This window comes from Desmodus rotundus, chromosome 7 (assembly GCF_022682495.2).
Source record: "Desmodus rotundus isolate HL8 chromosome 7, HLdesRot8A.1, whole genome shotgun sequence".
In the NCBI taxonomy this organism is placed as follows: Eukaryota; Metazoa; Chordata; class Mammalia; order Chiroptera; family Phyllostomidae; genus Desmodus; species Desmodus rotundus.
In genome coordinates this window covers 115,876,507-115,987,242 of record NC_071393.1, presented here as the reverse complement: position 1 = coordinate 115,987,242, position 110,736 = coordinate 115,876,507, and the positions used below count along the sequence as shown (strand labels likewise).

Sequence of the window (110,736 nt, the reverse complement as noted above, 5' to 3'; positions counted from 1 at the left end):
CAAGAGCTTACCTAATCAATCATCCCAGAAGCAGCTCTCAGAAGAAGGGATCAGACCCACTGGCAAAATGTAGCTAGCCAAAGGTCCTGGATGACCACTGCATAGGACGTGCCAGCAAGCAGTGATGTGGTTTGGAAGGAGTGGGCCAAGCTACACTGTCAAGAAAAGGCTGGAAATTAGAATAGAATAGAATGGAAAGACAAGAGTCATCTGTGGTTTAAAGAGGCGTGGGGGTGGGGAGAACAGTTGATAGTCAAGGGCATGAGATTTGTTGCCAAAGAAGTTAGAGATGAAGCAAGAACTAGGCAACACTTCTCCATTCCTTTTTTTTCTTAATTTTTAAATTTATTTTTAGAGAGAGGCGAAGGGAGGGAGGAGGAGAGGGAGGGAAACATCAATGTGTAGCTGCCTCTCCTGCACCCCTACTGGGCACCTGGCTTGGAACCCGGGCCTGTGCCCTAACCGGGAATCGAACCGGCAACCCTTTGGTTCCCAGCCTGGCACTCAATCTACTGAGCCACATCAGCCAGGGCTCCACTCCCTCTTGCCTGCGTTTTCTCCTTTTATATAACCCCCATGATAAATCACTGGCAAATTATAACCGTGCTGGTTGCACCCACTTGAAGTTGCTATCTGGCAGCCCTGAGATTGGCATTCAGGGACCATCTTTGTCACAAGAACCAGAACTCTTGTTTATTTTGGTAAATTAATCGCTGGCAGAGAGTTTTTCATTTTCCAGCCAATACAATACAAAAAGAAGTTGCAGGATTGAAAAGTACCTCAGGGTTACCCTGGGTTAAATTGCCAGGCCTAGCAGCAAAAAAAACCCCTGTTCCTGCCATCTCTGAATTTAAGACCACAGAACAGGCCAGGGCTCTGTGCCGAGCCCCATGTGTGCACAAAGGTAGCCCTGTGCCTTCACCCCTTAGCAAAGTGCAGGCGGCCCAAACCAACCAGCCTGCCATCCTGGGGGCGGAGGCTAATGTCCACCCCTCGCTCCAGTCCCCGCCGCATGCCCCGTGGCCCTGTCTTAGTGAAAAGACTCTGGGAAGTCGGCTGTAACAAAGGTCCCTGCGGCCTCTGCACCTGACACTGTCCTCCGTCTTCCCGACACCAGACCTGACCTGGCGATCGACTAGCAGAACGGTCTGCCGGTTGGTCAGCGGCCTGTGCCCTTCGCACCGCGGGGAGCCAGTGGGTGTGGTGCCTTTGGGAAGGATGGCCCTCACGGAACTTATCAGAACCACAGACACACCCCTCAATGGGCACACTACAGAGATGCCAATCCTGTTCTGTTCCAGGAAGTGTTCACATGAAGGGAGGCCCAAATTTCATGAGGTTATTTGGGGAAGGCTTCCTGGAGGGGAGGAAATGTTTGACCAATTATGCAAAGTGCATTTGGTTGCTTTAACAGAAAAAGGGGAGGAAATCCAAGTGGGGGAGGAGGGGGTGGTTTGGAGGCAGGAGGATGTAGAAAGCTGGTTGTCTACAGCAGGGCTGTGCCCCTGTTGGTGCCTGGGGTGGCCAGGCCAGTGAGACACGAGTGGGCTGAGGCCACTCCGTGATGAGTAACACGGGCTTAATGTGGGATGCACACCTGGACATGCAGCAGGTTTCCAAGCAGGGAGGTGATGGGTCCAGCCGGAGTACACAAGATGAGCTGGAGCTGGGAGGTTAGAACCGGGGTTCCAGACAGAAACTCTGCCTTATCGGGAGTCAATACCAGAAGCCACACCAGGGTAAAGACTGGCAAAATAGCCCTGGCCGGTGTAGCTCAGTTGGTTGGAGCATTGTCCTGTAACCGAAAGGTGTTGTGGGTTCATTATCAGTCAGGGGACGTACCTAGGTTGCCTGTTCAATACGCCAGCCAGGTATGTGCAATCCCTGGTCCTGAAGCATATGGTCCAGTCTCTGGTCTGTGCATGTACTGGAGGCAACCAATCAATGCTTCTCTCACATCCATGTTTCCCTCTCTCTTTTCCTCTCTCTCAAAAAAAAAAAAAAAAAAAAGGACTGGCAAAAGAAATGGGGTGGGAGGAGGATGCGTTTGGGAAGGAAGGGGGAAGGAAGTTCAAAGGAGAGAGAGAAGCAGGCCCTGGGGTTCACTGCAGCAGGTTTCCAAAAGCAGGAGGGAAAAGAGACCTACCAGCTAAAGCACAGCCCTCTGCCCATTGGATAAAACCTGGAAAGCAGTTTTAATGTTTCAAAAGAAACCCTTTCACATCTGTGATCCGATTTGATCAGAACATCTCCTTGATGCAGGTCAAACATTATCTCCACGTAACACCTGTGGGAAAAGGGACAGTAGGATTAGAGTGACTTGCCTGAGGTCCCAGTCACACCCCATTCCGTTTGTAAGGCAGGCCAAGTGTGAGAATGGACACTTCCATGGATCAGGCTTCCCTTTCCACAGAGGCCTTCCTGCCTTGCTCACAACCTTGTTCCCTGGGCTCCACGGGGTCAGCATCCCCAGGCATCCAGGTCCCAGGACACTAAGCTGCTAGATCCCCCTTGGGACGTGCCCTCTCACCTCAGGATAGGCAGGGGAGGAGGGGTCTGACTCATTGTACTTCCGGCACATTCCTCTGAACTCTCCCTGTGAGCTCATTTCTCCCCTAGGTTCCGCTGTGGGTTTGGATCATCCTCGGGTCAGACCCTTCCCATCCACCCTCCTACTGCCCTGCAAGGGCCTCTTCTTGCCCCACCCCCCCATCCTTTCTTGGGCACTTGGCTTTCTCTTATTGGAAAAGAGAACTGGCTGCCTAGGAGCTTGACGCTGTTTTATTGCTTAGATTAGAGATTTTCCTACCAGCCCTGATGAGAGACAATTGAGGGGCTATTCGTGCCGCCTGCTGCAAGAGGCCATTTCATTGCGGCTTCTCCAGTCTGGATGTGCTTGGGGCACTGAGCTGCCCTCTGTCTAAAGAATTCCTTCCAGGAAGCTCACCACCCAGAATTGATAAAAACTGACTTAACGCCAGGAGAAGGGGTAGGAGAGCCCTGTCAGTCCGTCATTTCCCTTCTGTCCGAGTGAGGCCCAGCAGCAGTGCCTTGTTTTGGCGTTGGGATGGAAGGGGAGGAGAGGTGGCGCTGCAGGTGGCGGTGGTGGCCCATGGAGGTTGTCTGAAAACTGCTTATCTAGTCCCCTTTACAAAGTTAGAAACTGAGGTCAGGAAGGGAGTCGCTCGCCCGAGTTGATGCAGAGTTCCGTCAGGGTCTGTGACTTGGTCTGTGGCCCCTGGGCCTTGCTCTTGTCCTCCCCTCTGAGGGCCCCTGCTCCATCGGCCCATCCATGCAACCAGTGCCGGTGGGGCCCTGAGCGCAGGCCACACACTGGCCACAGCTGCAGTGGTGAGCACGACACGGGCCCTGCTCCTCACCATCGTGCCACCTTCTCAGCAAACCCCGGAGCTGCACATTTTCCCCACCCCAGCACAAGCCGCCACCCTGCCTGTCACTCAGGCTTCCAGCAACCAGAGCTAAAGATAGAATTGAGGGCAGCGTTTTAAGTCATCATGGAGCAGACCTGCCTGGCCAAGTGGGGACGGGGAGCTTAAGCTGAGTTAGGAGACCTCAGAGCAGCTGGGCTGTGCTTCTCTGATAAACGCCCGCCTGCTCTCATGAGACTGGTAATAACCACTGCGGGCCCTCCCACTGTGGACAGAGCCCTGGACAGGGCTGGTGGAGCCTGGCCCCTCACCCCACATGCCAGTCTTCCCTGGGCATCAGTTATCTTCTCCCAACCTTCTCCTCTGTCCCCTCTGTTTCACTGACCCTGGGGCTTTGCTTATTCCCAAAGTCAGTGAAGACCCCACTTCTACAGATCTGCCCTGCCCTTGTGCTGATGGTCACAGGTTAGTGTGAGGGCCAGCAAAATGGAAAGATGAGGCTCAGGGATGGGGACGTCTGGTGCTCTGCTGGGAGCCTGCAGGGCTTAGTTCTGGAGAATCCTGCCGTTGGCAGAAGCTGGACGTTGTTTCCAGAACTTTAGGAAGATGGGGTCACCGTCAGATCGTACCCATCCGCATTCCTTCTCCCTATCCTTGGGCCACCTGCTTCACTTTGCTGCTCCCTAGTCCTGGGCCCGCTGATGCGCACAAACATCATGCAGGCACAGCAGGGAAGTGAGTACTATGGGGGAGGAGAAACCCCTGGATTTATTCCCACTCCCCAGTCATGGTCGTCTGCAGGCAGCGGAGGAGCCGTGGGAGGAAAAATGGGAAGAAAATTGGGAAGAGAGATCAGATGAGCCTCCTAGAGCAGCTCACTCGTCCTCAGAAATGCAGGAGAGGAACAAAGGCTGCTTCCCCTTGTACCTGGGCCTAACTGGATGGGTGGGGGGTCACCTGAGCACCCCTCCAACACCACCACAGAGACAAGATGCTGCCTGCAGCCCTCCAGGTGGCTGGTGTGCCAGTGTCTGGGTGCGAGCCACCAGGAGGGGCGGGCTGGAGAGCTGGAGAGGGTGGCAGCTCTACCTGATGGTCCACCCCCTTCCCCACAGTGGCAAAGTGGGGACTGCCGCTCCAAGCGCCTGCTTTCCAGGAACAGAAATAGTATGGGAAGGTGGGTGCAGGGGCTGGGGCTGCCATGTGCTTCTCTTCCACGGTATTCTGGGTAAGAATAATAATGAGGCTATTAATAACTGCTTACCTCCGTATAAGTCTTAAAGACCTTTCTCTAGAGGTTGTCACCATCTGTACAACCATCACCTTGTTCGATTTTCAGGACAACTGTGTGAGTCTTTGGGGTCATCACCCACATTTGATAGATGAGGAAACTGAGGCATGGGGAAGGGATTGTCATGGGCTAACCAAGTCTCCTACTGCTGATAAGTGACTGAGCAGGGACTAGAACCCAGATTTCCTCGGTCATCTCTTCAGTCATCCTATTGGAACATGGTTTCAAAAAGCCAGCGTTTTCTCCTGGGATATTCTGAAGTCTCCTTTGGGGACAAAGTCCCCCAAAGGCCTTGTCCCCTAGGTCAGTTAGTCAAGAATGATTTACCCAGTGCTTCCCATTGGTCTATGCCCTGTGCCAGGTCCCAGAGACAGCTGCCAATAAAACATCATTCTTAGCATCAAAAAATAATTTTAAGAGGATAGTGACAAACCCTTAGACTATCTCAGTACTACAGAGTTCATTTAAAAACCAAGGTATCACAGAGAGTTTGGGAGCATAGAGAAAAAAAGCCCTAAGCCAGCCTGGAGATATCAGAGAGGGCTTCCTGGAGGAGGTGGTGCAACAACCAGCTCCTTTAGCCAAGGTTATTCTTGCTGATTGTGCTTCTTTTCTAAATGCCAAACTAAGTCAGTCTTCACTGAACTTCTTCCTACCTATAACCCCAGGCTCTGGTCTCTTTCAGGACTGGTGCAACCAGGCAGTAATAGCTGGAGGGCCCTGACCCTGTGGGCCAGAACGAACCCATCCTGCAGCCCAGGGATTGCCACAATCACTGCTGGAAATGGACAAGAGATTGGTTCTAAGTCCATTTGTACCGTGGATTTGCCCCTCATGCTGCCATGGAAGGTGTGGATCCTAGGGTGTAGTGGGTTACCCAAACCTCCTGCCCAACCTCAGCTCAATCTCCCCAGGAATCATCTCAGATGTGCAAAATGCTAACCTCCTTTTAAAAACCTGCTGATCAGATTCTACATTGCTCTAACTGATTCCTGGCATTTAACACTTCTCTGTCTCTACCCTGGATCTGTCATTTCTGTCATTATTAAAACTTAACCTCTTCCTGTTTGGTCTTTGGAGGAGACAGGGCAGTGGTCTTATTTCTCAAAGCAAGGGGCCTCCATAGACTTGAAAACAATAATCAAACCACCCCTAAGCTTCCCCACCTGGGGCTGATGAATCTTGCTTACTATATCCATTAATGTATGGCCTTATCTTTAATTCCTCCAGGCCTCTCCCTCTCCCTTCAGTTGAGGAGCCCAAGACTGGACGAAGAGTAGCCCTCAGGAGCTGGTAGAGGGCAGCAGTGGCAGGACATTCTGTAGAGTTGGCAGGTAGAGTACGGGGATGCAGTGGGGGTCGGGTAATGAGGTTAGCAGGGGCCAAATGATTTTCAAAGAAGGAAATTCCGGCAGAACCCTGAGGGGTAGCAACCCTAAGGAAAGGGCGGATGGGTGAAAAGAAGCTTATGAACACAATTGAGAAGGGTCAGAGGTAAAATAAATAAATAAATAAATAAATAAATAAATAAATAAATAAATAAAACAAAACAAAAACAAAAAAAAAAAACAGGTTTTTGAGACTGTGGTATCACAGAAGCCAAGGAAGAAAATGCTTAAAAAGGGAGGGAGGAGCCAAGTAGCTCGGGTGGTTGGAGTGATGTCCCGATGTGCCAAAGCTGCAGGTTCCATCTCCGTTCAGGGCACTGACAAGAATCAACCAAAGAATGCATAAGTGAGAAGAACAACAAAAATCCATTTCTCTCTCTCTCTCAAAAATCAATAAATAAAAAATGCAAAAAAGTTATTTTCCGGGTACAAAGGAGAGCCACGCGGATGCCGTAGTGGCCTACTGGGTTTCTCTATGATCACTGGCATTTGCGCAGCACTTCTTAATTTACAAAGCACTTTCAGAAACATGCAATCAATATTCGAAAATGCCCAGCATGGAGCCCGACATACAGAATATGCTCCATAAATGACAGCTATTCTTTTCTCACTCAGTCATCACAGCTCCATTTTGTAAATGAGGGAGCTGAAGCTGAGAGCGGTTCACAAACCTACCCAAAGTTCTCTCCAAATTAGTCCCGAAACTAAAGTCTTCCGATTCCAATCTTGGGCCCTTTAAATTACACAATGTGCCTCTGTAGGCAGCGATAGGCCTCTTTGCTTGAAGATCCCAAATTTTGGAGGGGGGAAGCAGTCACACTTGGGGAGGGGGAATGAGCTTTGCTTTGGCCTCTTCTCTGCCCCGTTCTGCAGGACAACCCTAACAAGCAGCCTACAGAAAACCCAAACCCAGCAACAAATGGAGGAACAGGGAGCAGGGAGAGGGGAAGAGGACAAACATAAATAACCTGAAGACAGCCAGAGAAAGTAACTGTGACCAGCGAGGCAGAGCGCTGATGGATGGCGATGTCTCTGGAGGAGGAAAAGCAGGGCCCAGAGGATGCAGAGTGCGTGCCAGGGGCCCCGGGAGGGGCTGTGACAGCAGTTCTTGGTGAATCAGGCGTGCGAGGAGCTGTGTGTTCCTTCTCAGTGCAGGGTATTGATGGTTTATTGATCCAAGGCGTGGGGAAAGGGTGACTGCAAGGAGAACTCTGCTCAGGGCTGGCGGGGGCGGGCGCAGGGAAGGCTGGGAGGGGGGCTATGGGCAAGGGTGGGAAGGGAGGCCCAGGGAGAGAAGAGGGGTGAGAGAGGACCAATGTGAAAGGGGAAGGAGTGCAGGCAGGGGGAGGAGTGACTCCTTGTGGAACAGGAGAGGGCTTTGACCCAACACCCAGCTTGGTGGCCTGAGGTTAGCTGGGGTCTTTCTGGCAACTATAAACGACCAGCAGCTCTGCCTTGCCCTCCCCCTGCCACTTCTCTCTGAAGGCTTTGGACACCCTGGCCATACTCACAAGCCCACGCTGGTGATAGATGCTTAGCATGCATCAGACAACATCCAGACGGTTGCGACAAAATTAGCCAATTTCCAAAACCCATTAAATACGCCTCCTGATAGCATCTAAGTGCCATTTTCAAAAGCGTAAACCGCCTGGGGAGGCTTCACTGTGAATACTTCTGGGCTGCCCTCTCCTCCCCTCAGCTGGAGTCTACAGACTGAGAGGTCTCTCTCAGTGACTCATGCAGGGGCTCGGCCCTGGCTCCTGGAATCCTGTGGCTGGGACGCTCAGTGCCTCCCTGGGAAGTTTAATTGCGCTCACCCAGCCCTGAATGATGAACACTGCAATGTACCAGGCTGCTGGACTGTGGGTTCCAGCTCCAACTTGGCAGGAAACCTGGAGACCTGGCCCGCAACCCAGGCACGTGCCCTGACTGGGAATCAAACCAGCGACCCCTTGGTTCGCAGGCCAGCGCTCAATCCACTGAGCCACACCAGCCAGGGCTCTGTTTTTACGTTTTGCATGTGTCTCCTTTAAATAGCATAGAGCCAGCATTTGTTTTTTAATCTAGTTTGAGAATCTTTTACTGTAGCATTTAGTCCATGTACATTTATTGTAATGCAATCAAAATATTTGGATTAATTTCTATGTTGGCTTTTGTACTTTTTATTGTCTCATCCTTTCTGCCTTCTCTTTCCATTTTTCTTGACTTCCTTTGCATTAATTGAAATTTTTTTCACTCCATTTGTTTCTGGTTATAGTTTGGAAGATACATTCTGTACCATTCTTTTGGTGATTATCTTAGGAAAATTCTTCATGCTTAAATTATTGAACTCTAAAGTGAATTAGTTTTCAACCCTTTCCTCAAACTTCATAAAAACCTTGGAGCACTTAGGCTCTGTCTCCTGAGCCTGGGAAGCCTGTAAAATCTCAAACTTAAATTTACTAAGGTTGAGAGATATCCTCAGGGTGATAGCCAGCTTCAGTAATCTGTTCAATTTTTAAATTCCTTACTCTGCGGATTCCTTACTTTCTTGCCAAATCATTGGAGCATTAAAAATATTTTCTTGCCCTGGCTGGTGTGACCCAGTGGATTGAGCACTGACCTGTGAACCAAAAGGTCATGGGTTCTATTTCTGGTCAGGGCACGTGCCTGGGTTGCAGGCCAGGTCCTCAAGTGGGGGCGTGTGAGAGGTAACCAATCAATGTGTCTCTCCCTCTGCTGTTTCTCTCCCTCTCTTACTCCCTTCCTTCCTCTCTCTCTAAAAAATGAATTAAATCTTTCAAGAAATACTGAACTAATTTGAGAAAAGAAAGAAATAAAAATATATAATCCATGGACAAATTAAAAAGAAATATTTTCTCCACAATTGTTAGTGTATCTCAGTGGAAGGGTAGCTTAGTGCATTTAGATGCTTATGTTTCCAGAAATAGAAGTCTACCTAATCCCTTTGAGCCTCAATTTTCTTGTACATTAAATGGGGATAATAATAATAATCACCTCACAGGGTTGTTTTGAGGAATCAATTAAAAATATAATGAAGCAGTTAATACAGTATGCATAAAATAGTTTGTCATGTACATATTTCCACACACATATTGACACACTGGAAGGGAGGCCATTCTCTTGACTATTTTTGTGCATCTTAGAACAAATGTCCTCCTGCCATTTTTGATTAATTAAAAGAATATCCTGGCATTACAAGGTAAAGACGTTGCTATCTGCAATTACTGATCAAATAAATCAGGACTTGGGGGCTGTTTTGCAGTCAAAACAAAATAAAGAAACCAGTCGGTTTCTAAAGCCAATAGAACTCCTCATTTCCTTTTTTTTTAAAGAAAAATCATTATCAGGATAGCCTCATTTTTTTCATTTACTCATCTTATAATAAAAAAATTGAACTTATAAATTCCTTCCAATAAATAACATTTTAGCTGTCGGAGCCTCACATAAACAATTGATAAATTATGCAGGGTCCTAAGTGCATCAGGGGTTGAGAGAACTCAGGGAGTTAAAGTAGTTGATGAAAGCTTCGTGGCTTTTGACTGAATTACACTGAAGGAGAGGAGATGCTCCGGAGGTTTGGACCTTCACAAGGAAACCAGCCCTCCCTGCCCCTCACCCTTGACCACAGTTATTGACCCTCCTTGCCCTGCATGACCTAGGGACCCTGTGATTCCCAAAGAAAGCAGCTTTAATCTCTTCTCTTCCCAGCTGTACTCCAGGTCTCCTCTTGAGAGCTGAGTTCACTTGTAGTTCTAGAATGGATGCTTCACTGATGTCACATGTAAGCATTAAAGGCAGGTACCCGGGTCATTCAAAGAAGTCATGTCTTTTTCTTTAAGACAAATAACCTCAGTTCCAGTTCAATCTTGGTGAAGGACCGTCCCAAGCATTTCTTACCCATCATACAACTTGCACCTTCCAAGAATCCCAGGCTACTGCCCAAATCTCTCTCCTCCCCTTCACAGTTGTGAAACTTCTCTACTCACTGTGATCATCTCTTCACTTCCCACTCACTGCTCAGCCTTGGCTTCCACCCCATCACTTCACATCTAGAGTGATGGCTAAGGCCGCCAGTGATGTCCGTGTTGTTAGACACATGAGCGTCCTTCAGTGCTCATCGCACTGGCCTTTCATCATCTTTGCACATGGCGGAGCACTCCCTTCACAAATCATTCTTCCCTTCATTCTGTAACCCCGATTTCTAGGCCTGGTTTCACCTCCTTCTCCCCTCTGTCCCCTCTTCCGGTTCATGCTTCTTACTGAACAATTAAATGTTGGGTTTTCTTAAGGGTGAAACCCAAGCCCTCTCATCTTTACAGTTTTTTAAAATTTTTTATTTATTAATTTGAGAGGGTGAGGGAGACATCACTTCGTCATTCCACTCATTGATGCATTCGTTGATTGATTCTTGCATGTGCCCTGACCAGGGATCGAACCTTTAGCCTTGGCATAATGGGATGCTGCTCTAACCAACTGAGCTACCCAGCCAGGGCTCTTTACACAATTCTTGATTCCTGGGGCATCTTATTCATATGCATAGCATCATTGCTGTCTCTGCTAATTTTTCCCAAATGTGTATTTCCCATTCAGACTCACACATCCAGCTATCTGCTGGACAACTCGACTTGAATGTGTTAACGGCACCACAAGCCAACAAATCCACAGTCACCCAGGTTCTTTTCCCCACAGCTGCTGATTCTCTGGGAGTCCTTTTCTTAGAGAAGGGCACCAGCAGCCATCCAATTGCTCAAACCAGAAATCTGGGCATCAATTCCTCTCCGTCAATACCCCCACCCTGCCCAGACTATATATATAGTCTATTACCAAATCCTGTCCATTTTTATCTCCTAAATAGCTTGCTGATGTGTTCACTTCTCTCTATTTCCATGCCATTCTAAACTACCATCTTATTTCACCTGGACCATAGTAGCTGCTATGCCTAAACTCACCTTACCACCTTTCCCCAAATCTATTCTTAGCTAAAGATCTCTTTTAAAAGCAAATCTGATAATAGTGGCCCCTGTTTAAACCCTAGATGTCCTGCCACTGATTTTAGGATTAAAAACAACACATTGTGAGACCCTGATTATCTCCCCACCCTCATTTGATTCTTGGTTCCCTTTAATTCTCTTCCTTCCAGCCTCACTGGCCTTTTTTCCTTCTCTGCACCACAGGACTTTTGCACATCCTATTTCTAGCTAGCTAGCTAGTTAGCTATCCTCACTCTTTAGTGCTCATTTCAAGCGCCACTTTGCCAGAAAAACCTTATCCAAAAATTCTGATCCCATCACATCTCTACTATAGGTTCTTAAAACACCGTATTGCCATTGTTAGCCACACCTGTCACAGTTGCAATTTTGTATTTGTTAGTATGATTATTCAGTCACTGTCTGCATTTTGCATTTGACTGTAAGTTACAGCTGGTATTTCTCATAATTGTACCCAGTGCCTGGCTTACAGTGAGCACCCTGCAAGCATTTGTAGAATGAAGGATCAAAAAAGATAGGTACTATTTTTAAGACAGGCACTATTATTAATCCATGTTACATAATGAAAAAAAAAATGAGGTTTAGAGAGGTTAAGTAATGTGCCCAGCTAAGCAGTGACTGAGTCAAAATTTGGACCTGCTTTTCTGAGTCCAAAGCCTGCATTGCTTAAGCAGAACTCTGCTTTTCAAGTGGACCAAATACCCAAACTGGATTAGCCAGCAGCTTTCTAAGGACAAGAGTTCCCTGTGGCCACATCTGCCTAGTCCTGGAAATCAAAAACAGAATCCTGGAAATCAGAACAGAATCTCAGAGTCTAGAGCTGGATGTGATTTAGAAATCATCCGGTGAGAGGTGATCTGTCCAAAGACACAGCAAGATGGCGGCAGACTTAAGGTTAGAACTTCTAACTCCAAACTCAATGCTTTACACTCTGAATTCACTATATCCATCCTGCCTCCTTTCCCAGGGCAGGAGCTTAGTGTCCAAGGTCCAAGGTTAGATCTGCCAAGAGCAATGGCCTCCAAACTTTTCTGACTATAGTCAATTTGTGATGGAGGGTGAGGAGCAGAAAGCAAAAGATCCCTGGATCCACCTGTTATCACTTTCCAGGATAAAAGAGCTCAGTGCTATCAATTAGGGCTATCCTATAAGCAAATTTAGGGCTACCCCTATGCATCTACTTGAGTAGTAAGTGTATAATTTGTTTTGCCCCAGGCAAAGTACTAAACTGCTAAACCCACAAACTGCATTATCCAACTCTAGGAAAGTACCACAATTAAGTTCACAGATAAAGAAATTGAGGCTTAGAGAGATTGAATAATTTATCCTATCCAAAGTTACACATTTTATGGGGGACAGAGTGGGGATTTGAACCCAAAATGCTCTAGGTTGGCCCTAACCAGATAGCTCAGTTTATTAGAGAGTTGTCCTCATACACCATGGTTGTGGGTTCAATCCCCGGTCAAGGCACACACAAGAATCAACCAATGAATGCATAAATAAGTAGAACAACAAATTGATGTTCCTCTCTCTCTCTCCCCCGCTCCCTCCCTCCCTTCCTCCTTCTCTCTAAAATCAATAAATAAAAAATGTAAATATTCTAGGTCTAGGCTCTTAAACTTTATACTAGCTTCTTTCAAAAAACATTTCTTTCACCACTGCTCACCTAATACATTTATCCTTTCATTTGAACAACTAGTTTAACAAAAACAAAAATGAGGTATTCTGTATGTTCAAACATGGAAAGATATATTATTAAGACAAAAAATCCATGGTGGGCTGTGTATGCTTTATACATGACGAAAAAGTACATATACAATGATGGCATATACAACAGCCATTAATCTGTTGGAAGCGGGCCTGGGGAGGCCATAAACAAGAAGCAGCCAAAATACATAAATAAATAACAATAAAAAATGAAAAGAAAAACTAAAGAAAATAGGAAAAAGCTCTGGCTGGTGTGGCGCAGTGGACGGAGCACCTACCTGTGAACAAAAGGTCCGCTGGTTCGATACCCCAGTCAGGGTACATACCTGGGTTGTGGGCCGGGGCCCCCAGTGCGGGGCACGTGAGAGGCAACCACACATCCATGTTTCTCTCCCTCTCTTTCTCTCTCCCTTCCTCTCTCTCTAAAAATAAATAAATAAAGTATCCTTTAAAAAAACAAAATAGGAAAAAAACAGGAAGCAGCCTTTTACTCTTAGCTCCTCTACTTCATGAGCAATTATTATGTGTTTAACTTTTTAAAGCTTGAAACGTTTACTGTAAACATAAATATATGTCATTTCCCAGTGTAGATAACTAAATACCCACCACAAACCAAACCAGCAGCAATTCAATCCCCTAATTCACATTCAAACCAACTCCCTTAAAAGTGAAGGCAAAGCAAAGAGTAATAAAGCAATGCAGGCCCTGGAATCTGATCAGGGTTCAAATCCCTGGTTCCACCGCTTATCAGCTTATGATTTCAGGGGGGTTATTTAACCTCTATGAACCTCAGTTTCTGTATGTGTGAAATGGGGACAATCTTGCCTCCTGGGATAGTGGTCAGGATAAGAGAGACAAACTCACGTCAAACACTGAGTATGGAGTCTGACAGGCAGTGGGCCATCAATGGGGCTAGTAGCCATTATTATGCACCCCAGTCAGGAAAGGCACAAGACTAGAAAGTTAGATCGACCATAGGAACTTTGCAGGTCAGTCTGACCCAAGGCTGGAGCCTGTGTGGGACAGAAATCCCTCAGCCTAAACTCTGAAATCCAAAACCCTCTAGGACCAAAAGCTTTTCTGTAAGCCTAAGGCGAACAAATTCATCAGAGGAAGACCCTGAAATGCCATGAGGCTGTATACTGTTTTTATTGATCACACTTGGGGTGACTAGTCATACGTTTTCCGGAGGAAATATCGATTGCTTGCTTATGTGGTGCTGCCTGGGGCCTCACTAAGGATTTTACATAATATATGGTAGATGCACCCTATTACGTTGTTAAAATCTATAAAATTCTGAATTAAGAAAAACATCTGGCTCCAGGGGTTTCAGATAATGTATTGTAAACCTATCTTTCCAGTTTCTCAAGTCTTCCTTGTCCACAGACCAACTTCTTCCTATCAGTCATTGGCAGAGGAACCTGGCTAAGACTCAAAGGCCTCTGGGCATGCCTGGGAATTCAGCACTACGGACAGCAACACACCCAGGGGAGCTGCCAAACGAATTTCCTAATCTCTTGGACTCGGTTTTCCTACCCGTAGGCTTGACACAATGCAGCTTGCCTGAGAAATGCCACCCTTGTTTCCTAGTAGTAAAACACAAGGTATGGGGGCAGAAAGGAGTGGGAGGACAGTTGGTGTGGTGTGGGCGGAGGAAATAAATGTGTTTCTTATCTTTTTCCTTCAGGCTCTTCTCCTCTGACATCATTAAAAACCTGGCATACTCTGAATGTTTGTTTTCATCAAGTTTCCTTGCTTTTCTAATCTGCAAATTCTTCTGCCTGGTTTCCTTTCCTGAGTATTCTGTTTTACCTAGCCCCTGGATTTTTCTCAGCCTCACCTGCCCGGTGTGGGATGTAAAATAAATAAATAGATAACTCTCATCCACCTTCTAAATTCTCCCAGCTGGTATACTTACCTGGCAGGGGAGACACCGTGGTCACAAAGGTGGTTTTCCCAGGGCAAAGCTTATCCACTGCACTCCGGATGTGCTGACCCCCGCGATTCCCCCAGAAGTGGGAAACTCGACCTAATAATCTGTGGTGGGGGTGGGGGGGATACTTCATTTGCACTGCCCCCTGGGAAAATAAATAAATAAATGAATGAATTCTTCTAGCTGGGCTAATAACCGAATGAACAGAATCAGATTAACATGAGAAAATGTACAACGTGTATTGTAGATGTACATGTTGGGAGTGTCATAAAATGTGAAATCAGAAACCCATTGGAGAGCGGAGGCTGATGTGCCATTCTAGACCAAAGAGAAGCAGGGCGGGGGGTCTGGGATTCCAAAGGGAAAGTAGGTAATTCACAGGTAGTGAAAAGAGCAGACATACAGCAAACAAGTTCTTGTTGGGCCACCCAGAAACAATGGGACACAGGGGAAATGAGCTTTGCTAGGTTTCTTCCTGTCTGTCACATATGTGCTAATTCATATGTTCTAAGGTGATTATGCTAAGGTTCCCTTCCTGAAGCCGGTTAAAAAAATCTGAATGGCTTTAGGCAGAAAGGGGGAGGGCCAAAATTTCTCTCAAGTCCATTTGTTTTTCAATAACCGGATTAAGATCAGTATCACAAGAGGCACATTTTGGGGTAGCAAAACTTTGATCCCCTCATCAGCAACCAGGTAACAAGGCAGAGAGACCTTGTTAGGAGTGGACATGAGGTTCCCAATGGACTCCTTCCCACCCCAGTCACTCCAATAAAAGAGAGAGGAAGTGAGCCCCAGATTGCCACTGCTGTTCATGCTGGCACTATCATTAGGTCCCTGAGGGAAAAAGGGCAGGAGTGAAGTGGCTTCCTTTACTACTAAGTGAAGTCATATCCATCCAGTCTCACTGAAAACAACATTCCAACTGACAAGCATAAAGCCACAGTATGTGAGAGCTGCAAGGGACCTTCCAGCTTATGTACCAGAGGCAGTAGCCACAGGATGGTCGCTTTTCTTTATTCAACAGATACCTATTAAGTGTCTGTTTATGCCAGGCTGCATACCAAGGATGCACAATGCAGCCCTACCCTTCTCCCTGGAGCAGAGTCAGGTAAGAGAGAGAGGCAAGTAAGATTCAAAAGTGCAGTGTGTTAGGCCCTGGCGGGGTGCTCAGTTGGTTGGAACGTCATCCCATATACCAAAAAGGTTGCAGGTTCAATCTGGTCCGGGCACATACCTAGACTGAGGGTTCAATACTCTCTCTCTGTCTTTCTCACTTTCCCCCTTCTCTCTCTCTAAAATCAATAAACATATCCTCAGGTAAAGATTAAAAACAAAAGTACGGTTTGTTGAGTGCTGTGGTAGGGAAATACAGGGTATTACAGGAAGCCAGTGGTGGCAAATGCAGCCCAGGCTGAGGAGGAGACACCTGAGCTGAGATTTTAGGGACATCTGGGTGGGTGTGGCTGGTGACTTCAAGGAAACAGAACATAAGGGAAGGCAGTGCACTGTTAGAGAACTCAGACTTGTCACCTCTTTGTATTTGTATATATTTGGCCTTATTCCACAGCTAAAATAATCTCGTCTCTGATGACCAGGGCCATAGCCTTTAACTCTGTCCCTTCGGAGCCTACTCTGTACCCTAAATACACTAAGTGCTTGGTCAGTGGTTATCAGTGGGAAGTGCTCCTGCACACAGGGGGAGAAAAGCCTTGTCCTCTGAAAGTCACCGCTGGGACAAGCACACGACACTCTGCATGCACACAGAGTCCCAGGTCTTGTATCACAGCAGTGCCCTCGCCCCGCTGCAGCCTCCACCTGGCTGGCCAGCTTCCAGGACAGGAAAACAGCAGAATCATGCATCAATTCCATGTCTCTTTCCTTTGACTGGGTATTGATCTCTGATGATTTTTCCAAGGTGGAAGTTACTCAACTTCTCTGGGACACATTTTCCTCACCTGTACCCTGGGACTGATACATAGTTATGGGAATCAAATGAGATACTGTCTGAGCAGGTGCGTCAGAAGCTGTAGAGTGCAAAGCAGATATAAAGCATTCTTATTCTTCCACTCATTTTTATTTTCATTATTACATCAGGCAAAAGACACAGTCAGCCTGCTCGCCCCTGCTGCTAATTCACACCCCACACCGCCGCCACCCCACCCCCCCAAAGGAAACACACACACATCCTGGCCCCGGGAAAAGTGGGAAGCACCAGCAGTGTAGGCTCCTGCGCCACTGAGCAAGCGCTCATGTGCCCGGAGGCGGCCTGTGGAATGGGTGGGGATGGCTCTGGATCTGCCTCTAGACGTTGCATTAACTCCCCCATTCTCCTTCCCCGGCTTGAGTGAGCCTGTGCGCAGTGGGAGAGCAAGGAGCCGGCCAGGACCGGTGCTGAGAACTCTCCCCATCTTCTAGTCAAGAATTGGTTCCCACTACCTGCATATACCCAGAAATCCATGTGGCCTTGACCATGAGCTTGACTTGGGGGCACTGAGCTCACTGAGCTGTGGTGGGGCTCACCTTCTCCCTTATGGGGAACATCTCTTCCAGTGTGTGGCCTATTGGTGCAGGTGGTGAAGCAGATCTTCCCACACTGATTTACATTCCCTAAGAAACACTGAGCAAATCAATCCCTGATAAAAAGAGCTAAAAGTTTGTGCATGAAAAAGCTTATGAAGGGGAGTCCCTAGGTGGAAAGAAATTAGCAACCGAAACTGACTCCAAAAAAAATCAGAGCCCACAGTGTTGGATTCTGCTCGGGGAATATCAGAGATGTGGGAGCAGAACGGGACATAAAGGATTTTCTACAAAGTTCTCATCCAGTGTCTACTCTATCCCTTTTCTATGCACCTTGCTCTGGTCCCAGTTAGGATACCTGCTATCTCCTCCAGGAAGCCTTCCAGGGCTGCTCTGACCCCACCAAACAATCCTGGCCTAAGCCTAAACCTTTTCCCTGTCCACTAAGACATTCAAGATAAAGCAGGAAGTGTGGGGGGAGGCTTAAGAAAAATTCCTAGAAACTAAAGGTGGAATAAGATTAAAACAGACAGTGTGAAAACCTAGCACCTGAGAGGTTTATGGCACTCAGCCGCATTACAGAGCAAGCAGAGCCTGTTCTCCTCCCTATGCCCTCTGGTAGGCAGCATCAGCTTCCCAGAAGCAGGAGGCCCCGACACTACTCTTGTTGCCTTGCCCCTTCCCCACAACCAATCTCTCCTCTCTGTTCTCCCCCCAGAAGTGCCTCAAGCCTATCTCCTGTGCTCCATCCTAATGACCCTGCCTTTATCTCACCACCTCTCTCCTGGACACTACTGCAGCTTCCTCACCAGCCTTTCTTCACTCCAGCCTTTCTGCCTGAAATTCCTTTCCTGATCTTCCTGGTGAATGTCTCATCCTTTAGAAAAACTCAGCTCAAGTGCCACCTCCTCCAAGAAGCCTCCAGGGACTTCCCAGGCAGAGCTCATTGTTTGGTTCTCTGCACTTTTCACTTACCGAAAAACAGCATTTATCTCAATGTGCTGGGATTGCTGGTTAACCTGTCTTCCCACCCCTCATGGCTGCTCCTCCGAGGACCCAGACTCTGGCTTATACTTTGCATTCTTTAGAGTCTTGTGGGAGTCTGACCTTCCTTACGAAGCAGGAAATGCTTGATGGAGAACGGAAGGGAGTGGAAAATGGAATGAAAACTTTACTGAGTTATAGATTCTTCAGTTTCTGAGTCACCCCCTCTGTCTCGTGAGGGATAAGAGGTAATTTTCCCAAAGGAAACTCTTACTGTGCATTAGTCCACCATTCTCTGACACACATTCCACAAGGTGCCAATCGCCCCACAGTTTCTTCAAAGCTGCGGAAGGGCTTAGAATCCTAAAGAAGCAAAGGCCCAGGGAGATTAGGTGACTGCCTAAATTCACACAGCTGATTAATGGCAAAGGCCACACTAGAACTCAGGTCTCGTTGTGCCCAGGCCAGGGCCCTTGACACAATACCAATGGCCTCTCTTCAGGTTTTCCCTCCGAGCAACAGCGTATCATTATGAACATTAGTATTGGGAATTTACATGCAGCTTTTGCTTCACTGGCTTTTTTATTATCCTTTTGATTAGTAATTCGGTATGCAGCCCAGATGTGGAGCAAAGCCAAGATAGGGAGGGAAGAAGCAGAAGGAGGCCAGGGCCAAGTAGGGGACCATGAGCCCCTGTGAGAGCAAGGCTGGAGAGGACCAAAGGTGCAAGAGGGGGCACATGGACACAAGGGAATAGCGTCCTGTGTGTGTGTTGGGGGGGGATGCTGTACACCTGCTGAAAGGGCCTCCTATGAGTGGTCCAAGAGCCTTTCTAACCTCGGGCCTTCTCCTCTAATGTGGCAGGAATAGTAAGAGCAAGAATATGTTTAACACCCAACGGGTAAAGCACCAATACCAGCCCTGAGACAGACCACGAGGCTGAGGGAGCTCTCTGCCCAGCCCTGAAGAGGAGGGGACTCAAGTTCCATGACAAGAGCAGGGGGGTGGGTAGGGCTTCTGGCTCAGACCACACCTGTTGGGAGCTAAAAGGAATTGCTCCAGATGCCCCATGTCATGTGGCAGGTAGTGAGGGCTGGGAGCCCACTGCTCAGTGCACATCCTTGGATGGGATGCCAGCCCTGGCCCCAGCTTCACCCTGCTCTCGGGTTTATTTTGCGGGCCCCTATTTACCTTCAAAAAATATAAATGCTCTCCCCTCCCAACCTCCTGGTACTGTGGTGAGGCTCAAGAGCTTCTGGTGAGCTTGAAAAATAGCCTCATCTACTCATAACCCTCAAGGTGAGGTGTCCCCATGCTACAAAAAGAAAACCGAAGTGAGGGGGTGCTGAAGCGCGGCGTGGTGGGGGAGAAGAGCCGCGGCAAGCCCTGGGCTCAGGGCTCAGGGCTCAGGGCGCGGGTCTCTCTGGGAGAACTGCGGGGAATGCTTATCCACTGGCAGCCTCTTTGGAGCCAATGTGTCACATATATCCTCACTTTGTCCTCGTATGACCCCTTAGGAGGCGGGTACAGCTCTCCCATTTTGCTAATGAGAAACCTGAGGTTTTGAGAGGTTAAGTAATTTGCTCAAGATTATACAGTTAATAAGTGGGACAACCAGGACCAGAACTTAGGTCCCTGGTCTGTAAAGCCCATGCAGTTCCCAGCACAGCGCAGCTGCCACCACCTGAAGAGATTTAACCTCTGTGGCCCCAGGGTCTTCGTGAGTAACAGGGGAGGGGGGGGAGGGGCTTGTATTGCCTCTAGATTTGTTTAAAAATTAAATGAGATTGTATGGGTTGAAAAGATAAAAACCTGCGTGATGTCTGATAAAGAGCAGGCCCTCAATAAATGTTTTTTGTTTGCTTGTTTTTCTGTTTAGGGCATTCCAATATTAAAACTCAGGGCTTGGGCGCCTAGGAGCTCCAAAAATGCTTCCAGAAGCCCGAGGACCTCGCATCGCTTCTGCGGGAGCCCGGGAGCAAGGTGGGGAGAAGGGCTGGGAGAAGGGACTCGGCTCCAGGAGCCAGAGAAGCCGGTTGCAGCCTCGCGCCCCTCGCTCCGCCGCCTCCGCTGGGCTCCCCGGCTTCGCGCCCCGCCCCGCCCCGCCCCGGCGCTGGGTCCGGAGCGCCTGGTGGGCTGATTCCGGAGCGTGGAAGGGAGCACGAAGCACGGAGGCGAGAGGGAGGCGGCGGCGGGAGGCGGGGAAGAGGGGGACCCTCCTGGCCGCTCTCCCAAGTCGGCGCGGAGCCGCCTCGGGCCAGGCTGTGGGCTGCGCGGCGGCGGCGGGGCCGGGCCGGGATGCGGGGCTCCCGGGACCACCCCGGGCGGGGCGGGCGGCTGCGGCGGGCGGCGGGCGGGAGCTGTCCGCTGTGCTGAAGCGGCAGAGGCGGCGGCGGTGGCGGCGGCGGCGACCCGGGCCCGGGCGCAGAGGTGCCCTCCTGGGAGTTCCGCCGCGGCCACGAGGCGGGGCGCCGTCGCTCACCAGCCCATGCCGAGCCCCCGAGCCCCGCGAAAGAGGCGGGACCGTCCTCGACAGGACAGGTAAGGGGACATCTGGGGCGCATCGGGAGCGCAGAGCTGGGCGCTGAGCCGGGACTGAGCTGGGGAGGACAGTGGGGCCCTTCTCAGGGATGCGCACTCCGCCAGAGAACGCGCCAAGTCCACCCCTACCCCTCACCCTACAGGGTGACAGGGACCTGAGGGGCTGGGCCCCAGACAGGCACCTGGGCACTCTGACCCCACACCACCAGGCCTTGACCCCAACCTCAGGCAGCTCTGAAACACTCTGCCCACAAGGAACGCTTGTGAGAGTCCCCTGGATTCCTGGCACCCCCGTCCCCACCAGGGCTCTGTGACACTAGGGAAATTTGAACCAGCCTCACAGCTTTCCTCTCCTTCCCCAAGCCTGCTCGTCAGGCTGCCTCACGATTTCTTTGCCCTGGAAAAGACCCTTGGGCCAAGGGAGGCGCCAGGCCCCTCAGGACCTATTAACCCATTTCTCCAGGGAAGGAAGGAGCTGCCAGAAGATACCTTAATTTTTCCCCCGTGGCCCCCTTGACTCCCACAGAAGGAGGCTGGTTTCGCATCACGCAGCGTGGTGCATGAGGGCAAAGAGCGGGAAGACCTGAGTACCGTTTTCTGTGCTGCGCAGGAAGGCTGGTCACCCCAGACAGAACCTCTGTTTGGAGTCCTTCTTCTTTTGGCAAGAGTGAGCTAAATGAGCTCATTCAGGCCTGCAATGTGCTTCCAGTTCCTCAGAGCAGAGTTCTCTGGGCGCCACAATGTAGCAATCAAAATAAAACTGCGCAGAGAAGTCTGGCCTATCACGGTGGCTGACCTCTGCCCTATCCCCATCCTCCCATCCCAGAACAACTTCCCCACCCCCAGCGGTAGCAAGAACACCAGACTAGGTGTTCCTGGCTGGGCACAGGCATTTATTGGCTTTAGGCCAATTACCTGAGCTCTCCAAAACTCAGTTTCCACATCCCTAATGTGAGGATAAGGTAGCTGCGCTCTGTTCGCCTCAGAGAACTGCCTTGGGATTCAGTGAAACAATGTACCTGATTGAAGTCTAGTGTGAGCTGTTGCCACTGTTTCCATCCACTGGCCAGCCCTGCTGTCAGTGACCTGTCGCTGTCACCCTTACCCCCCTTTCTCCCAGCCTGGCTATGGCTCCCTTTGCCCTTGGCCTCCCTGGGGTCCCAAAGTCAGTAAAACCCAACCTATAAATCTTGCGAAGCTAAAAGGGTTCTCTCCCCTCCTCCTCTTCCATCGTCACCTATGGAAGACAATATAGGGTGAGAGTCTGACTCACAGTTTTTATTTTTTTTTCCCCCAAGAATCACAGACCTAGGGAAACAGCTCCTTGAAGGCAAAGATTGTGTTGTTTTTATCTCTTTGCCTCCCTCCACACCTCTTCTCCCCCATAGCACCTGGAGTAGTAAGGACTCAGTAATTGGGTGTAAAGTAAGAAAATGAAGTGTTAAAGTATCTCAGAATAAAAGCATTTGACTGGAACTCAAGAGCCTTGTGTTCTGGTCCCAGATCTTCCATGACCGTCTCAGGCAGTCTTTCCCTCTGTACGCTTTTGTTTTCTCATCTGTAAAAGAGGGTTACACTAGATGGGTTTTATTCCGAAGTTCTGCGGGGCAACCTGAGGGCTGTTCCGAGCCTGCAAAGTCCTAAGTTCTCCTCAAATGCAGGATACCAGCTTTAGAAACCTGATTGAAGAGTACGTCAATGTCCTTTCAATGAAGAACTGGATCTGATGGATGCAGTGAAATGGAGACATAAGAACTAGGAAAAGCCATTTACAGTTTTAGCATTTTCTTAAGCTCCCCTACTCTTCCTTATTTTCCTGGGAAAGCCATTAGTGTGTACAGAGTTACCGAGCTGGGAGGGCTCCTGCCTCCAAGCCCAGAGGCCAGGAAAGCTCTCCCCCCATAACATCCCTTGTGAGTAGCCAAAGGCTAGGGGCCCAGTCCTTGGCCATCTCTTCCCAGGAGCCCTGCCTGGCTGGGATACCCCTCCTAAGATGACGGAAGGAAGGGACAGTCAGGAAAGATCCATCTCTGGGGAGTTTTTTTTTTTTTAATATAAAAACAAAATGAGCTTCTGTGACAATAATTTTCCTCAACTGTGGCAGCCTGGCTGATGTGCAGAAAAACCTTAGCTAATTGGCCTCGGGTAGAGCTGAGTAAGCCAGGCCCGTGACCCCCCTACTTCCCCATCACTGCCCCTCCCCCCGTGTCAGCGCTTTCTGGCTCCCAGCTGTTGGTGCAGCACTGGCAGGAATCAGCTCCTCGGAGTTAATGGACAGTCACTAACCCTCATAACAAGGTGACAGCAGCAGTAGCAGCAGCAGCCATGGAGAGGGGCTTTATTTTCTGCAAGACTGGTCTGGGGGGGGTGCTGGCCTGCTGCCGGGGCTGGGACCACCCCTCCTTCTGTGGCTGCCTGCTGGACATCCCACCCCCAGATCTGTCAGGGTTCAGGGCATCTCTGGTCACCAGACAGACACATCTGGCTTCTCTCCCAGCAGGGGAAAACTACCTACTGTAGTGTTCCCCTCCTGCCCCTCCCTGCTGAGGCTGCTACTCTGAACCCCTCTGCATGGCTTCAAGGGGAAGAAGGGAGTCAGCCCAGGCACATGGTTGGGTGATCTTGGTTATCTGGGGCTGGGGGTGAGGGAGGTCTGAGGAAGAGAAAGACGTGAATATCATTAAGAAATGGCTTGTGTGTGTGTGTGTGTGAGAGTGAGAGAGAGAGAGAGAGAGAGAGAGAGATTGAAACATTGAAATACACATGTGCAGGTCCCTTCCCCTGGGTGGCACACACAAAATGACAGGAAGAGAATAGAGAAATCTGCACATTATTAATTACCTTCAGGTTCAAAGGCCAATTCATCTGCGCATCCTGGAGGGACTTCCAGCCCCAAAGTACACCACTCCAGGGAGGAAGAAGCAGAAGAAACAGGCTTCACTTTGGCAAGAAGAATCGTTTCAGTTCCTTAAACCTTTGGCATTTTCCAACCCCCTTCCTTTCCCTAGAGCAAGGTCTCTTCTGCTACAAGCCAAGAGACAACAAAGACTGATCTCATCCCTACTCTCTGTATCCACGTTCCCTCTTCTCTTGCCTCCTCCCCTATTCTCTCTTCTTCCTCCTCCCTGCAGCTGCCACCCCCACCCCCACCCCAAGCAAACCAAGCAGGGAGTGAGGGCCTGATGCTCTAACTCCTCATTATGTGCTATCTTCCATCAGATGCTCTGTTTGCTTGTAAGTGGTTGGGAATGAGCTGCTTCAGTGGAGAGACAGGTTGTTTCGATGAGAATAAAAATCTGATTTCTGCCTGAAAATGAACTACATTGCGTAGTGGTGCCACCACCTCGATCCTCCCAGCAATTTTTGCCCCTGTCAGCCACGACCCCCTCGCCCAGGCAGGTGAATTATGCCAGTGCAGCCCACGGAAGCCCGGTGCGGCAGTGGGTAGAAAACACAGTTGACTTTTCTCCCCTGGAAGACACCATCTCCGTGGGAGCTGAGAAGTGTTCTGGTTGTTTTTTCTCTTTCCTGGGTTCCCTTCCTCAACCCTCTTCTCTTTTCCTCCCTCTCCATAGGTCCTTCAATAATTCCCAAGTCTCTCTCCAGCCACTACCCTGGGCTTCAACTCCACACATTCAGTTGCCCCGTGGAATCTCTGCCCTGGTATCCCAAAGACACTTCGAAACCAAACTCATCCACTTCTCCTTCCCATCCCGCTCTTGTATGTGTGTGTGTGTTTTGTTTTTCTAGCTCAAAACTTGGTGGGCCTTTTCAATCTAAATATTCTGTTGCCTTTCGACTCAGGAAACATTTTCTGCTTCTGTTCCTTTAATTATTATTTTCCTCTAGTCTTTCTGTTCTTTCTGAATCTCCTATTAGGTGGATGTTGGACCTCTGGGACTATCCTCCAAATCTCTTAATTTTATTTCGTATGCTCCATCTTTTTCTCTCTTTTTTTGCTCTATATTTTGGGGAAGTTTATTAACTTGTTCTTGTGCATTAAAAAGTTAGCTTTTAACTGTGTCCACTCTATTACCAAGTTTCTGCATTAAATTTTTGAAAATGTAGACAATTATCTTCAATTTCCCAAATACTTGTATGTTCTTTGATGACTCCTTTATATAGCAGCCTGTTCTTGTCTTATAGATGAAACATCCTCATATCTCTGTGAGACTATGAATTCAAAAAAGTTTTAAAGATCTCGCTCTGAACAGCGTGGCTCAGTTGGTTGGAGCATCATTCTACAAGGTGAAAGGTCACTGGTTCAATTCCCAATCAGGGCACATGCCTAGGTTGCGGGTTTGGTCCCTGGTCAGGGCACATATGAGAGTTGAGGTTTCTCTCTTGCATCAATGTTCTTCTCTCTCCCTTCCCCTCTCTCTAAAAAATAAATAAATTTTTAAAATTATAAACTATAGTTTAAAAAATTGAAAGATATTTTCTACAACTTGTATGCTTCTGATCTTATTAGGTCAATTGTTCTGTTTACTTATACTTTTTCTTTTTTTGTTTTTTTTGTATTCATTATTCCTTTGTGTACATTCAGACTTATGAGTAAAAGAAGGTGCTGACTAGCACAGGCAGCTGCTGTGGATTTCCTTGGAAGCTGGTACATTCGTTTCCCTAACAGGCCTCCCCTTTGAATGGGAATTGTTCTTACCTCTGGGGTTGGGGGCTGCAGATTTCTTCACCAAGGAATTTCATCTGCTCTTTATGTCCCAGAAATTCCTCAATGTTTTTGGCCCACTGATATCTTTCTTTTCTCTTTTCCAAATTTATGATTTTATTCTTTAAGGATATATATATGTCCTGTCAATTTCGTTTGTTTTTTAATGATTTTATTCATTTGTTTTTAGACAGAGGGGAAGGGAGGGAGAAAGAAAGGGAGAGAAACATCAATGTGTGGTTGCCTCTTGTGTGTCCCCCACAGGGGACTTGGCCCACAACCCAGGCATGTGCCCTGAGTGGGAATCGAACCGGGAGCCCTTGGTTCGCAGGCCAGCGCTCAATCCACTGAGCCGCACCAGCCAGGTATGCCCCGCCATTTTAACAGAACTTGCAGAAGAAGAGGCGTCATTTGTGCTCAGGCTGCCTTCTTGAACCGGCAGCCTCCCCTTAGATTTTCTCCCTCAGCTGGTGGAGTCACCTTCTACTTAGCTAACCAAGCCGGAAAACTAGGAGTCATCCCTGGCTCCTTCCCCTCCCTCACTTCTAGTTAACCACAAAGTCCCGTTTATTTGGCCTTCTAACTGTTCCTCAGGTATGACTCTTTGTCTCCATCCATTTGGCCACAGATCAGCTTCAGGTCTTCATCCTCTCCCGCCTCCGTTTTTACAGTGGTCTCTTTACAGGGCTCCTAGCCTCCCTTCTTATTCACCTCAGGTCCTTTCTGGTCACCCAAGTGCTCCAAAACGCAGTTACGACCATATCGCTTCCCTGCTACACCTGTCATTGGCTCCCCACCGCCCACAGGAAAAAACTTCTCTGTACAGAGTGCAAGACCTTCCCCCACTCTCCTGCCTCATGCTATCACACCAAAGCACCCTGGCGTCTCCTCCATCCCCCCACCCCATGCTTCTGTGCTCTTACCCCTGCTAGAAATGCCCTTCCCTCATTGTCCCACCCGGGTGACTCATCTTTCAAGACTCAGTTCAGATGTCACCTGCTCTGAAAGTCTCCTGGTAGTTCCCACCACTGCCTCCGCCCCCTCCCTGGATAGGGCTCCCTTAGCAGTGTACCCTAGCGCTCTGTGCGCTGCTGACCCCGCTGCGTCCACTGCCCTGGACGTCCGCATTCGCTAGTGTGTGTTCCCCAGCCCTCCTCAAAGCAGGCACCGTCTCTTGTGTATTTTTTTGCATTCCAAGTAACTGCCGAAGAAATGTCTGTGGTGTAGAACTAACTGTGCCCTGGCCAGATGCGCTCCGTCCATCCCAGATCCGGGAAAGTACTTTCCTAGGAGGGAGGCTCAGCACACCCAGCTCACTCATTCCCTCAGGAGATCAACCGTTGAATGAGTGCCTACTGTACGCCAGGCAAGGGGCTGCGGGGAGGAGGAAGACAGATGCAGTTGCCTCCCTCTTGAAGCTCACAGTCTGCTGAGGGAGAAAGGCAGTAATCAATGAATCACACATGTGTAAGTAGAGACTGTGATAAGCTCTTTGAGAAGAAGGGCTGGAGCCTGGAGAGCAGATAACCTGCGAACCTCAATCTAGGCTGAGGAGATAGGGATGCCCTCCCTGAGGAAGTGGTTTCGGAGCCAGAGCTGGAGTAATCTGATGTGAATAGAGACAATACTTCTGAGAAATGCGGCAGTGAAGTGAAGGAGAAAGAGGGGACAGGAGCTGAAAAGGGGAAATGACACTGAGTTATCTGTCGCTGCCCCAGGACTCAGTGGCTACAACAAAAGACGTTTCATTACACCTCAGGACTTTGGGGGTCAGAAATTACTGCACACACAGAGGTCACCCGGTGGTATTCAGATGACAGATGAGTTGGTTTGGAGAATCCAGGATGGCTTCACTCCCATGTCTTCCATCTCGAGGATGCCTGGGATGCTGGGCTCAGCAGGCTCCATGGACAGGAGGGTCTACACACGTGGCCTCGCCAGCGTGGCGGCCTCAGAGTCATCCGACCACGTACAGGCAGCTCAGGGTTCCGAGGGTGAGTGTTCCAGCAGGCAAGGTGAAAGATGCATGACCTTGTGTCACCCGGCCTCTGAAGTCACACAGCATCGCTCTTGCTGTGCTCTGTGGCTGAAGTGGTCACGAACCCACTCCGATTTGACAGGAAGGAAGTAGACCCCCACTTCTCAATGGAGAAATGTCAAAGCATTTTCAGCCAGGTTTTACAATCACCACAGTTGATTTACTTTCTAAGCAAGGAAGAAAAACAATATGTTTAAATGCTTGTCAGGAAGAATCGGGAATTAGGAGCGGTTGAAGACAGAGGAGAAAGAAAGGATAGTTAATTGTGTTAGCTTCCCGAGACAAACTGAAGCAAGGAAAGCTCGGTTCCCCCATTTTCCCTCCCGTCTGACCCTGTCGGCTTCCCCTGTCTCCCGATCTTTGCCCCTGACTTCCTCTTTTTACTGACAGATGCAGGAGCTGCCGCCAGGATCCCACGCTGACTTGGTGGCTCCCTTGCTGATAGGCCAGAAAGCATCAGATCCAGCCCCAAGCCACCACAAGCGGCCACCACAGTCACACCGCACAGTCTGTACAACAGTTTACATATCATCTGACTAGAGGGTAGTCTGGCACCTATTGTTAAAGGTTTCACCTTTTCCCTGGGTTTTAATCACTTATATTTAATCTTCTGCCTTACTAGGTAGTCCTGGCTTTTATCTTTCAGTTGAAAGGCAGTTTCTCTTGTTGCACTGAGAGATAACAGCTTTTCACAATGGCTCTGTGTTTATAGGAATCCAGACCGTAAGTTTATCTAGGCAGCCACCCCTGGGCTGCTAAATCACCCCAAATCTCTTCACCTTTTCTTAAAGTTCCTTTTCCCCATTCCCTTCACTGAGGTCTCTGGTTTTAACCCACTCAAGACCAAATCCTCACCCTCTCCCACCTGCACCATTTATCATGAGCCCCTGCACAGAGATAGGCTCTGAAAGGCACAGTAATGGAAGCCCATGCTCTGGACTCGACGACACTTGAGTTCAAATCCAGCCTCTGTCACTGCTTAATCCTGGGCAAGTTACCTTAACTTTTCTGAGTGTGAGTTTTTTCATCTGAAAAGTGGGAAATTATAATAGCCAGCTTCATGCAGTAACTAGTAGCTAATTATCATTTTACAGGGTTCTGATAAGGGCTGGGCCACATCCCGAGGATATGACCCAGCTCCTTGTCACGAATCACACTGTCCCTTTGGCATTTTTTTAAGCAGTGGTCATGATGCCTCTTCCCATGTACCTGAGAGCCCACCAAGTGCTACAGGCCAACTCCAAGCCCCACCCTGCAGCTCACCGGGAGAACTCCATGCTTTTCAGGCCAGCAGGAGCTCGGGGCAGACAGACCCGGGCCAAATGGGGCTCTGCCATGCTCCAGCTGAGTGGCCTCAGAACACCTATTTAACCTCTCCGCACTGTGGTTCCCCCACATGTGAAGGAGAATGGGTTAAATGAGATATTGCATTTGAAGCACTTGCCCTGGTGTTCAGAACAAAGCAAGGAGTAAATGGTAGCTGACACATAGGGGCACCAGAGCACAGTGACTCTGTCTCTAGGGGTCATGTCCAGCTCACCACTCACCAGCTGCAAGCACTTTAAACTTTCTTATGCCCCGTCTTAGTCTGTAAAATGGAGGTAATGATGGCACAGACTTCATAGGGCTACAGTAAGAATTAAATAAGATAATACATAGCATTTAGAATTGTGCCTGGAACACAGTAAAAACTTAGTAAGTGTGAGGTGTTGTTGTTATTATTCATTCTTTTCCTTTGAACTTTTTTGTATGTTTATATTCAAGGTGCATTACTATAAGCAGCATATAGTTTAATTTTGTTATTGGAAAAATCCAGTCTTTGTCTTAATATTTTTTTAAAGATTTTATTTATTTATTTTTAGTCAGAGGAGAAGGGAGGGAGAGAGGGAGAGAAACATTAATCAGGTGCCTCCCATACACACCCCAACTGGGGACCAGCCAGAAACCCAGGCATGTGCCCTGATCGGGAATTGAACCCACGACCTATAGTTTTGCAGGTCAGTGCCCAGTCATCTGGGCCACGTCAGCTAAGGCAAGAGCAGTAGTTCTTAAAGCGCGGTCCGTGGACCTGCTGCATCAGCATCACCGGGAACTTGTTACAAACGTGCGTGCCCAGGTCCATCCCGGAATCGTAAAATGTGAGGGTGGAAGCCAGAAGCCCGGGTTTAACGAGTCCTCCAGGTGTCGTTAACGCACGCTCGAGTTTCAGAACCACAGCCCTGAGACACCTTTGGCTTCAGGCAGGCAGGCAGCCAGGGTGCGTGCAGATCACCTTAATCCAATTAGGGACGGAGCTGAGTCAAAGCCTGGTTTCTCTGGTTTCCGGTTTGCTCCTACGCCTAGGAGTAGTCCTAAAGAGGTTGAAAACTGGGACTGTTTTCTGGGACCCCTTTTCCTGAACAAGCCCTGAACTCCAGTTTTTCTCCTGGCCTCTGATACTGCTAGAAGGAGGGGAAAGCAGAGACAAGGGCCAGGCCAGCCCTTCCGTGCTCCTCTTTCCTCTGGGATCCTGGCACCTTGACCCCTGGAGTTTTCGTTCCCTTGGCGATTCTTCAATGCTCCCATATTTCCCCCTAGTTTTCCTCACCATTTTTAGCAGGCTCAGTGTGACAGGAGTTTGTCTGCCACAGCTAGAGAGCAAGCCCCCATCTTATTTTTATTCTCCCACTGGAATTACAGAGTCAAAATGAGCATTAGGAACGGTTCAGTGTCTGGCACGTGGCAAAAATCTCTACGTGTTAAGTTATTCTTCTCCTCCTGATAGAATCCCAGGGTCATAGCGAGCCGAGCTATTAAAAAGCAACGCCTTCACCCCTTTTATACATTTTATAGTAAGCAAACTGATGTTACACTGTACTATGATTGGACTCTGGTGCAGTTGGACTCCACTGGGAGGCTGTGATTGGACCCTAGAGGATTCCTCGAGGGCTTCCTGTCCCTGGTCTGAGAAGGAGCAGTGCGCTCTCCATCCCACGTCAGGGACTGGAAAACCTTAGCACCCAGCTCAGTTCTCAGCTCTAAAGAAGACAAGCCAGGGGCTGTTGGCCTCACAGATTCATTTTCTCTCCCTTTCCGTTTGTGGGGCTCAGACACGCAGACCCAAGTGCACACTTTGGAGTCATTTTCTTAGCTTCAGAATCCAGACAGCTCACGTCTGTCCTCTGGAGCAGAGTGCACACGTGTGCACGTACACACACACACTGTCACACAGGCAAGCTCACCAGCAAGCAGGCAGGCGCACAATACTACACACAGAGTAGACACACACAGTCCAGGGCAGACCACGCAGCAGAAACTGCTCTGTGACTCCAAGGGACAGGGAGAAGCAGCCCGAAGCAACAGGCCCAAGGGTTGCCCCTGGGGACCTGCCGCTGCCTGCTTCTGGCCAGAGTTCAGTGCCAGGCCCCTGAGATCAACTCAGTGAACTCTCAGTGGCCCTAGCAGGGTATGGGGAGAGTACGACCTGTTAGAACTGTGACCCTTGGCTGCCACCAGGAACAGGTGCTGCAGCCCCTGGCTTGGTCGCTCTGTGAAGGTGGAGGTTGTGCGTGCGCGTATGTGTGTCTGTCTGTGTGGGCCAGGGTAGGCCTCGCTGCTGTGCTCGGCCCCTAGGCCCAGAAGGAACCCTCCAGCCTGGGGAAGTTTTAAACCAATTTTAGATCATTTGATTCAGAAGAAATCTATGCACTGAATTTGTTCTGGTTTAAAAGTAGTGCATGCTCATTGTAAAAAAATAAATGTAGAAAACTGAAAAACCACGGTGTAAAAAAGAAAATGGTAGAAACACCTGTGCTCCCATCCCCGGAGAGAATTGCTATTGACATTTTGCCGGAGCTGAGATTACATGCACGACCGTTTTCTTTCCTGCCTTCTCACTAGATCTGCAGTGAGCATTTTCTTATGTCACTCCTCTTGGTACACCTGCTTGAAGGCCGCGTACCACCTTGCATTGCTGTACCATAATTTATTTAACTTGTCCCTGACTATTGGCCATTCAGGTGGCTTTCAGTTTTTCCCCACTGTGGAATCACAGGATCATACATCTTCGTGCAATGAAGTGCTGAGAAGCCTCGCCTAACGGCAATCCAGGAAAAGCTGTGTGACTTGGGTGCCAGAAGCTTAGCTGGGACCAAAAGAGGGTGGTTGGCAAAAGCAGGAGGATGAGCTGGAACGCAGCTGTCCCCACCTGCCCTGGACAAGTGCCCAGCAAATGCCCTCATAATCGCCAGAACCCCAGGACCCAGTTCCTTCTTTTCCTTCTGGGGCATTGGACAGGTGACTAGTGACTAGCCAAGGCCTCCTGGTGAAGCAGGGCAGAAGGCAGGGCTGAGTTGGATGCATTCATCTGCTTTAAGGACCCTGGCACTGGTCCTCCCCGCCCCACCCCTGCTGAAAGGCCCTACATACCGCTGGCAATAAGACGCCCAAGACTGGGGATAAAAGTAGAGGGGATAAATTAAGACCAGCTGGTGGAGAAGCTGGGGGACCTTTGGGAAGCATGTCCTATAATCCCAGAGGGTGGGCGAGATGGGGGCAGGCAGGGCTGGGAGCAGGGAAGCCCAGGGGGAGTTGGGAAGCCAGGAGATGACTCCACGGCTCCACTGTTCATCTGGCAAGTAGATGCCTTGCCTTTCCTTTGCCTCCCTCAACCTGCTCTGAGGGCCACGATAGGGAAGGAGATGGCTCTGCACCTCACTGGGCTCTGAGCCTGCTCATCTATCCCTGACTCTTGCTTGAAAGGCGACAAAGAGTAGGGGGATCTCACAACTGCGCAGCTCCTTGAGGCTATAGGATCATGGAATGTTAAGTCAGGGAGAGCCCTGACTTAAGCTCCACCCCCTCCCAAGCCTGTGTGCCCATCTCTGCGTGTGAAGAAGCTTCCGCCATGGCTGGTGACAGCTCAAACAGAACTTGCAACTGGTTAATGCACCAGCACAACCCCCAGGAGCATGACAGCCCAACGTCTCCAGAACCACCTGTCCCCTCCTGGATGAAGAGTTGGACACACTTTGGCCACATGCTCTTTGTGCACCTGCAAGATTCTCCCTTAGACATGTTTGAAGCCCCAGCTCCAGAGGCCCCACTGGTCAGGGGTTCAGAGCCTGAGGTATTCGCAGCCTCCTCCTGCTCCTTTGCCTCCAGCAGGCAACAGCCACCCTCCGCCCTCACAGCAGGCCAGCCAGGGAGCCCAGTCGCCCTCGGACACACTCTCACTGCCTGGCCCTTCCCTCCCCTCGCTCTGTCCCTTTCCCCTGGTACTATTCCTGGGCCATACTGCCTTCAGGTTTCCCAAGAACCAGCTTTCTAGAATCTTGTCATTTCTCTTGGGGCAGAAGTAGAAGTAGCCCTTTGCCAGGCTTTGAATTCTTGATGGGGAATAAGACTGGGTAGGAGCCCTAGATAAATGCAGCCCAGAGGGCAGAAATCTCTCCCACTTTTCCCTTCACCATTCAGCCAGAAACAGCCTGCCAGATGAAGACCAAAGCCTAGAAGCAGGGGCAGCGGCCCCTCCCTCTCATAATCCACAATGCACTTGTGTCTTGCCATCTCTCTCTTCTTTTTTAATTTTTATTGAATTTTTTGAGGTGACATTGGTTAATAAAATTATATGGGTTTCAGGTGTACAATTCTATAATAGATCATCTGTATATTACTATGTGTTCACCACCCCAAGTCGTCTCCTCCCATTACCTCTTATCTTCCCTTTCCCCTCTCCTACCTCCCCCACCCCCTTTCCCTTTGGTAATCACCATACCACTGTCTGTGTCTGTGAGTTGTGGTTTTTTATCTTTTTGTTCTTGTTTTTTTGGCTTAATCCCTTTACCTTTTTCACTTAGCCCCTCCAGCCCCCTCGCCTCTGATAGCTGCCAGTCTGTTCTCTGTAACTAAGAATCCATTTCTATTTTGTTGGCTTATTTTGTTCATTAGATTCCACATGTGAGTGTAATCATATGGCGTTTGTCTTCCTCTGACTGGCTTATTTCACTTAGTACGATGCTTTCCAGGTCCATGCATGCTGTCGCCAAGGGTAAGGGCCCCCCTTCTTCTTCACGGCCCAGTAGTGTTCCGGTGTGTGAACGCACCACAGCTGTTTCATCCTCTCATCTGCTGATGCACACCTGGGCTGCTTCCAAACCTGGCCATCTCTTTAGATCCCCAAGACAACCTTGTGGGGTGGGCAGGGATTATCATCTGCACTCGGCAGATCAGGAAACCCAGAAGAGCCTAAACATTTGACCGAAGTATCCACGCCAAGACTGACTCTGATGTTCGGATTATAAATCCAGGGCAAGACATGACCACATGACCCTGTCACTGTCTAGTGTCATGATGTGACCGAGGAGCAGAGAGCTCGGTCCCTGGGGTCACCTGGCCTGCCCCTCCTTTCTCTCCATACTCATCTTCTCCCTGACACACTCCAGCATTGTGTGGGTCTGGCATAGGCACACTCAAGGGCTGCCTTTCCCTCCTTCAGCCAGCCCTGAACCCCTACTGTGCGCCCTTCCCAGGTTTACAGTAGGTGCTCAGGGCTGGCTGAAGGAGGAACAGGCGGCTCTCAAGGGTGTCTACATGCGAGCCTTTGAGCGAGTCTACACTTTCAGGAAGGATACGCAAGTCCAGATTTCAGCACCCGGGAGGCCCCGCCTTAGCTTCCACAGGGACTTCCCAAAGTCAGACTTTGCTTTGGAGGGGAGATTAGCAAAGGTGCCTGCGCCTGAGGCCACGCCTGGGGAGAATCGTCCTCCCCCAGGAAGACCTGACAACTAACTGTATGCTCTGAGCAGAGCATGGTCCCATGCAACCCTAGAACAAATCTTCGCTCAACCCAGTGTCCCACCCGCCACCAAGTCCTGTCAGTACCTCCCAAGGCTCCTCCTTTTTTCCTTATCTCCCCGTTAAGTTCCAGATATCCGCAGCTGATCTGAAGCCACAGCAAGGCCTCCTAATGGTGTCACAGCCAGTCCAGTCCTCTCCAAGCCTCTCCCTACACAAAGACAGGAAAGGCTTCAGGATCCAAATCCCATCCTATCGCACCTGCCGAGACCCGGGAAGCCCCCTTAGACTCCAGCAGGGCTGCATGGTCTGGCCCTGCACCCCGTCTCACACCTCCCTCTGTGCCCTGAGCCACACCAGCCTCCTCCCAGGCTCTCAGATCTACCATGCTCTATCTGGCCTCTGCAGGAAATGAGCTTCCCTCCCCTCGCCTTGTCAACTTGTTCTCCTCCTTCCCCAAAGCCTTCCCTGAGCCTCTGTGTGAGTCCATCGCACATTCCCACACCCGCTGCTGTACTTCCTCAGGGCAGCCATCTTCTCCACCAGCCTAAGCTCCGTGAAGAGAAAGTGTGCATCCCTCTGCCTCTCCTTCCTCCCTCTTTCCTCGCCATCACACCCCAGCACGTGCACAGTGCCAGCACAGAGCTGACGGCACCCGCTAAATCTATGTTGACCAGATGAGTGAACGAACCAAGTCTATGAGGGAGGTACAGCTGTTATCCCCAACGCACAGGCAAGGAGATGGAGAAGTTTCTGGAAAGTTAAGTAGCCAGCTGGAGGTCCTACAGCTGGCCGGTGGTAAAGGCAGAGTCTGAGGCAAGTCCAACTGCAGAGCCGGTCCTCTTAACCACTCCAGTCCTGCATCCGGTGCCCTGGCCTCAGGGTCTGTCTGTCTTCCACTCCAGCAGGCTCCCTGAGGACTGTTCCACCGGCCCAGCGTCCCTTCCCCGGAGCTGCCCTCAGAACCATGGAGAGTCTGAGTGAACTACAGAACCCGCTGCTGCCTCGGAGCCCCGCCCACCTCCATGGCCCCTACCCCTACCCCGAGGCCTCACCCAGCTGGTCGTGCCAGGAGAAGCTCTACTCCTTCCTCCTGGGAGGTGCTGGCCCTGCTCACCCCCACCAGTTCCTGGACCCAGGGTCCCTGCAGCTGGCCGTGGAGGCCTGGTACAGGCCCAGCTGCCTCTTGGGGAGGGACATGGTCAAAGAACCCAGGGCAGACAGCTGTGAGACCAGCTTCACAGAGAGCTGGGAGCCCCAGGCAGGGCCCACAGAACCTGGCCAAGCAGAAGATGTCACCATCCAGACCGTGTCCTATGGGGTTCAAGAGGAGCTGCAAGGACAGGAGGACGACCAGGAGGAGGAGGAGGTGAGTGTGTGTTTAAAATACAAATTCCCAGGCCCATTGCCAGGTGTTGACATTCATTAAGTCTGTCTTGGGGTCCAGACATCGGCGTGTCACCGAGAAAGGCACTTCTGACGAGTGCTATCCATACCTGGAGAGACTAGCTCGGGATGACTATTTAATTTTTAAATAGCATTTATTGTTCTTGTCTTTTAAATTTCATAAGTAATATACAGTTAATAATACAGAAAACCACTGGAAGATAACATTACTATTTAGTGGATGATCTTCTAGTCCTTTTATATTCATGTTATTATCCCATCCTACTCCCCAAGAGAGATCTTGCTGTACCTAGTTTTATAACCTGATTTTTCTCTCTTAGCAACATATTTCAGCATGGCTCCTCATAATTTAATCTTTTTACAAGGTGATTTTAAAGGGTTACATGGTGTCCTGTCACTTGTTAACTCAACCTTCTGGTCATCGGGCATTGTGATTATTTCTACTCTTTTATAATTACTATCCCATGATGAATAAGCCTGTACGTATATACTTAGACTCTTTCCTTGTGATAAATTCCTAAAGATGGAATCATTGGATCATTGTTAAGGCTTTCGGCAGAGAGTGCTGAGCCTGCCCACACTCCCTTCGGCAACAGAGGATACTGCCTGTGGCCCCACATCATTGCTGCTGGATGATTTGGGTCCGGTCACAAACCCAGCTTGTGTTTTGCAGAGTGATGCAACCTCTACAGAGAGTGAGAGTGAAGACAACTTCCTCATGCTGCCTCCCAGGGACCACCTGGGGCTCACTATCTTCTCCATGCTCTGCTGTTTCTGGCCACTGGGCATTGCTGCCTTCTACTTCTCCCAGGGGGTAAGAGCACATGGGGCTCAGGCCTTCCGCTCTGGCCAGCTTCTTCCACTGCAGAGCTCAGCAGAAGCATATGCAGGAGCGGGTCAGAGGCCTGGAGGGCTGGGGCTGTTTTGTTGGGCATGGGGATGCTCCCCTTCATCAGCACATCTCTCTTCCTAGACCAGCAAGGCCATCTCCAAGGGGGACTTCCGCCTGGCCAGCACCACCTCTCGCAGGGCCCTCTTCCTGGCCACACTCTCCATTGCCGTGGGCGCCGGTCTCTATGTGGCCGTGGTGGTGGCTCTGGCAGCTTACATGTCCCACAGTGGTCATGGCTAGCGGCCAGTCGTGTCTCGCATCCTGACTCCCCTGCTCCACCCAAGGGGGCAGCGGGGTTTGAGGTTGTAGACTCTCTGGAAAGCCCTGCCCCCGAAGACAAGCCGTGAAGGTGGCTTGTTTGGGGACACCTCCCAGGGTACAGCCTGCAGGGCTCAACCTTTCCTTCCTCTTGCCCACTGCCCCAAGCCCCAGAGCAGGGCTAGGGCACCACTCTCCAGCCTGGGCTGTGTCGGGAAGCAGGAGAGGGTAGGGCTGCCCACCCACACCAACCAGGCAGGGCCTACGTCTGGCTTGGTGCCAGCGTGGAGCTCAGCCCATTCTGCCCACTCCTTAGAGTGACTCTGCCCTCAGGCAGCCCACTACCCAACTCCACCAACCTCTCCACAGAGAAAGAGCAGGAGGTTACAGGGAGGGAAGGCGACACTTTGGGGACAGGGACCTGACCCAGTCCTTTCAGCTTGTACGAGTCTCCACCCCGGAGACAGCCTGAGCTTCCCCATTTCCACTCTCTGGCCTCATGATGCCCAAACCCCAGCCGGCCAAGAGGGAAATACACAGAGACACAGGGACCCCTTGCTCTTTCTGGCCCTGGGCGGTGCTTATCTCTCTCAAGGGCCTGTAAGATACTATAGATTCTAGACAGGGGAGTCTCAGGCATGTAAACTCTGCACTGAGGCCAGGTTCTTGGAGCTGCTCTGCAGGAACAAAAGGCAGATGCAATGAGAGAGGTCCCGAAATATGGCCAGGCCACACGGGACTCCACACTCTGCCCCTGGCCCCTGCTCCCATCATCCTTTTCTGGGGTCCTCCTGGGGGGCCCTGAGAGGGCACCCTCCCAGATAAATGGAGAGAGAGTGCTGTCAGCGGCCCACCAGCCACTGAGCACAAGGCCTTACATCTCATGGGAAACCAGTGACGAGAGACCCTCGCTGGGTATAGTGAGTGTAAACGAGGGGAGGGACACAAGGCTGGCATAACTGCTGAGCAGCCAGCAGGGCTCGAGAAGGCTTCCTGGAGGAGGTGTGCCTTTAGCAAGGTCTAGAAAGATGAGGAAAATTTATCTAAGGGATGCGTTTTCCCATAACCCTTAGGATTCATGGACACAGGTATGACAGGAACCTCCCGAGGCGGGTTCTAAACTGTTTGAATTATGCCTAGAGCATGTGGGCTGGACCCAAACTGCAGCCATTTCCTAGGGCTCCACCAACTCAGAGAAGGTTAGGTCTGTCTCTCAAAGACCAATGATGTTTTCCCACCTCTGAATGCTGGGGCTCAGTGGTGGGCCCCTGGTAGGCCTTGGGGCTTCTTTGCTGATGCCCCCACTCAGAGATGCTCTCGACACCCCAGCCACTAGGGAACATCCAGAATTTCAGGGACACACAGGCAGGCAGGAAAGCAGCACATTGAAAGGCAAGGCTGCCAGGGCTCAAGCTATAGGACCTCACTGTGCGTGATTTGGGCCTGGGGCTGGGGCTGTGGCTCCACCACTGACTCATCTTGTCCCACTGTCCTCCCTCAGCCCAGGTGTCGCCCAGCCCTCTATCCCCTGCATCCCTTGAAGTCCCACAGGCCCAGGATCAGCAGTTTTAATGTCCCATTATTGTGTGTGTGTGTATATATATAATATATATATCCTTGTAATAAACATTTCTCTAACACCTGGTGCCCTGCTACTGTCCTTACCTGCCTCCATTTTCGCTGTGTCCCCTCTTCCCCCACACCTTTCTGCTGCTCCTGGCCCCCAGTGGCGATCCTGAGAAGACAGGCCCACATTGGGCCCCAGATCCCCTGCCTTCTGGAGGGAGAAGAAGTCATGGACTATACTGGCTCCCGGCCCTCCCCCTGGATTGAGCTTCGGTGGCTCACAGCCGCAATTTGCTCGAGAGCATTGATGCTGCCTCCTCTCTCCTTTTCCTTACTCCCATCCTGGGATCATCTCCCAGTAAAGGACCTGCAATTGAACATTGGGTCATCTCCTGGGAGAATCCAAACCAAGACACGTGCGTGCATGCACACACGTGTTAGCACATGGGCGCCAGTGCATGCACATGCTGCACCCACATGCACACATACAAGAACAGCTGCGCAGCCATGCACACATGTATGCACATGTGCGCACACGGGGCAGCCCACGCATACACAAATGCTGTGTACAGACTCTAGCATGTGTGTCCACACATGCAGTGTGTGCACATTCAAGGGGTGAAGAAGACATGGTGGCTGAGGGGTTTCTCCCGTCAGTCCACTCTGCCATCCGTCACCCCATCACCAGCCTGGCTGGGCCCCGCATCGGAGAATGGGCAGTGCATACTCCGGTTCAGGCCTGTGTGCTGGGGTGGGCAGGCTGCCACTCACCTGGGACAATCCCCACCTTCTTCCCAGCCCTCCAGAGTGAGGCTCCAGGCCTCCAGAAGAGGGAGAAGCCCGTGATTTCCTGCATTCAGCCCTGGTCCTCCTCCCTCCCCCTTTTCACTTCCCCCCCATGCCTTACCCCTAGCTGTGAATTCAGGCTCTGCAGGAGAAAATGGAATCAGAAACCAGCTCCTAGATGCGCTCTCCCACAGCCCCCTAGGAAGGGCCCATCCTATTCAGTCCCTGCTACGCAGGCAAGCCCCCCTTCCATCACGCTGAGGCCTGCCTTTGGGCATGCCTGGGGCACTGAGGGCCTCCTGCTTCCCAGCTCTGCCTGTGCCTCACCGCCTGGGGCTCCTGGGAGGCACAAGGGTCTATGGTTACCACCCCCTCAGGGTCTTCTGGCTGGCAGAGAGAGGCTGGTGGCAGGCAGGGTCCCCTGTGTAAAGGTGCCCTTGATGAGCTGCAGTGCCAGCACATCTGTGAAAATATTACCAATTATTTTCCTCACTATAAACACCCAGCAGGAAGGCAAGGAAGCAACCAACCCAAACTGTTTAAAATAGAAACTGAAATTGCTACACAGGGATGTCAGGGCAACTGGCAGCACAGGAGCCCTGCACCAGGAAGCCGGGGCTCCCCCCACCAGCTGCCCTTACATTGCACCTGCTCCCGCTTCCCCCACCCTGCAACCCCGCCTCAGCCTTCTCCCCCACTGACCAGGTAGAAGACACGGGAAAGGTCCTTGCCTGGAGGGTAGACAGTCTTAGTGCATTTCCTGGGCCTAGCCAGGCCTGAGCCCCACCCAGAAGGGGGTGTGAGGAGGCAGGGGTCGGCGGTCAAGTTGTCGAGGAAGTGAATCCTAAATGTTGCAGCAGGAAGGAACCTGGGAAGTGATCTATCTAGTCACAGTCACTCGTGCTACAGATGAGGCAAGTGAGGCCCAGAGAGGGAGGTGAGTTGCCCAGTGACACCCAGCGATTTTTGAGCCAAGCCCCAGCTCTGACTTCTGAGCCCTGGGGTTTCTGAGCTAGGCTGGTGATGCCTCTGCCTGCCATGGAAACCAAAAACCCAGGGCAACAGCAGCTGCGGGGTGAATATTAACAAACTTGCTTCTCTCAGCCTTCCCTCCCAGGCTGGTTCCTCCTTCAAAGGCTTCCCCGCCAGCCCCTCCCAGGAGCTGATGCCTTGGCCCTTCTATTTTGGTGGCTTGGCAGGGGTGGGGTAGGAGAGTAATAGACTTACCTGCCCCAAACTCTCAGCAGCACCCCCTCCACCACAGGTGCTCCCACATCCTCTCTGTAATAGGGGGAGGCTCTACTCTGCGGGGCGGGAGGCCCACAGAGGCCCTCATATGTTTTGAACAAAAATTAAAAGTCCTCAGGTAGCCCATCTGCATTTCCAAATTCCTCCAACCTACATCCCTTGAACTGCTTTTACCTCTCTCTCTCTAAAGAGCCGAGAGGGCTTCAAAGCCACCTCTGGCTTCACGAGGAAATAACAAAGAAAAAAAATCTCCAGAGGGCAGGGTGCCCCCGAGAGGCAGCCAAAAAGGGGAGAGAGGGGACAGTGGGCATGTGTGTGACCATGGGCAGGACCAGTGGGGAGATGGCAGGGGTGGGCTCCGTTGACAGAGCAACTTCATTGCACAAAGCCCCTGCACACCAGACCTCTCCACTACTGAGGCAAGCTCCTGAACCCTTTTTCAGATGGTGAGACCGAAGCCCACAAGGCCCTCTTTCCTCCTGGTTCCACGGCTCAGCGAGTGGTCCCATGGCCCCTAAGTGCCCGCCACAGCTCCATCTTCACCCTGGGCCCACATCCCACCTGAGGCCGGCTCCTGGCCATTTTCCCTCCTTAATCCTCTCCAGCCCCGTCCCAACACTTCCGCTCAGAGCTGGCTGGGAGATGCAGCCTGACCCAGTGGCGAAAAGCAGAGTGTGGAGCCAGAGTGCCTGGGTCAGATCCTACGGGCTGTGTTCCCCACCTGGCATGGTGATGGTGACTGCCGCATAGGATTGCTGTGATGCTGCATCAGTTAATACTTGACGGCTCCTACGATAGCTTTGGGTGTCTACTAAGTGAAAACTGCTCCCAATAATCTCCTGCTGACCAGCAACACCCCTCCCACAGCCGACGAGAAAGGGTAAAGCCAAAGCCCTGGTGCACCGGGACCCTGCGATCTCTGGCAGCAAGCTGAACGCGTGCGTCTGTTTCACCGGTTCTTCCAGCCTGGAATCCCCTTATCTGCCTCCACTCCCCGACCTTTCCTCCAAAGTGATAAAAATCTACCAAGACACAGCTCAACAAAATATCTTCTCTATCCCCCCTGCGACCATCCTCCCCACCCCAGCTGCTCTCTGGCGCCAAAACCACTAGAACTACCCACCCTCTATCATGAACCACCACTACACGCACTCAAATTAACATCACAGCCACATCTTCAGGCTTTTGCTCTTCTGAGAGCCAGGCTTTCTGTAGACATTCCACACATACTCACTGAGCATCACCCTGGGGAATAAAAGGGACTTGCTACACAGCTGGAGACGAGAGGGGTCAACATTCTTTCCACTGTGATATCTCTCTCAGAGGGGAGAACCACCCAACTCTTCAGGGAGATAGGAGCTGGGAGATAGGAGGGGGTGTCTGGGGGGGAAGCCCTTGACAATTCCAAGGAGGATGAAATGGACTGGAGACAGCACGTGGGCCCCTGTGGTGCTCAGCCTGGCAATATCTGAATAGGGATAGACGGCAGAGCTCTTAGCTGCCTTTCTGGGGATGCCACGGAGACCCGCCTTCCTGGGGGACCGAGGTCCCGCTCTGCAGAAAAATATAAACAAGGAGACAAAACACCCAGGGTGGCTGCCTGCCCCTTGTGTTCCCTCTGGTCTCCATGAGGCTCTGGGCACAGGACAGAGGAGAGGTTCTCAGTTTCCTCTGCTCCCAACTCAGCCCCGCCGTCATCCCCACCCCCCATCCTCTAAGGGGTCCACATGACTGAGTGCCACTGGCTTGTCCACGCTCCCTTCTGAAGGCCAAGGCCAGAGGCAGGAGCACTGCCTCACTCAACTGTGGAGGGGGGAGTGGAGAGCGAGCGCCCAACAGGACAGCGATTCGGTTTTGTGCGATGAAGCAGTTCTGGAGATCCGCTGAGCAACACTGTGAATATTTTAAACATTCTGAACTGTACACTTTGAAAGTGGATAAACTGGCAAAGTTTATGTTATGTGTTTTTCACTACATTCTTTTTAAGGCTGGGGCAGGTAATAATTATTATTGTTGTAAGGAAATATTCTACTGTAAATCCGTTTGGTGTCCTTTCAAAGATGATTTTAATGTAAAAAAAAAAAAAAAACCCTACTAAATGGCTCACCTGCCTCCCTTTGGCTAAAGTAAACTTTTTAAAAAGCTAATCTGGGCCAGTTAGCTCCCCTGATAGACACCTTCAAATGATACTCATTTTTCTCAGACCACAGCCAAGCTCCTTACCTGCTTACCTGCCCTACCTGCCTCCAGCTCCAGCTCGCACCACACAGCCCAAGCCTCTGCACCCCACCCAGTCTGCCTGCCTTCGGCCCAGACCTGCCTTCACACTTGCAGGGTCTTTGCATATGCTATTCCTTCTGCCTGAAATGATTTTCCTTCTCTTAATAATAATAAAAAAGGATTGAGTACTTACTTTGTACCAAGCCTTGTTCTCAGCACTTTACAAATATTAATCCTTGCAACATCCCTAGGAGTCTGGCTCTATTAGTACCCTATTTTAGAGATAAAGAAACTACGGTCTAGAGCGGTAAAATAACCCGTCCTTGGTCACACAGCCAATAGGTGAAAAGCCGGAATTTGAACCCCGTCTGTCTGGCTCCACCGCCAGCATGCCCTGACCACGCCACCAGAGCCACAGATATATATCTCTCTGCCCCCTTCACTTCCCCTATTGCTTCTTTCTCTTCCCTTCTCTGAATGACACTGGGCAGGGCTAAGGGTCACGGAGAGAGGACCACAGATCACGTGCTTTACCCTCAATGTAGGTTAAGGAATATTTGCTCCCTATAATCGAAAGGCCCAGTAAGCGTTTTATCCCAGCGATTCCACGGCTGGGAATATACCCTAAGAATCCTGAAACACCAGTTCAAAAGGATATAGACACCTCTGTGTTCATAGCAACGCTATGTACAATAGCCAAGTGCTGGAAACAGCCTGGGTGCCCCTCAGTGGATGAGTGGATAAAACTTAAGCAAAACAAAACTGTGGTGCATTTACACTGTGGAACACTACGCAGCAGTAAAGCAGAAGGAATCCTTGCCTTTTGCAGCAGCATGGATGGAACTGGAGACTATTTTGCTAAGTGAAATAAGCCAGTTGGTGAAAGACAAATGCCATATGATCTTGCTTATAAGTGGGATCTAATGAACAAAATAAACGAACAAACATAATAAACGATCAAACGAAATAGAACCAGAGGCATAGAAACATGGAACAGGCTGACAGCCATAAGAGGGGAGGGGGGAGGTGGAGACTGGTTGAAAGGCAGAGAACATACATGCATGACCCATAGACACAGACAACAGTGTGGGGATTGACTGTGGGAGTAGGGGGGTGCTGGGTGGAGGGGGGCAAGGGGGGAAAATCTGGGACAACCGTAATAGCATAAACAATAAAATATTTTTTTAATTATTTTAAAAGGCCCAGCAAACCTGCCCAGCACCTGTCAAACCACCCGGTGGGCAGTGAAGACAGAACAGCTACTGGCCCTCACCTGAGTGGCTAGTGAGAGGTGAGGAGGACAGAACCACAGGAGCTCAGAGCCCACTGAGGTGGGATCCAGAACAGACCCCTAAAGGAGGAGCAGTAATCTTGGGAAACAAGACCATCAGCGGGTGGCTCATGCACAGGGGTGGGGGTAGCAGCTGACCAGAGACACAGGAAGCATGCCTCAGTGGCTTGGGGGCAGGTCCTTGCTGCCTCCGCCCAAGTGATGGGTTACCTGCCACCCAGCCTGCGAGGGTGACCTGTGTGTTGCTAAGGCAAGCTGGGAGGGAAGGTGCTGTAATCAGAGGTCCCCATGGAGAGCTTCCTGCTCAGGCAGGATGAAGTGGGAGTCTTCTCAACCGCAGACTTGAAATGAAAGGCAACTTCGGGGTTTTACACTTGAATTATTGAGTGCCACCTTGTGCTGGCTCCTGGGCTCATTCTTTACTGTATTAACTGACATTTTATAGACAAAAAAACTAAGGCTCAAAGAGGGAAGCTAAATCACCCAACTAGCTGGGGAGTTGAGGAGCCTTAAAATTCACTGCGGGGTCTTCAATCTCCAAATTAGGCTTCTGTATACCCACCAAGGGTGAGTCCGAAAGTGAAACAAAACGCAGGAGCAGGCGCGAGCTGCCACTGTTGCCTGAAACACTTCTTCACTTCCAGCTGGAACCAGCTCTGTGACCCTCAATCTCCACCTTGCCCCCTCCTCCCAGAGCCGAGGCTTCCCCCTTACAATGTGAAAGGGTTGGTAGTTTTTAACTGAGGTCTTAATTGGAGTCCTTAATGGTCATCACAGGAAGAAGTGGGCAGGAGGGTGCAGTCCACAGGCTATTTTCTTTATTTCTCATAACAAAATTAACCATTTTAAAATGAACACTTCTGTGGCATTTAGTACATTTACAATGTTGTACAAATGCCACCTCTGTCTACTTCCAAAACACAGTCCTCACCCCCAAAAAGAAACCTCGTATCCGTTAAGCAGCTGCTTTCCATCCGCGGTCCCCCCGGCCCCTGGCAACCACCAACCTGGCTCTGACTCTGGGAGCTTACCTAACATGAATACTTCGTATAAATGGGGTCATAAGCATAACGTGTACAAGGCTCCTCCACCCGGCGGCATGGATCAGTACTTACTTCTTTTTATGGCTGAGTATTTCACTGTATGGGCATACCATAATTTGTTTATCCGATCGTCCACTGAGACCATGAGCTATTTTTTAAAGCTTTCCCAAATCGGCGGTGAGACCGTACCATCTGACTAATGTGTGTGTGGTAGACGAGCGCTGAGACAATAAGGACAATACAACAAAAGGGGTGCGCACAGACCTCGGGGCCCAATTCTACATAACATAATGTGTCAGCTCCATGAAGGCAGCTTCCGTCTCTGGAAATTTACAGCAGGCCGGGTACCAGTCTAGGCATGGTACTACTTTGTCTCCATTCCTCAAGACCTCTGACTTCGGGACTATCAGTAGGGTTCACTCAGATGAGGCCGCTGAGATAAAATACATTACTCAAGGTCACACAGGTAAGAGTGGTACAGTTAGCCTCTGATCCTGGATTCTGCATCCGGAGGAGGAACCCTTAACCACCCAGTATGCTGTCTGCCCCGGGGCACTCACCTGGCTCCCGGTCACACTTTACCGAGCAGCACTGATGGCTGGGGGCCAGATGCGTGGAGCAGACGTGCGCCCAGTGGTTGGGGTGGCGGTGTGAGGAACGCTGATGTCAGGTGGCTGCAGCCTACCTTCCTCTAGGGTTGTCTGGATGTTTGAATCAGACCAAGCGAGAAAATGGGTATTTCCGTGACTGTTATGTCACGATGACCCCTAGACCTTGGCTGCAGAAGGAGGACGCTCAAGCCTACAAAGAATGTAAAACATAAGCTAGACCCTGACTCTCAAAAGCTTTTACTCTAAAAAGATCCACACCAGTGGCGACAGTTGTCAGCTCGGCTTGTGCACTTTGGTTTCGTCATCTGTCAGTACTATGTTTCACGTGCACTCTCATTATGGCGCCTGACCTCAGTCGTGTGTTTGCGCGCCAGGTCTCCGTACTCTACTGCGAGCTCCTCAAGGGCAGAGACCCCGTCGGCTCATCTGTGAACCTATTAGAGACCCACGGGAGTGCAGAAAATGTGAATCAACAAATAAATAGTGAACCTGAGGCCCTTTCGGCTCAGAACTTCTCCATATCTGAGATTTTTTTTTTAATTTATTGATTGATTTTAGAAAGAAAGAGGAAAGGAGAGAGAGAAACATCAATGTGTTGTTCCACTTATTTATGCATTCATTCGTGGCTTCTTCTACGTGCCCTGACCGGAGTTTGAACTCGAAACCTTGGCGCATCAGGATGACGCTCCAATTAACTGAGCTCATCGCTAGAGGTCTGGCTACACAACAGTTGTGCAGACATGGTGAGGAACGGGGCAGGCTAAGATAAACCAATACGATACAACACCCGAGGTGGCTGAGTACAAAAAGAAATGTACACACTTCTGCGTAACACGCTGTTTGTGTATCGTGTTTTAAAGGAACGATGCCGACATAAATGCTTATAAACAAAGTCTTGCTCTAAAACACTGCTGTTCAGTATGTTACAGTGTTAGCCACAAAGGTAAGCCACATAATTAAAGAAAAAGGGGAAGTTAATTTCAATATATTTTATTTAACCCAATACATCCAAAATAGTATTTTAACATTTAATCAATATTTTAAAAATATTTTTCTAGCTTAAGTGATAGTTATATATATAAATATTATTAATGAGATAGTTTACTATATTCTTTTTGTTTTAGTCCCAAGTCTTTGAAATCTGGCATGTATCTTATGCTTACAACACATCTCAGTTCAAACCAACCACATTCACAGTGCTCAGTAGTCACATATAAATAGTGGGACTCACCATTCCGGATGGATTTCAAAGGGAGGTAATAGCAATTATCCTTGGGGAGAAATTTTGGGGAATTGAAAATCAGAGGAGGGAGAAGTAACTTTTACTATATATTCTTTTGTTCTGTTTAACTTTTTCCCACATGCATGCATTACCTATTTTTTAAAACACACAATTTGCCCTGGCTGGTGTGGCTCAGTGGATTGAGTGCAGGCCTGGAAACCAAAAGGTCACCAGTTGGATTCCCAGTCAGGGCACATGCCTGGGTTGTGCCAGTAGGGGGTGCGTGAGAGGTAACCACACATTGATGTTTCTCTCCCTGTCTTTCTCCCTCCCTTCCTCTCTCTCTAAAAATAAATAAATAAAATCTTAAAAATACACACACACACAATTTTTAAGGTAAGGACAAACGCAGAAAAGCCAGAAAAAGAAAGAGCAAACAAGTGATCTTAGAAGCAGGGAGAGATTCCAGACATGCAGGGTGAGATGTCAGGGAGGTCAAGAGAGAATTGCTTTTCAGAAGATGAGGAGGAGGAAGAGGAGGTGGAGGAAGAGACAGTACCCTGCGGTGACTTCAGATTTAGCACCTAGGACATGGCTCATCACTCCTCGGTGACGTTTGAGAGCTGTTTCGGGAGAACAAAGGGGTAGAACAAGATGACAGCGGGTTAGGAGTGGGAGGCAGTGGGCGTGACCCTCTATGGAGACAACGCCCACAGACTCAAACAAGGGAGCCAAACAAGGGTGACTAACTCAGAGGTGGCCCAGGTGGTAAGGACTCCCGGAAGCCAGGAGCAGCGAGGGTGTGAGAGCAGCAGGTGGAGGGCAGGTGGAGAACAGGTGGTTCAGGCAGTACTGTGCTGCAGAGTGGAGAGGCGTTGGGCCTGGCTGGAGCCCAGGCCGCTGGGGGAAAGCAGCAATGACCATCGTGGTTGATAATTAACTTCTCCTTTTTTTTTAAGGTTTTATTTATTTATTTTTAGACAGAGGGGAAGGGAGGGAGAAAGAGAGGGAGAGAAACATCAATGTGTGGTTGACTCTCACATGCCCCCTACTGGGGACCTGGCCCGCAGCCCATGCATGTGCCCTGACTGGGAATCAAACCAACGACCCCTTTGGCTCACGGCCCGCACTCAGTCCACTGAGCCACATAATTAACTTCTTAACTGCATAATTAAGCCAGGGCCGATAATTAACTTCTCAACTGCACATGGGACACAGACCCTTTTGAGAATGTGACGGCAGCTGAGGACCTTCCCTACAAAAATGCACACACAATTTTATGCACAACTTCAAGGCATTCCCAGAGCCCCTGAGGGCCACCCCAGATCCCAAAACCTGCTGTAATGGTCCCCTGTGGCCTACAAGATGTGGCCCCAATTCTCCACTTGCCCTTCACAGTCTGGCCCCATCATCTGCTCTGAGCTCAACCTCTGCCCAGATCACCCCCCTTTCCCAAGAGCCCCGTGAAGTGACCCTTTGAGCCAGGTGTTTTAATCCTGGGATCCCCTTTCCCTCTCAGGGAACCCCCTCCTCCCTCCCCCCCACTCCTCCTCAGCACTCAGAAGCTGTCTCTCCACCGGGCATATTTAATTCCACCTCTTTATTTTCAGTTACAGTTGACATCCAATATTATATCAGTTTCAGGTATACAGCATAGTGGTTAGACATTTCTGTAACTTGTAAAGGATTCCTTCTGATACGTCTAGTGCCCACCTGGCACCACATAGTTTTTACAATGTTAGTGACTACATTCCCTGTGCTGTACTTCGCATCCCCATGACTGTTCTGTAGCTACCAATTTATATTTCTTCACCCCCTCACCTTTTTCACCCCAAACTCCCACCCCCTTCCCTCTAGCAACCATCTGTTTCTTCTCTGGATCTATGAGTTCGTGTCTGTTTTGTTTGTTTGTTTGTTTTGTTTTTTAGATTCCCCATGTAAGTGAAATCATATGGTACTTGTTTTTCTCTGATATATTTCATCTTGCACTTAGTACAGACATCCAGGGTAAGTGTTGCATATCATCACAGTTTGTTTCTGCATCTAATCTGTTCCCATCTCCTCGCCCACACAGGTTTTCTGTAGCCTGAGGGCCGGGACCTAGTCTGATACAGGCATACCAGGTTCCTAATAAATGAATGAACCCAAAGATCACTGCATTGAGGAGGAGACCCCTGTTTCGGAGCAACCCCTGACCCAGAGCAGGTTTGTTGGGGGCTGTGGTTGGAGGTTGGACCATGATCCAACCTGAGAGGAACGTTATCTTCCGCACGGGCAGTGAGAACTGACTCTCAACCCACGTTCCCGGACAGAAACCCCAAACTGTGGGCCCGGGGGTGACAAGGCACAGGCCCGGGGAGGGGCTGCATGGGTAAGGTTGCCAGAATGTTTTTTAACTGAGGTACAATTGACATAACAGTATATTAATTTCAGGTGTACAACATGTTTTGATATTTGGGTATGTTACAAAAGTATCACTACAGTAAGTCAATATCCCTCACCACACATGGTTACAGCATTTTTTTTCCTTTTCTTTCTTAGAGAGAGGGAGAGAGGGAAAGAGGGAGGGAGGGGGGAGAGAGAGAAAGAGAAAGAGAGACAGACAGACAGACATGACAGGAGGTCAAACCTGCAACCATGGCATATTGGGATGGTACTCTAACCAACTGAGCCACCTGGCCAGGGCCATTTTTTTCTTGTAATGAGAACTCTCAAAATCTACTCTCCTAGCTACTGTCTAATATGCAATACAACATTATTAACTATAGTCACTATACTGTACATTATATCCCCATGACTTACTTATTTATTTTTAAAGCCAACAACTTTTATTACCAGTCATGTATTTTACAGAAAAAAATGGCCCTGGCTGGCATGTCTCAGTGGATTGAGCGCTAGCCTGCAAACCAAAGATTCCCAGTTAGGACACATGCCTGGGTTGTGAGCCAGGTTTCCAATAGGGGGTGAGAGGCAACCACAGATTAATGTTTCTCTCCCTCTCTTTCTCCCTCCTTTCCCCTCTCTCTAAAAGTAAATAAATAAAATCTTTCCAAAATATTTTTTAAAAAAGAAAGAAATGACTGTAGCAAACATGACTTGGTTGCACGAAAACGCAGGTTTGTACACGTTGCTCTCTCTGCATCTGGGAGCGGCTCTCCCTGACACCGCGCACAGCAGCTGCCCTTGTCCGATGCCTTTGCAGAAGCAGCCCCGGGCACACTTGGCACAGCCCACAGGGCAGCAGGAGCAGCAGCGCCTGTTCCGGGAGGCGCACTTGCAGTCTTTGCCTTGGCAGGAGCCCACACAGGTGCCGGAGCCAGCGGTGGAATTTCCACGTCTTGCCTGTGGTAAATATGCCTCCATGGACGGAGGGGTGCAGATAGCTTATCAAATTAGCATTTTCGTTTTCTTTGGGTAAGTACCCAGAAGTGAAATGGCTGGATTAGGTTTTTTTAAATTGAGGTAAAACATACCACTGTCCGTTTTAAAGTGTTCAATCTAATGGCTTATAGTGCATTACTAGGTACAAAACCACCTCTCTCTAGTTTCAAAATGTTTTCATCATTCCAGAAGAACACCTCGTACCCATTAAAGAACCACCCTCCCTTCTCCCCCTTTCCACCTCCCCAGGCAACCACCCACCTGCTCTCAGTTTCTCTGGACTTACCAGTTCTGGATATTTCATAGGAATCGTACAATATATGACCTTTTGTGCGTGGCCTCTGTCACTTAGCATAATGTTCTAGGGGTTTGTCCAAGTTTTAATGTTGATGAGAAACATTCCAAACCGAAAGAAAGGCTTAAAGAGTTTATTATGAGCCAAGGTTTTGGGGGCTAGTCCTGGAAGAAAAATCTCAAGGGCTTGAGATAATGATCCAGGGAATAGCCGTTTATTTTATACTATCAAAGGAGAAGCCAGAATGCCCTGGCTGGTGTGGCTCAGTGGACTGAGTGCCAGCCTGTGAACCTAAAGGTCACCAGTTCGATTCCCAGTCAGGGCACATGCCTGGGTTTCAGGCCAGGTCCCCAGTAGGGGGCATGCAAGAGGCAACCTATCCGTGTATCTCTCACACATTTATGTTTCTCTCCCTCTCCTTCTCCCTCCCTTCCGCTCTCTCTAAGAATAAATGAATAGAATTTTTAAAAAGTAAAGAAGACATAAGAAAAGTTACATAAAATCCCTTGGTGGCAGATTAAGGAGGTAAGAGAAAGCAAAGCAGGGAAATCTCTAGAATTGGATAAAAAGCAAAATAGAGAAATACACGTTTCTTTCATTTGGTGGGTGCAGGGTAGGTAAAGTACACAGGTAAAAGACAATAATGTGGAATGTTGGGATTGTCTCATCACGTACAGGTGACTATCTTCGGAAGTCTAGAGAAGAGATCATTCTGACATTTTACGTTATTCCAGATGCCCCAAAACAATAGACAGGGTTTATTGCTCAAGGTAAGGATTAATCTATCATGTTGACCTTAGGACATGACCTCTCACCATAACTGTCTCAGTGAGGATTGTTTTTGTTTTTATGATCAAAACATCCCGTGACTTTCAGCTGTTGAGCTCGTCAGGCTCGCCGAGGTAATCCCTGTGTGTTCCCAGTGGTCTCTCTCAGAACTGCACGCCTTTGTTTGTGGGTAAGATATATGTAATATAAAATTTGCTACTTTAAGCATAAATTCACTGGCATTATTACTCTTCATGTTTTGCAACCATATCCACTATTTCCAAAAACTTTTTCATCAGCCCAAACAGAAACTCTGTAACAATTCTACAACATTGACTCTCCTTATCCCTCCTACCCAGCCCTTGGTACGGTCTAACCTACTTTCTGTCTCTACACGTTTGTTCCATATACCTCATGTAAGTGGAGATGTACACTACTTGCCCTTTTGTGTCTGGCTTATTGCACTCAGCACGTTTTCAAGGTTCTTCCATGTCGTACCATGTATCAGTACTTCGTTCCTTTTTATGAATGAATAACATTCCGTCGGATGGATATACCACATTGTTTACCTATTCATCAGCTGTTGGTAGACACTCAGGTTGTTTCCACCTTTTAGATGGTGTGAGTAATGCTGCTTTGAACAATTGCCTACAAATGTCTGTCTGAGTATGTTCTCGGTTTTCTTTGGATATACCCCTAGGAGTGGGTGTTCTGGGTCATACTGCCTTTGTCTGTTATATCTCTCCTAGTATTCTCCAATCTGCAACAGTTTCTCAGTTTTATTCTTCATGACCTTCAGGCTGTTAAAGAACACTAGTCACTTATTGCATAATGTCTCTCAGTTTTAGCTTCTCAGGATTAGATTGAGGTTATAAATTTCTGGCGAGAATTCCATGGAAGTTATGCCTCATTATGGGTATTAACCCTGATCACTTGATCGCTGGTATCTGTCAGGTTTCTTCACTGTAAAGCTGCTACTTTGACCTTTTTCCCAGGAAAAAAGGGATGGCATTGAAGGGTTTCGAGCAGGGGAAGTAGCGCATTCAGATTTGTTTCAGAAATGTCCTCCTGCTGCAGCATGAACAAATTAGGGGGCGCTAGAATTTCCACAGGGAAAGGCTGGTCCCGAGGACATTGCAGTGCACCGTGAGAGGACGGATGTGAGGACAAACGGACAGATTTTAGTGACGTTTAGGAGGTGCCATCATAGGGCAGGTTAATGAGACCATGCACAGGTTCTGACTTTGGGCTTGGGCAAAATCACTTTTAAAAGCACCCAGGGCCCTAACTGGCGTGGCTCGGTGGATTGAGCCCTGGCCTGCAAACTGAAAGGTTCTCAGTTTGATTCCCAGTTGGTGCACAAGCCTGGGTTGCGGGCCAAGTCCCCAGTGGGGGGCATGTGAGAGGCAACCCATTGATTTGATGTTTCTCTCCCTTTTTCTCCTTCATTTCCCCTCTCTCTAAAAATAAAATAGTTAAAAGCACCCTGGTAATTTTAATGCTCAGCCAGACCAAGGGCCAGGGCCAGCCCATGGGCTTGCTCCAGGTGGGCCTCAGGTGAGAGCCAGAGTGGTCAAGCCCAAGCTGCTCAGCGTCTCTCTCTGCATGCACAGGGAAGAAGAGGGACTTGGGGGGGTCCCCTGCCATCCTCCCACAGCCCAGAGATGGCTAACCACAGCTCCTGGCTGGGAGGGAGAGAACATTAGGAGACCAGAGGGCTCCGGGAGCACTCACAGCCCACCACTGCTGAGTCTCCAAGTGGGGTTGCCAGGTGAAACACGGGACATCCAGTTCAACTTTCTTTTATTTCAGGTAAACAATGAATAATTCTTTTCAGTGTATGTCAGATATTGCCTGGAACATACTTATGCTAAAACATTATTTGTTTATGTGAAATTCAAATTTAATTAGGTATCCCTTATTCTTATTTGCTAAATCTGGCTACTCCATCCCCAAGATGAAGATCTGATGGGTTTGGCCCATTCCCATCCAGTGCAGCAGCTTCTAGACCAAGAGGGGCTTCTCTCCTCCTCCTCTTCCTTACCTCTCACCCCCAGTCTGGTCTAGCCAAGAGCAGGCCAGCACTGGGCACCAGCCTCCCCAGTGCTCCAAACCCACTTACTTATTAATCCAATAAATATGTCTGTGCACCTACTACGTGCCAGGCTCTGTCCTAATCAGAGGCATAAAGCAGTAAATAAGTCAGATGAGTTCCTGCTCTCTGGGGGCTTGGGTTCCAGTGGGGGCGGAGGAGTGGACAAGGATACAGAAAGCAAGTGTTTCGGCTGGTGATGATGCCTGTGAAGGGGGGGGGAGTACTAGTGACTGGGACCCACTTGAGGTGGGGGGTCAGGGAAGGCCTCTCTGAGCAGGTGGCATGACTGACTTGAAGGACTGGCAAGAGCCAGTTCTGTAAAGGTTTAGGGCAGAGTGATTCAGGGAATGGAGTGACCACAAGGGATGCCACAGGCACATCTGGGGACATTCCAGTACATCTTGCTGATTTGTAGGATTTGCCAATTTTCTAAGGCAGAAATACTCCGTCGTGGCCAATTTTAAACTACCAACATGACGTGGTAATTTTTAGAAAGCTGATAGTTTGAATGGTATTGGTCCTCATCAAAATTCCAGGGTCAAATGGTTGTATCAAAATTCTACTCTTTGGGGGGGTTTCCCAGCTCCAGGCTTCATTTTCCTCAGCTTTCATTATCCTCAGTCCCTTCCCCACTCACCACGACAGGGTGCTCCTAGAAGTCTTTTTTTTTTTTTTTTTTTTTTTTTTGAGGGAGAGAGAAACATCAACACTTATTTATGCATCCATTGGTTGATTCTTGTGTGTGCCCTGACCAGGGATAAAACCCACAACCTTGCTCTGTGGGGATGACGCTCTAACCAACTGGTCTACCTAGCCAGGACTGCTCCTATAAATCTTTTAAGAGGCTCTTCCAGAAATCCTTCCCCAGCCTCAAGCAGGGGCGGGCTTGCTCCTTTGTGTCCCACAGCACCACTGCCTTCCTGTTACAGCTTGTAACATATAACAAGGCCCTGGTTCAAGAAACTGGATTTAAAAACCAAAATTCTGCCCTGGCTGGTATGGTTCAGTGGATTGAGCACCAGCCTGCTAACTTGCAAATGATACTTATTGGACCCTCAGAATCCTTGAATTTAGGATTAGGAACCAGTTACATAGTCAATGTTCATAAACAAGTCTAGGGGGCGCTAGGTCTTACCAAGCTTTGTAACCTTGTTCTCTCTCACCTTCAGGCCTCAACAAATGCGGACTGAATGAATGAAGAATTAACTATCCCAAACAGACCAGCCTCCCTCCTGTCTCCATGAAGGTGAGGTCTGAGGATCAGTGGACTCCACAGTCATCAGCACCTCTCCTGAGTACTGCCAGGCAGCCTAGCTAAGCCATCCTCACTTTCCCCCAATTCTGTCTCAAATGACAACAGATAACTTTGCCTGAGGTCAGGGGACCTAGAAAACGGGGCTCGGCTGACTGTCAACATGCACAAGCCACAGAACGACATTGACATTCCTTCTGAGCCAGGCTGGGCTAGGGGCAAGTAGACCACAAAGCCATTCAGGTGCTCTCTGAACACCACCTGACTTCCAACAGGCTGGGCTTTCCCTCCTGCCCAGCCCTGGCCTCCCACCAGCCTGCACCCTGGGGGCTGCATCTCAACGGGTGAGGCCATGGGGAAGATCCCCCACCGCCCACCTGTCCTCCGCCGCCCCATGGTCACCTCAGGCAGAGGATGATACATGAGCAGCTGCCTGCCAGTGTCTTCCTGGCTGCCCTCCTATCTAGGTCCCCACTAGAGTTAAGCAGATTTCATGCTATTTCCAAAGTCATTTTCTACGGAAAATTTTTTATACCTACTTTCTGATGCTTGTTGTCACCCTGAAAGCTTCCTCCTCCTCTTCCATGGTAAACCAGCAATGGGAACATTTAAATACCTGCTAGTGACACCCTACAGGATCCCAGAGTGTCACTAACCAGGGTAGGAATGGAGAAATCACACTAGAACCTTTCTGTCAGAAGTCAGGCCAGTGAGAGGCAGGCAGCACGCAGGGCCAGCAGAGGCTCCTTTGGAACACGCCTCCCAAGCTTTGTTTCTCTGGGCCTTCCAGCCCCATGTAACAACTGCCTGGTGTCAGAGCACTTCTCCCTCAGCTTCCCAGCCTCATGACAACCACCCACCTGGGGTGCTTTACAGCCAGCGACCAAGCCGGGATCACCTGGGAAGCAATTGAGGCATCTCCCAGAGACCCTCAGGCAGCCTACCTTTCACAGAGAAGAGCTGGCCTGGGGAAGCTATGAGTCGGGAGGGGTGTCAAGATGAAGCATGAAATGTCAAAGCCAGCATATGCTCCCCTACAACTCCCTGGTGCTTTTTGTGCATTCCACACGGAAGCCCCACCATGCTGTGTCAGACCACAGCTGCCAGTGAATCGAGGCCTTTGTGAGGACAGGAGTCGGGGCCAAATGGCTCTGTGTCCTCAGCTCACAGCACAGGGCTCAGCCCACCAGGGGCTGCGGGAGAGGAGCCTATTACATCCGCCAGACCCCTGTGTGAGCAAAGCTGCTCCAGAGCCCCAGCCACAGACTGGACCAGACTTGGGCAGGAGAGTGGCCTCAGTTAGATAGAACCTGGCTTGAGAGCTATGCTCAGAGGATGGGGGTGGGGGTAGGGTGGTGGCCTGGACCACTGAATTCTCTTCTTGTGATGACCCAGTAGTATGGAACCTTATGGAACCTGCGACGTTCCTAACATTAGAGATGTGGAAGAGAAAATTCCAGGATGATACTCCACTTTTCAGCCAGTTCAGCTGATAACCTAATGCTGGTAGCAGCCAGGGTGAAAAATAGAGAGGAGGGAGTTGGTGGGGAACAGGAGAATGAGCAGACTGCCAGATGGTGAGACTGAGGTGCTAACAGAACATCCATTCTGAAGGGTCAGTTGAGATATGAGGTGGACGCCCGGGGCCAAAGAGCCACCGAGAGGCCTGAGTGCCAGACTCCGGAGAAATAGTCAAGGAGCAGCCCCGTGCATTATTCAGACAAGATGACCTCCGACAAACACAGGCCCCCGCGCCCAGGGGATAAATACGTACATGTTTTTTCAATGATTCACACTTCACTTGATTGCTTTTTGTGGGTGAGGTTTTATGCTCAAAATTTTTAGAACCGCATCCTGGCCAGTGTGGCTCAGTTGACTGGGTGTCAGCCTGCAAAGAAAAATTCACCAGTTCGATCCCAGTCAGGGCGCATGCTTAGGTTGCAGGTTCAATCCCCAGCTGGGGCGCGTATGAGAGGCAACTGCTCAATGTTACTCTCCCTCTCCTCCTCTCTCCTTTCCTTTCTTTCTAAAGATAAATAAACATTTTTAGAACTAGTTGTAAGTTTACAACACAAAAGGTTGGAAGATGTAAAGCTAACTTCACATATTGTTTTCTCCCTTTATTCATTGTTCATTTCAATGAATTCTGTACGTACATCTCAGGGAGAAGTTGGTGCCAAAAAAAAATACTAATAATTTCAACAAATGTCACCTTCAAAATCAGCATGAACTATTCTTAGCAAATATGGTCACGGCCTAGGTATTTCTCTTTCTAAGCAAATTATTAAAAACCTGCTTTTTGTGTTATTTTCAAATTTTATTTATTTAGAGAGGGGAAGGGAGGAAGAGAGGGAGAGAAACATCAGTGTGTGATTGCCCCTTATGCGCCGCCCCCCCCCGACCCCGGGACCTGGCCCGCTACGCAGGCATTTGCCCTGACTGGGAATCGAACCAGAGACCCTTTGCTTCGCAAGCCGGCATTCAATCCACTGAACCACACACCAGCTAGGATAAAACCTGCTTTTCTATATACGAATAATTTAACCACACTTATAAAACACTTTCCAAATCAATATTGACATATCGTTTTGACCTTAACTTTCTCCAATAGGTGAACTACCTTCCTGTGGGTTTGGGGCTCGGTGCAGGCCTCTGACTCAGGGCGTTCCGGTCTCAAAACAGGAGTGTCTTTGATCTGGAGGGTGGCCCATCCTGAGCAAGAGTCTCCTTGGGCATTAGCTTCCTCCTAGAAATCCAGGGTTGGATGCTCAGGGGCCCTCAAACTAGATACCATCGTTACCAATGGCAAAGGCTCATCTAGCTCTTACCTGTGCCAGGTCCTGTACTGTAAGCATTACTGCGATCCCCATTTTACAGATGGAGAAAACAAGGCTAAGGGACTCACCCCAGGTGTGCACTGCCTCTCCAACGTCTACGGTGAGGATCAAATCTGGGTGGGGCCCCAGAATCCACACTAACAAGCTGCAGCAGGGACTTTGGTCCAGGTGCTTTTTATTTATTTATTTTTAAACCTCACCCAAGCGTATGTTTACTGATTTTTACAGAGAGGAAGGGGGAGAGAAGCATCAATGTGAGGGCAAAACATCAGTTGGTAGCCTCCCATACACTCCGACTGGGGGTCAAACCCGAAACCTTTTGGTGTACAGGACAACGCACCAACCGAGCCACCAGGCGGGGCCTCCAGGTGGCTTTTAGACTCCGTTTTGAAGGCACTGTTCCTGACATCAGATCTGCTTTGGTCTGGAGAGCAGGGAAGGGAACAAACAGGAAAGGCCGAAGCCCCAAGCAGGGCAGATCTCAGAATCGGGTTTGCTGCCACCCTCTGACAGCCAAGCTGGGGAAGGGGGTAGACTGGGGTTGGAAACTAGACAGGGTTGCCCTGCTGGGAGCCCAGACTCTCTCTTGCTGCACCAGATTGCCACCTGCTGGCTGTAGGTGGCCTTGCCAGCTAGGTAGGAGTATCACTCCCATCCCTTCACCAAATGTTAAGGGACTACAAAGCATTGCTTGGGGGTTCAGCGGAGACCTCACAGTGTGTGGAGGACAAGCAATGACAATACTTGTTTAGCATTATGGGAAAGAAAGAGTAAGTGGGGGAAGTCAGTGTGGATGAGTGAGGGGTCAGTGGGGAAAAAGAAGCCTGAGACATAGGTAGGCAGGGCCAGGCTGGTGGGCCTCGTTAGTTTGGATTTTGTGCTGAGGGCAATGGGAAATCCAGCAATGAGTCAGATTTGCTTTAGTTAGAACATTCTGGCCTCTGCCAGGAGGGTGAATGGGATAGTGTGAGGGGAGGCAGAGTCAATCTGAAAACCGCTCACAAGGAGAGCAGCTGCTGGCCTAAGTTAAGGGGTGGCTGTGTGGACGGAGAAAAGTGGTCAATGAGACATATTTAGAAAGTAGGATTGGTTGGGTGTGATAAAACCACAGCCCAAAGAATAAGAGCAGGAAATCATAGTGGCCCCATTTCAGTCCTTTCTTCTTTGAACAAATTGTAACACCTACCACGGGGCAGGAACTAACTTACCTGCTGGGAACACAGTGGGGAAAGCAAGCCAAGAAAAAGCCCCACTTCTCCTGGAGCCTAGTTCTAATGGGGAGGAGGGATAACAGTCACACAGGCAGGAAAACATCAGATGGGGGTAAATTAAAGGCTCATGCCAGAGTGACTCTCAAGAGACCTGCATGGTAAGGAGCCTGCCATGTAAAGATGACAGGGAAAAGCATTCTAGACCAAAGGAACAACTGCAAAGGCACTTGAAGTGGAGCATGTTCAAGGTCGGAGGCAGCCAGTGTGGTGGTTAAGGGCAAGAGTGAGACAAGAGAAGGCTGGAGTCAGGGCCAGATTATGAAGGCCTCCACGGCGGTGCAAAGAATTGTGAGCGAAGGGAAGACACTCAACATTTTAGACAGGAAAGTGACAGAATCAGATTTTGTTTAAAGATCTCTCGGGCCGCTCTATGGAGAAGGATGGTATGGGGCAAGAGAGAAAGCAGGAAGACTTGTAGGAAGCTGAGGTGTGGGCGAGGAGAGAAGATGATGGCAGCAGCCTGAGGGCGGGGATGCTGGGCATATTTTGGAGTCAGAGGCAACAGGATTTGCTGATGGATTGGATGTGGGGGTGAAAAAATAGTAGAACCCAGGAGGCCTGCCCAAATCCACCACAAGGACGACAGCCGCTGCAGGAAAACTAGACAGGAGGAGGAAGAAGGTCATAAGGGAGCTTATTCCCCAGTGACACCCCATCCCAAACAACAAGGGCCTGGCCTGGAAGCTCAGCCCCTCTGGAGCGAGCAGCCTGCAAACTGAACACTCTGAGGCTCAGTGTCCTTATCTGAGATGGGGCCCAGGCTGCCCTGGCTCCTGAGTACACTCAGCCAGTTTTCTCCCATCGGTGGAAGGTGAGTTCCCAGCTGGAAGAACACTCTGACAGCCAAGCTGGGGAAGCGGGTAGACTGGGGGTTAGAAACGGCTAGATAGGGATTTAACCCTTTTAAATCCAATCCCAAATAGAATCCCCAGAAGTAGCCCCTTCATTCCCCTAGGATTATCCCAGCAAGACAGAAAAATGATCACTCTCCATCCACTGGAACCCAAGGAGAATGTGGGAATGGGCAGCTGTATCCTGGCAGAACAAACACCAGAGACCAAGGCCTATGGGCACCACGTCATTTTATTTCTTTGCTTTTCCAACTTCATTCTTGGGCAATGAAATTCAGTCTCTCACCTGCCTGGCCACTGTGTGGTGACTCACCGACGACGGGGCACAGGCTCTGAGGAGTCAGCAGAAAGACGGGTCTCGTTCCCAAGGGTGAGCCAGACTGGCAGGGGACTGTAGACGGGCCAAGCAGCAGCAGCAAGCAGAGACTCGAGAGCCTCTCCCCCTCAACCCCACTCCACACTGATGGCAAGGAGCAGGCCAGCCCTCAGTGATCCAGCTCAGGACCTTGCCTCAGAGGCCCTTGCTTCTTCCTGTACCGCCTGCTTCTGCTCACGCTGGGCCTGACTCCCTTTCCTTTGCGGGTGCCAAGCAGAAGCCACTGACCCGCTCCACATTTGATTTCTTATGCTCCTTAGGGAACTACATTTGAGTAAGGAGAATGCCAAACCCCAAAAGGAACTGAAGATATATATTCTGCCCGTTGGGACAGATGGCCATGCTATAATAATACTCCTTTTGTCCCCAGGAAAAACGAAAAGCAGCTTTAGCTAACCAACCCCCCTTCCAGCCCCCTCCCCCACACCTACTGCTTCCAGTACCCGCAAGTGGGCCCAGCCAACCCACTGCAATCAAAACAAAAAACTAAAATCCATACACAATAAAAATAAGAAGGGCAAACAACTGTGACTCTCTGCAGCAGACCAGATGGCTGGTTTAGGCTCGCTCTGCCCTGGAGCCAAGACACAGCACAAATGTGCCTTTGAGTTCAGGGCGGACACCGTGCAAACTGGAGCAAAGGGCGTCCTGGCCTGGCCAGGGGGCAACTCAGGTCCCTGACCCTCTCCAAACTGGTCCCCCATCTTCCCAGCCCCTCCGCACTGCCCTGTCAGCCATCAACCAGGGTGAGGCCATCATACAGGGCCCGTTTCCACATGTAGTAGGTGGAACGAGCCGTTAGTGGGAAGAGGGCGCTGAACTCCTTATAGGAGGGGAAGCTCTTGGACTGGAAGCACTTCTGCAAAAACAGCTTGGCCTGAGCCTTGAACTTGGTGGAAGCGAGCATGTCCATCATCAGCACCTGGCTGTCCCTACTGCCCTCTGCTGCTGTGGCCACAGGGGGGCTGGACCAGGATCCGCTGGGGGGCCTTCCCTGGGCCGTGGCCCCCTCTTGCAGAACCTTCTCTCTGGAAGGCCCTCCCTGGGCCTTCTCTAGATCCTCTCCTGGAGAAGCTGCCACCTTTGGGGCCCCAGCAGCAGGGGCAACTATCACATTCCTGCCAGCTTCTTTCTCTCGCTTCTCCTCAGCCTCCTGGACCCCACCTTTGCCCAAGGCAGGGGCCTGCATCTGGAGTTTGGACAGGCTTCTAGGCCAGCCCCGGGCAAGACTCTTCCAGACCCAAAAGGTAGAGGGGGACAGACTGGGGTAGCGGAGGCGAAAACGACAAAAGGGGAGATGCCCACTGAGCACCTGCTTGCGGGCAGCCCTGCGCAGTCGCCTCTGCCAACGGGACAGGGGCATCCTCGGGGGCACGACTTCCCGGGGGGCAGGTGGTCCCCCATCTGTCACTTTCCCTGTCCCCTCTCCCGCCTCACTCTTCTCTGGGAGCAGGGCCTCTTCCCCAACGGATGCCAGCTGGGGAGCCGGGGCAACAGACAGGGCGGGGGCTGGCTTGAAGCTGGGGTTCCTCCTAAGGGCCTTCCGGCGCCAGTTGTAGTAGGTGGACCGGGAGATGCTGGGGAACCTGCGTTTGAAGCAGCGGTAGGGCACCAGTGTGTTCAGGGAGATGCAGTGCTCCAGGTACAACTTGGCCCGCTGCATGAGGACCACTGCGGGGCTTGCCTCAGCCAGCACAGGGCCTCCCAGCCCCTTGGCAACCTGCTCCTCTGGCAGCTTCTCCAACTTCTCCAGGGCCTCCGACCCCTCCTTGGGGACCATGGGCTGGCAGGTGCCAGCACCCAGCAGCTCGTTCTTCCAGGCATAATAAGTGGAACGGGAGATCTCGGGGAACCTCTGGAGAAACTGCTGCAGCGACATGATGCCCCCACAGCGGACACTCTCCTGCAGGACATGCTTGGCCGAGTAGAGGGTGGCCACCTTCTGCTGGTGCTCCTGGGACTGCCGCCGCCAGCGGTAGAAGGTGCCCTTGGTGTCACTGTAGCGTTCGCAGAGTTGAGAGTAGCTGCGGCCAGGGTCCTGGTTGAGCAGCTCCAGAGTCTTGGCTGGTGGTGGCAGGGCAGCTGGGGCGGGAGGAACCGGGGCCAGGCTGGCAGCATCTTCAGCCTCCACCTCCTCCAGTCCCACCACAGGGGCAAAGTACTGGTGGCGGAAGAGACGGCTGGTGAGGGGCTGGCCAGCCCACATGATGTGCAGCGTGGCCGGCATGTGGTCACAGCGGCGGGGCCGGATGATGCGGTTGAAGTAGGGCCGGATCTTGAGGTTGCGCATGGGGTAGATGGAATAGATGTTGCGCTGAAGGATGGAGGCGAGGGCGTACAAGTGCCACACGTTGGAGAAGCTGCTAGGGAAGCAGGTGGCCTTGACGTCTGCGTCGAAGATGGCCTCCAGCGTGGCGGACGGCAGGCTGGTCATCTCGGGGGACTCCTCCGAGCAGAGGGAGTAGCGCACGGCCTGCAGCATCACCTTGGAGTCGATCATGCCCTGCAAGTAGTAGTGTCTGTGCAGCAGCATCTCCACCACGGTGCGGGCCCGCAGCTCCAGACTGAGGCCTGCGTCCCCCCACAGCAGCGTGCTGGCCGCCTCGAACAGCAGGCTTCCCTCGCCCTTGCACACCAGTGGCAGCATGTTCCGGGGAGCATCCTCTGGGTACAGGCTCAGGGCCACCGAGTCCACCTCTAGCACCTGGCGGCTGGGGCCTTTCTCCCGGCAGGTGGGGAGAGTGAAGGAGGACAGGACCTGCTTGGCCTCCAGAGCAGCACCGACAAGACCCTCCAGGCCCTCGGACTCCACTGCCTCCTGCAGCTCCTGGAGCACCTGCTGAATCAGCTGCTCCCGGGATGTCATCCTGCCAGGGCAAAGGACAGAGAGCAGAGGTCAGGACAAGGTACCCAGATGACACCCAGCAGTGGTGCCTGCCCTATCCACTCCTGCACTTTCTCTCTTGAGATGACGTCCACCACTCCCATTTCTTCATTGCAAATGACGGCCAAGTGCCTCCTGGGGTTATTCAAACCCTCAGCGGTACTAAGAGCTTGGTCTTCTTGGTTCTGATACTCGCTTGAGCAAGTCACTTAACCTCGCTAGGCTTCTGGTTCCTCCTCTGTGAGAAAGGGGACAATAAGAAAGTATCTACCTTATAGGGTTGTTGCAGGTATAAATGAAACAATGAAAGAAAGGGATGGAGACACATAGATATACACACAGACTTATATATCCATCCTTCAAATAGTGCCTGGTACATAGTGAAGTGTTACAGAAGTGTTAGCTATTATATATTAGAGTATTACCTAGTACTATACATATTAGACAGTACAGCTATAAGAGCTGTACCTCTGTACCTGGTAAAGGCAAAATTGGACTATCTTTCCCCTCTTACAGTGATTCTCAAAGTATGGGCCCAGCACCTTGGGGTTCCTGGGACTTTTTCAGGAGGTCTGCAAGTTACGCTGTTTCATAGTAACACTAAACTATCCTGAGCTAACACTAGGATATTTGCCTTTTCCATTGTGTAAACACTTGGGTACAACTGTGATACCTGAGCATGAGTCAAACCGTACTGGAAGTCATTATGTTCTTTACCAACGTGCAGTGGCAGATAAGATAAAACAAAAAGCTATTGTAGTTTTACTCAATATCCTTGACGAAGCAGTGAAGATTTTTCTTACATTACAGCCCTTACAAACACAACTTCTCATATTGGAAGGGACATTTCTGCTGCACACTGAAGCAGGACGAAGGTCTCATAGGACAACTGTCTGGTTGCATGATGGACTAGCTGCTTTTTATCACCGAACACCATCGTACTCCAGGGAAGACTGAGAGACATTCATCATTTGGACTTGAGTATATTTAATAAACATTTTTTCAGAAGTGAATAAGGTGAGCCTGTCACTTCAAGAAAAATTGCCATTTGTTGCCAGTGAAATGTTGAGCTCTCACTTGAAAATTAAAATTCAGGAAAACCTGTATCCACTCCAGGGAGCTTGACAGCTTCCCCATACCTAAAGGCTTCTCTGAAGGAACAGCGGTGACACTATAAATGCAACTTTTTATACTACATGATGGAACTGTCAACATGGGAAGCTCTGTATCACTCAGCGAATTATATTTCCCAAATAACCAATGGGTACTGTTACAAAGTTATGCATTTTGATTGGTAAAAGATCCCATCAAGTATAAAAGAAAGCAATAGATTTTAAGACAGCAAGGTACAAAAAGTTCACGGGTGTTGTTTCGGATTCTACGTTATAACTATGCTTTGAGAAACGATTTGTCGAGTTGTGGTATAGTTATCAAAGAACATCCACTGAAAAAGCTATCCAGATGCCCTTCCTCTTTCCATGTATCTAGATGAAATGGGATTTTCTTCAGATACTTCTACCAAAACAATGTACCACACAGACCGAACGCAGAGACAAATGTGAGAATGTGTTCATCTTCTATTAAACCAGACATGAGTGATTTGGAGAAAATGTGAGAGAATGTACTTTCCTCACTATTTTTTTCTGGAAAAGTTATTTCTCATAAGAACTATGAATTGTTCCTATGTAACAAGTTTGTTATTTTTTAATAAATGTTTTATAAATGTCTCAGTTTTCATTTTGAATACAATCTACATTGGCAGATGCTATCAATATACACAAAAGCTCTGGGGGTGGGGGTCCTCAATTCTTAGGAGCACCCAGAGGTCCTGAGACCAAGAGACTGAGAACCGCTGCCCTGGAAGAAAGCCAGTCAGCCTCGTCACAGCGTGTCACGCTGTGCTGACACAGATCTCATATCTGAGCTTCACTGAGCATTTGTCACCCACTGTCCTAATCCTGACAGCCACACTTTAAGGCAATACCATGATCCCCAGTTTACAGGTGAGGAGACCGAGACCATCGATATTAGTCTACTTCGCCCAGTTTGCCCCGAGTCACACAAGCAACCAGATGCTCTTTAGGGCCCGTGATCCCTCTCATCTCGGCTGCCAGCCACCTTTTCAACACAAACCCATCATTCTAGTTCTTGGTACATTTTCAGTGCTGTCTTGCAACAAAGCAAAGTAATATTCCTTGATGGATACTGTTTTTAAACGTAAAAGGAGACCATTATCCTCCCTCAGATCTTTGTTCTCACAGATGACAGAGTTCAATACATAGCTTTAGATTAGTCTTCGGTTTAAAAATTGTGTTTAGGTGTGTCCATTTGTCAACTAATCAAACCTCACACTGGAAAAGCCTGTGTTTGAGTACAAGTTATGGTTCAGTAAAGTTGAAAAAAAAAAAAAGGGTTTTAAAGCTCCAAAAGAGCATCAGCAGAATTTTCCTTGATAATCATAAAAAAGAAAGCTTTGTAAAAAACTGGTGATCAGGAACACCTTTGGTTAAAATTTCTCAGCTGCAGACTTCTTTTAAAACATGTATATTGGAACAAATCTGGTCTAATCTCTCACCAAATTTGTTTTCGGACCGTATTATTTGGCCCTGGATTTGGGCTCTTACTCTGTTTATCTTTTATGTACTTTAGATCTACTTTTTAAAAAACAATTAGTTTTCTTTGGAAAACTAGAGGATAAACTTCCTATAGGTTTTTACTGAAGAGACTATTTCCATATGCAGTTAAAACAAAAAAGCTCTGAAGAGCAAACTGCACACACAGAAAAGCTTTTTCACGCTGGTAAATGTGCTGGGGCTGGGGGCGGGGTTTGCATGTCACTTGTTGAATGCTGAACAGCTGCATGTAAATGAGCACGCTGCCAGCTGCCGTGCAAACAAAATTATGAAAATAGCCACTGCCTACCTACTGCTTACTCTGTGCATTCCACTGAGGTAATTCAACCAAAATCTCAGAGAAAGTAAGAGGGGATGATTCATTCCAATTGTGTGGGTGATTCTTTGTGCCCCACTCCGCAGCGAGCCTATTTCCCGAGCAGAGCACAATGTTCCCTGGGCGATTACAAGCTTCTGTGGGGTTTCCACAGGGTGCGCGAGCATTTGGATCTCAGGCTTCTCAGAGGTCATTTTGTTCACACACGATGCGGTTCTCCCTGTTCCTCCCTGTGAATTACCCCTCCATCACACCTGCAGCCCCTGACAGGGTGGGTTTTCCCAGCTCCCAGCTGGGGAAACAGAGGCTTGGGGCTAAATTAAATAACTGCCCTGAGACCACAGCCAGGAAAATTACAAAACCCTGGGCAATCTGACCCCAGAGTTCCCCTGCCAACCCCTGGGATCCACCACCCAAAATGCTCATCACCCAAAGGACCCTGACGCACACGGATTCTCGGAGCTTTGAGACAAACCAGGCCATTTTAAGGAAATTGAGGTCCAGAAACGTAAAATCGACTTACCTGTATTCACACGACAGTGTCCAGATACCTTCCAACAGAATGTCCAGATATGCCACACTTCCTCCTGACCAAACCCCACCCCTCCCTACCCTATCCTGTCCCACCCTACCTCCGGCCCAGAGCCAGACCAGACCCAGTCCCACCCTCTCCACCCTATCTCATTCCCTCCTCTCCCTAACGAGGGATGAGGACTTGTGAGTATGTAATAACCCACTTCTGTCTCCTCAAAAGCTTGCTGAGAAAAAGTAGCTCCCCGGCTCTGCATGCCACAGCCACTCCCGAGGGTCTGAACCACCAGAGAACAGGGTAGTGGGGGAAGGCCAGCGGCCCTAACAGGGCAACCAATCATCCCTAAGTAGACAATTGGTTGACGGGGTTCAGGTGCGAGCCTTTTTCAGCGGTGGTTTTCTGGCAGTGCAATGCAAAGCAGATCTGGCGACTGTCAGGTGTGTTCATGAATGAGGTGCAGAAACCGAGAGCTAACCTCCGGGCTTGGCCCACCTGGCCTCCCGTGGCAACTCTTGGAAGGGATCTGAAAAGGAGTGAAACCAAGGAGGCAAGGCCCCCTCAGATTACACAGGCTCCTCTGGCTTGAGGTTGGAAAGGAATAAAACAGGGGGAGCCCTGAAAGAGTCCAGGAAGGGCTCTGGAGCCAGGGAAAGAATGAAGACGTGGGCAAGTCTGCAGGAGATTCAAAGCCTCACCTTCACCAAGGCCAACTTTCCTCCTCTCCCAGTCTCCTTATTTCAAGCAGATGGGGTCCCAGACCCCCGTTCTCCCCAACCCCACTCTTTCTCTCGCCCCTCATAAAGCAGGTCCTGCAGTCTCTACGGTCAACCAGGTCCAACAAGCATTGAGGGACGGCCATAGAGGCCTCAGCCCTCGGTGAGACAGGGATAAACCAGCACTCTCCCCTTCTTCCCCCATCACGCTGGCCCAGCTGTACACCTGCCCGGCTGTGCAACTGGCCACTGGTTCGAGGGAGTGCCAGCCGTCCTGTCTGGGCTCCCTCCCCAGTGGCCAGAAAGCTCTGAAGTGGGTGGGGGGGCACAGGGGCTTGCAGGTGGCAAGCAGCCTGTGGGGTGTGACTTCCCAAGAACTTGCCACTACCAAGCACAGCTGGAGTACCTGGGAGCTCCATGTAGGCCCTGAGGCTAGCAAGTCAGCCTGGGAGTTCCCAAGGTCAGTTGCTCTACCCAGTGGACCACAAGTCTGGAAGGGTAGGGGAAGTATGGCCCCCTAAGGGGAACCCACAGGCAACCAGTCACCCCCAGGTGTGCCAGGAGGCCATGGGTGTCTGGGGAGAGAGCTGGTTGGCCTGGGCATCTGGGATGAGAGACCCAACCCAGGAAGCTGTGGGAGGGGTGGAGGCCACACCATTTTGTAGGGTGGAGAGGAGAGATAGGCAGGGGTAGGCAGGGAGAGGGAGGCGGGTGGGGGTGGGGATGGAGCTGGAGGTGCAGGTGGGAACAACAACAAAAAAGTGAAACAACACCTCACCTCCCCTCTCCACCCGAGCCCACACACACATCCGTGCTTACAGCATCTTCACAGTCATTCCTCCGTCCTCGGGCCCTTCGGTGCCCCAAGTCTAGCCCTCATTCCCTGGGGACACCAGGCTCTACAGTCACCCACCCTTCCTAATGTTGAGTCAACTTTCTAGATTACTGACCTCAAGGGTGGCCCAGAGCCCTGGGAGCATCCACTTCTCCCTCCACCTTCCAGCTTGGGACATTTAAGTCACCCTGCCGGCAGGCAGCGTCCCCAGCTGAGAGCCACTCTCACTCCAGAACTGGTTTCAGATTTACCCACTGAGCAAGGACTTCTACAGCCAACTGGCCGGGGGAGAATCAGTTTAAGCCACTCCCCCCAAGGAAATCGCCTACCCTCAAGTGCTCCGGTCCCAAGATGAAAGAAGTGCAAATTCGGGGGTCACTTCCAATGGTAAATTGATAGCAGCTATTGTCCCGTCCACTCTACCCAGCTGGGGTGCTAAAGCACCCTGACTTAGCTCTGAAACTGGCCTCAAACTGCCCAGGAAAAACTTTAAAGTGTTTAAAGACTTCCAAAGAGTTTGGGGGGGCAGGGAGGGGAGGAGACGGTTTAGATAGAAAGACCTAAGGAAAAAAAATTCGTGGCCAAGCTAAGTGGGGGGTGGGGGTGGGGGAGGAGCAAAGCTAGAGCCCAGAAACTGGCCTGGGATGATTGGTTAGAAACTTTGGGGCTCTATGAACCTCCGAGCTGCATCTCTTCCCGAGGCAGCTGCCACATCCCAGGCCCTGCAAGACGGGGAGGCTGGAGAACGCCTGCGCTCACTTTGGTGCAAGCCCCTCCCTGACAGAAAGGCTCCACTTTCTTCAAGGCCTCCCTCTCCGCCTTTCTGGGCATCCCTCGGGCTGGGCACCTCTTACTCCCAAAGTGTGCCTGAGCCAGAGCTGCTTCGACCAGGGGCCCGGGCGCCTACCCCAGGGCATCTGGCTTTCTGAGAACCAGATGAAGGTGGGCGGACATGCAGTCCCTGGGGCTTCTGTCCCCGAAGCTCACCTCAACCCAGGGGCCTCAGATAATCCTGGAGGAACCAGTTCTATCTCCCGGTCTGGTTCCTGCTGGTGGGGGAGGTAAAAGCCAAGGGACTGAAGCCTTCAGTGGTATCTTCCCCCAGGGGCTTTCCTGCCCGACTTTAACCCTTTGGAGTGCTGGGGCTGGCTGCTTCCCTCCCAGACTTCCGGTTTCACTTTATCGCTGCACCCCTGGCAACCCAGTATAAAATGCCCCCCAACGTCAGCTATGCTCCAGCTCCACTATTACCGTTTTCTCCTCTGCCTATCGTGAGCTCTACACTTAATCACCTAAACCAAAAATCCCTTTTCAACTGCCCAAGAGCACTGGACCAGGGAGCCACCAGACGTGAGTTCAAGTCCAGTCTCTGCATTATAATCATTCCAGTCCCACCCACCATAATGGCAATTCCCTGAGGCAGTGGCTTGGACATCACCTGGAGTTATATTTGCATGCCAACCCTGCCATTCACTAGAGTATGGCCTTGGGCAAATTGTCTAAACTCACAGGGCCCTGACTTGGAGGTTACTGGGACATAACATTTACCCCACAGAGCTACTGGGTAGATTCAGTAAAATGACACATTCAAAACATTTAGGACTATGCTTGGCACAAAGCAAGTAGCTCCCATTTCTCAGCCTCTCCATTTAATTTGAAATGTTTTTTAAGTTCTTAATATAAATGCAGTACTTTAAAAGCTTCAGAGAATAGCGAGCATCTTGCAGAAAGAAATGGAATTACAAGATACTTTTTCTTGCAGCATTATATCTTTCTTTGTTGTTTGACATTTTATAAGGAGTCTACCTTACTTGCTATCATTTTAAAAAGCAATGAAGATAATTTAAAAATTTTTAAAGGTTAATAGAATCTTTAAAAGTACTTTTTAAAGAAATTACAGTGATAAAAAGGCCTGTTGGTGATTCCATTACCAAAGTAAGTCTTATTTATAGGCTGAGAAAATTTAGAATAATTGGGAAAAACTTAAAGTAAAGTAAAAGGAAGAAAAAAACCACCTGTAATCTTATTATCTAAAGACAGCTATTGTGAACATTTTGGTATATTTCTTTCTAATCCAGTTTTTTTCCTTAGACTGACTTATATAAGTTAAACATTCTTTTTACAAAAGAGTCAAACGGTACAGAGTAAAAATAGAGCAAGTTTTGGTCTGGCCCTAACACATTCTCCTGCTTATCTGCCAGTTTTTCTTTCCGTGATTTTCATCTTTTTCTGTGCCTATACGCATGTGTATTTTTCTGGTCTTTCTGTGAATATTTTTGTCCTGTTAAACATTTTTAAAACTACTTTTGACTAGATAATATATATTGTAGGTGCCTGATACATATCATATACATAGATGATGCCTAAATAATAATATATTATTTTAAATGCTTGTAAATTTTGGTTCAGCAATTTACAAAAGGATTCAGGATTCAGATTTCAGCCCCATTTCCTGTCTGCAGTTTCTCTCTCCAGGATCAGCCAATATTGCTTCTAGGGGACTATTCTGGAAATATATTATGTATAAAAAAGCAAATATCTCAGGGTGCTCTTTTCCTTTCTTTAAGCACAAATGGTAGTATACCAAACACTCTTATGCCCCTTGCTGTTTTCACTTTATTTGTTTATTCAGAGCCACCACCGTCCAATCAGAGGCAGGGCAAGCCACAGAATACTTTTATATCTTCTAGTAGCCACATTAAAAAGGTTAAAAGGAACACGTAAAATTAATTGTTAACAATATTTTTAAGTGAAACTAATATATCTGAAATCTCATCATTGACAGGAAATCAATAGAAAACATTATAATGAGATAGCGCACATTCCTGTTTTATACCAAAACTTCCAAATCCGACGCGCGTTGTCCACTTCAAGCACACCTCCGTTAGAACTAGGCACATTTCCAAGAGCCACACGTAGCTGGTGGCAAATGTATTAGCGCACAGCTAGACATCCAGAAGTAGCATGCAATCCATCATATAAATGAATATAATGTGCTCTCCAGTCCCCTATCAATGAACATTAAGGTCATTTCCATCATTTGCTCATAAGCCATGCTACCATGGTAACCCCATGCAGACATCATTTTGCGCATATATAGGTGCATGTGTGGTAGTAATTCATACAGATTTTGCTGAATGTCCATCCTTAGAAGTTGTACCAGTTTATTTCCCCAAAACAAAGTGTGAGAGGTCAGTCTCTTTTAACCTTTGGCCAGGACTGTACCATTTTTTTTAATCTTTTCCAATCTAATAGGTGAAAAATTAGTCTCTCAAGATGCTTTTCATTTACATATTTTATTGTGAATAGTAGAGAGCATTTTTCATACATTTAAGAACCATTTATGTTTCCTTTTCTGTGAATATCTTTTGCCCATTTGCTATTGGATTATAGATGTTTTTCTTATTAATAACGGTTTTGTATAAAGACAGCCTTTGGTCTATTACAGGAATTAGAAATGTATTTTTCTGAGTTTGTGGTTTGTAATTGGACTTTACTTATGGTGGGGTTTTTTTTTTTTTCCTGAAGATGATAAACTTTAATTTACTTTTTTTTTTTAACTATTAAGATGAGGTGCCACAAAATTAAGGGCCTGGTCACTAGATGTCCAAACATCAAAAATCCCAGATTCCCAGCAGTAACTAAACCCACCCCTACAAGGACCCTCTTTGGTTAATATGTGCCTTGCTTTGAACAAAATTTAGATTTAGGAAGCAGATGAGTCAGGGTAATCCTTCACTCATGAAGGATTACACAATGGGAAAGCTTCCCTGAACTAATGAGCTGCGATAAGTACTTAACTATTCGAATGTACAGCTTTCCAGGGGTGATGTAAGTGGAGCTTCACCTGTATTTGCAAAAACCAGGTCCTAGAATGAGTGAAGTGTTCATCCAGCCCCGGCTGAGGAAGGAAGAGTCAGCCTGGAAGTACAATGGCAGGGTTGGAATTCCAGCCCTGCCCCGTGTGCCCTTGAACAAGTTCCCTCCCATCCCCAGACCTAATTCCCCACTTAAGAAATGATGATAATACTACTCCAAAGGTTGCTATGAGGATTAAGTGAGAAACTGCTTGTGAAGTTCCTAGCACAGGTCTCGGGATACAATGCTTGGTGAACGACACTGCCATCAGATTTAGCTCCCTTCCCTACTCGTTCTCCTTCCACGGGGATGTAAAGAATTCATCCATCCGTTCATTCAATTAATTCATTTGCTCAGTGCCTTAATATATATACGTATTAATGTTAGTCCATCATTTACCAATCATTTGCTTATTCAGTTATTCATTCATCACACATTCACTCAAGCCTTGTCATTCATTCAACAGATATTTGAGCCCCTAATATGTGCCAGAGTCCTGGGCCAGTCCTGAGCACATGGTGCTGTCTACAAATCCAAGGCTAGATCCCAGTGCCTGAGAGCTGAGGCTCCAAAGGCTTCTCATTCATTCCACAACACAACAAACAAACACCTTTTGTGTTTACTGTCCGCAAAAGCCCTACATCCAATAGCTGCTAATTTTACTTCCTGGGCATCATCGTCTCCTGGTTTCCTTTCTTTGTTTATTATTGTCTTCTCCTTCTACTCATCCTTCTGTCCACTCTCCTCATTTACCCTCCCTTTGCCTCTCCCCAGGATTCAGGGCTTTAACTATCAGGGCACCCTGGCGATTAGCAAAAGACAGGCGACCAGTCAAACCCAGCTGAGCTGAAACTCAGCTTCCCTACGTAAGATGCGTCTAAGAGAGCTTAGGCAGTCTGACCCGCACTTTCCCCATCTATAAAACGAGGATAATGATATTCACCAAATGATTGCATTAAACAGGGATGTCACTCCTGGACTGTGAAGAAACATTTAGTACCCAGGAGACAGGATAATCGATTGAAATCACAGTTGGTTGGCCGTCTACGCTGCAGGCATTGTGCTCGGCGCGGTGAAAGGCACGCGAAATGCTAATGCAGCCCCTGCCGGCCGCAGCCCGGCGGGTGCACGGAAAGTACGCAGGAAGAGCAGCGGTGCCTTGCTGTAACCAAGGAGAGGGGTAAGGATCTGTTGGGCCCTTCAGTCCGGGCGCTGGCATTGCTCAGCCTGTGCTTTGAGGGACATCCTCCTAATGCCGGCTCCTGTTTTCATTTGCAACTCCGATCAGGAATTATTCGTGGCTTTAAAGTAATTTAATTTTGTGGCAAATCTGAATATAAGCCGGGTATTAGCATTTACTAAGGAATTAAAGGAAAAATTTGTTAAAAGTGGTCAAAGTAAGAAAAGGCCCTAAATGTTCAGATATACATGTAAGAATTTAGGGACGAAATGATAGGACCTCAGGTCTCTGTTTTTTAAATAAAAAGGAAAGAAGGAGAAAGGGTAAAGTATATATGGCAAAGTGCCAATCTTTACTGAATCTCAGGAGTTTGTTTTCCCATTGACTCGGGGTGGTTCACTGTGCCATTCTCTCAGGGTTGGCGTGTTTAATAAGTTTTAGATAATAGAAAGGTTGAATGTTTATTAGTGAGGAAGCACGAGGGAAGGAGACTTACCTGCGAGCAGCATCCCCACTTAGGCGGAGAGCAGGCAGCCCCTGTCCTTGGCCAGGCGGAGAACGAGCAAAGATGCCCAGGTGGACGAAGTCATTGGCCACCAGGACTGATGCCTACTTTGTTTGCAGGGCTCTTGCTAGGCGTCTTTGGAGACATGAGCTTCACACAGCGGCTCAGGGGACTTAGCAGGAGAAGAGAGAAAGCTTGTGGATAACTAACACCCCACCCCCACATCCCCACACCCCTACTCCCAGCCCCACCCCCACCTTCTCACCTTCCCCACCCCCACCCCTCCCTCAGGAAACGGGCACCCCAATAGGGGAACAGCTAGGCCTCAGTCAAACAAGGTTTCAAGGGCTTGTGGTCCCGGTCTCCCAAGTTCATTGCATTTTTTTCTGTCACCTCTATTTCATTCATAAAGGGGAGGCAAGACCACAAAAGGCCAAACTCGAAGTCTCCCAATTACTCTGATCTTAATCTCAGACCTGGTGCCCTTGATCTTGGTTGGTTTATTCTGAATTCCCTCCACTTCTCACCACCACACATACAGGTAATGACTTTTATTGGCTTCCTTCCAGTTTCTTTTTGTGAGTATAAGCAAATACAAACATTTTGAATAGTCTTAAAGTTAACAGCAAGACAAGTTGAAAACACGGAAAACTTCAGTGTTCCAGGTAGAGTGAAATAAGTCTGGGAGTCGTTAGCAGTTAGGTAAGCTCTAAAGCCAAGACAGTGGGAGAGGTAATGGAGGAGAGAGGAGGAAAAAGAGGGGAGCAAGACAAAGGACCACCTTTTAGAATCAGCTGAAGGAAAAATACTAAGAAGCAAAAGGAAAAATCAAGAGAGAATATTTTAAGAAGAAAGGAAGTAGTCAATTGTGTCACCTGATCCTAAGATGGGAATAGATTTGCACGAATCAAACTAGAAAGATGTTGAAGGTAAAGAGGAAGTTGAGAGTAAGTATCTCTAGGATCCCACTTTTGCAAAAAATCTCATTGAAATGTATATGTGCATGTTCATTGACTAGAAAGGAACCTGGAAGACTTTTAAACAGAGCAAACTTACAAGGTGAACCCCAATGAGTGAGTTTGTGGGAAGAAGAGGCTTTTTTACTTCGGACACTTCAGTTTTGTTTGCATTTTTTACCACAAGAATGCATACTTTTTATAAATAAAAAAGATTTGTGAAAGGAGGGAAACTACTGTTTAAGACCATCTGCATTTCTGAGGCCGGAGAGAATGGTGGTTGAGAGAGCTAGCTTCAGAATCTAATCAACATGGGTTTATCCCTTCTATCCCATGAACCAATTAACCTCTTCCAGCCTCAGTTTCCTCACCTGTACAATGGTGATTATAACGATCATTCCCTCCTAGGACTAAGGTAAGGATTAAATGAGGAAACACAGGTAAAGCATTGAGTGCTGTGACTATCACACAGAAAGGTCTCGATTAATATTAGTCAGCCTTTAAAATAATTATTATTAGCTCAGACCAGTCAACCGGGGAGGTAAAACTTGAGCCACATTAATTTTGGTCCCTCTAGAAATGCTGTCCTTGCAGCACTTACTCTGTGTCATGCTTCGGACCTCTGTGGAGGGTCATTCGGAGAAATGGTGACGTGAAGTCTGCCACTGTTGTCTCTGGCCAGGGTCCACCCTCCGTACCAGGGAACTCAGGAGGGACCTGCATCTCGCAGGGAGTATGTAAGAGGATCCTCAGCAGAATTTCCGTGTGTATTTATACTTTCTCTCATTCTTCTCCATTTCTATTTCTGTGAGTTAACCATGTACATGATATGTTATTTCATCTGTGCATAGGTATAGTTTATAAACAAATATTCCTACATGGGGGAGCTTAACAATTTTCACCCATGGACTGTTAACCATGGAAGTTTGGAAAGCAGTGTCTCCTTTATGTGTTTTTTCAGATTTAAGGTCACAAAAAGCTGCCTTTCTCCCAAGCAATAGGTTTGTTGTTGCTAATGAATAAAATCTCTCTTGTCGTTGAATGCCTTCCCTTCTTGGCCTTGGCTGCTAGGAACTTCAGAGCCAAATTCATAACCCAGCTCTGTACGGAATGCCTGTGGTTGGCACCCTGAGGCCTATGGTTACAAGCACAGCTTCTGGAACCACACTGCCTGTGTTCGAATCCCACTTACTACCTGAACACAGGTGGTAAGTGTGAACTCTGTGCTTCAGTTTCCTTAAACATAACATGATCATTTAAAAATTTATTTATTTATTTTTAGAGAAAGAGAGGAAGGTGGGGCGAGAGAGAGACAGAGAGAAACGTCGATTTGTTGTTCCACTTATTTATGCACTCATTGGTTGATTCTTGAATGTGCCCTGACCAGGGATCAAATCTGCAACCTTGGTGTATCAGGTCAACCCTCTAATTACTCGGCCAGGGCTACACTGATCATTTTTTTGAATTATTTATTTATTATTTTAGAGAGAGGGGAAGGGAAGGAGAAAGAGAGGGACAGAAACATCGATGTGTGGGAGAAACAGTGATCGGTTGCCTCTTGCATGCCCCCAACTGGGGAGCTGGCCCACGACCCAAGCAGGGGCCCTGACGGGGAATCAAACCAGTGACCTTTCAGTTCGCAGGCTGGTACTCAACCCACTGGGCCACAGCAACCAGGACTACAATGATAATTTTAATAATAATTACCTCATTGGATAATTATGACGCTATAACTGTGATGATGCAGGTAAAACAATTGGAACAGTGCCTGACATATAAGCACCCAAATGTTATTTATGTTGTTATTGTGATTGGATCTCATCCTACGATTCTCTTACCCTTGCTTTTCTTCGGCCTCAGCTCTGCTGTTTTACTAGGGTGCTTCAAATCCTTTCTGGGAAAGAGTATAAGCAAACAACCGTATAAACATTATTTTTAATATGCCAGGCATTGTGTTAGGTTCTTGAAGAACACAAAAATAAAGAAAAGGTTGGTTCTGCCTTGAAGGAAAGGCTCACACAGATAGCCATAACCCCAGTGCAGAATAGGGGAAGCCATGCAATAGAGGCGCCCAAGTGCCAGGAGGACACGAAGCAGCTGAGGTCCATGAAGCTTCCTGGAGAAGGTGGCGCGGAAGCCATGCTGCCCAGGAGCCAAGGACGACGGAGCAGAGATTCCGGGTGGTGAGAGTGGTGGATGATCCAAGACAGACCCTCCAGGACTGACGTGCTGCCTACACTGCTGGGTACTGTGAACGCTCAATAGTTCCCTGTGTTTTTTGTTTGTTTTTGAAAGATTTTATGTATTTAGTTTTAGAGAGAAGGGAAGGGAGGAGAAGGAGAGGGAGAGAAATATTTATGTGTGAGAGAAACATCGCTTGGTTTCCTATCTCTCACCCCCAACTGAGGACTTGGCCCGCAACCCAGGCACGTGCCCCGACTGGGAATCGAACTGGCAACCTTTTAGTCTGCAGGCAGGTGCTCAGTCCACTGAGCCACACCAGCCAGGGCTCCCTGTTTTTGATTATTTGATTCAAGCTGGTGAAAATGGGTAGGAAGAAACAACAGGACAATGCCCAGGGACACCTTCTTTTGTTAAGGGAAGTGAAAAAAATAATAAAATAATTTAAAAAAGCAAGAGCAGAACTAAGTCCTCTGGGGTGGGAAGATAAACTTGCCTGCCAGGCCAGGAAACAGGTGTGAAAACCAGTAAGCCTCAGTCGCTTTGGTGAGGAGGGAATGGTAGGAGAGGGGAGGGTCTGCTGCCCTGGTCTACCCGCAGCAGAGGGAACAAAGCCTCAAAGCCCCTAACGCTTCCCCTTGGGCTCAGAGATAAGTCTTTCCCTTTCTTTCATGGTTGGCTTCAACTTCAGGCCTTCCAGAACCACATGTGCGCACAAGGTTTTGTTTTGTTTTATTTTGTTCGTTTTAATTGATTTGAGAGAGAGAGAAACATAGATTTGTTGTCCCACTTATTTATACATTCATTAACTGATTCTTGTGTGTGCCCTGACTGGGGTCAAAGTCTCAACCTTGGTGTATCAGGGCAACACTCTAACCAGCTGAGCTGCCCGGCCAGGGCTCTCCGACACAATCTTTTACGATGTCCTATCAGCTCTAAGCAGAGAGATCCCAGATAACTTCAGATACAAACTCCCCTCCTTCGGATGTTCTAGAGAGTGAGTCTGAAAAGGAGGGGCCTAAAATTACAGTTAACACCCTGCCCCAAATGTCCCTAAGAAGCGACAGTGTGGGAAGCAGAGTACAAAATTGAAGTTGGACAGAACTGGCTTTCAATTCTTGTTTCTGACTAAGGTGCTAACCCGGTAAGCCCCAGATTCCTCATCTATAGAATGGGGATATTGGCGTTTGCCTCAACCTTGGCTTGGGAGGGCAACAGGACACCCTGTGCGTGTGTGTGTCCAGTGTGCAGTGGGCACTGGGCCCACCTCTGAGCCCGCCCGCTCAGAGATGAGGCAACTGCTGCTTAGGGAGTGTCTCGACTGTGACCGGACTGTGCAAAGTGCTGTATTTGGGTTCCCGGTTCACTAATGAGCTGGCGGCCCGTGTCCTTCAGGTGGTGGCAGCAACATGGGCTCTTTTTCTTCTCTCTGTGCTCGAAGACTTATTTCCTGAAGTCAAGTGGTCGACTTCTAGAACACCGTAGATGTCATCAGAAAGTTTGGTTGCCCTGGCTGAGTGGCTTGGTTGGTTGGAGCATTGTCCCATGCACTGGAAGGTTGCGGGTTCGATTCTTGGTTAGGGCACATACCTAGGTTGTGGATTCAGTCTCCAGCTGGGGCACATACAGGAAGCAACCGATCACTATTTCTCTCTCACATCATTGTTTCTTTCTGTCTCTCCCCCCCTTCTTCTCTCTCTAAAATCAATATACATATCCTTGGATAAACATTTAAAGAAAAAGAAAGTTTGATATCACTAAGGAGTATGTGTCAAATACCTCAGTGCTTACAGTCATGATAATTTGAGGCGACTTCAAAACCTTTCTTTTCCCAAAAGAGCAGGACAGGCAATACACGTTTGCCAGTGTGGCTCAGTTGGTCGGAGCGTCGTCCCGCGCGCCAAAAGGCTGTGGGCTCCTTTCCTGGTCAGGGCACATACCTAGGTTGCAGGTTTAGTACCCAGTCAAGGTGCATACGATCAGTGTTTCTCTTTCTCTCCCTCCCCCTCTCTCTAAAAATCAATGAACATGTCCTCGAATAAGAATTTTTGGAAAGCGTTAAAAAAGATATGTATGTTTAGATTTTATGTCGAGTAAAGAGTTTACAACTTCATTTTTTTAAAATTTTTATTGTTATTCAATTACAGTTGTATGCCTTTTCTCCCCATCCCTCCACCCCACCCCAGCTGAACCCACCTCCCTCCCCCACCTCCACCCTCCCCCTTGGTTTTGTCCATGTGTCCTTTATAGTAGTTCCTGTAATCCCCTCTTCCCACTGTCCCCGCCCCGCAACTTCATTTTCCTTTTTGAATCAACCTTTCCTTCCTTCCGTTTCTTTAAGGTAGTGTTTCCCACGCTGGCTGCTCACTGGAATCACCGGCGGAGGGTAAAAAAATGCTCCCCTCCCACCCCAAGGGAATACGATGTAATTGTTCTGGAGTGTGACCTGGGCCTCTGGACTTTTCTTAATTTCCAGGTATTCTAATGTGCATTTAAGGTGAGAACTACTGTCCGAAGTTCTAGGGTTAAACTATCTGCTTACCCTCTGCCTTAAGAAATACATTTTAAAGACAAAAACGGAATGACATTTATATATCGTTCTGCTGTTTGCTTCTTTTCACTCAACAATACGCCGTGGATCCTTGTCGGTACACTAACGTTGCCGCACACCTTTTGGCAGCTGCAGAGGACTTTACTGAACATACAATAATGTATAAGCAATCCCTGGCAATTTCCAGTTTTTCACTATCTCAAACAACGTGCAGGAGGCGTGTTTGCACACATGAAACCGTTTCTGTACGATTCACGAAGCGGAAGCGCTTACTTGGTCAAGGCACATCATATGTAGACAAGTATTTAAATAGTTACGTATTTACTTCTGTGTTTTGGTAAGTGAACAAGAGAAGCACTTGGTATTGTCCTTTGCTGGGTACGTGCATGGAATTCTTGTGGCCAAAGTGGCTTCTGAGCCCTTGAAGGGACAGGATCCGCTGGACCCTCTGAGGTCAAGGGCTGGCTGGAACTGCCGCCATCTCCGTGGTTGTATCTGGGCTTCTCTATCTCAAGCTGGAGGTGGCCAGGGTACAGGTTTTTCTTCTTCTCCGCAGGGCGCTTTTGATGTGCTGGCCCCAAACCTGGGAAGTTGGAAGTGCTCTGGGAGGCTATCAGTGGAGGTGGAGCAGGACAGAGTCAACCAGCACTAGTTTTGTTTGAAGCCAGGCCCAGTCTACAGGGGCAGGGCCTGCGAGGGATGGAGGAGGGTCAGGAAGCAGCAAATGTGTGAGCCAGGCCTGAATCTGGACAGATCTCCCAGGAATAACTGTCCCTTTTCTTGGGCTGCCCTGCTGAATTGGCGCATGAAACAAAATAGAGGTTTCTGCAGCAGGCCACCTAGGAGGACGCAGGGAGCCCACGTGGGGCCTGTCCTGGGACCTGAAAGGTCAGGATGATGATGGCCTGTCCAATTCTGGAGCCAGTTGGTAAACAGGTAAACAGCAAGGACTGAGGAATTGTGCAAGAGAGTTTGAGGAAGCAGTCACCTGGTCAGTCCTCAGACTCACACTCAAGGTGGGGTTGTGGGGGAGAGCAGGGTCCACATCCTGGCACTCCTGCTGCCAGCTACCTGCCAGCTGACTGTGTGGAGGCCGGGACAAACCCCTCCTCTCTTTCCTCACTGGATAATGGGGTTTTTACTTATTTCACCTGGGGTTGTTGTCAGACTAAAATGATGGAACTGATGCAGAGGCATTTAGCACTGTCCCTGGCACACAGTAGGTGCTCCATAAATAGTAGCTGCATTTATCAGTGGGTTAGGGAGCCATTCAAGAAAGATAGGGACCAGTTTCCTATGGGGCAGGCACCACGTGGGGCCGGAATCAGAATCACAAAGAACAAGGAAGCAACTTTCAGTTGCTGCTGGGTGGGTGGGAAGCTGCGTTCCGGACACAAGGCCTGCGGTTAGGGGTGATTCTGCTGCCCTGGTTATCTGTTTCACGGGCAACTACCTCAGCCTTCAGGGAACTATGAGGGTGCTGGCCTTGGCCATGAGGGAGAGTGCAGTGGGAGGGAGAGCTGTAAAAAATGTAAATGATGCAGTGTGGAGCTCGGCTCCAGCTGTCTGGCACTCACCGGAGCTGGCAGGAGCTGGAGGAAGGAGCCCCAGACCCTGGGCGCCTTTTGTCCCAGCGCTGGGCTTTGTAAAAGGTGGGGGAAGGGGCAAGAATTCCTGGAACTTGTCCTTTCATTGGAGCCCCTGCTGCCAGCAGGTGTGAGAAGGGGGGCGAGAGTTGCGGACTTCGGCCTGGAAAGTTTAGAAATGGGAATTGCGACTCAGCGTGCAGTTTTGTTTGACAAACAAATTCCTTGGGTTCCAGCCTCTAAAGCTGTGAACCTTCAGGGCAGCCAGACCCCGTTCTGCTTAAAATGTGGCCATGAACTGGCTCCCAGCCCCCCAGTTGGCCTTCCTAATCCCCATCTCCCCCAGGCTCCAAATCCCTGCTTTCTACACTCTGCCAAAGCACACGGCTTCCTCCCGCCTACTACCAAGGTGGCTTGACTTTCTGAGGTTTTTGTTTGTTTCCTTCCAGTCCTCTTTGGCTGCTTGGGTTTCGCAGCTCTCAGGGCTTTTTCCAAAGCACCATATTCAAGCATTACATGTTGCTTGGACTGAGACCCTAGAAAAACCAGTGTGGGGAGAAAAAGGACTTGGAACCATGCAAACCTGGGCCCAAACCCCACTCTGCCCTTCCCAGCTGAGTGAATTCCAAGCAAGTTCCTGACTTTTCTGAGTACAGTTTTTTATAGGTAAAATGGAAATACTATTTGTTCCTACTTCTCAAGGTTTGTTCAGCTGAAATGCTGAGTTAATGTTTAGAAAGCTCTTCGCTCGATGCCTGGCACAGAAAAGATGTTCAGTGAATATTAGGTTATTTCCCTTAATAAGTGGAGGAAAATAAGGCAGACACTCCCCGCAGTGTTGTTTCAGTTTGTATTTCCCTGTTGCTAGATTAATCTGTGTTTCATGTGTATTGCCCATTAGTGTTTATTATGCAATTTGTCTGTTCACAGCTGAACATCTTTATACATTCTGGGATTCTTTGTTAGACATTTTGCAAATGTTTTATCTTGGTCTGTCTCTTGCATTTGGCTTTTGGTGTCTTTCAACCTTCAACTTCTTTTTTTTTTTTCTACACAGTGTATGCCCAAAGCTGCCCATGGAAGCTGCTTCTGTCCAGGCTGATTTACTTGGAGATTTTGAGGAGCCCTTGACTTCCCTGTGATCAGAGTACTGCCAGGGGCTTCCTTAGGCCCTCCATTGTTCTCTAAATAAAAGTGAGAACCCGCAGCTGGTGCTGTTTGGCCAGATCCTAGAGTACCTCAGTTCTATCCCAAAATGCGCGTGCACACACACCCCCTACTGGTTTCTGCAGGAATCACATCCTTCTTTTACTGGTTTGCTGATTTGGGGAAACTCCAAGGTCTGACGGAGAAATGAACGGCTGACTGAAAATTTGGATGTCCTCCCTTAACCTTCTCTTTGGAGCCCAGGACTGACTCATGTTCTCTATACCTCACCATCCCAGCCAGCTGCCCAGACTCACGTCCACTGACATTTAGTTATGCATTTCAGAGATGCTGGACATAAATCTAATTTGATGGATTATATTTTAATGCTCTAGGAGAGAAGGAAATTAAAATAAATGTTAAGAGTCTTACTAGCTCGTTTATTGGGCACTTACCATGTGCCACTTGGTGGTGAGGCACTTTACAGGAACATTTTATTTAATCCTCAGGACTATCAGCAAAGCTCAAATTCCTCCATTTGATAGACAAGGAGACTGGAACTTCAAGGAGTCATTACACAGCTTAGCCAAGGTCACCCAGCTGGAAGGTTGACAGACTGAGCAAATAAACTTACAGCACCCCAGCTCAATTTGAATTTCATAAAAAGAGTAATTTTTTAGTATAGCATATCTCAAATATTGCATGTAATATTTTATCTGGCAGCCCTATCCAGATGGTGGGTGGGAAATGTGGACTAGAATCCAAGTCTTCTGATTCCCTGGCCTTCCAGCGGTAAGACCATGGAGTGCTTGCAAGGAATTCTTTGGAAAAGAAGCGTCTTGAATATTAATGCTTAGATTTCTGGGGTGGAGTCTTCTTAACAAGCACCCTCACCTTCTGACCCCCACTCCTCAGGGATTTCTTTGCATTCTGAATTTTGAGAACAATTTTGTATGTATCCATCTTGTAAATTTAGATGTCCGTATTCAGCTGTCTCATGGCTTTGAATATTCCTAGTAACTCTTTACATTCATTCATTCAGTTACCCATCCATTCAACTCCTTGACAAATATTTATTGTTTGAGGGCCTGTCCTGCCAGCCAGCCAGGGATAGAAAGATGAATTAGAGGCATCTTCTGCCTGTGAGGAGCAGCCACTCCATTGCAGGAGACCGACGGGTAGAGACATGCTACCATGGGGGTGGGTTGGATGCAGCGTAATAGAGACCAGGAGAGAGATTTGCTCTGGAAGCAGAGCAGGTGGGGTGGGGGTGGGAGCAGTCACACAAATTCTAGATTAGCTTCAGCTGATTCTTACAGGGTCCGTAGTTTTGTTTTCCTCTGAAGGGAGGAACAAGTGATCATGGATATAAATTTAGCCTGTGGTTGCAATTTGCAAAGAGCTGAATGCAGATGACAAAGAAGGTGAGAACAGGGTTCCTGAACCAGATGTTCCAGTTACATCCCAAGTTCCCCCACTTATTAGTCATATGACCATAGCCATGCAACCAGTGGTTCCTCTCCATGCCTTAATTTTGTCTTCTGTGAAATGGGAGTAACTATTACATACCTCATTGGCCTGGTGTACAGGTTGAATTAAATAATCCATACAAAATGCCTTACACAGCTCCTGAGGCATAGTAAGTACGCAATGGAGGCACACCAAACATTTCCTCCTCTGGACTAGTTCTTCCCTGTAGCCTACAAATGTGTTGTAATGTCTTTCCATCCTTGATCCCACAGACTCCTTTTATGGCACAACTCCTTGAGAATTGCCTATAGCCTTCATTTCCACTTCCTCGACCCCTCTCTCCTGAATCCACTCCATGGAGCCTGCTCCTGTCAAGGTCACTTACAAGCTGCATGACGCAAGCCCAGCAGGCAAACTCAGTCTCACCGGCACCCCCTCAGCAGTATTCAACACATGATTCTCGAAGTGCGTGCTTCCAGGACACCACACTCACATGGGTCTTCTCCCTCCCTACTGCTCCTTCATCATCTTCGTTTATTTTTAATTGATTTTTTAGAGAGGGGAAGGGGGGCGGAGAGGAAAACCGATTTTTTTTTTGTTCCACTTATTTATGTATTCATTGGTTTTTATCCTGTATGTGCCTTGACTGGGGTTCGGACCTGCAACCTTGGCATATGAGGATGATGCTCCAACCAACTGAGCCATCTGGCCTCCATCACCTCCTTTGCTGGCTCTTCCTCCTCCTATCCTGTTCCTTCCACTAAATGTCAGAGTCTCACTGAAACTGGAAAAGTTAGCGTCCATGCTGCCTGTCACTACCAGAACCAATAAGTAGAGACAAGGACTGAATCTTTATGGGAGCCTTATTCAGATGCCGGCAATCTGAGAAGACAGCAGGTTATGTACCCTAAAAAAAAAGTCAACATTTCATCTCAAGCGAACCTTTTCTTAGGGAGAAGGAAAGGGTAGGTAGGTAAAGAGATTGGGAAAATGTTAATCAAATAAGAGTTGCAGGCAGGTGGCAATTTTCCTAGTATTTCTTTCTCTGTTGAGCAACAGTTTTTTATCTGCATCACAAACGTCCCCTCCTTTGCCGCGGTCCAGCCGCAGCAGGGTCCAGGGGTTCCTGAAAGGTGGGTAGGGCGTCGGCGATGGGAGACAGACAACATCATGCCGCAGAGGACGGTGAAGCTCTGTCCCGTTTATTTCAAGTACAAGCAGGTTTTTATATTTTCATTTTAGGCAGTGATTAACATTGGCGGTTAGGCGAAGCAGAAAAATTTACCCGGATATCAGACAATTAAAAATAGCTGTATGTACAGAGTTTGGATGTCTTATTGTTTATTAAAGTTCTCAGAATTTGTCATGGGGCATAAGGATATGCTAGATTGAGTAGAGGTTACAGGAAATTTATTATAAGGCCTTTGTGATGTCTAACTTAGCTATCTATCTTTTCTGTCTAAAATGTTTTTCTATGTACTGTGGACTCTGACTCCCTGGTAATTGTTTCTCCGTGCTTAGTTTGTCATAGCTAACCAACTTCTCTTATTTCTTTTCCTGTCTAATTCTAATTGCTATATTTTTCTATTCAAGGTAAAGGAGGGGCTGTACTTTACCAACTTTTAGACATTCAGGGGCTATTTCATCAGAGGGGATAATTTCTTACTCAGGCTTATAAACACATTGTTTAAACAATTTGGGCATGATTCAGTAGTCTGGGGAGAACTAGTTGTCCCTTCAGAAGTTCCCTCAAGGTTCAAGCCCCTTTCTCCTCATGACCTGTTCTCATGGGAATCGAGGTTCAAAGTAAGACCATGAATATCAACAAGGAAGTTACTAAGAGAAATCCCAGGAAAATTACCGCCCCCCCTTTGTATGCCACGCTCTCCTCCAGAAAGATGGATTCCTTGAATTCCTTCTTTCCATGTCCGGACCTTGTCAGACAACATGGTTGGAAGAGGACGTGGCACTCCTTGGAACACAATGGCTCAGCCTGCAGACCCCCTGGGGTACAAAGGTTGAGTCACTTGTCAACCTCCTGGAGTCACCTAGGTCATGCATTCCAGTTCTTGGAGCCACGCTTCTCCTCCACATGCGTTTATTCCTTTAGCCTATCAACTGTATAACTGGGGCTAAAATTTTCTCTTGAGTTCCACTGCCACCACAACGCTCAGTCCTCTCCTCTCTGCATCCACTCCTTAGGTGAACTCTTGCACTCCACTAATTTAAAATCCCACCTTTCTTCTAATGATTCCCACATTTACAGCTCTAGCTCAGACTTCTCCCCCGAGCTCCAGGCGCAAACAGCGAATTGCCCATGTAACATCACCATCAGGTATCCAATAAGTATCTCAGATTTAACCTTGAGTTATCACCTGTCCCCCACCAAAAATCTGTTCTTCCCCCAGAGTTCCCCATCTCAGTAGATGGTACCATCACTCACTCTGTTGCTCAGGCCAAAACCCTTAAAATCACTTTTGATTCTTCTTTCTCTCATTCCCCACATCCAAACTCAAATCCTGTTGGCATTAGTTTCAAAATATATTCCAAATCTAATACTTTTCACTTCCCCTAAAGTAAGGTTTCTTAGTTTCAGCCCTTTGGACATTTTGGACCAGGAACTCTTGGTTGCGAGGGCTGTGCTATGTATTATTGTAGGGTGCTTAGCAACATCCCTGGCCTCTACCCACTACATGCTAGTTACATCCACTGGTTGTAACCACAAAGGCCGTCTCCAGATATTGCCAAATTTCCCTGGGTGAGAGGTGTGGACGTGAGGAGGGTGGGACAAAAGCACCCTGGTCAAGAACAAGTTCTCTACAGCTACCACTCCAGTCTCTCTTGTCTGAAACACAAGAGTAGCCTCCTGACTGGTTTTCCTACTTCCATTCTAGCTCCTCCTTCTCTGCACAGCAGCAACCAGAGTAATCGCTAAGTTGCAAACCAAACCTTGTCATTTTTGTTTTCAATCCTCCACTAAACATACAACCCAATATCCTTATGATGGAGTGCAAGACCCTGCATCGTCTGGCCCCTGCTCATTTCCAACCCCTTTGCCCTTGATCATCACACTTCAGCCATGCTGACTTCTTTGCTGTTCCTTGAACATGTCAAGAACACCCCTTCCTGGGGAATTTGCATTTGCTGTTCCCTTTATTTAGAATGCTGTCCCTCAGAATCTTCATGGCTCCTTTCCTCACTTCATCCAGGTTTGCTGCCTAAACTTCCTTGGAGAGGCCTTTCCGGAGCAGCCTGTCTCAAGGAGTACTGGCACCCCATCCCTCTCTCCCTAAACCCTGTGTGATGGACGTGGACACATGTAGCCCCTTCTTTGACAAAGGACTTGTTGCCCAGGTGCTGGGAGTGCAGTCAACAGACAGCCTTCACCTGTCATTGCCTCGGCCACAGAGTGAACTTGCCTAAAGGTCATGACCTTCCCTAGGTAACCCAAATCCAAGGACTGATTAGAACCAAGTAGAAAGGCAGCAACTGTCCTGGCTGGTGTAGGTCAGTGGATTGAGTGCTGGCTTGTGAACCAAAGGGTTGCTGGTTCAATTCCCAGGCAGGGCACATGCCTGGGTTGTGGACCATGTCCCCGGTAGGGAGTGCATGAGAGGCAACCACACTCTCCTGTGGTTCCTTCTCTATCTGCCTCCCTTCCTCTCTCTAAAAATAAATAACAAAATCTTTAAAACAAAAGGCAACAACTAAGATGGGCCACTTGAGCTATGGAGTTCCCTACAGCATTCATTGACAGAGGCTGTCATCAGACCTGCGTCTCAGCTTGATTTCTCCCTCTGCCCAATCTTGCTTCCTTTCCCTCCCTTCCACAGATGTGGCAAGAGCATTCTCTATGGACACGGAGTGTGCCATACATCTCAGGGTGTGAGTCCTGGAGGACTCAAACTGTGATGCCCCCTAATGTTGTTTTTTGGCACTACAACTAATATTTAATATCATTTTATTTGTTTATTGTATGTATCTGCTTAAGGTCTGTAAAGGCAGGGATTTTTGTCTTAAAACTGCGGTATCTCCAGCACGTAGAACAATGCCAGGTACATACAGAGTAGACGCTCAGTAAACACATTGAATGTTGAATGAATTCTCATTGCCACCATGGGCAGCTCTTCACAACTGTGGGCATGGGGGAGACGTCTCCCCGGAATGTGCCACCCTCACGTGTGGAATGTTTCAAGCTGAAAACAATTAAAGTCCAACAAACTCAGGAAGAGTATTTTACCTCCCCTTTCCTGCCTAAAGAGATTCAGTTAGAAAAACCTGCCTCAGGAAGGGAACCTTAGCATGTTCACCTTAGCACATATGAATGAAGCGTGGCTGACAGGGAGAAGCCAAGCAAAAACCTGTTCTGCCAGAGGCCCCTTTGCCCCATTGTTTCTGGGGACCTGGAAAGAAACTTTTTATCAGCTGTTTGCTCTTTCTCCCCTTCCTGAGTCCAAAATGACATGTATACCTAATTTTCCTCACTGCCTTTGGAATTTCCATGTTTATGTGAATTCCCGTGTGCACATACTAAAATGTGATTTTCTCCTGTATGTCTCCTGTCTATATTTCTGCTGGATGTCGCTTGAACTATTCAGCCAAGCAGAAGAAACAAACCGGTGAGGGAAAAGTTTCCCGAGCCCTGACACTACCCTAAGATCACTCTTAGTAGTTACGGTGTCCTTGAGTGACTTCTAGTACAAAAGCTCCAACTTAAAAAAAAAAATTTTTTAAGATTTTATTTATTTATTTTTAGAGAAAAGAGATGGGAGGGAGAAAGGATGGGGAGAAACATCAATGTGTGGTTGATGTGGTTCATGCGCCCCCTACTGGGGACCTGGCCCAAAACCCAGGCTTGTGCCCTGACTGGGAATCGAGTCCATGACCTTTCAGTTTGCAGGACAACACCCAACCCATGGAACCACACCAGTTAGGGCAAAGCTCCAACTTTCTAACAAACATGTAGCTCAGGGACACCGTCTTTCTGAAAGGATTTACTTCTGGAGTGGGAATAGGCCCAGATGGTTTCAGCTCTAGGAGACTTGACAGCAGGGATCTGCTCAGCTAACAACTTTATTCCCCCTGCTCTGTCCTCTTTTAGTCTGAAAACACATTTGACAGCTGGTCTCCTATGTGGAAGCTGCCATGGGTCTTTGAACCAATGATACCTCAGGGGTTTCGACCTGGTCAGCCCTGAGGAAAAATTTCAGATGAAGTAGTTATAGTCGAGTATTTTTGTAACAAAGTGAAATGCTGGCTTTCTCTGACTCTGTCTTAATCCTAGCCTGCATTTTTCTCATAGCATAAAGGCTAATAGCTCCTGCTATAGATATGCTAATCAGAGGAATTTGGCTTGAGGCCTGAGGTTTTGCAAGAACAGCCCGTTGTCAGAAGGTGCCTCTCTGGAAGAAGTGGAGAAATATGTTCAATATCATGACTGTTTATCAAAGATTAACAGGGTCCTCAAGACCAGGCTCAGGCCCACAGGGGACAACAGACCAGGAAGAAAGAGATTTAGAGATTCTGGGCCCTTCCTTGGCTCTCTCTTGGTGCCTAGATGTCTGCATTCATCACTCACCTCTGGCCCCCTCATTCTCCTCCCCTGACATAAAAGAAGCCTGAATTCCAGGCTCTCTTAAGGTGGATTTGAGGAAGACCTAAGGCCCCACATCTTCTCAGGCTGGCACCTTCTCTATCAATAAACCTTTCCTTACTCCAAACTCTGACGGTTTAAATATTGGCCTTTCAAGGGTTGGGTGCACAGACCTTGAATCAGTAACATTTTTACACAGTTTCATCTTTTTCAGTAATTTCTCATGATGGCCATAAACCGCACCATCCTAATGATATGCCCAGGGAAACTGGGGCCAGAGGAGCAGCTTCATTTATTCCCAGAGGGTTCAGTGAACACCATGTGTGCCAGGCCCTGAACTGGGGATTGCAGGGCACAAGGATGACTGGACAGGGCGCAGGAGACAGGCAGAACCAACTCGGTAACTGAGCCGTGAACCAAGAGCTGGGAGGGCCAGAAGGTGAAGGGATTGTTTCTGCCCTTTACTGCACTGGGAGACAACTTCTAGGAAGGTTTTATTATGTAGGTGACATTTTTTAAAAAACCCACTTTTAACTTACAGGCTCTTTTGTTCAAACTGTCTTTTGCTCTCTCCATTTCTTACATTCCTAATTCTTACAGATTCGATCATTTTCAGCGGGTACATACTCATGCACACACAAACATGCTTTAAAAAATATGAAAAAATATGGAACATGCTTTCTTTTAAACTTAGTCATATTTTGGCTCTGTCCAAGGATATTCATTGCAGCATTCTATGTAAAAGCAGGAGATTATAACCCACTAAAATGTTCAACAGTAAGGAACTGAATAAATAGTTCCTTTTTGCAATGAATTATTATGCATGAGGTAGGGTTGTATAATACGGAACAATCTCCAAGATGTACTATAAAGTGTAAAAAGCAAGCTGCAAGACAGATTGTTTGAAAGGAAAAAGATAACCCCGGCCCATGGCTCAGTTGGTTGGAGCATCATCCTGAGGTCCCAGGGTTGCTGGTTTGATCCCTGGTAGGAGCACATACAAGAATTAACCAACTGATGTTCCTTTCTCTTGCTCTCTCTCGAATCCATAAATTTAAAAAATTTTAAAAATTTAAAAAATTGAAAAGAGAAGGAAAAAGATAGGGGTGTGTGTGCAAAAAATAATCACACATGTAGGCCTGCACATGAATGAAACGTTTATGGAGTGATTCCCAAGAAATAGGAAACACTAGTTGCCTCTGGGATGGAGCACAGGCTTATTTTCCGTTACATGCCCTGTCATGTGTGGGAGTGTTTTTACCACGTGTTTTCAAATTTTTCAATTAAAAAACTAGTCAATTAAAAACAAACCATAGTCACCCTGGCTGGTATGGCTCAGTGGATTGAGGAACTGTCCCACAAAGCAAAAGGTCGCCGGTTCAATTCCCAGTCAGTGTACATGCCTGGGTGGCCAGCCAGGTCCCCGGCTGGGGGCCTGGAAGAGCCAACACAAAGGATAGATGTTTCTCTCGCACATGGATGTTTCTGTCCCTCTCTTTCTCCCTTTCTTTCCCTCTCTAAAAATAAATAAACAAAATCTTTCAAAAAACCCATAGTCAATAACACTGTGATAACTATGTATGGTGTCAGGTGGGCACTAGATGTATCAGGGTGGTCACTTCATAAATTACATAAGTGTCTAACCACTATGTTATACACCTGGAACTAATATAACAGTGTATGTCAGCTGTAATTGAAAAGTCAAAAACTACATATATTTACTGTGCCCTTACTGAGTGCTTCTGGACAATACAGACACAGTAACAGTGAATACAGCAGGTAGGGCATGGCCCATGGAGCTGACAGTCTAGAGAGATGGCATTACTGAAGTGAACACATAAAATGAAAATACGATAACAAGCCCTGGTAAGTGCTATCAGGAGAAAAGATGGGGTGCTACGGGGAAGAATAATACGGCCCTTCTCAGAGAGGGTGGTCAGGAGAGGACTTTCTGGGCACAGAAGGAAGAGTGGAAATTAACAGAAGGGTGGAGGGGCACAAGGTTGTTTCCTGGTCCCTAAAGAAATGGGAGCGGTAGGTGGGGCCAGGGCAGCAGAGCCTTTGGAAGCTCTGAAGGGTTTTAGGGGAGGTGTTAATCTGGTTTACCTTTTTGCAGATTCCCCTGGCTGCTTTGCAGGCACTGGGTTAACAGGAGCAGGAATGCAAGTGGGAAAACCAGCTAGGAGGGTTTTGCAGAAGGACAGCAGACAGACGATAGTGGCCGGCCTAAACTGCTGGGGGAAGGGTCTGTAGATTAAAAGAGTCTCGAAAGATGTATTGATCGACTGCAATGTGTGGACCTTACTTGAATTCTGATGTTTTTTTATTTTAGCAACAAAAACAACAAAAATCATGAGACAATTGGAAATTTGAACACGGGTTATTTGATATTAAGGAATTATTATTATTAAAGATTTTATTTTATTTCTTCTGAGAGAGGGGAAGGGAAGGAGAATGAGAGGGAGAGAAACATCAATGTGTGGTTGCCTCTCGTGTGTCCCAAGCTGGGAACCTGGCCTGCAACCCAAGCATGTGCCCTGATGGGGAATTGAACTGGCGACCCTTTGGTTTGCAGGCCTGAGCTCAATCCACCGAGCTATACCAGCCAGACAAGGAATTATTTTTTTAAATGCTAGGTGTTTCATTAGATTTCCCACTACCCCCACTTCAGAACTAAAGAGTTGGAAATTATCTAAATCTAAAATTATCTAAATTAAATAATTGAAAAATTATCTAAAAGATAATTTTCAATGGATACATTAATGAACGATATATATATATATAGCATTTTGTTGTATTTCATTATAGTATGTCTTACATGTATATTTCTATCTATTTTCATAGTTGAGATCATCCTTTAAATCCAGTTGGTATGGGAGCAATACTTTTGAAAGTTTAAGGTACTATGCGGGGTTCAGGAGCCCTGGGACATAATGTCTCGACACACCAAAGCAGAGAGTGAAAGACAACAAGAGCTGTAACCCTGGACTGCCCTAGAGAGGTGAGGTTGCTTGCCTTAATTCTTTGGTTGTTTTATTAATTTTTTAATTGAATTTATTTAGGTGACACTAGTTAAGCACCTAGTTAAAGAAATTATATAGGTTTGAGGTGTACAGTTCTATAATACTTCATCTGTATATTGTATTGTGGCCTCGTTAGTTTTTCAGAAATTGCATCTTGACACGAAGTAACAAAGACATACTTGAGAAATCACACTTGGGAATAAGTTCAGCTCTTGCCATCTCTAGGAATCACTCAGTTATCTTGTCTTCCGCAAAGTCTGGGCTCCCCTTGTCCCCCCCTGAGTTGGATGGCCCTCACTGTGGCTCTGGCACAGTGCTTCTTAAGGCTGGGGGTGGGGCAAGGCTGGAATTTTGCTTCTCCTCACTCCCACCCCCAACCACCAAGGACAATTGGCAATGTCTGGAGAAGTTTTTGGTTGGTACAACTGGGTTGGGGGGAGAATCTAGTGGGCAGAGGCCAGGGATACTACTCAACATACAATAATACACAGGACAACCTCCCTATCCCCCCAACAAAGAATTATCAGGCCCAAAAAGGCAGAAGTGCCAAGGCTGAGAAACCTTGCATAGCACTTCATAAAGACATCTGTACTTGTCAACTAGCTGGCATTCTCAGCTAGACAGCCAGCACCGTGCAGACAGGTGACACAGGAATCCTGTTGAGTAATTGACGATGAGGACTGAAGGAAGATGGGAAGGTACATCCAGAAGCAGACTTAGGGACCTGTGAGATCGTGCTGCTTGCTGTCTTGAACCATTTCCCACCTCCCTTTGGGTACTGTAATGAGTCCGTTGATAAGCATTTCATTCTTCAATATTTAACAAATACTTATTAAGCACTTATTATATAACAGTAGTATTTTAATGTCAACAGATGGTCATTGGCACCAATTCAACGCCAACAGGAATCCTCAATTTTGGATGCAGTGAAAGAGCTGACTTCATTCAGTGCAGACAGCAGGACAGCATGGCTGTGGAACAGCTCGACAGTGTCACAGCTCAATTAGAAACAGCACAGCAGTGTTGCAGCTCTGCCCCAGTGTGCTCTGGTCTGCTCCGGTCCATTGTGTTTCAGCTCCAGGCCTGCTGACTTACAGAGAGAAGTCCCTGCCCCCTGTCCCTGATGGGTGGTTCTCATGCAAATGAGAATTCCAGATCCCCACAGTTTGATTGGTCCAAAAAACACTGCCTTGATTTGTCAGAACGGAGCTGCTCTTATTAGTCAGTGGAGATGCTAATGAGGATATAGCTGGGCAGCTCCAATTGGACAGGAAAAAAATCTTGGTCCTATTGGTTGTAATACAATTCCAGGAACTTTTTTTTTTTTTAAGATTTTATTTATTTATTTTTAGAGAGGGGGGGAAGAGGGGAGAAAGAGAGAGAAATATCAATGTGTGGTTGCCTCTCATGTGGCTCTCACTGGGGACCTGGCCTGCAACCCAGGCATGTGCCCTGACTGGAAATCGAACTGGCAACCTTTTGGTTTACAGTCCGCACTCAATCTACTGAGCTACGCCAGCCAGGGCCCAGGAACTTCTTTATAAGGGTAGGCTCACCAGTAGAAACACAATGAAGGCAGGCTGTTCGGTGTGGATGTCACAGTTTAGTGCTGGCTTCTCCCTCAAGAGTGGCTTTTGTTGAGAGGCCCCTGTTTAGAAACATCTGCTGGGTTCTGGTTTTTCTTGTGGACGTGTGTGTTTAATATCTGAGCCCAATTAGCCACCAGGTGCCCAGGAGCCCTTCTTGGTAGGTATTTTCTTTCTTGGGGGTTGGCAGTAGTTAACTAGGATACAGCAACGAGCAAGCCATAGTCAAACTTTACTCAAATGAAGTTTATTTATTTGTTAGAGAGAGGGAAAGGGAAGGGAAGAGAGACATCATGTGTGAGAGAAACATCAACTAGCTGCCTCCTGCAGGCCCCCAACTGGGACCTGGCCCTACCCAGGCACGTGCCCCAGCCTGGAATCAAACCACCAACCCATCAGATCACAGGCCGGCACTTAATCCACTGAGCCACACTAGCCAGGGCTGAAGTTCATTCTTATAGAGGAAGGCAAACAACAAGCAAGGAAACAAGATAATTTCAGCGATAAATATTATGAAGAAAACATAGAATGATGGGTCTGAACAACATATTCTCGGTAGGGCGAGCAGATGACTAATTGCACTGATGAGTGAACCAGGCATGGAAAGCTTCAGGCCTGGGGGAAGGGTGATCCAGGGGGAGGCAGTTGTAATAATTGCAAAGACCCTGAGTTGGAAACAGAGTGGCCCGCCATTCAATGCATACCCAGGTGTGATCCTGATCACTTATGCCGTGAAAACGTTTGGATTTTATTCTAACTGCAATCGGAAGGCTGATTTATGTTGTTAAAAGATCACTACGGTTTCTTTGGGAGGATGTATGAACTATCTACTATATTTAGAGTCTAAAATACTTGTCATAAAAGTTTAAGTTCCATTTCTCAGCTACCTCTTGTTGAAAGGGGAAACCTCCCATATGCAGAAGAGGGCGCTCTAGGCACCGGCTCGACAGAATGTAGTGCTCAGCACTCTTTAGTTCTTTTAGAGAAATCATCTGCTTCCGGGAGTGGCCGCGTCGCCCCGCGCCGTCCTCTCTATCCGCCCGTATCGGTGGTCGTCGGGGCCCCGCCCCTCACCGGGCGGGCGAGCGCGGCTTGGACTTTGACGGAGCTGATACCCGGGCAGCCGGGCTAGGGGTTAGTCGGAATCTGGGTCATGTCAGTCCCGGGGCCCGCACCGGGGGCTGCCGCCAGGTAAGCAGGACAGCTGGGGAGGAAGGTCGGCCCTCAGGGCTTGCTACTCGGGGCTCTGTGGGAAAGCGGCTCTATTCCATTCCGCCCGCGTCCGCGGCGCTTGAAGAGCCGCGGTCCCCACGAAAGAGGAGCTCGCGAAGGGGCGCCCACGCTCCCTCCGATCCGAAGTCGCCCTCCACCTCCATCTCCTGCACCCTGGATGTACTAGCCCTTTCTTTACTTTCTCCCTCCCCGTCTTTCCCCTCGAGTGCTTGGAATTGAGTTGTTTATCCCTCTCGGTTCTCGGCACACTTGTGGCCCATGGCCCTTCTTGTGTCTTACCACCTTCTGCCCTTCGTCCCTTCTTTTCAAGCCCCTGTCACTCCCCTTCCCAGACACACGCTCTGGTGTATTAAAGGAGTGTCTTTACAGCCCACCTTACATACGTTTGCGTGTATGTTACCTTGGCAAATACTGGTTTTGAATTTACATAAATGATAATATGCTGTGACTTTTAAAGAAACTTTTAAAATTCAGTGTTGTGTTTTTGAGATCATAAATGCTATAGTACAGAGTTTTCCCCTCTGAGTGCTCCATGGTGCTGCCCCGAGCATTAGATCTTATTTTACTTTCACATTCCCCTAGTGATGGACACTTAGATTGCTTCCAGTTTTTAACCACCACGAACCGTACTGGCACTTGTCTCCCTGTAGGATAGGGGTGATTTTCTCTGGATTAGCCACTCCAGGGTAGGATGCTAGGTCGCACCTATTCTGCTAGATCGTTCTCTGGAATGGTCACACCAGGTTATACTCCCCGAGGGCATGGAGTAAAGATTCCTCTTTCCCGGTATCTAACCCCGCCTCTGGCCCCGACCGCCCAACGTTTGTGGTTTTCTAATGTTTATTGCAGGTAAGGTGGTATGGTATCCCGCTGTGTTAATTTTCGTGTATTAAGCATTTGGGCTTCCTGTTTTCTGAATTGCCTGTATTGTGTGGATTTCCTGTTTTCCTGACTTGTAGAAATTCCTCGTATGCTCTGGATTGGCTTTACACTGTGCAAATAGCTTCTCTAGCTTTTTAAAATATTTTATTTATTTATTTTTAGAGAGAGGGGAAGGGAAGGAGAGAGGGAGAGAAACATTAATGTGCGGTTGCCTCTCATGCGCCCCCTACTGGGGACCTGGCTCACAACCCAGGCGTGTGCCCTGGACTGGGAATTGAATTGGCGACCCTTTGGTTCACAAGTCAGCACTCAGTCCATTGAGCCACACCACCCAGGGCTACCTTCTCTGATTTTCAGTCTAATCTATGGCATTGAACAAAAATGTTTACTTCTAAATTAAATCCATTAGTTTTCCCATTTATAGTTTGTGATTTTGAGGCAATTCTTCTTTCAAAATTGTCTTTCCACTGTATCTTCATTAAGATATTCTTCAACATCTGCTTTTATTACTAAATACTAGTGTTACTTTCCCCATTTAGATTTTTAATCCATTTGGAGTTTTCAAAGTTTATTTTTGTAAATGACCTAAATTTTCCTCCACCATTTTTAATTAATAAGGAGTGAATCAATAATTTAAAATTAGAGAAGCTGTGTAGAAGAGTCAAGAGCACCGGTCCCTAGAGCCAGGCTGCCTGTGTCCAAGCCCTAAGGCTGCCCCTTCCCAGGTGGGTGACAGGGCGAGCGATTTAACCACCTTCGCCTCCATTCCTCATTCGTAAACTGGGATATAGTCTCCCTCTGTTAGAGGTGTGACAATTGAGTGAATTCATACATGTAAAACATGTACAGAACAGTACTGGGCACATAGCACATTTTAATAAATGGTGACAACTTTACTATTAATATGTCCTTTCTTGTGATATAACCTCTATTATGTGCTCATGTAAGGCCTATTTTTGTTTGTTTTTGTTTGTTTTTTTGGTGTCCCCGTTCCATTGCTTTCTTTCTTCCCCTATTAATACCATACTTCGTTTCTACTCCAGCCCTGTAATGCGATATGTTTTAATAATGATGATTTGGGTCTCTTCCTCCTCCTTTCCTGTTCTCCACAATTGTTATTCATGGGCCTTTATTTCCATGCAAAGTTCCTCAGAGAAGCCTGGCTTTTGGTTGGTATGTTGGATTTATAGGCTACTTTTGTTAGAAATGAGGTCTTTATAATTTAAGTCCTGCCAACTCTGTGTAAGTCTTCTTTCACATCCTGTAACAGAGTTCTTCGTTTTTCCTCCAAAACATCTTATATATTCTTTTTTAAAGAAAATTCCTGGATAGTTTATAGTTTTTCTATACTTTTCTTACTTTTGTAAATGACATTTTCTTTATATTTCCTACTTGATTGTTGGTATAGAACACTGTTGATATTTATATGTTAGCTCTGTATCTACCTTAATTTCTTGAATTTCCAGCATTTTGTCTACTTACTTGCTGTGTTTCCTTTGTAAATGATCACATCGTCTCCAAGTAATGACAGTTTAGTCTCTTCCCTTTCGATCCTTCTACCTCATTTCTTTTGCCTGCTTTATTCCGTTAGCCAGGACCTTAAAATCCTTGATGAATTGGGCTTCCCTGTCTTGTTTGTGACCTTAAAGAGGATGTGGCTAGAGTTTTTTCATTAACTATGTTTTTTACTGTAGATTTTTGGTAAATAATCTTTTACAGCATTATTCAACTTCAAGAAATTCCTTTCTATCCCTGGTCTGTTCCCAGCCTAGTGTCTGCATGGCCTGAACAGTCTCCCCCAGATCCCCGACCCCCCTGCCCCCTGCCAGAATAATATAGCTGATCTTGGTAACTGCTCTCTAAGGCTCAACTGCCCTCTTAGGTTTCTCCCTGCTTCTCCTTCTCTTCTTCAGGCCCAGGTTGGATCTGCAGTTCCTCCAGCGGTTCCTGCAGATACAGAGGATTTTGTTCCCCTCTTGGTCATCCCAGAACGCCTTGATGTTCCTGACCCTGTTGTGTGTGGCCCTCCTGGGTGAGTGAGCGAGCCCAGGCTGGACGGTGCTAGGCAGCCCAGGTCCAGGTCCCTTTCCTTCTCTCTGGGGTGTTGATGAGGCAAGGACTCAAGAGGAAGCCTCTCTCCTTCTTTTTGCCCCCCAACCCTGATTTCTGTCTCCTCTCTCCTTCCCCCCAGAGCAACTGGTGATCTACCAGGTTGGCCTGATCCCCAGTCAGTACTACGGGGTCCTGGGAAACAAAGACTTGGATGGGTTTAAGGCCCTGACATTCCTGGCTGTCGTGCTCATCGTGACCAACTCCATGGTAAGGTCTTCTGCCCGTGCCTCCCCTACGCTCCAGCCTGTCATGAGTGGACGCTCAGTGGAGCTTAGCCACTAGGAAGCAGGGATCAAGCTGTGGGTGTGTGTCTCCTCCCTTTTCTAGGAACTTGAGGTCAGAACCCTACTTAGGGCATTGACCTTGCTGTTGGCCCATATGGACCAATTCCTTGAGTGTTTCAAGCTTCCAAGCCTAGTCCATGACTTCTGGTTTAATTCAGCATTTAGCGTAAATGAGCATTGTTCTTTTCATTCCCAGAAGTCTTGCTTCCGGAAGCTCCAAGCACTTGAAAACCTGGGATCAGCAGCCAGAGCTGCCCTTCCTGTGTGGGACCGCAGCTGTGACTCAGCGGGCACCTTGTCATGCCCCCTAGCTTTGGCACCTGCTGTTTTCTTGCAGAATGGCCTCCTTCCCCCGCCCTTCGTCCACTTGGTTAATGCCTGCCCCCTTTTCAGGGTTGCTCTGTTGTTACCTTCAAGTCCTCCTCACCTTTCTCCTCCATGTTTCCTCCACCAAGCGCTGTCCTTTTCTGTACGTAGTACTCGGAGTTTACCTCTGCTGTCACACTCCAAACACTCTTGCAGTTGTCTGTTGCCTGGCCAGACTGAGCTCTTTGCTGTTTCCCTCGTGCTTAGCACACCGGTGCTCCGTAAATGGGGACTGATGAGCGCCGGGGTCCTGCTCATCGGAGACTCTGGCAGGCCACACTGATTGTTTCCGTGGTTCTTAGAGACGTCTTATCACGCTTCGGCCCTTTGACCTATCTCTGGTCACTAAGCACCTGTGTCTACAGAACCTTGTTCCATGTTTTGGGACAGAAGAGTAAGAACGTAAATAGAATAGAAAACACTGTCCCCCGTCTCCAGAAGCCCATCTGCTCTCAGATTAAGATGGTGTAATGTTAGAGAGGGACTAGGTACTGAAGGACCTTGGTAGGCCCTTCAGTGTCTGGTGAAGGAGTAAACTCATGAGTGAGTGAGGAAGGGACCAGCCCCATGACGGTCGTTTTAAACAAGCAGAAGTGCTGAGTGGGCAGAGTGCTTAGAGTGGGCTGGGACTGGTCGGCAGATGCTTCCTGTTAGCCCCGGGCCTTGAGCTGAGTCTTGCAGGACTCCACTCTCCCTTCCCCTTGCCTCCCCCACTGCACAGCTGAAGAGCTTTGACCAGTTCACCTGCAACCTGCTGTACGTGAGCTGGCGGAAGGACCTCACCGAGTACCTCCATCGCCTCTACTTCCGAGGCCGCGTGTACTACACCCTGAACGTGCTGCGGGATGACGTCGATAACCCGTAGGCCTCCCCTCTCAGCCCTTGCCACCCTCTGGGTCAGCCTGGAGGGTTTCCGGGGCAGGTTGGATCTGGAGATTACTTACAGTTACCTGCAGATGTTGACAAGAGCCTTAGGGGAAAGGCTCTGCAGAGGAGGCCTGGAGAGGCTGCAGGGCTGAGAACAGGGACCTAAAAGTAGGAGCAGCTCCCTTGTGTTCATTTCATACCCTGACTTCCAAGCCAGGCCCCCTCTGAAGAGAGTGTCCTTGGTAGAAAAAGCTAAAAATCCAGCTGCCAGAGTTTCAGTAGTAAAAAATTGTTGTCTAGGACTCAGTCTAGGATTTAACTCTTAAAACTGTCACCTCCTAGTTTATAGGCCTTAAGTTCGCTAAGCCCCGGGTTCGCTTTCTGTAAAATGAGGACAATAATAGTTCTTATCTCAAAGAACTTAGTGAGGGTGAAATAATATTCATGTAATGCACATAGACAGGCCTGGCACGTAGCAAGCGTTCCAATGTAAGTTAGCTATTGTGATTTTACAGGTGAGGAAACTGGCCCAGAGGGTGCAAGTGACATGCCCAAGGTCACGCCTCTCATTGGAGACAGGAGTCAGTGTGGCCCCGCTGGTGCGATAGGACGTATGGGGTCTGTCCCCTTACTCATTCCCTCTCCACCCTCCCAAGCACTCTGCTTCCTGAGGTGACCTTTCCTCGGATCAAGCTGAGCTTTGCAGCAAGATTTTGTGGAGGCTACTACCGCTGCCTACTCCCTCTCCTGGGCCTCTTTATGGCTCAACCTGTGGAAGCTTCCACAGCCAGACAGCTAAAATGTGGACAGGCCCAGGCTCGGGAGAGAGGGAGAAGTGAGAGCAGTGGGATAGTGGGGTGGCTTCTCCGACCATCCAGAAGCTCAGCCTGTGTGCCCTCAGAACTGGATCAGGACCCCTGGGTGCTGAACCTTTCAGTTGTCACTTTTTCTGAGCGGTAAACTGAGGCACCATAAGACGCAACTCTCTAGAACCCTGCTTTGAGGTCCCGAGGCTCTCACTGCCTCTGGGAAACCAGCCCTTGGCTGGGTCCTTCCTCCGCCAGGGTCTCTGAAAGGCAAGGTACCATGGAACTGCCGTAGCCTCTCCACCCTGAGCCCAGCCCCTGGGTCCAGTTACTCTGTGCTGTTGGTTCCAGGGACCAGCGCATCAGCCAGGACGTGGAGCGGTTCTGCCGGCAGCTCAGCAGCATGGCCAGCCAGCTGATCATCTCCCCCTTCACCCTCATCTACTACACCTATCAGTGCTTCCAAAGGTGAAGCCTCTCTTGCTAGAGTCCCTCCACCTCTCCTGCCAGGGATTTCCCCAAATGTCCTTCACTCACACGAACTGTCCCAGGTCAGGGTCCAAAAGAGGCTAGTCCCCCCTTCCTTCCACCGGTCTTGTCACCCTGCATGCTTAGGCCCCTGCGCTCCCATTGGCCCCACGGTGTTTCAGTGTCACAGGGATCTGGTGCTCTGACGGCTGCCACACAGGAGCCGAGGCCTCACAGCGCTGCTGAGATTGAGCCCGGGCTTCCTGAAGTGGGGCGGGATTTGGGGCTGAGGCCTTCGGGGAGACGTGGCACCCCCCACCATCCCTCCCTCTGTCTTTCAGCACAGGCTGGCTCGGGCCTGTAAGCATCTTCGGCTATTTCATCCTGGGAACTGTGGTGAACAAAATGTTGATGGGGCCCATCGTGGCGAAGCTGGTGCAGCAGGAAAAGCTGGAGGGGGATTTCAGGTGAGTCTGCCATTTTTGAGATTTCTAGGCTGGGCATAATGGCTAAGGAGTGGGGTCTGGAGTGAGGCTGCGTAAGTTGAGATCACACCTATGCCGGTTAAGGGCCATGTGCTCTTGGCTGAGGTCTTTACCTGTCTGACCTTGGTTTCCTATCCTAAAATAGGGATGGTACTGTCGCCTCCGAGAGAATTGTGAGAATGAATGAGATTATACATGAGAAGCACTGAGAACAGTGTCTGGTTGGCCATCATCACCGCCATCTCTTGGCCTTCTCAGGTGCTTCATGCTTACTGACTTTAGAGAGAGGGGAAGGGAGGGAGAAGAAGAGAGAGAAACATCCATCGGTTGCCTCTCACACGTGCCCCAAGTGGGATTGAAACCGCAACCCAGGCCTGTGCCCTGACCAGGAATCAAACTGGCAGCCTTTTAATTTACGGATGGCTCTAGCTGACGGAGCCGCACTGGCCACGGTGCGGGCTTCTGTTTCAACCACCGTTTCGGATCAGCTGAAGGATTCATCCTCCACTCTGTGCTTCGTGGTCTCCATCAGGCCCAGCCCTGGGAGGAGAACGTGCTATGAGCACCCATCCTCTCTGGAGAGAGTGAGGGGCTGCCCTGTCTACAGGGCTCTCACCACCCTGCCCAGGCCTGGCACTCTCCCAACCCTCCCCCGTGACATTCCACAGAGGGATAGGCCTGAGGCAGCTGAAGTTTCAAGGTGGAGCTGGACTTGCCCTTATCCGGAGGTCTTTTTTAAATTTTTATTGATTGATTGACTTTGGAGAGAGAGAAACATCAGTTTGTTGTTCCACTTATTTACGCACTCACTGGTTGGCTCTTGTATGTGCCCTGACCGGGCATCAAACTCGCAACATTGGCGCATCAGGACGACTCTCTAACCAGCTGCGCTACCCGGCCAGGGCTTGGAGGTCTTGATCCAGGCGTCCAGCAGGAGGGATCGGTACTGCCCATTGTCAGCACACATTTTCCTTTGCTCTGTCCAGGTTCAAGCACATGCAGATCCGTGTGAACGCTGAGCCTGCTGCTTTTTACAGGTGAGTCTAGTGGAAATAGTTCCCTTCTGCCTCGTGGGAGCTTCTGGTGGAGATGGCAGAGAAGGGAAGCTACGTGGAACAACCCTCCCACCGTCACCAAGCGCAGAGGCCAGGCGTCCTTACACTGGGCTGTGACCCCCTCCCCGCATCTCTCCCCGTCCTTGTCTGCCTCACTCTTGGGTCCAGGAATTTGTTTCTGGAGCTGGGGGTTCCTCTTAGTAGCCTCGCACGTGGCCTAAGTTTGTTCCAAGAACAAAACAAGCGAATGCTGTATCGTCTTGCTGATGACTGTAAGGCGTGGCCTCTGCCTCTGTTTTTCTGTAAAATGGCTTTATGCCAGTGCCTGATGTCTAGGGCTGCTCCTTTGTCGCATAGCAGGGAATGAGAGCCTCCCACACGGGACTCCCCACAAGCACTGTACAAGTGACGTCCAAGTGGTTCTGTGCTTGGTCTCCTGACAGCAGCATTGTGAAATCCCATTCCTTCCCTCGGGGCCGGAGAGTGTCCTGTGCTGCTTCCCCTGAGGCCTCCGGAGTCCTGTTTGGACTGATAGGGTAGGCAGGCCCGGGAGGTTTGTGTTTAAGGAGAGGGAGCTAGTCTTCGATCTGGATCCACAGAGCCCTGGGACCTTTGCTCTTCTGCCAGTCTCTGGCATTTTGCATCTTCCACCACTTGGGGGCGCCAGGAACACGAGGACTGAGCTGGGGTTTGGTTGTGTAGTGGGTAGGCCTGGGTCTGTGCTAAGTTTTTGGATTCTGCAGCCTCTGCTTGTGATACTCTGGGCTCTGGGGAAAGCAGGTTGGTTCTTGGAGCTCTGCATATGTTCTTTTTTTTTAGGATTTTATTCATTTTTAGAAAGAGGGGAAGGGAGGGAAAAAGAGAGGGAGAAAAACATCAATGTGCGGGAGAAATAATTGGTTGCCTCTAGCACATACCCCACTGGGGACTGGCCCACAACCCAGGCATGTGCCCTGACAGGGAATCGAACCAGTGACCTTTTGGTTTGCAGCCCAGCACTCAATCTACTGAGCCACACCAGCCAGGGCTGGGTGTGTTCTGTGGCCTCTGTGTCCATCTTTATGCAAAATCTGAAATGCCCCCTCTACTCACCTCCAGCTTTTTCTGCCTCAAGAATTTCCTCTTATCCTTGAAGCCCCCAGTCACCTCCTCCTGAGAGTTTTCCCAGACTTCCTTAGCGGTCAAGCCGATCTGTTGCCACAGCCTGAAGATACTCTGTGTGACACTTCCCATGTTCCAGGTGGGGAATGCAGAGCGCCTGCCTACCCCCCTGAACCGGGAGCTTCTCCAGCACGGGGACTGTGTTACCACCTCTTCATCACACTGGCTGACTAGCACAGACCCTGCCACGTACTGACCGCTCCCTGCACATTTGTGTAATAAAGCAGCTGCTGTGTATTGGGGCCCCTCCATATGCCTAGCACTTTATATTCAGAAATTCTCACTCTAGCCTATTACACAGGTTATTACAAGTTCTATTTCACAGATGTGAAAACAGACTTGCAAGCTTAAGTAACTTGTCAGTGTCCCCCAGCCAAGTAACTGACCAGAGCAAGGGTTAGAACCAGGTCTGGCCAATCTGGAGTTCAGGTTCTTTCAGCAGACCAGACCACGTTGAATGAATGAAGCACTAAATGTGTGCGAGTGTTAGGAAGGGTCAGAGGTAAAGATCGTTTGGGTGGGCTTGGTCCCTAAAGGAGGGTGTGGTGAGGGACAGAGCCCCCAGCCTGGCCGAGGTTCTCCAGCCCCATGGACATCCCCGCCTTTCTCATCAGAGCTGGGCATGTGGAGCACATGAGGACTGACCGCAGGCTGCAGAGACTCCTTCAGACCCAGAGGGAGCTGATGTCCAAGGAGCTCTGGCTGTACAGTGAGTGAGGGGGAACCCAGGCAGGCAGGAACCACAGGATTGATCAGGATAGCCCCCTCCCCTACCCTCCCCCCACTTCCTCTCTGCACGGGTACCTTGCTCTACCAGGGCAGCCGTTGCCTTCGCCACATGCGCCCTCTGGAGCACGAGGGTTCGGGGAATGGAGGCCCTGCTTGGCTTTCTGCTCCCCTGGGAGCGCAGAAATGTTCCCGGGTCTCACACACGTGTCTTCCACAGTGGGTGTCAACACCTTTGACTATCTGGGCAGCATCCTGAGTTACGTTGTGATCGCAATCCCCATTTTCAGTGGTGTTTATGGAGACCTGAGCCCCACAGAGCTCAGCACCCTGGTCAGCAAGGTGAGAACCCCTCCTGGTGACCCCTCATGCCACACCCCACCCTGGGGCCCAGTGCTCACTGCTCCCCACTCCATCCAGAACGCCTTCGTGTGCATTTACCTCATCAGCTGCTTCACCCGCCTCATTGACCTCTCCACCACGCTCTCAGATGTGGCTGGTTACACGCACAGGTGAGGCTGCATCCACCCCTCTTGTTCTTGCACAAACAAAGCATGTGCACTGGGGGACATGGCTGAATGGGAAAAGAAACAGAAAAACTCCCGTCGTATCCCAGCGGGCACAAGAGAAGAAGGATTCTTACCTTTGTCTGGGCCCCCAGATCCCCGCCTCAGGTTCTCACTTCTTGCCTAGGATCGGGGAGCTTCAGGAGACCCTGCTGGACATGTCCCTGAAGTCACAGGATGGTGAGACCCTGGACGAGAGCGAGTGGGACTCACACAGGTAAGTGCTAGGCTGGCAGTGTTGGTGCTGGTTGAGAGCGCAGGCTCTGGAACTGCCCGGGTGCGGTTCAGCCAAGGGCCCTGTGCTTTCCCAGCTGGGCAGCAGAGTTGTGTGGAGCAAATGAAAGACACTGTGTCCTGTGCCAGGCGTGTGGCAAACACTCGTCCTTGGTGCTGCTGCTCTGGTGTCCGTGTGTTAATCCCCACCCTCCCAGCCCCCAGCCCCCACCCCCCAGCTGATGGAAGCAAAGTGCCCACGCCTGCCTGGGCCTGAGATAAAACAAGAGTCGGAAAAGTAGCCCTCCTCTTCCTCTTCTTCCTCCCCCTCCCTCTGAGCCCTGCCCCATGCCTCTCCTCCTGGCGTGTCCGTCTTTGTCCCCACGCTTCACTCAGGCCTGGAGATGCCTTTTCTCACGGATCTCTGCAAGCTGTGGTGTCCTGGCCTTTCTGTGCATTAAAGATGTGTTTCACGTCCTGCCTTTTCTTCATCTCTAAGAGAGGACATTAGTGTTCGACCTTCTCCGTAGGGTTGTGAGGACTGGGCGCCCTGACTTAGGGAAAGTGCTTAGACAGTGTCTACAGGGTCAGCTTCTGAAAGTGGGGACGTCCTGAATCCCAGGACCTACACTCAGCTCTCTTCTTAGACACTAAAGCCTTAACTGTTGCCCTGCTCAAAATTCAGGCTTCGTGCAGCCGTGAGCCCAGAGGCTGGCGTGCGGGTGCTGGGGCTCTGGGAAGCCAGGGCTGCTGTTCTCGGGGAGGTGGGCATCTGTGGACAGCCAGAAACCCCAAAACCCTGTCATGTCACCACCCCGTTCTTACCCTCTTGTCGCTCCCTGACGCCCTGGAAACTCACCGACGTTCGGATGAGACCACTTCAGCCCCGTGACCCTGAGCAAGTTGCTTAGCCAAGGCCTGACTTGGTTTCCTCATTTGCCAAGTGGTGCTAATACCTGTGATTCGTGAGTGTTAGGACTGACTAACATTGGCCACATGTGGGTCTCTGCCCAGCCTGGCACAGAGTAGGCGCCCACTCTACCTTGGTGTCAGTTCGCTCAGGCCACCCAACCAAAGTCACTGGTCGGGCACCTTAAACCACAGACGTTAGTTTCTCACAGTCCTGGAGGCTGACAGTCAAGGTGTGGCAAGGTGGTTTCCTCTGGGACCTGCCTCCTTGGCTTGCAGATGGCTGTCCTCTTGCTGAGTCCTCGCGCGGCCTATTCTCTGCATGTACACCGGCATCGCTCCCTCTTCCCGAGGGAGCAGGGCGTGCCAGTCGCACTGGACGAGGGCCTCACTTCAATGCAGCTGCCCCTCTAAAGACCCTGTCCCGGGTGCAGCTGCATGCTGAGGGGCTAGGGGCTACAAGGCTAGAACTTCTGCATATGAATTTGAGGGCACAGTTCCGCCCAGCAGCCCTAGTCCAGAGGTTATATGTCCCCAGGAGAAGAGCCTCCCCTTGGCAATACTGACCCTGTGTCTGCCCCTGTGCCCTGCTCCCTGCTCTAACCCCAGGGCCCCAGGATGGCCAGCAGCAGAGCCAGCAGACACGGCTTTTCTTCTTGAGCGGCTCTGCATCTCTGCCCCCTCCTCCGACAAACCCTTAATCAAGGACCTGAGCCTAAAGATCTCCGAGGGGCAGAGCCTGCTCATCACAGGGAACACGGGCACCGGCAAGACCTCCCTGCTCCGGGTCCTGGGCGGCCTCTGGGCGAGCACACGGGGTGAGGACCAGCCGCCCTGTCCCTGCGCCTGGCAGGCGTGTGTGTGTGTGTGTGTGTGTGTGTGTGTGTGTGTGTGTGTAATCTAGCCTTTCTTTCTTGTTTGGGAGAGGGGTGGGAAGCAGTTACCTTCTCTGGGAGGTCCCCAAAAAGAGGTTTCGTGTGCTCCATAGGCTCAGTGCAGATGCTGATGGACTTCGGACCCCACGGGGTGCTGTTCCTGCCACAAAAGCCCTTCTTCACTGACGGGACTCTTCGGGAGCAGGTCAGCCTGGGACCCACCCCCACACCCAAATGGGACCTCTGGCAGTGTGACAGGTTCAGCCCTAGGGAGCTAGGGGACAGAAGGAGGGTAATAAAACGGCCTGGGCCCAGGAACTCCCTGGCTCTAAGATTGCCAGGGTTGGCAGAAGTAGGTTTGCACTTGTAATACAAATAAAGAATACAATAGTTAATAAGTACTAATACAGGAATAAGCTGGGTTTGGCGTACTCACAACTGTAAACCTACTTTTGCCCACCCTGTATTTTATCCACATCCATGGATTGGGGCCATGTACTCAGAGCAACTCTGGGGCCAGTTACCTGTGGGGGCTGCAAGTGCAAGGTCCCAGTGTTTGTTGAACACCAAGGTCGGATTCTGGGGACCCTGTCCTCAGGAAGTTCAGACTCCCCCTCCAGACACACATCTGGAGGTCGCAGTGACCCTGCGCCACTGTCTGCCGCCCAGCCTCCTACTGGAGCCTTGGCCAGAGGGCTCCGTACTCCCCGCATGAGGGTAGGAGCCTGTCCTCTGGCGGTTCCAGGGCTGTTCCTGGGGGAGGGTGGGCAGTGTGCGCCCCCACCTCTGTGGTCCCCAGTCCTAAGTCGGTGGCTTTTCGTTTTACCAGGTGATATATCCCCTGAAGGAGATCTACCCGGACTCAGGTGAGCGGGGTCTCCTCAGGGCATCCCTACCCTTCCAGACTGTGGCCTTACCTGTGCCTTTGGAATAGCCTCCAGCCAGGCAGTGGGGTTCAGTTGGGACCCCCCTCCTCCTCTCACAGTTTACTCTTTTGGGGTTTGTGCTCTGACCTCATCTGTTTGGCTTCCCCTCCGTGAGGAGAGCACCCACTGGAAGAGGTACTTCCCTTCGCCTGGCCCTTCCCCCTTTGGGTCTGTGACCAGTCACTTCAGAGCCTCAGCCCAGGATCGGAGGCCCCACCCGTACCCCCCTGCCCTGACGTAGCCCATCTGTTCCGGTTCCCCAGAAGGAGCTGGCTTCTTGAAGAAGGTCTCTCTGTCTTGCAGGTTCTACTGATGACGAGAGGATCGTGAGGTTCCTGGAGCTGGCAGGCCTGGTAAGTGCAGGCAGGCCCGGGGCCCGCCCGCCCGGTAGTGCTGACCACTGTCCCTGAGCCCTGGGCTGCAGCGAGGGGAATGGGAGTGCAGATGGCGGAGGGACCTGTGGCCAGGTGTGGGCAAAGAGGGGATGCACTCTGGACTTTAACACAGTAATGAAGCCGTTGTTACAGAGACAACATGCGTCTTCTTGTCACCACGCTCCAACAAGCATGAACAACGCAGTTGACAGGCTGTTCCTCTCTGCCGGGCGCACTGCCCCCACAGCCCCCACTGCCCCCACCTCGGTGCACCTCTGGGGTTGTAGATCTGTCCCAGGCCTGCGTGTGGTGGGTGGGGACTGAGGTCGGGGATGGGCACTTTGATGGACATCGTTTCCTCTGGCTGTGTTACAGTCCGACCTGGTGGCAAGGACAGAGGGCTTGGACCACCAGGTCGATTGGAACTGGTAAGGAGGGGCTTGGGGTGCTCCAGAGCCATTTCCCTGAAGAGAGTGGGTTCCAGAGGTCCAGTGAGGGGGTAGAGTGGCTCCTGACCCTGAGTCCAGGGTGCACGCCCTGGGGAGCAGGGTTTTGGCCTCACCTTGTGTGGGCAGCAGGGCTGTGGTTGACAAGGGAAGTGACGTCCATCTGTCCTGGGCCAGCCCCTCTGCAGCAAGAACCTTTTCATGCCCAGACCCACTCTAGGCAAAAGCCAAACTAAATATATCCTCTGTCCTCCAGTGGTCTTCTCTTGTTCCACTTCTCAGGTATGATGTTCTGTCCCCTGGGGAGATGCAGCGACTGTCTTTCGCTCGGCTCTTCTACCTGCAGCCGAAGTATGCAGGTGAGGTCTGCCCTGTCCATGTGCTTGCCAGGTACCGTGAGTGCCCACAGGTGTAGCAGCGTGTGTTTGTGCGCACCTGGGGTGGTGTTGGTAGTGCAGGAGGGCACACCTGTACCTGGCCAGGCCTCTCTGTCCCTGCAGGAGAGGATGGCAGGGCTCTGCCCATAAGGCAGCGGTGCGTGGCATCCTCAGTGTGGCTCTGGGTGTGTCGCTACAAGCTTTCAGCCGCTGGAGCTGCCTTGAGAAGGCTTGTGATATTATGTGATATTATGCTCTGTGATCCATGAACAGCCATCCCCCCAGCTGTGCCTGGCAGAGGGATGGCTGGTGTGGACTGACATCCTTGGGGGAACCAGGATTTCCTGGACTGAGTGGTGCTAGGCAGTGTCTGGTGCTGATCTAGGAAGCTGAGGGGTTTTGTCCTGCTGCTGGCCAAACGCTTCCAAGATGGAGCTTGGCCTCTGCTCCTTTGGCCCATCGTCTCCCTAAGGCAGGGTTCCCATAGGCCAGAGAGCCTGCAGCCTGCCCCCCCGGGTCCCAGCCGGAAGCAAGTGTGGGTTGGAGGAGGAGCAGATGCAGGCAGGGGCAGCTCTCCATCTTCTCCCACCGGGTTCCGCCCTCAGTGCTTGACGAAGCCACCAGCGCCCTGACCGAGGAGGTGGAGAGCGAGCTCTACCGCATTGGCCAGCAGCTAGGCATGACGTTTGTCAGCGTGGGACATCGGCGCAGCCTCGAGAAGGTACCCGTGCTCACAGGACAGCTAAGTGGGAGGAAGGCCCCAGCAGCTGGGCCTGGCCGGGGCCAGAGGCCCCTCAAAATGGAGAGTGGGGGTGACAGAGAGGGCGGGGGTTGATGGCCTCCCGTCGTCGTGGCCAGGGCAGCCTGATCTCTGCATGGTGGTGATCTCTTGCAGTTCCACTCCTTGGCTTTGAAGCTCTGTGGAGAAGGAAGATGGGAACTGACCAGAATCAAAGTGGAATGAAGCCAGGGATGTGGCTGTCCCCCAGAAGGAGGCCCAAGCTCTGGGCAGGTTGGCAGTCCCCAGGGGACACCCACAGCCCCAGGATCGCCTCACAGGTTCTCTGCAGGGAGCGCGGGCAGCGTGGGCTCGGCTGGGCGCGGCCTCCAGGGGGCGCTCAGTCCTGCCAGACCTGCTGCAGCTGCCTCAGCCCATGCTCTGTGCAGGGGAAGGGCCGATTCTTCACTTCCACGTCGCTTCAGGGCTGTTTTCTAAAGGAAACCTGCCCGTGTGGGACCTACAGTGAACGAAGGGCCAGCGTGAGAGAGCAATGACTTGGGGTCAAGAGACCCAGAAATCTTTTTAGTTGGTTAAATTTTGCAATAATAGACTTTTAACTCAAATCAGCTATTTAGATTTCATAACATTTTTTAATAAAAGAGAAACATTTTTTAAAAATGTGCTGCTCTTCCCCTTTCTCTTCATTCTCCATTCTAAGACCATCTTTTAAACTGAATTTCCAGACCCGTGTTTGAGAGCCAGGAAGAGCAGCACCTGCCTCATGCCGGAACCCTCCATTCCTGGTTCCCACCTCATTCCGCGTCGCCCTTTCCTCTGTGCTGGTGGTCCCTCCAGGGCACCTTTGGGGTTTGTTGTTTTTTTGGTCTGACCCATCTGAAAATAAATCCCTTTCCCCTCAAAAAAAATAAGGTTGAGATTTTTCCAAAAAAACGTATGTTAGGGACCAACAGCAACCAGTTGAAGAGACAAAACCTCAGAACCCCAAAAGCATGAGACAGACAATCATCGAACCGCAAGTCCTTATTCTAGAACGGTGTTCCCCAAAACTCGGTTACCAGAGTTTTTGCTGGGTATCTGTACTTGTACTGTTAATGACTTCATGTTTTTAAAATGAGCTCACTTTTTTTTTATTTTTAAAGATTTTATTTAATTATTTTTAGAGAGGGGGAAAGGAGGCTAGCGAAGACCCTCAGTCCCAAGGTGCTCTCCAGAGACGTCTGCCATACTCTCCCCTTCGGGCGAGCCTGGCATCTCTGCATCCCGGGCCCCTGGCCCCGTGAGGTGTGAGCTCCGTGCGGCCAGGGCGGGGCTGTCTGCTGCGTGTGCACAGTGCTGGTCCCCAGTGAATAACTAACATCAGGGAACAGTCTGTCCTTCTGCCCCAGCTTTCCATGTCACCTTAGTCCGTAGCTTGCGCCCCAAGGTG

The 110,736-nt window shown here is 49.3% G+C and overlaps 3 protein-coding genes, 1 long non-coding RNA gene and 1 other non-coding gene across 13 annotated transcripts; 4 read left to right on the top strand and 1 right to left on the bottom strand.

Moving 5' to 3' along the window:
* The first annotated feature begins 14,676 nt into the window (after positions 1-14,676).
* On the top strand, positions 14,677-14,847 carry LOC112312138 (U1 spliceosomal RNA). Its single transcript, XR_008427444.1, has one exon. It is a non-coding gene; the product is annotated as a U1 spliceosomal RNA (small nuclear RNA).
* A 5,771-nt stretch (positions 14,848-20,618) lies between these two features.
* Positions 20,619-38,361, top strand: SYNDIG1L (synapse differentiation inducing 1 like). Of its 2 annotated transcripts, none has more exons than XM_045201797.2 (4): positions 20,619-20,741; positions 35,125-35,588; positions 36,300-36,440; positions 36,600-38,361. In XM_045201797.2, the coding sequence occupies exons 2-4, from the start codon at positions 35,187-35,189 to the stop codon at positions 36,756-36,758; spliced, it is 702 nt and encodes a 233-aa protein (XP_045057732.2). In that variant the 5' UTR covers positions 20,619-20,741; positions 35,125-35,186; the 3' UTR covers positions 36,759-38,361. The 2 variants fall into 2 exon arrangements, with proteins under 2 accessions (XP_045057732.2, XP_024423013.2); XM_024567245.3 differs by having other exon boundaries at positions 20,653-20,741; positions 35,128-35,588.
* A 21,375-nt stretch (positions 38,362-59,736) lies between these two features.
* On the bottom strand, positions 59,737-68,834 carry VRTN (vertebrae development associated). Of its 5 annotated transcripts, none has more exons than XM_045201732.3 (2): positions 68,790-68,834; positions 59,737-62,756 (listed from the first exon to the last, which is right to left on the bottom strand). In XM_045201732.3, exon 2 carries the CDS (start codon positions 62,753-62,755, stop codon positions 60,620-60,622), a length of 2,136 nt encoding a protein of 711 aa, XP_045057667.2. In that variant the 5' UTR covers position 62,756; positions 68,790-68,834; the 3' UTR covers positions 59,737-60,619. The 5 variants fall into 5 exon arrangements, with proteins under 5 accessions (XP_045057667.2, XP_024423217.2, XP_045057666.2 ...); XM_024567449.3 differs by lacking the exon at positions 68,790-68,834 and adding an exon at positions 68,132-68,227; XM_045201731.2 differs by lacking the exon at positions 68,790-68,834 and adding an exon at positions 67,918-68,066.
* A 4,922-nt stretch (positions 68,835-73,756) lies between these two features.
* Positions 73,757-82,108, top strand: LOC123480523 (uncharacterized). 2 transcript variants are annotated; one of them, XR_006656564.3, is made up of 4 exons: positions 73,757-73,886; positions 76,340-76,546; positions 78,824-78,958; positions 81,677-82,108. It is a non-coding gene; the product is annotated as an uncharacterized lncRNA (long non-coding RNA). The 2 variants fall into 2 exon arrangements; XR_008427369.2 differs by lacking the exon at positions 73,757-73,886 and having other exon boundaries at positions 75,117-76,546; positions 81,677-82,107.
* Positions 82,109-94,467: 12,359 nt separating this feature from the next.
* On the top strand, positions 94,468-110,184 carry ABCD4 (ATP binding cassette subfamily D member 4). Of its 3 annotated transcripts, XM_024568287.4 has the most exons (19): positions 94,468-94,628; positions 97,466-97,584; positions 97,744-97,871; positions 99,036-99,175; positions 100,339-100,455; positions 100,797-100,922; positions 101,927-101,977; positions 103,771-103,865; positions 104,103-104,224; positions 104,303-104,394; positions 104,576-104,665; positions 106,180-106,388; positions 106,559-106,650; positions 107,275-107,311; positions 107,675-107,724; positions 108,121-108,173; positions 108,474-108,550; positions 109,174-109,289; positions 109,464-110,182. In XM_024568287.4, the coding sequence occupies exons 1-19, from the start codon at positions 94,591-94,593 to the stop codon at positions 109,530-109,532; spliced, it is 1,821 nt and encodes a 606-aa protein (XP_024424055.2). In that variant the 5' UTR covers positions 94,468-94,590; the 3' UTR covers positions 109,533-110,182. The 3 variants fall into 3 exon arrangements, with proteins under 3 accessions (XP_024424055.2, XP_024424056.2, XP_045057822.2); XM_024568288.4 differs by lacking the exons at positions 94,468-94,628; positions 97,466-97,584; positions 99,036-99,175 and having other exon boundaries at positions 97,743-97,871; positions 100,802-100,922; positions 109,464-110,184; XM_045201887.3 differs by lacking the exons at positions 94,468-94,628; positions 97,466-97,584; positions 99,036-99,175 and having other exon boundaries at positions 97,743-97,871; positions 109,464-110,184.
* Positions 110,185-110,736: the final 552 nt, after the last annotated feature.

What these genes read in the sequence shown, in the direction of transcription:
- SYNDIG1L (XM_045201797.2), top strand. Translation starts at nt 35,187, where the DNA reads ATGGAGAGTCTGAGTGAACTACAGAACCCGCTGCTGCCTCGGAGCCCC. An exon ending in ACGACCAGGAGGAGGAGGAG is followed by an intron (nt 35,589 to 36,299) that starts GTGAGTGTGTGT and finishes TGTGTTTTGCAG; the next exon opens with AGTGATGCAACCTCTACAGA. An exon ending in CCTTCTACTTCTCCCAGGGG is followed by an intron (nt 36,441 to 36,599) that starts GTAAGAGCACAT and finishes CTCTCTTCCTAG; the next exon opens with ACCAGCAAGGCCATCTCCAA.
- VRTN (XM_045201732.3), bottom strand. Translation starts at nt 62,755, where the DNA reads ATGACATCCCGGGAGCAGCTGATTCAGCAGGTGCTCCAGGAGCTGCAG.
- ABCD4 (XM_024568287.4), top strand. Translation starts at nt 94,591, where the DNA reads ATGTCAGTCCCGGGGCCCGCACCGGGGGCTGCCGCCAG. An exon ending in ACCTATCAGTGCTTCCAAAG is followed by an intron (nt 100,456 to 100,796) that starts GTGAAGCCTCTC and finishes TCTGTCTTTCAG; the next exon opens with CACAGGCTGGCTCGGGCCTG. An exon ending in CCTCTGGGCGAGCACACGGG is followed by an intron (nt 106,389 to 106,558) that starts GTGAGGACCAGC and finishes TGTGCTCCATAG; the next exon opens with GCTCAGTGCAGATGCTGATG.